Source organism: Lampris incognitus, chromosome 10 (assembly GCF_029633865.1).
Source record: "Lampris incognitus isolate fLamInc1 chromosome 10, fLamInc1.hap2, whole genome shotgun sequence".
Classification (NCBI taxonomy): Eukaryota; Metazoa; Chordata; class Actinopteri; order Lampriformes; family Lampridae; genus Lampris; species Lampris incognitus.
In genome coordinates this window covers 13,209,875-13,327,381 of record NC_079220.1, presented here as the reverse complement: position 1 = coordinate 13,327,381, position 117,507 = coordinate 13,209,875, and the positions used below count along the sequence as shown (strand labels likewise).

The 117,507-nt window shown below is 45.1% G+C and overlaps 5 protein-coding genes and 1 non-coding gene across 7 annotated transcripts; 2 read left to right on the top strand and 4 right to left on the bottom strand.

The window, feature by feature from the left end:
* Positions 1–6,180: 6,180 nt before the first annotated feature.
* On the top strand, positions 6,181–39,562 carry gucy2ca (guanylate cyclase 2Ca). Its single transcript, XM_056287758.1, has 27 exons — positions 6,181–6,415; positions 8,606–8,718; positions 14,571–14,638; positions 14,795–15,010; positions 15,347–15,465; positions 15,748–15,844; positions 16,031–16,142; positions 16,275–16,416; positions 17,640–17,725; positions 17,849–17,966; positions 19,163–19,244; positions 19,566–19,659; positions 25,015–25,077; positions 25,193–25,264; positions 26,379–26,483; positions 27,255–27,341; positions 28,693–28,825; positions 28,926–29,063; positions 29,410–29,498; positions 30,146–30,237; positions 30,449–30,607; positions 33,520–33,712; positions 34,052–34,226; positions 35,003–35,101; positions 35,950–36,044; positions 36,165–36,241; positions 36,593–39,562. The coding sequence occupies exons 1-27, from the start codon at positions 6,181–6,183 to the stop codon at positions 36,798–36,800; spliced, it is 3,267 nt and encodes a 1,088-aa protein (XP_056143733.1). The 3' UTR covers positions 36,801–39,562.
* Positions 39,563–62,517: 22,955 nt separating this feature from the next.
* plbd1a (phospholipase B domain containing 1a) lies at positions 62,518–75,713 on the bottom strand. Its single transcript, XM_056287750.1, has 11 exons — positions 75,527–75,713; positions 74,310–74,532; positions 72,729–72,812; positions 71,913–72,054; positions 71,527–71,667; positions 69,385–69,529; positions 68,674–68,874; positions 64,792–64,932; positions 63,177–63,362; positions 62,943–63,049; positions 62,518–62,819 (listed from the first exon to the last, which is right to left on the bottom strand). Exons 1-11 carry the CDS (start codon positions 75,597–75,599, stop codon positions 62,643–62,645), a joined length of 1,620 nt encoding a protein of 539 aa, XP_056143725.1. The 5' UTR covers positions 75,600–75,713; the 3' UTR covers positions 62,518–62,642.
* Positions 75,714–75,872: 159 nt separating this feature from the next.
* On the bottom strand, positions 75,873–75,945 carry trnar-ccu (transfer RNA arginine (anticodon CCU)). The gene has a single exon. It is a non-coding gene; the product is annotated as a tRNA-Arg (tRNA).
* A 2,293-nt stretch (positions 75,946–78,238) lies between these two features.
* Positions 78,239–87,376, bottom strand: pick1 (protein interacting with prkca 1). The gene is made up of 13 exons (XM_056287751.1): positions 87,265–87,376; positions 86,674–86,747; positions 86,218–86,329; positions 85,837–85,965; positions 84,627–84,693; positions 84,370–84,459; positions 84,136–84,189; positions 83,096–83,158; positions 82,785–82,918; positions 81,999–82,091; positions 81,784–81,834; positions 80,982–81,126; positions 78,239–80,342 (listed from the first exon to the last, which is right to left on the bottom strand). Exons 2-13 carry the CDS (start codon positions 86,712–86,714, stop codon positions 80,074–80,076), a joined length of 1,248 nt encoding a protein of 415 aa, XP_056143726.1. The 5' UTR covers positions 86,715–86,747; positions 87,265–87,376; the 3' UTR covers positions 78,239–80,073.
* Positions 86,926–95,693, top strand: LOC130119300 (galectin-2-like). 2 transcript variants are annotated; one of them, XM_056287757.1, is made up of 5 exons: positions 86,926–87,005; positions 87,953–88,026; positions 88,256–88,335; positions 94,494–94,665; positions 95,509–95,693. In XM_056287757.1, exons 2-5 carry the CDS (start codon positions 88,024–88,026, stop codon positions 95,653–95,655), a joined length of 402 nt encoding a protein of 133 aa, XP_056143732.1. In that variant the 5' UTR covers positions 86,926–87,005; positions 87,953–88,023; the 3' UTR covers positions 95,656–95,693. The 2 variants fall into 2 exon arrangements, with proteins under 2 accessions (XP_056143732.1, XP_056143731.1); XM_056287756.1 differs by having other exon boundaries at positions 86,976–86,995.
* Positions 95,694–98,301: 2,608 nt separating this feature from the next.
* LOC130119402 (cdc42 effector protein 1-like) lies at positions 98,302–116,738 on the bottom strand. Its single transcript, XM_056287882.1, has 3 exons — positions 116,433–116,738; positions 105,354–105,927; positions 98,302–99,965 (listed from the first exon to the last, which is right to left on the bottom strand). Exons 2-3 carry the CDS (start codon positions 105,805–105,807, stop codon positions 99,265–99,267), a joined length of 1,155 nt encoding a protein of 384 aa, XP_056143857.1. The 5' UTR covers positions 105,808–105,927; positions 116,433–116,738; the 3' UTR covers positions 98,302–99,264.
* Between the last annotated feature and the right edge of the window lie 769 nt (positions 116,739–117,507).

Below are 117,507 nucleotides of genomic sequence, written 5' to 3'. Positions count from 1 at the left end.
CTACAACTGGAAAAAACTTGAAAAGACTGTGCCGGTGATGAAAACATAAAATTCTTCTTCAAAGCTACAAGCCCAAAGATAAGCATGCAAACATGCAAACATAATGTCTTATGATAATTTCCATCATGGATTAGGTTTGGGGTTAAAGCAACACCTCATCCACTAATACCTAAATCCCGAATGTTTCCGTATTTGGCTCATTTTAATTGTTGCTGTCAGACCAAATATGACGGACCAAAGTCATAGAAGATCTGTAGTGAGCGTCAATAGCCCAGTCGGTTCAGCCTTTTTGGTGGTTTGTTTGGCTGTGAGTAACATGTTGATTTTCTAATCTTTTTTTTTTTAAAATATATATTTCAAATAAATCTCTGTGATTTGGAGTGATCAGAGCACCAATGTATTAGCTAGTATCAAGTGACACCTAAGCTATGATCTCAAGGATTGCAGCTTTAGAAATTGAACCTCATCTGTCGGTGGTAGTATGCACTGACACAGTGGAAGAAAAAAAAATCAAAATAACAGAAATTTCCCTTTAAAGGAACCGACTTAGTTTCCCGAGTTAAGATAAGATAAAACATGATGAAACAAAGGGCAGATGGGATTGACCAGGGTGTTATTACAGGAGGTGACGTGCTTAATTACTGACAGCATAAATCACCAATACATTTATCTTTTCCCTCTTTCACATTGCTCATAAATCAACACTGCAGTGGCGTGAGGTTCAGATTGGTGACAATATCTTCATATCTTATAAAAAAAAACCCAGTATAACTCCTCTTTTATGTAGCCCAGCACAGTATGTGTGTGTGTTTGAGAACCGCTGCATTGCTCTGTTTATCCACATCATTCATGTCAAATTTCTAGGGCATGAGCTACTAATTGATAGGCTCAGACGCTGTTATGAGGGAGGCAGCAGAGGGCAAATACCAGTTTATCATAAACAGACTAATTATTAGCTGCCTGGACTGAAAACACGTCTCCCCGTCTGACTTGTGTCCCCTCCCATCACAAGGAGTCAATGTCTTTAGCTAACACTCGGCAAGAAATCCCGACGCTTTCTATCCACCAGGCTAGTCCGTCAGCAGAACACCATCCCCAATATGGGCGCATGCACACAGAAAACAGTCTCTCTGTGATTCCCAGAGTACAAACCCATTTTCTTCTAAATGTCCTAAAACAATACAAAGGTCAATTAAAGTAGCCTCAAAATACGTCTGGCTTATCGAGTTGTGAATCCAGTGACGCACACAAAGCCAGTTCCCAATGCCAAATATTTTCTGCATGGTTTAGCCAGTTCAGTCTGAGGGCATAAAGCTTTGAAAGCAAGATCACATCTGAGGAATATGAGCACAGTTCGACGCAGTTATACAGGCTACCTATCTACAAAATTGCCATGCTGCTAGCAGGTGTATGTGTGTGTGTATGTGAGAGAGAGAGAGAGAGAGAGAGAGAGAGAGAGAGAGAGAGAGAGAGAGAGAGAGAAGTGAGCGAGTGAGAGAGAGTGAGTCAGAGAGGAGTGAGTGAGTGAGCGAGAGTGAGAGAGGGAGAGAGGGAGTAAGTGAGAGAGAGATGAGTGAAAGAGAGAGAGCAAGAGAAGTGAGTGAGAGCGAGAGAGTGAGTGAGAGAGAAAGACAGAGAGCGAGAGAGGTGAGCGAGTGAGAGAGTAAGAGAGAGAAAGTCAGAGAGGAGGGAGTGAGAGAGGAGTGAGTGAGTGAGAGAGAGACAGAGACAGAGAGAGAGCAAGAGAAGTGTGTGAGAGAGAGAGGAGAGGAGTGAGTGAGTGAGTGAGACAGAGAGCAAGAGAAGTGAGTGAGTGAGAGCGAGAGGAGAGAGAGGAATGAGTGAGAGAGGAGTGAGTGAGAGAAAGAGAGAGAGAGGAGTGAGAGAGAGGGAGGAGGGAGAGGGAGAGGGAGAGGGAGGCGTTAGACATGAGATGCTATGCTGTGATCTACTGTGGCTACAACATGTAAAAGTCTGATATGAACCAAGAGATCAGTGATTACTGACTGTCGTATTTCTTTATTAATAAGTTACCAGCATCCCCTGAAACATACAAATGGGCACAAAAAAGGGAGGTGTGTGTGTGTGTATGTGTGCATGTGTGTGTGTGCGCACGCCAGGGTTAATGGGTACATGCATAAATACCCATCTCTTTAGATACTGAGCAAAGAGTAGAAGCCGATGGCTTCCATCAAAATAGCGCTCATATCTGTTCCTCTGCTCAGCAGTATGTGCTCAGCTGGGCCCATTTACTCGGCGTAACACAAACAACCACTCTTAACAGCCATATAGTCTCACATCATGTCTCATTCTGCTGTTGTCACGCCGCTTTAAAGAGGCAATAAAATGTAGAGCCTTGCTCCATTTGACGCGGTTTTTATTTCCTCCCCCACGTAGTCATCAGGGTTGTGTTGAAACGGAAGCCCACTTTTATTTTAAAACTACAACCTGTCTCGGATGGCCCGCCATGCCATTATAACGCCAGGGCCGACGAGGCGTGTGTTTGCTAAACCGGAGCCATTTAAAACCAGGGGACCAGGCAGGATCCCGAGGTTCGCTTGTGACGGAAAGTGCCAGAAACACACAACACACGCACACAAAGGGCTTGTAAAAAGGGACTACACAGATGTCCGGGACTCAGCCTCGGGTTTAAGCAGTCTCTCTGTGGGGTGGCGATTCGTGTTTGTGATGATACCATTGTATGTTTTAACATGTGCAGCAGGGACTTTGCGGTGTCGGCCTGTTATTTATTACCTGCATATCCACAGTAACCTCGTGTTAGGGCACACCTGAATATTAAGTTATTATTTTCTTCCCCACACATCAACAGGTATACAAACAAACAAAATAATATGAAAAAGGATGCTATTAGGAGGATAAAAAAGATGCGAGTGAGTTTCACAAATTTTTTCCCCCTTCCCCCCAGCGGCACGGTGGCGCAGTGGTTAGTGCGGTTGACTCACAGCAAGAAGGTTCTGGGTTCGAGCCCCGGGGTAGTCCAACCTCGGGGGTCGTCCCGGGTCGTCCTCTGTGTGGAGTTGGCATGTTCTCCCCCCGTCTGCGTGGGTTTCCTCCAGGGGCTCCGGTTTCCTCCCACAGTCCAAAGACAGGTAGGTCAGGTGAATCGGCCATACTAAATTGTCCCTAGGTATGAGTGTGTGTGTGTGTGTGTGTGTGTGTGTGTGTGTGTGTGTGTGTGTGTGTGTGTGTGTGTGTGTGTGTGTGTGTGTGTGTGTGTGTGTGAGCGCGCGCGCGCGCCCTGTGATGAACTGGTGGCCTGTCCAGGGTGTCTCCCCACCTGCCGCCCAGTGACGGCTGTGATAGGCTCCAGTACCCCTGAGAGCAGGATACACGATTTGGATAATGGATGGATGGATGGATGTTTACACACAGGAAATAAGCACCACATACAGCACCCATAGGCCCATGTTACTTGTCTAGATTAGATGGTGATTTTTTAATAGCCTCTGCAGATCTGGTACTTGGTTGTTAGTCTTTTAGGTCACGTATAATGGGCATTTGGCCTAGTTTTAAACAATAAGTATGGAAAGTATTTGTGCATGTCAAGCACCACCGATGAGGTTTGTAAGTCACGTGTTTGATACATGTAGCCTAATGATGTGAACGTAAAACTGAACGTCATCTGACTGAGTTTGTGAATGAATGCTTCTTATACTTCACAGCAAGAAGGTTCTGGGTTCGAGCCCCGGGGTAGTCCAACCTCGGGGGTCGTCCCGGGTCGTCCTCTGTGTGGAGTTGGCATGTTCTCCCCGTGTCTGCGTGGGTTTCCTCCAGAGGCTCCGGTTTCCTCCCACAGTCCAAAGACATGTAGGTCAGGTGAATCGGCCATACTAAAGTCCCTAGGTATGAGTGTGTGTGTGTGTGTGTGTGTGTGTGTGTGTGTGTGTGTGTGTGTGTGTGTGTGTGTCGACCCTGTGATGGCCTGGTGACCTGTCCAGGGTGTCTCCCCACCTGTCGCCCAATGACTGCTGGAAAAGGCTCCAGCATCCCCGCGACCCTGAGAGCAGGATAAGCGGTTCAGATAATGGATGGATGGATGGATGGATCCCCCCCCCCTTTTTTTTTTCTTACAGATTGTATCCGGCCAGTTACCCCACTCTTTCAAGCTGTCCCAGTTGCTGCTCCACCCCGTCTGCCGACCCGGGGAGGGCTGCAGACTACCACATGCCTCCTCCGATACATGTAGAGTCGCCAGCCGCTTCTTTTCACCCGACAGTGAGGAGTTTCACCAGGGGGATGTAGCGCGTGGGAGGATCACGCTGTTCCCCCCAGTTCCCCCTCCCCCCTGAACAGGTGCCTTGATCGACCAGAGGAGGTGCTAGTGCAGCGACCAGGACACATATCCACATCCGGCTTCCCACCCGCAGACATGGCCAATTGTGTGTCTGCAGGGACGCCCAACCAAGCCGGAGGTAACACGGGGATTCGAACCAGCGATCCCTGTGTTGGTAGGCAACATAATAGACCACCATGCTACCTAGACGCCCAGGTTTCACAATTTAAACATTTGAGATCACAGTCATGGATGGAGGAAACAAGGAGCAAATATTGAATTGCAGTAAATCAGACTGAGGAAATACAATGATGTCCAAAGAGCTGGCCTGTGAGTCATTATACGACTTCTTCCTCCTTCCCCTTGACAAACGTTGTGAAAGGAATGAAACGGTGATCCAAAGTAGGACAGTGTCGCGGTTTTATTACGAGGGCGTTTTGCACCATCATATCCTCGACTTAAAAAAAAAATTTCTCTACACTCAAACGAATAATAAACGAGTCAGGTCACAGGAAAATATGCCATCCGAATATCCTGCGGTCTGCCCAGCACACCAAACAGTATTGACGTGTTTGTGATGTCCGGTGGGAACGCCAAGCTTCCTTTCCTAAAATGAGGTGATTCTGGTTTATGAGCGGTCTGGCTGAGGCTTTTATAGGTTTATTCTGCCTCGCTTTTATAATGGACGATATTTATCAGCGCCACACAGAGGCCTCGTTTTTATGGCCCCGTTGTGACCTTCGCCCATCTCTCAATGTAAACTTTCCCTTCTGCGCTCAACACGGGACACACAGGGAACAAAATGTCGGTGGCAATTTTTCCTATATATCATTTCACGTTTGAGAGATTCCTTTCCTGCCACTCTGTACACAGCAGACCTGCATCTTGCAGACCCCCTTGCCCGTCGGACCGCCGGTCGACATTCCCCACCTCTTCAAAATTTCATCTTGTCAAAATTTCATTTGAAGTACAAGTAGCAGCCTATATTATTGTACCTTTTGGGTAAGTATAAAGGATTCATCAACTTTAAGTACAAGTAAAATTCAAGTACGCAATTCTCAACTCAGACAATTTCAAGTAAAACAACAGAAGAACGAACACACTGCGATAAACAGTGTAGGCCAACACAGCCAAACTTGCCATCGTATGAAATCCTCATCATTTGCAGATCATATAACAGTAACGTGACGCAAACGGAGCCGATTTGATTCCTGCAACCTGAAGGGGAGCGCACGCAGGTCATCAGCAACAAACTCCTTCATCCATAACAACAAGCAAGAACGAGTTAAAAATGTTGTTTACTGCAAACATGTGCACCTGCAAATATGTGATGTGACAATGCACGCAGACCATGACTACTGGTGTACAAACAGGATGAGTTATATGGTGTCGGTGGATTTGTCAGATAGGCGGAGTGTGCGAGGTTAATCCGCCCTCCATCCTCTCCACTGGTGCACCGACCGCCGCCTCACACAGTTGTTCATTAACACACGAAGGACAGGTGGACGAGCTGGTCACAAGGTGGATGTGTGTGCGTGTTTTTGATTTTTTTTTCAATCTCCTGTTTTTTATGTTGGAACTGATACTCTTTTTTTTGTATTTGACTAACTTTTTTCATTGAGTGTCTCTTTAAGATTTGTTCAGGTCTGTTGAAGAGGAGCCGGATGGTGTTTTAAATCACAGTGGCTTCTTCCTTAGCTGTTGTAAAGGACTGTTGAGATCGTTCTATGACAATCCTTGGAAGTTCATCTATTGCCTACTGACGGGGGACGCAAATTTCAAACGCGTAATCCAGCCTCTGGACAGAGCCAGCAGTTTTAACATGTAGATTCGGTATAAGGAGGCGGGTGGGGGGGGGGTTGGGGAGAAAAACAGCTTCCGTGAACATGAAGCTCTCAGCAAGCACAATGCACAACGCACACTGGTTGCTGTATGTTGGAGTCTTGATGGTCCGAGTGGTCGATGCCAACCATATACTGGATGAATGCTTGCATTCTGAACGGGATTACACCATAAACGTAGTTCTGCTGGAGGACACCACGTATGACTGGAGTCTGCTGTATGTCAAGGCGGCCGTACGGCGAGCCATTGAAACTGACAGGAAACTGAACAGCGCTGCAGGTAAGGCTCTGCTAAATGAGGATGGGCACATCTAAACAGGAGTATGGTGCTTTTGCTTTTTTTGCTGCTGGGGATCTTGGTGCAAAGCTGAGGCCAGTTCAAAGGTTAGATGAAGCTGGATTGAATGGTTTGGATGTACTACCCAAATTAATGATGTTTTAGGTGAGGGTTTTAAGCAGGGGAAGGTGCAGGTTATGGCTGGTGCCTTTTTATCAAATCAAAATAAAAATGTTTTATTAAATAAACCATGAGAAATAATACCAATACACCAGTAAATCAACTTAAGATGATCACTTAAATGTTCACTTGCTTTTCTAGACCTCAAAGCATGCACAGATGATATGTAACACATCTGACTTTTCTAGAAATTTCAGAAGATCTCAGTGTGCATGCAGCTGAAAAGTTTGGCAGCAAAATGCTTCATAACAATTCAATGACGACCATACGAAACAAAACAACTGGCCAATGGGATCCACTTATTCACTTCTGGCAAAGGTTAAAAAATAGACTCAGATTTGTTGTTGCTGTTGTTGTTGTTGTTGTTGCTATTGGTGGTGGCGTTGGTTAGTTTCATTTAAGAATGAAAGGCTTGTCCGGGCGTCTGGTTAGCGTGGCGGTCTATTCCGTTGCCTACCAACACGGGGATCGCCGGTTCGAATCCGCGTGTTACCTCCGGCTTGGTTGGGTGTCCCTGCAGATACAATTGGTCGTGTCGGCGGGTGGTGAAGCCGGATGAGGGTATGTGTCCTGGTCGCTGCACTAGCGTCTCCTCTGGTGGGTCAGGGAGCCTGTTCGGGGGGGGGGGACTAGGGGGGAATAGCGTGATCCTCCCATGCGCTATGTCCCCCTGGAGAAACTCCTCACTGTCAGGTGAAAAGAAGCGGCTGGCGACGCCACATGTATCGGAGGAGGCATGTGGTAGTCCGCAGCCCTCCCCGGCTTGGCAGAGGGGGTGAAGCAGTGACCGGGACGGCTCGGAAGAGGGAGGTAATTGGCTGGATACAATTGGGGAGAAAAAGGGGGGGGGGGGGAAATCAAAAAAAAAAAAGAAAGAAAGTCTTTTGGGGGACTGGCCAAACGTTAACCATACCTGTTCACTAAAAATGCCTGTTGAATTCCTCATTGAAGAAGGGGTTTGGTTTTGTGAATCCACAATATGACCATGCCTGTTGTGTGCTTTAGAATTTATTTCAATGACCTGCTGTCACTGAAATAAATTCTGTATTTAACTGTTGTGTCACCACATTCACTGGAAGAGAGGAAGGTTTCCTGTGTAGATGTGTGTTGTAATATCGTTTTGTTGTTACAGATTTAATCCATGAGACGACTATCCATTTCTGTGACGTACACGTGTCATAAACGATGACGCCCACCTTAGTGTGTATACTCCCAAATTAGCTGTGACTCGGAAAACAATGTAACCATTACTAAAGAGCTAAAAATAAAAGACTAAATGATATCAGTTAGTCTTCTCCTGTCATGGCCTATAATAAGCCTTATGTATTTTAGGAGCACTCAGTGAATAATTCATACCAGACTCCTTACAGACAAGCAAATTCCCTGTAAGATAATAGGAAGGATAAGTGGATCAGAGGTTACATCTTTCATTATACATGATTGCACATCTATTTATAAATAAACATCTCATCAGTCAGTGGCTCAAAATATAGACGAGTACATCCTTTGAAATGTGTCTGTGATTCATCTCAGTCATGCTGATAGTTGGACATGACAAGTTAAATGCAGTTCAGTTAGATGTATTTGCCTTGTTTTATGATATCCTTTTAAATGCTACTGTAATGTATAGAAAGGTGTTCAGATTATTTTTAACTTTCAGTACTATCCCATGCTGAAGCTTACTATCATCGCAGTAATCCTCTTCTCAGAGTGAATGCCACATTTCTGAAATGGGGACTATCTTTGTTGGCATAAAACTCTTAATACATTGCTCTTGAAACGTGGCTTATTTACATCTCTTTTCCCTCCCAAATACACTATTGTACGTTGTGTATGTGACTTATGCTCAACAGCTCTCAAGGACATACTTAGTGTGAAAAAAGGTAGATTTCCACCAGAGTGGACAGTGAAATTAGTCTAATGTAATCTAATCTAATCTCAATGACTGAATGGGATTAATGAGTTCATTTTTGGTATGTATTAATAGCACTTATCTTCTTTCCATTACCCAAGGTTTAAACTTCACTTTGTCAGCAAACTACTATGGGTTCAACACGACGCTGTATGCACGGCGGGGGTGCGGGAGCAGCACCTGTGAGGGAGTGGAGATACTTAAGAAGCTGAATGTGAGTGAGCCCCAGCTGTTTGTTTACTACTGCCGAGCCAGAGAGCCTTTACCCTCTCAAAAATGAGCAACACAAGGTCAAAAACTGAAAATTGGTTGGGCAAACATCATCTAGTGGTATGTGTTGGGCTAGAGATGCTGCCGTCCATAACGGTGGCATCTCTGTACTGTGGACTAATCGTGCCTCCTCAACTTTCCCACACTGAATATCACTGACACCCACCAGAAACCTGTCTCCTTCATAGAGCTCCCTCATCTCTGTTCCTCCTTTTAATACTATCCAATCTCCTTCTGTTAGTAATATTAGGGAGAGTACGTTTCCCGGTGTGCTAAATCTAACTCCATAAGTCACAAAATGGTCGAGGTCAAAGGGTCATTAAAGGAATAATTCCGTCCCCCCCCCCTCCCCAAGTGAAGTGTATTCTTACTTTACCCCTCACGCTCATGTCACGCATTTGGTAGGTCTCATTTTCAGTCATTCAGCCTTTTCGTCATACTTTACACACGGCTCATTCGCTATCTTGAGTTCAATGCCATTAATAGGGGAAAAATCCACAATCCTCGTTCAATGCAAAAAACAAAACAAAACAAACCTCCACAGTTCAGCCAAAGCTAATATGATGTTGCAGGTAAACTTTTGTAAATTTGCATGGTAAATTTTGAGTGCTCATTTTGAAAATGTAAATTTGTTTCATTGCTAATTCCCTCTCCGGTTACATGCACTTTTTTCATTCCGATTGAAAATTTCGGGTCAACCGTTTACATGGGATGTGCTAATACGGTCTTGTAGAGCCGAAGGAACGGAGAAGACCGTAGGTTCACACTTTAGCCGCGTAGGCAACTTTCTTTAATCAACGGTAAATCAGAGAGACAACAAAACCACAGCTCGACTGAGCGGAGGCGGCAAGAATAACCAGAAAACTGGCTGAACAACCATAACTTAACCCTGCGTTAACCTGCCAGGGCAACCCTGACTTAGCCCTTAGTTCCTGGGGTGAATTCTATCCCCAATACGTGTCCACCACAGTCTGATGTTTACATGCGCTGTGTCGGATTTTTTTTTTGTGGACTTGTTTGAATAGGTTGTTATTTCTTATTTTCCTACCGTCTAGGTGTCCAAATATGTTCAGTTCTTTAAGTTGGTATCAAAAACAAACTATCCGTAGAGGCCTAGCTCAGCTGGGAAGCCGCCATTTTTCGGAAGTGGGAGAAACTACGTCCCCTCGTATTTACGTCAAAACGGGGAGCATGCGCAGAAAGAAGGCAGCCAGAACGTAACCAGGCTAAATCGGTTACGTTGTACAATTTCTCTTTTGATCGGTTTATAAAAAGGTTTAAACTACCCCTCAATTTCAACCGGGTTGGGTCTGTTCATTCTGATTGTGGTGTTTATATGGAGTATTTCTATTCTGTTTTGGTTTATTATAATCAGAATATTAAGCTCCGTGTGTTTGCTTTGACGTGCTGCGGCGGAGTAACTACAGGTTATCATAGGCTCCGTTGTGAGAAGTTGTAGGGTAGAAAAATGACTGTAACCTACCATAAAATTAACTGTAAATCTTTAAAATGACCACTTGAACTCATTATGATATATAGACTTACGTAACATCATGTTAGCAGTGGGGTGGGTCGGGGAAATGTCTAATCTGTCTTTTTTTCTTTTTGTTGAGGGAGGGTCTCACTTGACAGGAGTACCTCAGCGCTTTAACAGCCAACGTAATGTAACTGGATGAGCTATTAGAGCGCCTGGTATCATTTTACACAAAATTGCTTCATACAGATGCAGGAATTGCACACACTAGTTATTTACCTTCTTGCTGTACAAAATATGGGCTATACAACATTACCCAGTTACTCAGATGCACGGTACAGATTCGATAATGAATATAAGAAGCATTCATTCACAAACTCAGTCAGATGACGTTCAGTTTTACGTTCACATCATTAGGCTACATGTATCAAACACGTGACTTACAAACCTCATTGGTGGTGCTTGACATGCACAAATACTTTCCATACTTACCGTTTAAAACTAGGCCAAATGCCCATTATACGTGACCTAAAAGACTAACAACCAAGTACCAGATCTGCAGAGGCTATTAAAAAATCACCATCTAATCTAGACAAGTAACCTGGGCCTATGGGTGCTGTATGTGGTGCTTATTTCCTGTGTGTAAACATCCATCCATCCATTATCCAAATCGTGTATCCTGCTCTCAGGGGTACTGGAGCCTATCACAGCCGTCACTGGGCGGCAGGTTGGGGAGACACCCTGGACAGGCCACCAGTTCATCACAGGGCGCGCACACACACACACACACACACACACACACACACACACACACACACACACACACACACACACACACACACACACACACACACACACCTAGGGACAATTTAGTACGGCCGATTCACCTGACCTACATGTCTTTGGACTGTGGGAGGAAACCGGAGCAAACGCACGCAGACAGGGGGAGAACATGCAAACTCCACACAGAGGACGACCCGGGTGACCCCCAAGGCTGGACTACCCCGGGGCTCGAACCCAGGACCTTCTTGCTGTGAGGTGAACACGCTAACCGCAGCGCCACCATGACACCTGAGAACGTGAAAATCAAAAATCATTTCTTTGATTTGCATCTTGTTCAACTACCATCCAGAAAAACACTGAGAAGCGATTACATTACACACAATTTAATGATGGAATCGTGTCATACCACATCGAAATGGAATTGGCATCTTCTCATTTTCGAAATGTACATGCTGAAATCGTGCCATCAGAAACGTAATCACTGTCCAATCACCGCTCTCTATGTTATATGTTATACGAAACACAAAAAATTACGATTATGCAGATGAGTCACAACTTTACATACCCCTATCCCCTGATGACCTAGATCCCATACATTCCCTAACTCAGTGTATTGATGATATTAATCTATGGCTGTCAGAGAACTTTTTACAACTGAACAAAGACAAAACAGAAACACTCGTTTTTGGTGCAAAGACTCAGAGACAGAGAATTGCAGCTCATCTCAGTTCTCTGCCTCTGGGATGCAAAAGTGAAGCAGGCAATCTGGGTGTAATCATAGACGGTGACCTACATTTTTAGACCCATATCAATCTCTCACAAGATCAACCTTCTACTACTACTACTTTCGGCTGCTCCCGTTAGGGGTCGCCACAGCGGATCATCCGTTTCCTTTCTTCCTGTCTTCTGCATCTTCCTCTGTCACACCAGTCACCTGCATGTCCACCCTCACCACACCCCTAAACCTCCTCTTTGGCCTTCCTCTTTTCCTCTTCCCTAGCAGTTCCATATTCAGCATCCTTCTCCCAATATACCCAGCATCTCTCCTCCACACGTGTCCGAACCATGTATAGTATAACATAGCTGGTCTCACAACCATCTTGTAAAGCTTCCCTTTAACTCTTGCTGGTACCCTTCTGTCGCAAATCACTCCTGACACTCTTCTCCACTCACTCCACCCTGCCTGCACTCTCTTCTTCACCTCTCTCCTGCACTCCCCGTTACTTTGGACAGTTGACCCCAAGTACTTAAACTCATCCACCTTCGTCATCTCTACTCCTTGCATCCTCACCATTCCACTGTCCTCTCTCTCATTCACGCATAGATATTCCGTCTTGCTCCTACTGACTTTCATCCCTCTTCTCTCCAGTGCATACCTCCACCTCTCCAGGCTCTCCTCAACCTGCACCCTACTCTCACTACAGATCACAATGTCATCTTCAAACGTCATAGTCCATGGAGACTCCTGCCTGATCTTGTCCGTCAACCTGTCCATCACCATTGCAAACAAGAAAGGGCTCAGAGCCGATCCTTGATATAATCCCACCTCCACCTTGAACCCGTCTGTCATTCCAACCGCACACCTCACCACTGTCACACCTCCCTCATACATATCCTGCACCACCCCTACATACACAGAGGAGTATGTAGGAGTGGTGCCATTTACTACCAGCCTTCTACTGTCTTAAAAACGTTTCAAAACTAGGGGGCTTTCTATCAAAATCAGACTGTGAGAAATGAATCCACGCATTTATAACAAGTAGACTAGACTACTGTAATGGGCTATTCACCAGCCTCCAAAAATCAGTTGTGCGCCAACTGCTGTTAATTCCAAATGCGGCAGCACATGTGTGTAAACAACCGCAATGAAACATCTTCTTCAGTGGACTAACACGTGTAGCTAAACCCAGCCAAGCATGGCACAATACATCTAAGCAATATAACCACATCATAAAATTGCACACAGCTACATGGGCAGTTCCGTCAATAGCAAAGCCACAGAGAGAAGGGGGTGTGCATTTAACTCACCCTATGCACGGGTGTTAATGCAATGGGTATGGTTTAAGTGATGTAAAGTGTAAAGACCGAAGACAGAAATGTCATTTAGTATTTCAATTGCAATTTCACTTGCATGAAGGGAAAATGTACACAGTGAAGCCAACATTTCCATATCCTGAACACACACAACTAAATAAACTACATCACTCGGACTTGCAATGCTGCACTTACACACTCTTGCTTTTACACTTGGATTTAATTTACACACGCTGCACTTTTTACTCCTCATTAAATTCTTTCTTGATCTTAAAAATCCCTTAAAAATAGCCCATTGGGCTCATAACTTTAGTAGCAAAGGACAAGACTTAATAATAATAGGCTAATAATAATAATGCATGTATTTCAGCTTCCATTTGACTGTTTCTGTGCAGGCGTTTTTTGGTTTTTTTTACCCACTCGGGACAGGGGAAGGGGGCGGGGCGGGGGGCCAGCAGGGGGGCCTTGCTCTGACGAATGGGGGCCGTGCCCCCCCCTGGCCTTCGTGTGGCCACGCCCCTGGTCTGACGGCTTGTCCAGGGTGTCTCCCGTCTGCCGCCCAATGATTGCTGGGATAGGCTCCAGCATCCCCGCAACCCTGAGTAAGGATAAACGGTTTGGATAATGAAATAATGAATACTTGCAGGTGGCAAACTGGAGCTGCATGAAGAAACAGATGGAAGACTGTGAAAATGAAACCTACCAATGTACAACATGAGTATAAAATATGGATAAACTTCAAAAATTTTGAAATAATCCTTTAACTTTTCTAGACTCGTACATGACTATCACCTGGCTCGGTGTGCTGTTATGACATTACCCTCAGTAGATGTGTTTGTTCAGTATTTTCAGGTTTATTTTCTAACTATCATGGTCTCCACTCAGAGGATTAGTATTAATACCGTGTTTATCCCCCCGTACCAGAACGGGATTTTTCTGAGATACGATAACGAGATTCTCAAGCTGATACATGTTTCTCATACAAATGTCTCTTTAATGAGGGTGTCAGCTAACCTCATGGTGAAAGAAGCCGCTAGTAGAGGGTCATTGCTTCAGATCCAGATGGTGCTGCTATCAGGACCCTCCATACAACAGTGTGGAGTACCGCTGTGCTCTTGGGCAAGGCAAACCACTCCAGTTGCCCCGTGCAGCGCTGATTGTTCTGTTCTTAGTCTGTGCAAAGTATACAGCCAAATTGAAACTTATCTTTGTCCTTAATGGACACTTATAGACCCAAAGTACCAAAGGTGCACAAATTTTAGCATGGTTGACTCCAAGATAGACTGAGCTCCCAGACTTTGGGACAGTGTAATGACCACAAATGACTAGACTCGCTAGCCCTTGGCTAACAGGTCGGACCCTTTAGTTGACTGGTTAGCGTGGTCACCTGTGGTCTGGGCTGCCCCCTGAATTTGCTACAACACACAATAAGAAGTGGCCTACAGTAATCAGCATACTACCTCCAATGACTGAATGGCTGAATAATGAGTTGTATTTGTCCACAGAATCAAGGAGAACTGGGATGTGTCATGCTCGGACCCTCCTGCACATATGCCACTTTCCAGTTGGTGGAGTAAGAATCACTCCTGTTTTGTTGACTGATTTCTCTTACACATACACACACACACACACACACACTAGTTGCAAGCACTTCTAATACTCACCATTCTCAGTTGATGGTTTTTGTTTTTGTACCTTTGACCTCTGATCCCTGTATTATCTGCCTCAGTGAGGAAATCGGCCTAACCCTGAGCATTCCCATCATCTCTGCCGGAAGCTTTGGTCTGTCCTGTGACTTCAAGACCAAACTGACTCGCCTCTTGCCTCCAGCCCGTAAGGTCTCTAACTTCTTCATCCACTTCCTGGAGGAAGACTGCCAGTTTAAGAAACCCTGGAGGGAGGTCTACGTCTACAAGAAGACGAATAACACAGAGGACTGCTTCTGGTGAGAGAACGCAGGACGGTCACTGAAAAGTTCCCCCATGTTTCATCTTTCCCTCATCTTTTTTTCCTGTTTTAGATTTTTTTAAACTAAACTTAAACTTTAACCACTGCTCATACAAATCCACTGACAATATCTCCGACACGCACTCTGGATATGAAATCTGAATATGAACAGCTTGAACCTCAGTCTAATAAAGACCAATTCAATGGGGTCATAATTGGGCCCTAAAGCTCATCAGACCAAAACAGTTGATCCCCACTGATGAAGTTTCCCATTTGGTTTTATATGGCTTATTCATTCAGTCATTTCACTTTTATTGCTTTGCTTTCACTTCAGGTATATCAATGCCTTGGAGGCGGCCTCTGCCAACTTTGCCTCGTCAGTGACCAGAGAAATGCTCCGCGGAGAGGAAGAGCTAAAGAACGGCCTCACCCATCCAAAAAGACACAGCAACAGTGGGTATCTCAAGCAGATTTCTGTGGGGGGAAAAAAACAAAAAACTGTTTTGAAACTTCACCAGTGCAAAAGTCATTGAAATTTGATCATTTTAAAACTGCTTAATTTCATCAAACTATCATGCTTTGACCTTTTCCTGTATGAGGCAAAGTGACTTGGACACCTGCCGACACACATACAAACATTATGAATTTTTTTTTTTTGAGTATTAAGAGTATTTGCTTCCACAGTGCACCTCACACCCTGCACAACCCTGAACCGATTTGATTTAAATTTCTCAGTTTTCATCCTGTGTGGGACCCCTGATGACATTGTTTCATTAAAGAAGAAGACAGTCATTCACCCGGACATCCTATTTATACTAATAGACATCTACAAGTAAGTCTTTTCCTGAGTCCACTTTTCAATCCAGACGTGTCCGATAAGAAGTCACATCACATTGCAGACACAAAAGTCAACTCAGTCAGGAAATGAGTTATGCTGGCCAGTCACGGTTTCTGGGTAGTGTTGTCGATGCCGTGCAGTTTTTAACATGCTGAAAACAATGCCTTTTGCCCCCTCAAGCCCTGCGTATTACGTCAACAAGACCTCTAGCCCTGGTATGGAAGATGTCCTGGTGGTCACGCTTCCGCAGAGAAACTATGACTATGGATCAGACTTGCCTTACAATGACACGGTGAGCTGCATGATAACTTGCTATCAGCTTGGAGACAGTTCTCATGCAAAAACAACCAGTTCCTCGTCTTACCCCCGACTAATGCACTCCACCTCTCAGTCTATCTGTCTGTCTCTATGTCTCAACTTGCAGATAAATGACTATGTGGCAGGGTATCACGACGGGGCCTTGTTGTTTGGCAAGGTGCTTCGAGAGAGGATGCTGAGTGAGCAGCGTGGTCGGACAACCTCGACCGTGACAAATGACAACCCATTTGGAAATGTCTCCTTCACCGGTACGACGCACCGAGTGTTTTATTCTATGGCTTTTTGTTTTTTTCCCCCTTTTTCTCCCCAATTGTGCTTGGCCAGTTACCCTATTTTCCGGGCCGTCCCAGTCGCTGCTCCGCCACCTCTGCCGATCCGGGCAGGGCTGCAGACTACCACATGCCTCCTCCGATACACGTGGAGTCGCCAGTCGCTGCTTTTCACCTGACAGTGAGGAGTTTAACCAGGGGGACGTAGTGCGTCCCCCCGACCGACCAGAGGAGGCACTCGTGCAGCGACCAGGACACATACCCACATCCGGCTTCCAACTCGCAGACACGGCCAATTTTGTCTGTAGGGACGCCCGACCAAGCTGGAGGTAGCACGGGGATTCGAACCGGCGATCCCCGTGTTGATAGGCAACAGAATAGACCGCTATGCTGCCCGGACGCCCGTTTTATTCTTCTAAAAACAGCGCAGCCGATGGTTGTTTTGTGATGATGAGTGACACGGGTAAAAAATGAAAAGTTCATTCAGTGTGTAAAAAGCGTTGCCGGACTGCGCTGGTGAAGACTACCTGGTGAAGACTAGCGTGATTATGTGTGCTTGGTAATCACATTTGCTTCTTAGCTAACAGATGGATGGATTTTAATACTGTAACGTGCACGGAGAATTAGACACGTTAGCCCCCGGCTAACGGGTCGGACCCTTTAGTCGACTGGTTAACGTTGTCGCCCGTGGTGCGGGAGTTACGGGTTCGCGTCCCGGCCGAGGCGGTCCCCGCAGCTGTCCCCCGAAATCACCACAGTGTGGTGACCCACATCTATATAACTAGGGACATTCACCTAAGAGGACAGTGTACTTTTAAGGGAAGAGGTGAGGGGTCAGATAATGCACTTCCGCTTCCGGTACACAGTTCAGTGTCGTTGTCGAACGTATGACATGCAAAGTTGGAGCTAGTAAACTACCTCGACTACGTCTACTCTCACGTCTCCTGTCTCGTTGTTTTCTAACTCCACAACAGCACTTTTGTTCATCAGTAATGCTAACTCGGTAAAAACAAACAAGCAAACAAAAAACAAACAAACACTCGTTTCTATAATAATAGGCTGCAATTTGTTGCAACTGAAGATTTCCAATTGAAATGCAGTTAAATTGTAAGTGACACAAGGGTTCGAGGAACTGAAAACTGTGTGTGTGTGTGTGTGTGTGTGTGTGTGTGTGTGTGTGTGTGTGTGTGTGTGTGCCAAAGGTATGGGAGGTCATTATGAGCTTGATGAGTTCGGGGACAGGGACGTTAACTTCTCTGTGATCTACACATCCAAAGCTACCGGTGAGGTGAGACCACTATCCACCCCACCCACCACAGAAATGTTCTTTTTCAGCTGTAGCCTCAACGTCTGTTGACGAGTGAGCCACAACGTGACCTGCTGTCATTGTGCCCTGTTTCGTACACCGCAGTACAAAACCCTGTTCGTGTTCGACACGTCCAAGAATGTAACCATGGTGATGGACGCCAGCCCTGCCCTGCACTGGGAAGGGGGCCACCTGCCGGGAGACCGGCCAGCTCATCTCACCGGTAATGCATAAAAACACAGGGATGGATGTGGACGTAGTGAAGATGTTGAGCTGTAGCTTAAAGAAGGTGACACGTATTGTACAGCACATTTCACACGCACAGGCAAGTCAAAGTGCTTTACATAGGCACAAAAAGACATTAAATAAGAACTACAGGATAGGAGAAAGAAATTTTAAAAAAGAAATATAAAGATGAAAATGTAGATGAGCAGAACAGCCAGAAGTGGTTGAATGATAAAACACTGATACAGACACAGCTTCCCTAAAAACACATACTGACATTCATTCAACAGTTGCAACTATTTTAACCAGGCACCAGGCAGGGGAAACTCACTGCACGCAGAACTTAAAATGGTCACGCATACTTTAAACGAAGTCATGCGTACTTGAAATGAAGTCATGCTTACTTGAAATGAAATCATCTTACTTGGAATGAAGTCATGTATACTTGACATGAAGTCATATATACTTGTAATACAGTCATGTATACCTGGAATGACGTCATGAATACTTACACTTCAGTATGCATTAAAAAAAATTGCAGACTGTGAGTCTGTATGACACAAAGTAGCAACTCAAACAATCAAACTCAGCAAAAGACAGTTTCTCCTCGACCACTGTGTTATGTTAACAACAAAGCAACTTTTTTAATAGCTACTGAAAGTTTAAAAGTGGTCCATGAGTACTCGACTAGTTGTTACTGACACTATCGACAACTGCCATGGCTATTCAAATCTCTCTCTGTGAACTGTACCCCCAACGGTCTGATATCTATGATGATGGAATTTACATGCAAGTTGTGATGAGGCAGGGTGTCTGGTGAGGTTTTGTGGAGCGCAGTTTGTCTCTGCTCTGCCATCTCGGGTGGCTGAGCGTGGCATTCGCACTTTAAATCCAATGCCCCTCCCGATGTTCCCACCACCCTCGGGTGCTTTGTGACATTTGTGTTTTGCAAAAACTGGTCAACTACCGCATCTTGGCGTCACCTGGTGGTAGATTAGACAGACAGCTAGTCAACTAATTCATGAAACCCCCAATCATGTAGTCAACACTGTCTGGAATCAAACGGTATCTGCAAATGTCATGGTCTACAGGTATTTACTGGACAACACTTAACAACGCTGGGTTAACACCTCTGTGTGTGTGTGTGTGTGTGCGCGCGTGTGTGTGTGCGTGTGTGTGTGTGTGTGTTTGTAGGACTGAGTACACAGGACATAGTTGTGATAGTTCTGAGCGTCAGTGTGGTAGTGGTGACAGCCATCGCCTTAATCTTCTACAGGTAAAGATACTTATTTTGTTATTATACAGGAAAATAGTAAAGGTAACATTACAGATGTTGAAACGCGTTACATTTAAACTGGTCTGACTCATTTAAAACAGGTTTACAGCAGCTTCCTATTCTGCAGCACATACATCTATTATCACGTTGAAAGTTAAACAGAATTTATTCAGCAGAATATGATAGCAACAAAAAAACCCAACAATAATAATGACTATGATAATGGTAATCATCCTCATTCCTGTTGTTGATCTGGTCTATAGGTAGTAATAAACTACATTCATGAAAGAAACGTGCGTGTGTGTGTGTGACTACCACCAGACAGAACAGAAAAGAGCGTCTGAACCAAAAGAGGTGGTCTCATATCAACCCAGACGAGATAGGACCTCTGGATGAGAAGGAGATCTCCCTAAAGGTAAGCAGTATGGGACAAAAAGGAGCTGATGGGAGATGATATGTGACGAGACTGGGCGAGATCGTAGCGAGGAGAAGAGATGATGAAGAGATGAGATGAGATAAAGACACACGTTAAAGCTACATTCCTGAAGATTTACCCGCCAGCCATTGCTAGCGTTGACGTTTGACATATTCAAGGCAAACAGCGTATCACGGATATCCAAATCATGAATGCTTTCGCTTGCAACAGTACTGGTCTCTGTATCATCTCTCTGAGATTTGGAGCAGTCCAACACTACCGCAAACTTTCACGTATCGCCACAGGTGTCAAAAGGTTGTTCAAAAACACGACCATCTCCAGCATCCCAGCTTGTAACGGTTTTGTAATGAATGAAAGATGTTATTATTTTGAAGGTTCTGTCACGTGTTTAACTTGACCTACTCACGGGTGTACGTGCAGTGCGTGTGACGTATACAGGACGTTAGACGCTCATGTTATAAAGGTTGTATGTTGGATGAACGCTAGTAAAAGCTACACAGTTAAGAACCTACGAAGTCGGCTCATTCTTGAATTATTCTTATGTCAGTAAGACAAGGCGTCTACGGACATTACATGGTGTCAGAATAGTCTGTGTATCTGAACACGAGCGGTCATGCCGAAGTTTAATCCGCCGAGTGTATTCAAGTTTGACTGCCCCGTTGAATGGCCGGAGTGGAAACAACGGTTTTCGCGCTTCAGGCTCGCGACAAAGCTGGATAAAGACGACGGGGAGATTCAAGTGAGTTCGCTGATTTATGCAATGGGCAGCGAGGCTGAAAAGATATTCAGCTCGTTTGACTTCGCGGCGGAGGGTGATAAAGTGGACTATGATATCGTACTGAAAAAGTTCGACGACTACTTCATTCCCCGCCGTAACATCATACATGAGAGGGCGTGCTTCTATCAACGTAGCCAGCAGCCAGGATAGACAGCGGAGATGTACATCCGGACATTGTACGAGCTGTCTGAACACTGTGAGTTTGGGGACAAGAGGGATGAACATATCAGAGATCGTCTGGTAGTGGGCATAAAAGACAAAGTGCTCTCCCGTCAGTTCCAGCTCACAGCGGACCTTACTCTGGTGAAAGTCATTGAACAAGTGCGCCAGGCGGAGGCAATAACAAAGCAGCTCAGCCTCCAAGCTAACCAACCAGAGGCCCAGCTGGCTAACGTCAATGTTGTCCGACGGCGGGACGGACGCCAAAAGAAAAAGGGCGGACAGCGTCATGGTGGCAGCAGACCTGCAACCAACAAAGTAGATGAATGCGGGAGGTGCGGCAAGACGCAGCACACCGATGAGCGGAAGTGTCCTGCAACGAACAGTAAGTGCAACAAGTGTCATAAAAAGGGACATTGGGAGCGTGTATGTCACTCTAAAGCGGTGAGAGAAGTCACCAAAGAGGTTAAACAGCTGTACTTTCTGGGAGAAGTTGGCAAAGAGAGCAGTCAGGAAGATTGGACCGTTAGTTTAACAATAAGTGATGTACCAATAACCTTTAAAATTGATACGGGGGCTGACGCTACCGTTATCAACCAAGGGACATTTAAAAAGCTGAAGCCAAACATAAAACTGGGACCTCCTGACACATGCTTCATAAGCCCAGGTGGAAACATCAGCTGCATAGGACAGTTTCAAGCCACAACCAACTACAAGGAGAAACAATACTCCTTTCCAGTGTATGTGATCAAGGGGAGTGGCAGCTGTCTGGTGAGTCGTCCAGAGGCAGTGGAGATGGGTCTAGTGAAGCGGATGGATGAGGTCAGTGGAGTTTTCGGCTCAAGTGGACTGCTGAAAACAGACCCAGTGAAAATAGCTCTGGTGGAGGGTGCCCAGCCATACGCGGTGCATACAGCCAGACGGATACCGCTGCCACTTGTACCACTGGTTAAGAAAGAACTGCAGCGCATGGAAAATGAGGGCATTATTGAAAAAGTGACTCAGCCCACAGAATGGTGTGCCGCTATGGTGCCGGTGCTGAAACCGAACAAGAAAGAGGTTCGCTGCTGCGCTGACCTCAGGAGGCTGAATCGAGCGGTGAAACGTGAGAAATACGTGCTGCCCACTATGGAGGAAATAATGCCAAGGCTTGCAGGGTCAAAGTTCTTCACAACGTTGGATGCAGCAAATGGGTTTTACCAGATCCCCTTGCATGAAGACAGCAGGGGGCTCACCACTTTCATCACCCCATTTGGAAGGTATGCTTTCAGCCGCCTTCCATTTGGTATAACGAGTGCTCCAGAGATTTTCCAGAGAAAGATGGCGGAAACTCTGACCGGGCTAGAGGGCACAGAGGTGTACATGGATGACATCCTTATACATGGAGAGACTGAGGAAATCCACGACTGGCGCCTAGCAGAGGCGCTGGGGGTCACTGAAACAGCAGGTCTCAAACTGAACCAAGCGAAATGCAAGTTCAAACAGAAACAAGTCCGCTTCCTTGGTCATATCATCAACGAGGCAGGCATCAGACCTGACCCGGACAAAGTGGCCGGAATAGAGAACTTTCCTCAGCCCCAGAACGTGACGGAACTCAAGAGGTTCCTCGGGATGGTGAACTATTTGGCAAAATACGTCCCAGAGCTGTCCACTGTAGGTCAGCCACTTTATGGACTGCTTAAAGCAACAACAGAGTGGCTGTGGGGACCTGCACAGAACACAGCATTCCAAGACCTTAAAGCAGCACTCGCCACCGCCCCGGTACTCACCTTTTATGACGTCACTAAGGCTACGGTGGTGTCAGCAGATGCCAGCAGCTACGGGCTGGGGGGCGTTCTGCTCCAGCAGCACGGGGAACACTGGAAGCCCGTGGCCTACTGCTCCCGACGGCTCAGTGACGCAGAGACAAGGTACGCACAGATCGAGAAAGAGTGCTTAGCCAGCGTCTGGGCATGTGAAAGGTTCGAGAAGTACTTGTTTGGGCTTGACAATTTCAGACTTGTCACCGATCATAAACCACTAGTGCCTCTCATGAACAGCAAAGACTTGGATAATGTGCCCATTAGGTGCCAGAGACTGTTAATGAGGCTGATGCGTTTCAATGCAGTGGCTGAATACGCACCAGGCAAAACTTTAGCTGTGGCTGATGCACTCTCCAGAGGCCCAGAGCAGCGCTACGGAGATGGTGCTTCTCATGATGATGTTGCAGCACACATTGATGCCATCGTGTGCCAGGTGCCTGCCACACCTCAAAGGATGCAGGAGATAAAACAGAGCACGGATGGGGATCTGCAGCTCCAGACAGTGTTGGGCTTCATCAGACACGGCTGGCCTGAGTATGTTGATAAAGTGCCGGAGACAGTCAGAGACTTTTATCAGGTGAGAGGGGAGTTACCTGCGGTAGATGGTTTAGTCATCAGAGGCAGTCGTATCGTCATTCCCACAGAGATGAGGGAGGTGATCTTAGAGAGAATACACGACGGGCACCAGGGGATAGTTAAGTGCAGAGAGAGAGCTAGCCAGTCAGTGTGGTGGCCCAAAATGACAGAGCACATTACAACAAAGATACAGCAATGTCAATTCTGCAGAGAACACAAGAACACACAGAGAAAAGAGCCTTTAATGTCAAGTGAGCTCCCATCCAGACCATGGCAGAAAGTTGGCATAGACCTGTGTGAGTACAAAAAGCAAAACTACTTGATAGTGTCTGACTATTATTCCAGGTTTTTGGAGATCCTAAATCTACCAACAACTACTAGCAGTCAGGTTGTAGCTAGGCTGAAGGCTACATTTGCACGTTTTGGTATCCCTGAAATTGTAGTTAGCGATAATGGGCCACAGCTAGTTTCAGAAGAGATGAGGAGGTTCAGTGAGGATTATGATTTCATCCATGTGACTTCAAGCCCACACTACCCCCAGAGTAATGGACAGGCAGAGAGGGCTGTTCAGATAGCCAAAAGCATATTAAGGCAGGAAGACCCTCTCCTCGCCCTATTGACATACAGAGCTACACCCTCTTCTTCCACTGGAGCCAGTCCAGCGGAATTGCTCATGGGTAGGAGAATCAGAACCACCTTACCCACATTGCAGCATAACCTGAAACCGGCCTGGCCTAAAGAGGAACTGATCAAAACCGCTGACGCCGCAGCCAAATCGAGGCAGGCTTTCTACTACAACCGCAGGAACGGCGTGCGGACACTGCGCCCACTGAACTTGGGTGACGCAGTACTCACCAAACTTGATGGACAGAAAACATGGACAATGCCAGCAGTTGTTCACAGTCAGAGCTCCACTCCCAGATCCTACATAGTGGAGACAGCTCAAGGTGAACATTACAGAAGGAACAGGCGCCACCTGTTGGCCACACCCAAAACACTCACCTTTGTCAGCACGGATCCTGACCATGTCACTCCAGGGGAGAATGGAAACACGGATGAGTCCCGAGCAGCAGAAATGCCAACTTCCACACCATATGTTACTCGCTCTAGCAGGGTGAGCAAGCCAGCAATCCGGCTGGATTTGTGAGGCGTATGGACTTGTGTACTGTGGGGGATTTTGTATTTTTTTTGTGAAAAGGGGGGTGATATACAGGTTAGAAAATCATCTTAGAGGGAGATGTAATGAATGAAAGATGTTATTATTTTGAAGGTTCTGTCACGTGTTTAACTTGACCTACTCACGGGTGTACGTGCAGTGCGTGTGACGTATACAGGACGTTAGACGCTCATGTTATAAAGGTTGTATGTTGGATGAACGCTAGTAAAAGCTACACAGTTAAGAACCTACGAAGTCGGCTCATTCTTGAATTATTCTTATGTCAGTAAGACAAGGCGTCTACGGACATTACAGGTTTAGTCCGCGTTTCCTGGTTTAAGAGGAAGACGAGTCAAAAACCCACAACCACGCGGAAACTGGGATTTTCACAGTGCTTGTCGTTTATGGCTATTAGTACGGCTACTGTGAGTTTAATTTATTATTATTATTATATATTATTACTATTGCAACATACATGGACAATAGAGGCCACACGTAACCAAAACGTTACTCTTGAGTTGAGAGGCAAAATAAACAGGAGCTCGCTCGGTGATACCCGTCCGTTCATCAGCATGTGCGTTGCTCAACTCAAAGAATACAAGGCGCTGTCTGATGACGTTGCTAAGTACGTTTTAAAGGTACATTTCCCAATTTCGACTGTTTACAAGCTGTGAGGAGATATGGTGTAAGGTGAGGGTAGATGAGATAAATCAAGATAAGATTCGGTCATGCTATCCATCCACCCAAGAGATAAAATGGAAAGAGATGAGAAAATGACATTTACCCTACACATTAATGGGATTAGTTTATGATAAGTCGTGTTTTATTGTGAGTGCGCACATGTTTCTGTGTGTGTCCAACAGATTGATGAGGATAAGAGGAAGGACAGTACGTTCCATATCCAGCGGGGGCGCTATGACAAAAAGGTACATTGGTCAGTGTGTGTGTGTGTGTGTGTGTGTGTGTGTGTGTGTGTGTTTTGCCAGAGACTGCGTGTATGATGCATGTGTCTAATGCAGACTTTCTCTCCTCATCCCTCAGCCTGTTATCCTGAAAGCGTTGAAACATTCAGATGGGAACTTCAGCGAAGACCAGAGGATTGAACTCAACACTGTAAGGCCCGTCTGTCCGTTTGATGCCATGAGAGCTCGTATTTATTTCAGTAATGCAGGAATGAAGCATGAAACAATGCAACAAATAGTTAGAATAGTTTCTTGGCTTGTCAGCGGTAACGTGAACGGCTAACTTCACTGACGTCTCGCTGTAACTTCACGTCAGGCTTTGGACAACACTGAACGTGGACTCCAGTCACCTGGAAGACGCATATCGTCACCTTCTTAAAATAATGGCCTAAATCATATTTTCAAGTTTTTCAAAAAACAGAATAAACTGACAAATTTTGTTTCAGTTTCAGTTTATTCTATGTTTAGTTGGTTGGTACCGCTCCACCTCTCGCACCAGCTCAGGCTCCTTCCCTGCCAGAATAAACTGACAAATTTTGTTTCAGTTTCAGTTTATTCTGTTTTTTTTAAAAACTTGAAAATATGACTTAGGCCATTATCCAAAGGAATTGAATCAAGTGCAACTGGACTTGGTTATATATCCGTGAAGACGTTTCGCCTCTCATCCAAGAGGCTTCATCAGTTCGTGCCTTTCTGACTAGCTATGTCTTCACGGATATATAACCAAGTCCAGTTGCACTTGATTCAGTTCCTTTGGATAACTATGACCTGGATGAATGAGAACATTCACAGACACGACTTAGGCCATCATTTTAAGAAGGTGACGACATGTTAGAAAAGCTATTGGCGAATATGTGCTTTTGCTATTGTGGAGGATGACATAAAGGAGATGAGACCACTTGTCCTTTTGACCACCCAGCCGTGGGAGTCGTTTATTTCCTCCACCAAACTTAAAAAAAAAGACTCAACCCGCGTCTACCCACAATCCCCTTCTGCTAACCCCTGAACCCACCGTCTGAAAGGGACAGTCTCTGGTCAAAATGGTGAATGTCTAACCTGTCTAAAGTAGGTCACGACACACAATCATATGTACTTATTACTGTGCACTTATTGCACAACAATAAGTAATTAATTTACCGGGGTAAAAGGAAGCTATCTGAATTGGGACCCGAATCACAATCCAATAAATGAAGCTTATGGTAGGGCTGAAGTGTTCTGTTAATATTTTTTTTACACTGTTTATCTCCCCCTCTTGAAATTTACAGCTCCTGCGTGTTGACTACTACAACCTGACCAAGTTTTATGGTACAGTGAGGTACGAATACGCAGTGTTTGGGGTGTTTGAGTTCTGCGAGAGAGGCTCCCTCCGGGTAAGAGAACCTGATCAGCCACACACTCTGTTGTCCATCAATGCATGTCTGCCCCCGTGCACTTTGACACGATTTTGACCTCTATGAGAGGCCCAGCTTTCCGGTTGTTGCACAGTCACCCTCAAAGTTGTTGATGTATATTTGCACAGCATTCCTCACAAGATAATAGCTCATATTTATCAATCAAAGTGATTCTGATTCTGAAAAAAAAACCAAACAAAAACAAACTACAAACACAAAATATACCTCATGACTTACTGCCTGCTAATACAAATCCCACTTAAAAATCTCACCTTTGTTTGCCTGGGATGAGGTTGGGCTCAATGCAGTCATGTTTTTTATGACTGTTAACTAAGACCAGCGGTCCAGATTTTCACCTATTTACAGCGATTATATTGTTCGTATGATAAGCCTTTGACATTAACACACACACACACGCACACACACACAGACACACACACACACACACACACACACACACACACACACACACACACACACACACACACAGGGAGACCTGGTTATGCAAAACTGTGACAAGGAAAATGATGGGGCGATTACTGGATGCATACACACACCCAAACACACACACACACACATGCTGTTACATGCACACATACACAAGCGCAGTAATACGTCGTGCCTACGTCGCACAGCACATGCGCAGATGGTGTAGTTGTGTGTTTTACAACCCTAACCACTAAAACCAGAACAGAAGAACAAGGGTTGAAGTGACCAAAAGTTAACCTTTTTATCTTGCTTCATTTGCAGCATGTCCTTAATGATAAGATCTCCTACCCTGACGAAACTTTCATGGACATGGAATTCAAGATATCAGTCATGTATGACATAGCAAAGGTACCAACATCTTATATCAAGAATAGAATCTGCTGTTCATACTGTCAATCAAGTTTGTTTGTGTTTGTTTTAATTTATCCCCCCTCCCTCCCCCAAGGTTTTTCCCCCCCTTTTTCTCCCCAACATGGCCGGATTAACCCACCAGGGGGCCTCGGGGCACGCACCTCCATTGCCCCCCGTCAGATAGGCTACGCAAACAATACTAAACATTGTTAGATATAAAACTAATGCAAATACCCAGCATGGTAGTCGACGCTATGCCAATGTGCATGGGATTCGGCTAGCGACTACAAAGCACAGCACAATTTTGAATCACTGATCCAGGGCCCCAAGCTACAAAGTCTCAATTGATACGGGGGCCCCAAGCTACAGTCTCTACTGATGCAGGGCCCAAGCTACAAAGTCTCTATTGATGCGGGGTCCCAAGCTACAGTCTCTACTGATGCAGGGCCCCAAGCTACAAATTCTCTATTGATGCGGGGCCCCAAGTTACAGTCTCTAATGATGCAGGGCCCCTTGAGAGACTAGCTTGGGCCCTGGAACAAATGTCCCTTGTAGGGTATGATTGGGGATCCCTACTATACGCGAACACGATACCCCTGACCTTTTGAGGTCCCTCGTGGTCCGGGGACCTGGGGCACTCGCCCGGCATGCCCGGTCTGTAATCCAGCCTTGCTCCCCAATTGCACTTGGCCAGTTACCTCACTCTTCCGAGCCGTCCCAGTCGCTGCTCCACCGCCTCTGCCAATCCGGGGAGGGCTGCAGACTACCACATGCCTCCTCTGATACATGTGGTCACCAGCTGCTTCTTTTCACCTGACAGTGAGGAGTTTCGCCAGGGGGACGGAACGCGTGCGAGGATCACGCTATTCCCCCCAAGTTCCCCCTCCCCCCCAAACAGGCACCCTGGTCAACCAGAAGAGGCGCTGGTGCAGCGACCAGCACACATACCCACATCCAGATTCCCACCCGCAGACACGGCCAATTGTGTCTGTAGGGACGCCTGACCAAGCTGGAGGTAACACGGGGATTCGAACTGGCGATCCTCATGTTGGTAGGCAATGGAATAGACTGCAACACTACGCAGATGCCCCCCCCCCCTAAGATTTTAAAACACTTCCCAGCAATCAAAACTAAGTTTTGCAGGTTATTCAGTTTTTCAGTCTACCTGCTTTACGTTGTACAGACTTGGGGGAGTTTTTAACTTTCAAAACAACATCCAAAAGCCTTTAGATTAATTTAGAGTGAGGACATTTGCATCCAAATTTTGCAAATTAGATGACTCTGTAGGCAGTAGATACCTTGTCATCATGTTAGTTGATATTCTTGCTATCTATGTTTCCCGCTACAGGGCATGTCATATCTCCACTCGAGTAACATTGAGACCCACGGGCGCCTCAAGTCCACCAACTGTGTGGTTGACAATCGCATGGTGGTCAAAATCACAGACTTTGGCTGCCACGCCATCCTCGACCCAAGCCGAGGTGAAACTCTCGTCTATTGAAGCGATCATGCAATCAGACTTTACAAAAGAAATTGCACTTACGTATCTTGTCTTCGCTTCTCTTCTTCTTCTGGGGTCAGACGTGTGGACAGCCCCAGAGCACCTCCGTAATCAAGGCACATCTCAAAAAGGTGACGTCTACAGCTACGCCATCATTGCCCATGAGATCATTCTGAGGCGTAGCCCTTTCTACACAGAGGCCTGCTCTGACCGCAAAGGTAGGCCCGGCTTGTCTGGTACACCGTGAAAGATTAAAATCAACTCCAGTCAATGACCATCACATCTGAACATCCACCTACAATGCTAAGATGTTTTCACTTGCCTGAGAGGTGATTCATAATATGATCTATATACTATAAATTGTGACCTATGACTCTTCGAATAGGCGGTGGACACAGGAGTTTGTGAAGAAATAGCAAAAATGTTGGAAATGTAAATATGGAATTAGCAATAGTGACACAAAAGAAGCTCTGTAGCGGTGATATACAGATATTGGACAGATTGACAGGCCTGAGCTTTCCGTGGATGCTTTGTTTGATTGCTTTTCTATATCCCCTATCTCAGAGATGATACACAGAGTTCAGTATCCCAGTGGGCAGGGTGTCTTCAGACCGGACCTCAACTTTGAGGGCGCATCAGAAAGAGAGGTGGAGGTAAGAGGCATCCATCCTGCACACTGTGGACATTTGTTTTTTTGTGTTTTTTTTGGATATATCCCCCTTTTTCTCCCCAATTGTACTTGGCCAATTACCCCACTCTTCCGAGCCATCCTGGTCGCTGCTCCAACCCCTCTGCCGATCCGGGGAGGGCTGTAGACTACCACATGCCTCCTCCGATACATGTAGAATCGCCAGCCACTTGGGGGACGTAGTGCGTGGAAGGATAATATATTCTCTCCAGTTCCCTCTCCCCCCTGAACAGGTGCCCCGACCAACCAGAGGAGGCGCTAGTGCAGCGACATTCCCACATCTGGCTTCCCACCTGCAGACATGGCCACTTGTGTCTGTAGGGACGCCCGAGCAAGCTGGACGTAACACAGGGGTTCGAACTGGCGATCCCTGTGTTGGTAGGCAACGGAATAGACTGCTATGCTAGCCGGACGCCCATGGACATTTATTTTGGTGCCATGCTCAGTTTCATGGTGGTATATGACACGGTTTCATCAAGGTCAGATACATTAGGAAAAAGCATTAATACCTCTCTCTCTCTCTCTTTCTCTCTCTGTCTTTCATTCTCACACCCTCTCTACCTGACTCTACCTCTATGATTGTCTTCTCTGGATTTGTGCGTATGCATACAGCTGTACATGCTGATAAGGAACTGCTGGGATGAGGATCCAGAACGGCGGCCAGATTTTAAAAAGACAGAAGGAACTCTGGGTAAGATTTTCAGGTACGTGAACAACACACATCCACCTGCCATAAGACATTTTCTCTAATTTAGTTGACAATATCTATGTATGTAACCTCCCTGACACACACACACACACACACACACACACACACACAAATAATCTAAATTATTAGTCAGCATGATAATTCAAACATCTTGGTCCGAATGAGTCCGAAGGTGTGTCATATTCTCTGTGTTTCCTTTAACTCAGTAATCTGCACAACCAGGCCAGTGAGACGTACATGGACAATCTGATTCGCCGTCTGCAGATGTACTCCAGAAACCTGGAACATCTGGTGGAGGAGAGGACATCCCTATATAAAGCTGAGAGAGATAGGGCTGATCACCTCAACTTCATGTTGTTACCTAGGTGGGTCTTCAATGAAATACGTTTCTGTTGATGAGGTACAGTCAGATGTTAAAATGATCAGAACAAAGAGTTAAGATTCAAGATTTAAAAAAAGATCAGGGAAAGCCGTTTAAATATTCTCTGTTTAATACATTCAGTTACAAAGGTACTATTTCCTGAATGCAGTGAAGGTTTGGCTTGTGTCCGAGAGATAGGCTTGTCAAGAGAGGTCGTCGCTTCGTGGCAGACTTCCCCGACTTCCTGCTGTTGCAATGGCAGGGTGGTGTTATTTATATATATATATATATATATATATATATATATATATATATATATATATATATATATATATATATATAAATCTCCCTCTCAAACTTTTTCAGGTGGTGTGTGTCTTCCTCAAGCTCGGGTCCTCTACCAGAGGCCTGGGAGTTTGAGGGTTCTGTGCAGTATCTCAGCTGTTCCTAGGGCTGCACTCTTATGGACAGAGACCTCAGATGTTGTTCCTGGAATCTGCTGGAGCCATTCTCCCAGTTTTGGGGGTCACAGTTCTTCCCATAGTTCTTCCCTCAGCCCTTGGTATTTCTCTAGCTTCTCATGCTCTTTCTTCCTGATGTTGCCATTGCTCAGGATTGCTGCATCGATCCCTACTGCTTCCTTCTGTTCCTTGTTGACCACTACAGTGTCTGGTTGGTTAGCCAGCACCTGCTTGTCAGTCTGGAACTTGAAAGTCCCACAGGATCTTAGCTCTGCCATTCTCAACTATCTTTGGCGGTGTCTCCCATTTGGACTTGGAGACTTCCAATCTGTATTCAGTATTGATATTCCTGTACACTATCCCAGCCACTTGGTTATACCTTTCAGTGTACGCTTTCCCAGCTAGCATTTTACACCCTGCTACTAAGTGCTGGACTGTCTCAGAGGCGTCTTTACATAGCCTGCGTCTTGGGTCTTGTCTGGTGTGGTAGACCCCTGCCTCAACCGATCTGGTCCTGAGGGCCTGTTCTTATGCTGCTATGATCAGAGCCTCTGCGCTGTCCTTGCAGCTGGATAGCTCAGTAGGTAAGAACGTCAGCTTTCCTGCCAGAAATCGGGGGTGCAAAACCCGGTTGGGACGAGCCTCCATTAAGAGTCAATGGCTTAGACTCCTACAAACCACCTACCTCAGACATAAGTGAAAGTAACATAAATAGAGTCATACTGGCTCAAACGTCGCCCGGGTTAACAAGGTCCACATCAGGTGTTGGGGAAACCAGGACAACCTGATAAGAAATGGGCTACTGGAACAAGACATTCATGGACAAATTAATAATGCCTGGAAATGGGGCTACTTGAGGATCCCTCACCTCAACACAAATCATAAAATAATTTCCTCCTTGTTTATTCATTCATTGTATGAATTACTTATAGAGATTGGCTCTCCCATTCATTTCAGAAAAATTATGCCAAGCAATGAGCTTTTTAGCCAAACTAGGAAACAAATCTGGGTAACTTCCTTGTTTCAGTTTTTAAAAAATCCCTTACATGTTGAACTGGTTGTATCAGTGGCATCAGTTAGTCACGCTGGGCCCCAATGCACGCTAGTTATGAAGCACACCAACAATTTTACCAACAGTGTGTTGGATTTTACAGTCGAATGAGCTACTTAGGCTATTGTATCGGGAAAGTAGAGCGTTTAACCAGTCAGTCTAACCAGCTGCTTGCTGCTGTCGGCTTCACAGAACAAGAGACGGGTTCGTCGGCTGATTGCCATGATTGAAATGTTGGGAGAAATGCGATGTAAGCTTTCTAAGCAGTAACAATCAAAACATGTACTGATGCATCATTACTGCAATTCAAAATTCTCTACTGCACACGTGTCGGGTCGTGGTGTGAATCATTTGTACACTGTTTTGAGTACAGTAATGAAATAATTTGTTCAAGGTTGCTTTCATAATCATGTAATAATTGGACCATAAAGTGGACCGTCAATCAGACTGTGTGTGTGTGTGAGATGGGTTTGCCCTATTGAGGGCATTTATAGCAAATGACAATCTGAATCGCTCGCAAGGGCCTGTTCTCCGCCCAACACATTGTTTGGAGGGCCTGCTCTCTCTATGCCCCCCCCTCACCCCACAGGCCCCGGTGCAACCACACTGCCTGCACTGTCTATATTTACACCACTGGGTTGTATCAACAAAACAGCTCAGCCCACTACGTTTGCTAACTTAAACCTGTTGTTATGCAAAATACAGGCTTGTTTAGCTGTCGTTGTAATATCCTGCACGCGTCTCCTCCAAAAGCAAAGGCAACTTCATGTTTGTATTTAAATAACGGCATTTAAAAAAAACCCAATTTAATATACAAAATGCCCATCATTACACCTCAACAGACACAAAGTCTCCATGATTAAAACATGCCAGCCTCCAATATTCAATTACTGAGTTCAGATAAATCAATAAACAAACAAATAAACAAATGAAAAGATCACATGACAAATCACGTTTTAGATGGTGTGCCGGCTCTGTGCATTACAGTAGTGTTGCAAAGTGCAAAATTTATCGCATTTGGCTGATCTAAAAAAGCATTTGGTTAATAATTCATGAATACATTTTATTGTGGCGTTTCAAGCGGATCTCAACTGCGTGCAAAGCAGTGGTGTGATGTCTTTTACAGCCATCTCAGTGGAACATGTAATTTAGATGCGAGACAGGATGTTTTGGAGTAAACTGACTCCTGCTAAATGTTGAATTTGTCCAGCGTAGTTTTGACCGTGTTCATAATTTTGGAGGAAAAAAAAACCTATCTACATTATGTATTGCTGAGCATCTGCTATGAAATCTGGGTGGAAAATAAAATATTTCTTGTCAGAAGTAAAACCTGCTTTCGTCAAACCACTTGTCCTTGTGTGGCTTTGTTCTTCTCTCCTCATCCCTCTCCTCCCGTCTCCCCAGGCCGGTGGTGCGTTCACTGAAGGAGACGGGCAGAGTGGAGCCGGAGCTGTTCGAGGAGGTGACGGTGTATTTCAGCGACATCGTGGGTTTCACCACCCTCTGCCACTACAGCACACCCATGGAGGTGGTCGACATGCTGAACGACATCTACAAAAACTTCGACAGCATCCTCGACCATCATGATGTCTACAAGGTACCCAGTAAGACACGCTGGATCTGGGCTACCGCTATCAATTGGATGCAGCTTGGAACAGATAGAAACATGAGCTGGATAGAAACTAGATAGAAACATGAGCTGGATAGATGTTGACCAGATAGAAACATAACACTTTGTGATTTGTTGAATGATGTCTGTTTTTACAAAACACTGGTCATCATCTTGATGTTGATTCTCTCTCTCTCTCTCTCCCTCTCTCTCTCTCCCTCTCTCTCTCTCTCTCTTTCTCTCTCTCTCTCTCTCTCTCTCTCTCTCTCTCTCTCTCTCTCTCTCTCTCTCTCTCTCTCTCTCCCCCCCCCCCCCCGGCCTCTGCAGGTTGAGACAATAGGTGATGCGTACATGGTTGCATCAGGTTTGCCCAAACGTAACGGGAACCGGCATGCGGTGGACATTGCCCACATGGCCTTGGATATCCTGGCGTTTGTGGGGAACTTTCAGCTGCAGCATCTGCCGGGAATCCCTCTGTGGATCCGTATCGGGGTCCACTCAGGTAATAAAGAAAATGTGTTGCTTCCTCTTTTTTGGGCTTTTCCCCATCTTTTTCTCCCAAGTTGTACTTGGCCAATTACCCTATTTTCCGAACTGTCCTGGTCGCTGCTCCTCCCGCTCTGCCGATCCGATACATGTAGTTGCCCGCCACTTCTTTTCACCAAACAGTGAGGAGTTTCACCAGGGGGAGGCATAGTTCCCCCTCCCCCCTGAACAGGCACCCCAACCGAGCAGAGGAGGCGCTAGTGCAGCGACTAGGACACATACCCACATCCGGCTTCCCACCCGCAGACACGGCCAAATGTGTCTGTAGGGATGCCCGACCAAGCCGGAGGTAACACGGGGATTCGAACCGGCGATCCTCGTGTTGGTAGGCAGTGGAATAGACCGCTACGCTACCCAGATGCCCAGGACAACTAGTTTTAATATTTTCACAAGAAATGGAAATGGATGATCCGCTGTGGCAACCCCTAACGGGAGCAGCTGGAAGTAGTTATAGTAGGAGGAGTAGTAGTAGTAGTAGTAGTTTTAATATTTTCACCAGAACTATTGATTTTTCATCTTTCCTTTTCATTTATTTTTGCCTGTACTGTTATCCACCAACATTGCCTTAAAGACACACCAGAGTATCGTCATCTGAAAGAGAAAGGAAGGCGATGACTGTATTTTGTCGCTATTCTGCACCTGTCCTGTCATGTTTGCCAAACCCGGCACAGGGAAATAAACATTTACGATTGTGTCAGTATAAGTAATAAATGCTTGGTTGGTTGTTTGTAGGACCGTGTGCAGCAGGAGTTGTAGGGAACAAGATGCCTCGATACTGTCTTTTCGGAGATACAGTCAACACGGCCTCACGAATGGAGTCCACCGGCCTGCGTAAGAGTTAACACAGACACAAACACATGAGGCCAAGAAGAAGCACTGCTTTTCATTGCCACATGCTAACACACAGCAACTGGTCAGTTTGATCAAATGCAAGAGAACTTGGGAAGCCACTTAAATGCAAATATATAATGTTTAATTGCACATAGTATGTATAAAGTGCATATAAGCAATGAATACAAAAAAATTGCTCAGATGCAGGATACATAGTATATCCTTATCCATGTATTGTGTATCCTGCATCTGAGCAATTGTTTGTGTTGATTGCCTACATTTACTTATATGCATGTTCTATTTGAGCAAATTAACATAATTTTTCTGCCAAATCAAAGAAAGTTGAATCCGTTCTTTGATTTTCTTGCCTGGATTATTGACCATGCATAAAGACACAATTTTCTGCATTTAAGGGGCTTCCCAAATTCTCCTTTACTTGATATATTTTTGGCCTTTTGGAAGCCCTTTTTCCTCTTATCTGTTTATTAGTGGATAATTTGTCAGTTTTTCTATTTGACCAAGTGAGACACACAAAACTCGTCAGCACACACACAAAGTCATGCAAATGCACGTTTTAAGGAGGCCACAGTGCATTCTGACAACCCTGGAGAAGTCTTTATGGTCCAATACCTTGCTCAAGGGCAATTTGACAGTGAATCCACAGATGTAGATGTCATCCTACCATAGCATGCACATTAGTGGTAGATGTCATCTATGTTTTTTTTGCCCATTTTGGCATTCTGTATGCGAGAATGGGCAGTCAGCTCACTTTGAGAGGAGGGGGAAAGTGCTCTTGTCTCTAAGCACCAGAGTCCATTGAAAACCCTTTGTCAATGTCTCATCTCCAGCTTTGAGAATCCATGTCAGCCAGTCCACCATCAACATCCTGCAGAGGACAGACTGCCAGTTCGAGTATGAAGAGAGAGGCGAAACTTACTTGAAGGTAAGTAGGGTTTGATGTTACATTAAAGTGGTTTTTGCTGTTCATGCACTTAAGTTCATGCTAACTGTGTTCTACGTATATAGGGAGTGAATAACCATATTGTAATATACATGTCAACAGGGTAAAGGCAAAGAGATGACATACTGGTTAACTGGGGTGACAGGAGCAAAATATAACTTGCCAATGCCACCAACAGCGTAAGTACAATAATGCCCTTACATTAGGGACAACAATACTTTTTATGATTTACTGATGAGTGATGCCTCCAGCATGATAGTTCAGTAAATCACTGCGGGAGCATGACAGACAGTGTTAATTTATAAGGGCTGAATGGTACAGAAACTGTGTTGAGCCCCTCTCCTGAGATTATCTCCATTCACTGTTGGGGCCTCAGCATACATTTTTATCTTGTGTGTTTACTTCTACTTCACTTTTGTCAAAAATAAACGTAGGGATCTCCAAGGACTAGGACACATGCCTTATGTTTTCAGCATTACCATAAAAGAAGAATTCTTGACAGAAATATCTAATGTACATCTCTTTTGCAGTGAGAATTTCCAGCGGCTGCAGCAGGACCTGGCAGAGATGATTGTGGTGAGTCTGGAGAAACGCGGGACCAGGAGGGAAAGCTTTGAGAAGAGGAAGACCTTGTCCACCAGAGTCCGTCGGAGAGAGACCAACAGCAGTCTGCAGGGGGACGGCCAGCCGGAGTACTTCCATCTTGCAGTAACTGATGACCCAAGTACCTTCTTATGATCACTCTCATCTAGCACAGAGGTTGGAGAAGTGCCTGGTGTGTACAATATTGCTACAGATGTCGCCGCGAGAGAAGTTTTACCCTGCCTGGCGGTTTAATCCACATCTGTATATGAGGTTTTATCCACATATTTCATCTAAAGGGGTGGAGGAACAGTGTGGAAGAAATATGGCAGTCATGTAAAATGCACCACCTCTGTGATGACTACCTCTCATTATCTGCATCTGCTTGCATCCTAGTTGTCCACATTTCCCCATAAATCAATAGTTACACACCTTGTGGTCTAAATGACATAGTTTGCACTTGAAAGCATTCCCCTTCAGGAGGAAACACCTTCCTCCTGAAGAAACACCTTCCTCCTGAAGGTGGAACACCTTCACTGACTACCTAGAACAGACTTTTGCTTTACAGATAAATGTTGCAGTATTCACTAAAACCCCGTCGACATGAAGATTTAATCTTTTTGTTTTCTTACCACAGCAAATGAATAAAACACAATGACGCCACATCCTTGCATGTAATGGGAAGAGTTTTCAACAGGAAACTACCGTGGAGCTAGCTGTTGTTTTAAATCGTTATGCTTAATGCACACAAAATGCTGATTTTAGCAGTTTTGAGGTGCACTTACTCAGAAGACTTTTACTGCATTAGCCCTGTCTGCTGCATTCCTATCTATTCTTATCTTTTCCTCCCTAAGCCAAATGGTTGATTTTTATCAGTTTTTTACAATTTTATGTTTTTTTATTGTCTTCAAACATGATAATTATGGTGGGTGATTTCAACTTCAATGTTAATGACTCCTCTAAAGTTTTGGAATTTTTCCAAAATAATATAATAATTTAGTTCGATGCAACATGATTAAGGCCGTACCCATATCTGTTCCCACATGTGTTTGTGCCATGTATTAAACCTCCTTGATTAGAGGCTGGAGTAACTAAGATAGGAAGTGTATGTAATTAACTACCTGGTAGAATAGAAAACCCAGGAGTATTGGTGGTACCCGAGGATAGGGTTGAGAGCCATTGCCATGGATCACTTCATCATGACTGATAGGCTTAGACCGCGGACAGGTATCACTGTATCTGCATTTGATTGGTTCTCTTCCTATTGGCTTATTGGGAATTTTACGGTTTCTTTTGGCAGCCATGTCTCCCCGTGTGCTCCCTTAGCCTGTGGGGTGCCCCAGGGGTCCATTCTTGGGACCATATTATTTTTCTTTTATATGCATCCACTGGGGTCCATTCTTGGGACCATACTATTTTTCTTTTATATGCATCCATATGCTATCAGTAGCTTTGGCTGTATATTTTTTTTCATTGTTCTGCTGATGTTACACAACTTTACATGTCTGTTTAAACTAATGACTTGTAAATTCACCTTTTGAGTGTCTGGCTGCCATAAAAAAAACTGAATGGCTCACAACTTGCTTGAGTGAAACTCAGAACTGAGGTTTTAGTTAAAGGCAGAGGTGGGGGAATGAGTTCAAACAAATCTCAAAAGTGTATTTGCTCTACCCATTTACTAAGCCAGCTGATTTTGTTAACTGTTTCCTATGCCAAACTGAAGAGTGATGTTGATTAGAATCAGTGGGTTTATGCGGTTCGGACCTTTGACCTGTTTGACCTGGTTCTCCCACCTCTGGTTTAATGTGCTGATCATAAAGCAGAGTTGATCAGTCAAGGTCTCACCCCTTGGGCCACCCTTATATTAATATAAGAGCAATGAAAATTGTGTGATATTCTGGACCCTCATTTTAATTTGGACTGTCTTGTCAAATTATTAGTCTAGTCCTGATTTGTCAAAGTAATGTTTTCAAAATATGCTCCTTTGTGTCCCTTTGAGATCTAGAATAATGTATCCACACTTTTGTTGCTTTCAGCCTGGTTTATTTTAATCATCTTGTTTCACCTGTCTCACCAAAGCCACTATCAATTGGCTTCAACTAGTCCAAAATGCAGCTGCAAGGTTCTTGACGTGGACATGATGTAGGTCCTCCATCAGTCCTGTACTGTCTTTTCTGCATTAGCATAATGAGGCTAAACACGATCATATACCTATTTACATCTGTGACTTTTTTGCCCCTCTAAATTCTACAAGGTCACTTAGGTCCTCTAAAATCAAGGGCCATACTGTAGATACATTTTGGCCATACTGTACCTCATTCTAAGCTTAAATCTAGATGGGTCCGCACATTTACTGTTGTGGCTCCCAAACTCTGGAAGACTTCCCCCTGACATAAAGAACGTTGCAGATTTTTTGTGTGTCTTAAAACCCATCTTTGTACCTTGTCATTTCATTGAAGTTTTTCTGTTCATGCTTTTATTAGGTAGAAGTTGTATTTTATTATATTGTTATTATGTTTATTGTCTTTGTGAAGCACCTTGTAACTTTAGTTTTGAAGGTGCCATATAAATACAGATTTACTTAAATTACTTAATCACATAGATACCTTCTTTATGCTTCCTACAAACATCTTACAAAAGGGAACATACAGTATATTTTGGTACGAGAGTGTCCCCTGGTGTTATGTGGATGACCCACATGATGAATTTACCTCTAAGTGCAACCTACTAACTATTGGTGGCGTAATGTTGAAAATGACATGTAGAATATTCTATATTCTGACTTAAACATTGTTATGTTTATTTTTTCATAGATGTTCATTTCAAAATGCTTATTGTTTGAGAAAATGTGTCAAAATTATTTAGTGTGAATAGCTGTGTCTACTGTAATAGGCAGATCTAAATGCTTTTCAATTAAATATGTACACTACCGTTCAAAAGTTTGGGATCACATTGAAATGTCCATATTTTTGAAGGAAAAGCACTGTACTGTTCAATGAAGATAACTTTAAACTAGTCTTAACTTTAAAGAAATACACTCTATACATTGCTAATGTGGTAAATGACTATTCTAGCTGCAAATGTCTGGTTTTTGGTGCAATATCTACATAGGTGTATAGAGGCCCATTTCAAGCAACTATCACTCCAGTGTTCTAATGGTACAATGTGTTTGCTCATTGGCTCAGAAGGCTAATTGATGATTAGAAAACCCTTGTGCAATCATGTTCACACATCCGAAAACAGTTTAGCTCGTTACAGAAGCTACAAAACTGACCTTCCTTTGAGCAGATTGAGTTTCTGGAGCATCACATTTGTGGGGTCAATTAAACGCTCAAAATGGCCAGAAAAAGAGAACTTTCATCTGAAACTCGACAGTCTATTCTTGTTCTTAGAAATGAAGGCTATTCCATGCGAGAAATTGCTAAGAAATTGAAGATTTCCTACACCGGTGTGTACTACTCCCTTCAGAGGACAGCACAAACAGGCTCTAACCAGAGTAGAAAAAGAAGTGGGAGGCCGCGTTGCACAACTGAGCAAGAAGATAAGTACATTAGAGTCTCTAGTTTGAGAAACAGACGTCTCACAGGTCCCCAACTGGCATCTTCATTAAATAGTACCCGCAAAACACCAGTGTCAACATCTACAGTGAAGAGGCGGCTGCGGGATTCTGGGCTTCAGGGCAGAGTGGCAAAGAAAAAGCCATATCTGAGACTGACCAATAAAAGAAAAAGATTAAGATGGGCAAAAGAACACAGACATTGGACAGAGGAAGACTGGAAAAAAGTGTTGTGGACGGATGAATCCAAGTTTGAGGTGTTTGGATCACAAAGAAGAACGTTTGTGAGACGCAGAACAAATGAAAAGATGCTGGAAGAATGCCTGACGCCATCTGTTAAGCATGGTGGAGGTAATGTGATGGTCTGGGGTTGCTTTGGTGCTGGTAAGGTGGGAGATTTGTACAGGGTAAAAGGGATTCTGAATAAGGAAGGCTATCACTCCATTTTGCAACGCCATGCCATACCCAGTGGACAGCGCTTGATTGGAGCCAATTTCATCCTACAACAGGACAATGACGCTAAACACACCTCCAAATTGTGCAAGAACTATTTGGAGCAGAAGCAGGCAGCTGGTATTCTATCGGTAATGGAGTGGCCAGCGCAGTCACCAGATCTGAACCCCATTGAGCTGTTGTGGGAGCAGCTTGACCATATGGTACGCAAGAGGTGCCCATCCAACCAATCCAACTTGTGGGAGCTGCTTCTGGAAGCGTGGGGTGCAATTTCTCCAGATTACCTCAACAAATTAACAGCTAGAATGCCAAAGGTCTGCAATGCTGTAATTGCTGCAAATGGAGGATTCTTTGACGAAAGCAAAGTTTGATGTAAAAAAAATCTTATTTCAAATACAAATCATTATTTCTAACCTTGTCAATGTCTTGACTCTATTTTCTATTCATTTCACAACATATGGTGGTGAATAAGTGTGACTTTTCATGGAAAACACAAAATTGTTTGGGTGATCCCAAACTTTTGAACGGTAGTGTAAGATCAGAGAACATTACTCCTTCTTACCAAAACTAAGCTATTTGTCTTTCTTTATCCTACCAATCTTCATAAACATACTGATATTTCCATGTATGATAGGTAACGAGAGATCAGAATGTTTGTAAACAAAGAGCGCCAAGCTACTTCCGGGTGGATTCTAGTAGCTGGGTAGTACCTAGTAGCTAACGTACATAACGGTTAGATAGCACTAGTTGAACAGACGAATTATTTTTCAAAATGCCGAAATCGTGCTGGTGTGGGGCTGCAATGCCAAATGTACCCCGGCAAACAAGTTTTTAGGCTTTTCCCGTTTTCCATCAGATAAATCTAAATCTACCCAGGGAAGTCTGTGGGTACAGAGGGTAAAACGGACGAAGAGCACTGCTAACGTTACAAAGTTAGTGAAATTGCCAGGAGGACTTGTTTGTGCCGGACTGGGAGGAGGATGGAAACCATCCATTCATGACCGGCTTTGTGGGAGACATTTTATTACAGGTAAAAATGAACATTGTTGCCGTTGTGTAGTGGGAGATTGTGTATCCGTTTCACCCGCTAGCTAACGTTAACTACATTTTACATCAGTCAAAGTAACGTAAATCCCCGATCGCGACATTACTAATGAAAACAACATATATTATCGTTCACGAAACACCCAGCTTTCTATAGCCAGGCCTACTACTTTATTTTTGTTTCAACAGAATTATTAATTAATTAGTTGCGAACACTTCCTTACCTTCTCATTCAGCTAGGCGATCCAAAAATGTCCAAAATGTCCGTTAGGAGCAAAACGTCCAGAGGTGGACAAATGTCTCGAGACGGGACATAGGTGTTGTGACTTCTCTTATGTACACTATTGTAGTGTTACTATTCGTGGGTCACTAACTTAATCACTATTATATATAAGTACACGGAGACGAGGATGCGGCACAAGTCTGATCTTTACTGACGGAGACATCACACACCACTAGGCTCGACCAGTGTATTACAGAACTCAGTAGTGGTGACAGTCCAACACAATCGAGCACCGAGTGCTCGATCCAATACACCACATCCCTCTTTTCCAACTGAGATGTGGCCTACTCATCAGTTGCTTCAACAGTAGACCCTTTACCGAACCATTAACACTATGGCATTAACACTTAACAAGTCTTTTCTACTTGCATACTTCAATGATTAATACAGCATTTTTTTTAAATGACAGATGACTCTGATTAAACAACATAAACCATTTCCTTTTCACATTCTGGTGGTTAGCATGTAAACATTTTGAACATTCAGCAATCTTGCAACATTTCAGGTTAAACACACCTTGTACTCTTTGTTTCACCTTCTTTTTTCTTTTTTTTTTAAATAAACACTTGAATGATCACACAAAAGAACCCTGAGGTTAGTCATTGTATCTGGCAGGGCGCCTAACTGCTCTGCTGCACTTTGTGTAGCATGTGGGTGTACTGCCTGTAGTCACCGGAGGAGGGTCGTGTGGTGGCAGGTCATGTGGTGGTGAGTCGACTGGCACAGGCGCTTGTGAGGGTGAGGGTTGTACCTCTGGGTCAAAATGTTCCTCACTGTCCGTGTCTCTGAATAGGCTCGGATGTATCTTCCTCAGATGTCGCCTGTTCCTTCTTTGCATCCTCCCAGCCGGTGTCTGCACAGTGTAGGACCGTGGTTCATCTTGCTGTCGGATGACAACGGCAGGCTCCCAGCCGCGCCGCGTTTGCAGGTGTACGGTGTCTCCTGGGGTCCACACTGGCAGGGGCTTTGCACACTGGTCGTAACGTTGTTTTTGGCGGAACTGCAGGTTCCGGATCTTGCTGTGAATGTGCTGTGGGACTGATTGTGTCAGCACAGCACTGGAGCACGGAAGTGTGCTTCGTAGAACTCTCTCCATCAACATTTGTGCAGGTGATATGTCCAGTCCTGTCACCGGTGTGTTCCTCAGTGACAGCAGCACCAGATGTGGGTCAGTGCCGGTCTGCATTACCTTCTTCAGTGCATGTTTCACTGTCTTTATGGCTCTCTCAGCCATGCCATTTGAAGAGGGAAAACCTGGGCTGGAGTGTGTGAGCTTGAACTCCCATGAAGCTGCAAATGACTTCATCTCATAGCTGGCAAATGGGACATGGTCACTCACTATCTCCCTAGGAATCCCGTGTCTGGCAAACACAGACTTCATCTTCTGGATTACTGTGTATGCTGTTTTGTCAGATATGTTGAGCACTTCAGGATATTTGGTTAGATAATCAACTAACAACAGGTATGACTGACCGTGTAGCTCAAAGATGTCAGCTCCGACTTTCATCCATGGCAGTTCTGGGACCTGATGCGGCATAAGTGGCTCAGCCTGCTGTTTGGGCTGTAGCTGCTGGCATTGCACGCACTTTTCCACCATTGCCTCTATATCTCGTGCCATGCCAGGCCAGTAGAGAGACTTTCTTGCTCTGGCTTTTGTGCGCTGCACTCCTTGGTGTGCAAGATGCAGCTTCTCCAAAATCGTGCTCCTGAAGCTCTGGGGTATCATGATTTTGTCTCCGACCAAGACAATGTCATCTTCCATGCTTATAATGTCCTTTACTGCCCAGTAGGCGTGTAGTTTTCTGTCCAAACTTTTCTTTTTCATGGGCCAGCCTTTCTTGTGTTTCTCACACACAGCTTGCAGCACGCTATCTGCTGCCGTTGCTTTCTTTAATTGGCTGAGTGTTTCCTCGCTCAAGGCATCTGTGGCATCCAAGGCATACACAACTCTCTCATCACAAGGGTTTTCATCAATATGGTCACCTTCTCTGCTAGCTGTAGCGCGTGAAAGTTTGTCGGCAATGTACATGTGCTTGCCTGGTGTGTATGTTACACTCAGATCATACCGCCGCAGTTGTAAAAGCATACCTTGCAGCCGCGCAGGTGCTTTGCTCAGCGGCTTGCGCATGATGACCTCCAGAGGCTTATGATCGGACTGGACAGTTACTGGTCTGCCGTAGACATACTGGTGGAATCTCTTAGCAGCAAACACTATAGCGAGCAACTCTTTCTCTATCTGTGCGTACCTCTTTTCTGTGTCGGTGAGCGCTCGTGAGGCATAGCACACTGGGCGGTCGTCCTGCATCAGACAGGCTCCCAGTCCATCCTTTGAGGAGTCTGCTTGTAGAGTGAGAGGCTGCTTGTGATCGTAGTATCTCAGCACAGGGGCTTGTGTGAGGATGGTCTTTAGTGCCTTTAGCGCTGAGCTGTGGTGCGGGCACCATTGCCACGCTACATCCTTCTTGAGCAGCTGTCTGAGGGGTGCCGTGAGTGAGGCTTCGTTTGGTATGTATTGCGCTAGGAATTTTGTCATTCCCAGCAGACGTTGGAGACTTTTTTTGTCTTCCGGGGTTGGCATGTCGACAATCGCTTTGATCTTTGTGTCGTCAGCTCTCTGTCCTGCTGCCGTGATGACGTGTCCCATGTACTTTACAGTATCAACTTTAAACTGGATCTTGTCCCTGTTAAATTTCACATGTGCGGTCTTGGCTCTCTCCATTACTTTCTGTAGGATTTCATCGTGTTCCCGCTCTGATGACGCTGCGATGATCATGTCGTCTGCTATAATGTACACACCTGGGATATCGCCGAAGGTCTCACAGTTTTTTTGTTGAAACACTTCGCTGGCCGATTTGATCCCGAATGGGAGTCTGAGGAAGCGGAACCGGCCCCACGGCGTGTTGAAGGTGCATAGCTTAGACGACGGCTCATCTAGCTTGATCTGCCAGTATCCATCCTTTTCATCTAGGATGGAGAAGATGGATTTTCCTGTTAGCCTGCTGCGCACGTCTTCCGGTGTAGGAATGGAGTAGTGTTGACGCTTGACTGCCTCATTCAGGTTGCAAGGATCCAAACATACCCTTAGCGCACCATTTTTTTTCTTTGTGGCAACAAGACTGTTCACCCATTCTGTAGGTTCATTGACAGGAGTTATGACTTTCCTGTTCTGCAAGTCTGTGAGTGTCTCTCTTAGTGAGTCCATGATGGAGAGTGGTACGTTCCTGCACGCGTGAATCACAGGCATGACGCTGGGGTCAATGTGTATGTGATGAACTCCAGGAAATTCGCCTAATCCTGTGAAGACCTCCGCATACCTCTGCAGCAGCTCCTCTTTGGCGGCCGGAGGTTTTGCTGTTGTGGGGACTCCACTGCAAGCGCCTCGACTCTTCTCACCAGCTGCAGCTCTTCACACGCATCTCCACCCAGGATTGGCTTGTCAGCTCGGCTAGACACATGGAAGTCCAATATAGCCGTATGCTTAGATGTGCGGCAATCTAGAGATGCAACACCATCTGAGGGTAGTCGTGCACCACCAAAAGCAATCAGCACAGTCTTTGTGGGCCGTAACTGAACGGGACCTGGTAGCTGCCGGAATATGCGCATAGGAAGCACATTTGCATCGGCGCCTGTGTCCAACTTGAAGTTAATTGCTACGCCTCTGACCGTGGCTGTTTCACGCCATACAGTGCCTTTAGCTTGGTGGGCTGCTTTGTTTTTGTATTTTCCAATCATGCCTATATATAAGGAATCAATTTCACTTTCTAGATTATGCACTGTCTTTGTCTTGTAATTGCCGCTTTTTTCAGTGCTTGATTTACACACCTTGGAAAAATGATTGTTCTTACCACATTTGTGGCACACTGCACCATAAGCTGGGCATTGACGGGGCTCATGTTTATTTCCACACTTGTGGCAGAGAGTTGTTGCTACATGCCTCTAGCTGCTCGTTTTGTTCTTGTTCCTGCTGCCCGTGCGCGTTTGCCCTGTTGCTTTCTTCAATGCCTCCACTGAGGCGTCTTGGACAACATGTGACGTCTGCATCGCTTGTATTTGTGACTTAGCGAGCTCGGCTGATCTACATATCTCTACGGCCCCGCGCAAAGTAAGCTCATTATCACGTAACAGTCTTTCTTTCAAACGGGCATCATTTATGCTGAACACTAATTTATCCCTTATCATGTCATCTTCATGTCTGCCAACTCACAGTCTTTGCTCTTCTGGCGCAGCTCTGTGATGAATCTGTCCACCGATATTCCTGCTGACATCGTGTGCGACCAGAATTGATGGCGTTCGAACACGACGTTCTTCCGAGGGCTGCAGCAGTCCTTGAAGGCTTTCAGAACGTCCTCCATCGATTCGTCATCTCCTTCTGGGATGACGGTGAGTGTGTTATACACTTCCAGCGCCTCCTCGCCGATGGTGTGAAGCAGAATGGCTATTTTAACCGTCTCTTCCTTATCCAACGCACCTGAAGCGGTCATGTACAGCTGGAAACGCTGTTCCCATCTTCTCCAGTTTTCTGCGACATTCCCGGTAAGTATCAGCGGTGGTGGCGGCTTGAACTGTTCCATATTTGTGCTCAGGCTAGCACGTGTTAGCTAGCTGCCTCAACTACCAGCGAACTCGTTGAAGTACCGCCCTCGAATTATACCGTAACTCCGTCTTCTGACACCATGTTGTGACTTCTCTTATGTACACTATTGTAGTGTTACTATTCGTGGGTTACTAACTTAATCACTATTATATATAAGTACACGGAGACGAGGATGCGGCACAAGTCTGATCTTTACTGACGGAGACATCACACACTACTAGGCTCGACCAGTGTATTACAGAACTCAGTAGTGGTGACAGTCCAACACAATCGAGCACCGAGTGCTCGATCCAATACACCACAATAGGCATATTATGCCTCGAGACCGGTTTAAGCTGAATGTCCCTATTGTATTTAGAAATCACGTCAGGACACAGCGCTGTCGCTCGACACAACCGCTACGTTGCATTCTTTATTTAGACTGACACAGCATCACAGGCAGACCCGATCAAACAACCCAGAGCCCGCAGGCATCACCAATCGAACCCAGCACAATAGAACAGCACCAAATCAAATGCAGCACTGTCGATGTGTGCAGACATAACATCCCCCCCCCCCGGCAGGATTTCAAACATGAAAGGTTGACACAAAGTCCTCTAGGTGGCCAGGGCGTAAACGTGTGCGAACAGGTCGCGGGGCGGCCTGAGGCTGGGCAGGCCGAGGTGGGGAGGGAGAAGGCAGGGGAAGCTGAGGCTCAGGAATGTCTGGGGCCCGTGTAGGAGCTGCATGAAGCCCCGGGGCGTCTCGCCATGCTGAGGGAATGGCTAAGGTTGTGTCACCAGCTGTGTGTGGTGGAGCTGACACCTTCCGTAGACGACTGGAGTGCCACCAAGTGCCATCGCTGAGGAGGTAAGTGGCTGGGCCCAGCTGACGGATGACTTGGAGAGGAGAGGACCAGTATGAAGCCATTTTATTGTCCCTGTGGGTCCTGCGGACCCTGACCCAGTCTGACACATTGATGTCTGGCACCCTGGTTCGTTTTGACTGGTCAAACCGTTGCTTCATCCGTGTCTGTGACGAGTGACTGAGGCTCTGACCCCAGAGGGAGGTGCCTGGGGTGTGGAGGGGCGAAGCCTGTCAAGGGGCATGCACAGTTCCCGGCCTAGCATGAGAGAGGCTGGGGAGGCGCCTGTGGTCGAGTGCTGTGTGGCCCGATAGTGCAGCAGAGTGTGACGGATGGCCTGCGTGAAAGAGCACCCTTGGGCCATGTGTGCTCTGAGGCCGTTCTTCAGTGACTGGTGAAAATGTTCAACGCCGCCATTGGCCTGGGGGTGGTAGTACGCAGTGCGTATATGACGGATGCCCTTGCTTTCGAGATAAGCAGTGAACTCAGCAGAGACCAGCTGAGGGCCGTTGTCAGTGGTGATGGTCTTTGGGAGGCCCCAGCGAGAGAAAAGAGAGTCCAGGAAGTCGATGATGATCTGTGAGGTCACAGTGCCGGAAGTGGTGAGTTCAGGCCATTTTGAGTGTAGATCGTAGGCGACCACCATGAAGCGTTGGTGGTGGGGAATTCCATGGATCTCACCACAAATGTCCAACTGCAGGTGGTCCCAGGGCTGAGAGGGCCAGGCGAGAGGTTGCAGGGGTGGGGGAGCCTGGTGGCCAGTCTTGCCACTCACAAGGCAGGCAGAATAGTCCTTCACCAGAGCCTCAATATCTCTGTCTATCCCCGGCCACCACACCAGGTCTCTGCAGCGCTGTTTCAGTTTCACAATGCCCAGGTGGCCTTCATGCGCCGTATTCAAAACACGTGCACGGAGAGCAGCTGGGACCACTGTGCAAAACCCACGTGCCACGCAGGTGTCGTTCCAGCAAGAGAGCTCCTGTCTGACTCGGGCGAACGCAGCCAGCTCCCCTGGGACCTTGTGAGGCCAGCCATTCTGGATGTAGGTGCGGAGCTGGGAGAGGACAGGGTCCTGTTCGGAGGCTGCCCTCAGCTCCTGCAGAGAGACAGTGGCCTGAAGGGGTGTGTGTAGCATTTGGACAATGTCCTTTTCCACACAGTCAGTGTCCGTCTGTGGAGCTGGGGTGGAGACAGAGCGAGAGAGCAGGTCGGCGACAACATTGTCTCTGCCTGGGGTGAACTGCAGGCTGAAGTTGTACTGGCGGAGGCGGTCAGACCAGCGGTGCAGCCTCAGGGGTTTGTGGCCTGTCCCAGATGTGGACAGCAGCGCTGTCAGGGCCTGGTGATCTGTCCTGAGGGTGAAGGAGCGGCCATAGAGGTAGAGGTACCACCTTTCACAAGCCCAGATACAGGCTAACGCCTCACGCTCACCCACGGAGTACCGCTGCTCGGTCAGGTTGAGGGCACGGGAGGCGAAGGCGATGGGCTTCTCCACACCGTTCTGGGTTTGAGACAGCATAGCCCCTATCGCTGTGGCTGATGCGTCACAGGTCACAAAGGTGGAGCTGGAGATGTTGAAGTGAGCCAACACTGGTGGTGAAGTCAGTTGAGTCTTGAGATCATGCACAGCGTCACTGCATGCCTTTGACCACAACCATGGCTCGTCCTTACGCAGCAGCTGGCGCAGGGGGGCTGTGGTCGCAGAGTACTGGGGAAGAAACCTCAGGTAGTAACTTGTCATACCCAGGAAGGAGGCGACCTGGGCGGCCGAGCTGGGCTCAGGGATGGCCTGAATGGCGTCCACGTTGGATTGTAGTGGAGTTACACCGCTCGCTGACAGCCGGAACCCCACGAACTCGATGGCTGGCACAGAGAGGACACATTTCTCAGCATTGAGAGTTAGCTTGTGCTTGGACAGGGCTGCGAAGACCATGTTGAGGCACTTGTCGTGGATTTCACTGGTGGGCCCGTGTACCACTATATCGTCCAGATAAATGGCCACGCCCAGTATGCCAGCCAGCACGGAGACCATGATTTTCTGGAAGCAGCTAGGGGCGGAGCTGAGACCGAAAGGCATCCTGGTGTAACGAAACACTCCTGCATGTGTCACAAAGGCTGTGAGGTTTCGGCTGCTGGGGTGGAGGGGCACCTGTAAGTACCCCTGTCTGAGGTCGAGCTTGGAGAACACCTCAGAGCCATAGAACTCAGCAGTGAGTTCTTCTGAGGTGGGCAGTGGATACTTATCAGGGACCACTGCCTTATTTACTGCACGTAGATCGACGCAGACACGCAGGCCCCCCGACTTCTTCTTAGCCACCACGAGGTTTGAGACCCAAGGTGACGCGTCCACCGGTTCAATGATGCCAGCTTCCAGCAGTTGTTGCAGCTCGGCGGAGACCCCATCACGGAGAGCCAACGGGATGCAGCACAGTGGTTGGATGACAGATTTCACTGCAGGGTTGAGGAGAGGTTGATGGGCGAAGGCGGAGAGGCAGCCCAGCCCCATAAACAGCGATGGCCACTTCTGCTGCCAAGGTGTGGCAACAGTCAGGATTGCTGCCCCCATTGTGTCTAAGAGGGAGAACCCCAGAGCGGAGAACAGGTCCAGGCCCATCAGGTTGGCCCCACGGCGTGCCACATGAAAAACTGCATTGGGCACCAGCTTGGTTCCATAGTGGACAGTCACTTGGAGAGAGCCAACCAGATCGATTTTGGAGTCACCATACCCACAGAGGACAGCTGAGGGTGCGGACAGTGGCAGTGAACCGAAAAATTGACTGTAGGTATCAACATTCAGGAGAGACACACCTGCACCGGTGTCCAACAGCAGGGGGATGCACACATCATTAATGTTGACTGTGCATGATTTGAATGACACTGGCCCAGAGCTCACCTTGTGAATGACGGCGGTTGAAGACTGGGGGGTGTGGCCCTCTGACCCAGCCGGGGAAGACCGACAGACGTTGGCAAAGTGATTTTGCTTACCGCAGCTACGGCATGTCTGGCCAAGGGCAGGGCAGTTCTGAGCCCTTGAAACATGAGACCGAGATCCACAGTTACCACAGGACTGTTGAGGGCGGGGCCGAGAACGCCGTCGTTGCAGTTGCAAGACGTCCCCAGTGGAGTCGGCGCCCGCCTCGCTCCGGCTGGGTTGCGTCCCGAGGGGCAGCCGTGAGTAGAGGGAGGAGTCGTTGGCAGCTTGACTGGAGGTGGCCACTTGCTGTGTATTTAGCACAGCAGCACACTCAGCTGCTCCCTCAACCTGTAGTGCGATGGTAATTGCTCTGGACAGCAGCAGATCGTCTTTTTCCAGCAGGAGAGTCTCACGCACCTTTGCGTTGTTGGTGTGTTCGATTAGCTGGTCGCGAACCATCTCGTCCTGAAGCGCGCCAAACTTGCATGAACTAGCTAGCCCTCGCAAATTAGCTACATACTGCTGCACAGACTCACCAGGCAATTGGTGTCGCTGACGGAATATAAATCGCCGAAGGAGGGCACTCTGTGGAGCAGCGAAATGGGTGCTTATAAGTCCCACAGCTTCGTCAAAGTTTGTGACGTTCCCCAGAGTCCCGAGCACACGATGACCCTCTGCTCCCAAGCAGTGTAGCAACAGAGCCGTCTTCCTAGCCTGGCTCACGCCGTCGAGCCCTGAGGCGATGATGTAATTTTCAAAACTATGCAGCCAGCGAGTCCATGGTACGGGAGGCTCGCCAGGTAAAGCCAGGAAGGGGGCAGGTGGTGGGAGAGAGATATCAGCCATCCTCGTCGCCAATATTGTATTTAGAAATCACGTCAGGACACAGCGCTGTCGCTCGACACAACCGCTACGTTGCATTCTTTATTTAGACTGACACAGCATCACAGGCAGACCCGATCAAACAACCCAGAGCCCGCAGGCATCACCAATCGATCCCAGCACAATAGAACAGCACCAAATCAAATGCAGCACTGTCGATGTGTGCAGACATAACAGTCCCACTGTTGGACTAGGCTCCAACATAAATAACGTTAGCTAGGCTAGAGAGCATAATCCAACAAACTTTTGTATTGATGTTTACACACGTTATTCACAGCAAGTTGGAGATAAAATGAACACAAAAACAATAGTCTAATTTAATCTGCACTCAAAATTACTTTATTATGCTCTTTATTTCATTTCATACACACATGGGACAAACCTTACAGACCCCTTTGCTACAGACGCGTTTCGACTCTGCCTTCTGTGTTGTGTAAACATTGCACTCCGCGAAGCTAGCCACCCGGAAGAAGGTTGTTTGTTGTTGTGACGTCACGCTGGTTGGTAGTGTAGCGAATTCGAGGGGGTTACGCAACCACAGAACCTGCCGCGGCCGGGAAACGAACCCGTATCATCCGCACCGCAGGGGACATCGCTAACCGCTCGACTAAAGGATCAGCCTGGCTAGTCAGCGTGTCTACGCTCGTTACATTAACCCCCTCCTTCGGGAAGCACGTCCTCGCGCCTAAGCATATCAGCTGCCTCACGCCGCTGGGCGCATATGCTTCCCGATGGCCTTTACGGTCTCACCATTCCACCGCTGTCACCAATGTAGCGAATTCGAGGGAGTTACGCAACCGCAGAACCTGCCGCGGCCGGGAAGCGAACCCGTATCGCCCGCACCGTAGGAGCCATCGCTAACCGCTCGACTAAAGGGTTAGACTCGCCAGCCAGCACCCAGCGTGTCTACTTATCTATGCTCGTTACGGTATCATGTATTTTTCTGTTCAGCATTTCAGCATAACAGAACAACATCTTCAGAATAATAGCTTGAGTTTACACACACTTTCGTTAAAACAAGAATTAACCACCAGTCCCATAAAACAGCTGCTGTACAAAACTCATTCAAAAACAACACACACACATATAACTCAACACTAACAGAAGATTAACGATATACTTCAATACCCATGCCATCACTGCAGTCCAATCTACTACAATGTCTTAACTGACGATATTTAAAGTATTGCAACAAAATGATATACAGATGGGTGACAAATTAAAGGAAAAACCTTAATGCTTTACCCCAACAGTGAGGGGGTCCGGGGGCTCTGTTATGCTGTGTGGGGGGGGCATTTAATACAAAGTTATTCTGAGTGATCACCTTTATCCCATGAGGAAACATTTCTATCCTGATGGGAGTGGTCTCTTCCAGGACGACAATGCCCCCATCCACATGACACAAGGGGGTCACCGAGTGGTTTGCTGAAGATGAAAATTATGTAAATCATATGCTATTTTCTTCGCAGTACCCAGATTTCAACCCAGTTGAAAACTATTGGAGATTTTGGACCGTTGTGTTAGACAGCGCTCTCCACCACCATCATCAAAACACCAAATGAGGGAATATCTTTTGGAAAAATTATGTTCCATCCCAGTAGAGGTCAGAGACTTATAAAATCTATGACAAGTGGCATTCGAGCTGTTCTGGAGGTTCATGATGGTCCAACACCTTACTAAGACACTTGTTGGTTTTGCCTTTAATTTGTCACCTGTCTGTATATGCACATAAATGCTGATAAAATAAAAAGCCATTCAAATACGGCAGATAGAACAATATCCAACATTTGTATACAAAAAACAGAGATGAATGGGTTCACCATGAACAAGCACATTGTGCTAGAACTATATAACATTAATAAGAAAGAATTAAAGAGAAAGTAATCTTGCACAATCGTTTAAAGAGCACACAGAGGCGAACGTTAGAGGGGCACTGCGGCCCCCCCTAACGTTGGATGAAAAAAATTAACATCTATATCATTTAAATTTTATTTTATTTTACATAAAACAAAGTCAGGAAGCAACCCTTTATTGCGTTGGCCACCTTAAAATTGTTTTAAAATGAATACATTTGAAAAAGATGGTAGCCTGTGTTATCCAATCACAGCCGCCCATTTTGAACTTTAACCTTTTGTAGACGTTACGTGAAACAATGGCCGCGAAAAGGCGACTTTTTTTTCCTGTGCGAAAAGGCAATTCTGCAGCAGCGATTAAAAATGATCAAGTGGAAATACCTCAGTGGAGCGCAAAAACGACAAAATGAGAAACGAAACAAAAATCAAGTAAAACTACCTAAAGTATCTTCGATGTCTGTGGTTGCGAAAGTGATTACAGACGCGGGGGATGCCAGTGCACACGTTGGCGCATCTGTTGTCAGCAACATGGCGGCTGCAGCTGCTGAATGCGCCCCTCCTGAGCGAAAGGTAGACATGGAGGCTGAGCCTGAGGATGGCAACCAAAAGAGGTAACAAAATCACATGCAGAAAATGATGAACGGAGTCCATCAGACTGAGAGCTAATTTCCCAGTGGATTTAACCGATGACACGGTGAAGAGAACCGTACTTGAATTGGATTTCGTGCAAACCCGAGGGACCCTTTACCAGGGATAAAAACGGCAGGTGCTTCTCAAATGACTATTATTGCAAACGATCTAAGTCTGGTTGTGAGGTCCCTCGTAAATAGCGATCCTTATGCTTTCGTGAGGAAGTGGGTGAGCTCCAAAACGGGAACCTCTTGTCAATAATAGAATTGCTGGCTCGATATGATCCCCTTTTTGCAACGTGAATTATATAAGCACTCCAATTCAAAACGAATTGATTGCATTATTATCACAGAAAGTACGCGACCAGGTTATTTCTGAAATAAATGAAGCCAGGTTTTATTCAGTCATAATGACACTACTCAGGACAGACTCTCCGGACTAGCGAGTCTCAGCACTGAAGGCTAGTGCGCTCGCCAGATGGGTTTAACAAACATTGTCAAGGAATTCGTAGAGAGGAACGCAAGGAGGAAACGACGTCTCCTCCCCCACCCAAATTGTGTCCGGCCAATTACTCCTCTCTTCCGAGCGGTCCCGGCCGCTGCTCCATCCACTCTGCCGTTCCGGGGAGGGCTGCAGACTACCACATGTCTCCTCCGACACATGTGGAGTCGTCAGCCGCTTCTTTTCACCTGACAGTGAGGAGTTTCAGTACGGGGACGTGGGAGGATCACGCTATTCCCCCTCCCGCTGAACAGACGCCCCGACCGACCAGAGGAGGCGCTAGTATGGCGACCAGGACACATACCCACCCACATCCGGCTTCCCTCCCGCAGACACGGCCAATTGTGTCTAGAGACGCCCGGCCAAGCCGGAGGTAACACGGGGATTCGAACCGGAGATCCATGTGTTGGTAGGCAACGGAATAGACCGCTACGCTACTCGGTTTTGGCCATTGTTAAAGGTAAGAAAGAATACATTTGATTCTATTAGGCATATTCATCAATCATGCAATCAAATTAACACATGGTAAGCTGTTGCCCTAGCCTTAGGCATATTTGTGTGTCTGTTTTCTGTGGTCGTTTATGAATGGACGGGCCATTAGTGTTGTGTGTTCGTCCTGTGCTGGCTACCGAAGTATCTGCCTCGGCCTGGGTTGAGCGGCTACAGTTTGTTTTTACCCATTGCCATGGTATCGATTGTTTTTGGCTCGCTATTACAGAGCTGTATGTTGGTTAGCGCCACATGTTTTGTGTGATGGGTTTTATTCGAAGTTGAGTAGTAATTAACCTAGCTATCTTACCGAGCTTGCAATATACTGTAGCGAATTAGGGGGGCAGCCTGGGAACCGTCGCCACAGCCGGGACGCGCACTCGTCTCTCCCACTCCGCAAGCGACAACGTTAACCAGTCGACTAAAGGGTTCGACCCGTTAGTCAAGGACCAACGTGTCTACTTATCCATGCACGTTACAATACATTGCATCTATTGATGATTTTACTGTAAGTCACCTAATTGTAGCGTGCGTGCGTGTATGAGCTCGCGGTTTTAATATTTGTTATGTTTGAGTTAATTTTGCTGGCGTCACTATAACAGCAACTCCATTGCGAAAGGGCCCACGCCCCCTCCCTGCGGGGGGGGGGGCACCGGATTTTACGGTGTCACACACACACACACACACACACACACACACACACACACACACACACACACACACACACATCCATAGCCTTAGACAGTTTTGGTTGTTACAAGGGCGGTGTCTCCTAACTCTGTGGCAGGAAGTGGAATCCTATGTTCCCTCACTGTGCTGTGCAAAACCACACATTTGTCCCCCTCTGTTCCTCTTGGCTTTTGGGTTTCTGCGCAGGTGGTGAGGCCCTCCTCTGACCTTGAGTCAATATGGGCGACACAGTTAAGGTGAGGACAAGATGGAGGAACCTCTACCAATTTCTGCAACACCTGTGCCTGACAGTTTCTCTCTATGGGTGGTGGTTGAATCTTGATGGGCACGTCTTTCTCGGCAAGAGGGTCGGGTCCCAGCTCCGAGTTTGCTGCATTTAGAACAAGACAATAAATTAGACATTGACTATTGTGAATGTGATTGTGTTGTGCATTACAGTAAATATCAACATTTGGACCCCTTGTAGATCTTCAGACCACACTTGGGGCGACATTGCCCCTAAGAAAATATAATATACAGATATATCTATAAAAGATGCCCAAAGTTATTTATGTGTATATCAAAATACTTATAAATAAATCTATTTGCTTGGTAAATATTTTCAAAGAATATACAGTATATCAACACAAAGACATGCTGTTTTCAGCAACAACCAATTTTACAATATTTCAACCTCTTTCACAGACTTTAATGCCTGGAAGCTTTCCAGCACAAGTGTGATCCTCTATGTTTGGCCAGTGAGCTCTACCTGAGGGTTAAAGCTGGGGTAGGCAGTTTTTTTTATGGCGTCATTGGGCAAAAATTACATCATAAGCTTTCAACATATTGTAATTCAAGTGGTCTGAAAACTAGACTTCTGCACCTCTTCTCGTCTCTGTATTCAGGCTTTAAAAAAATCTAGCCTGGGATAGAAGGTTTTAGCTAGTCACGGGTCATTTCAGAGAGAGGGCGTTCCTATTGGCTGTTCTACAAATGCAGATGCGCGTGTACGCCCTGCCCCGCCGGTCGCTTGTGGTTGTAACCTTAACCCTAAAAATCAACAAGACTAACTCGAAATGGTTGCATCACATGAACAATATTAGTGTAACTAACAGATTTGCTGAAAATTTTTTTTTTTATTTACTTGATAGATCAACTACGATACAAGTTTTACGAGTCTCGCGTTGACATTGCTTGGTTGTACACAAGTGTAAGGGGCTGAAGACCGATGTGGAGGCCATTTGGTGGGAGGAACTTAGCGGCGTGATACGAGGCAGCAGAGAGAGAGGCGAAAGGATTTGCACTGGAATGTTCAATGTTACCTACTCTAGCTTTAAAGTTCCAAATCATATTGCATGGATTGAGATATGTACAGAAGAGATGCTTGTTTTTCAACTGCTCATGCGCTTCTTGAGGGTTTTGGGCATGCTATTTATTACTTGTGTGTGTTTATTGCAAACCTCCATTTCGTTTCACTTCTTTCCACTTTTACAGTGGTAAGTCATGCAGTGGGCTCAATACTTTTTAATACTGTTCTGATGGCACATTGCTCTCATTTAATGATGCAATGCATTTGGAGACATTAATCACTAAAATGACCTGGGACAGGGTCCTAACATAGGACACCCTCATCCAGGTGAGCAGGCTGGGGTTGAGCAAGACCACAACTTTGCAAGCAGCATTCTCTGAAAACTGCCATTTGGTCCCAATGGCTCGTCACTTCGGATCTCCACAAAGAACAAGACGACAAACAGTCTAGAGTGATTTTCAGGTAAAGTGAAAACTTTAGCAGCCCCGGGCTCACACACAGTTCTCTCTATCTTGAAATATATCATCAACAGCACTTTTGAATGATTTCTTGATATTTAAAGCACCAATTTAGCTCCATCTGTTTTGATTATCCCTTAACGATGCACATTCTGGGTGTAGTTGAACTGCACACTGATAGGACAGATCTTGATAGTTAAACTGAGGAGGGTCTTTAAATTGATGTAAATGTTATATTGATTGTTTGGAGACTAGTCATCAGAGCTGTATAAAAAACAACCCAGTTCCTTCAGGTTTTTGTGAGCTAGAAAGAAACTCATGTCCCATCTCATGTCTTTGGTGTATTTGGTGTACAAAGTACTTGTACTACCTCATGAAATCGTTTGAGATATTGCAGTGTTCTGCTTAGTAGTTAGGAAATGGGTATGCAAATTACGGTTGAATCAGCATACCATAAAGTGATCACAGACACTTCTTGATTTACATATGAGTCACCTATCTGCAGCTTGCAGGAAACTGTTTATCTATATAAAACACAAGGTTATGAGTCAACAGGGTAATGATATACACATAGAAGCCCCAGGTGTCCTCTTTAAAGATCAACAGGATGTAATAGAGTGACATATAGAGTATGAGAGATATGAGAAACAACGTAATGTGCACAAATCTGGACAGAAATGAATTGGTGGGTCTCAGGTTAAGCAGTATTACAAATTGGTTTAGTGAAAATATGAGTCAGGCCCTAAATGCCTTTTGCTCAACAGCACCTAGACACCAGGGAGTGGAGAGCGTTGCTTTCTTTTTCTCTTTTCTTTATCTCCATCCAGATTTTCCTTGCCGTTCTGGGTAGGGAATCAAACCCATGACATGACTGAAGTATGTCAGAGATTTTGGTTTTATATATATGTGACTACAAATTAAGTAACAGTTAACAGTGGCTGTGAATCTGATAAGTCAACAGGCGGGTTACTAGGTAAGCTAGACCTTGAGGAGGTTTCCCCTTTCGCAGCACCATGTATTGATTTATATTTAAAACATACGTTGTTGAAGCTGCAGCGTGAGACCTTGAGTCAGCTAGTGAGAACAGATAAGACAGACAGAAAGACAGACTGACTGATTTACAGACAGACGGATACGCAGACAGACAGACGGATACACAGTCAGACAGATAGATAAACAGACAGACAGACAGACATACAGATAGACGGACAGAGAGACAGATAATGGACAGACGGACAGACAGACGGATAGAAGGACAGACAGACAGACCAAGCTTTCATGGTACAGGATCAAGCTTCTGCACAGAATGCTTCAAAACAAATGGCTGTGTATCCCAATTGCTGAATAGACATAGATAAATAAATCTGATTTTAATTTTTTACATTCCTGAGTGTCCTATGGATAAAGTCCTATTGACAGATAGAAAATGCAATCTTATCTATGCAATAGCTTCAGCGTCTCCCCTGTTCAGATAACCTCTTTCAGTTTAGCAATTTGCAGCTATTACACATAACACACAAACACACACTGCTTGTTACGTTCCGATGACCTTTTGTTTACATATGGTCAGATGGTCTCTCAAACCTCCAGCGCCCTTCCCTGCTGACACCTAACTCCAACACAAACCTGCAAATGTTGAGCTAATGTTATTCTGCATGTAAAGTATCTCTCTAAGCGCCTTTCTCTCATTGAATGTGTTTTCAGAGCCGTTCCCTGCGGCCTCATTTGTCCTCCCCAAAAACAACAGATGCATGAGTTCGCACAAGAATAGACGGCAAGGGAGTGGGACGTCCCCGTGGGACCCCCCAAGAAGAGGAGGACAGAAACAGCAGAGTTTCTCAGGTCATGAACGTTGCGCTTCATCAACTGCCTGCCTTTCGAGCCCACTTCCTCCACAGTCCTCTCGAATGGCGGCCTTGTGTACTGCTCTCTTCTCACAGAGACAAACAAAACCCACAGTATGGGGGGCTGCAAATGTCTTCACTGACATCACGAGATTGTCATACACACATAAAAAAGACAAGACACACATATCGCATATGTGTGTGTCTGACATTCTTGTGTAAGAAGTCGGGTTGTTGTGAAGTGTCTAGTGTGTTGGTGTAGTGTTCTGTGCCTGTCACGTCTCACTCTCGACCTTCACCGCTAGCTAGCAGAAATGCGAACAGGAAAACTGAGCACGCAAGCCTCTCCCTTCCAGTGCATAGCCTCTCCAACAGTCCTATGTAGTGCCTCCTCGTGGTGACACATGGTAACTGGGTACATCTTGGACCCTGGCTGAACTACAAGGGACTCGGAGGAGGACTGGCCCCTAGACGTGTGGTACACAGGCCTACCGGTGTGTGGATATTCCCTGATGCCCACAAACCAGCCCCCAGCAATGGGTTAAATAGTGCCCCTGCTGAGTGGATACCTCGGGAGAGGAATAGGCTACGGGAGTAAACCCCTACAGAAAATCAATGTCTACAGTGCTGTTGTGGGATTATGATTATGGGAGTGACCATCCAGTATCTTTTTAAAGATTATTTTTTTGACATTTTCTGCCTTTATTGGATAGTGACAGGACAGGCAGGGGAAAGAGAGGGGGTGACATGCAGCAAAGGACGAGATAACTTTGATATACAGTGTGTATCTTATTATCCGTCTACTCCCTCCTTACCAGCATTGTTTGTGTGCCTGGTCTGTCGCCTGCATATGATGGACCATAACAACAGGGCCAGGATGGACGCTATCACCATCACCACCACAGAGAGCCACAGAAACGGAGTCAGTGTTGCTAAAACATCGGCCTGGGCAGCGGGTACAGTGATTTTCAAATTAACTGCAACTGCAGAGGTTGGCTCTGGATGACATCAGATAGAGAATTTACTTTCTCACAAAAAAGCAACAATATATCATTCAGTGTAACAAATATATATTTTGTACTATTTCTAAACAGTGATCATATTACGGTAGTACTTTTGAGGGGATGAAAGCGTTTCACTCTGAAGTGGCACCCCATATCTTGAATTTGGCATAAAATGACGTAATTACATTTTACTGACCAGCACAAAACATTGACTGGTAAACAAAACAGATAAATGAATAAAAACAAGGGGGTTTAAATGAGAAACAAAGCAAGAACGTGAAACAGTTCTTCAAGTGACCTCACCTGTTGGTGGTTTTGGCCGAGGCCTCGTTTTTGTCACTGGTGTGTAGACTATGCAGGTGATGAGAAGAGGGTCGATCTTGGTGCCGGGCGGGCATGGCTTCCTGGCCATGGTGAACCGAGTTCAGCTGGGGAAAGTGTCAAGCCGCACGCTGCAGGAGAGCCGTCACTGTATCGCACTCTTACGCGCTTGTGTTTGAGACAGAAAATAGCTTGTAGTGAAACCAGAGAGCACTATGGGAGAGAGAGAGGGAGAGCAAAAGAGAGATGGAGATGACTTATGAAATGAAGGGAGGGCCCAAGCAGGTGTTTCAGTTCCTCTATTTCATAGGAAAGGTGAGTAACTAAATGTGTCTCCCGGGCCCCGGGTGACAGATGAGGGGCAGGGGTTAACAGAGTGGAAGAACATAGGAAATCACACACAAGATAAATCTCGATTCAACTCCAAAAAACGTAAACATGAATACAGTGCGGACAAAAAAAACCCCAAAAAACGCTCACATGGCTGCACATAAAAAAGTTCACAGACACGAGGTACTTCTCTATGAAGTATAGGTTCTTCTGAAAACCAAAGAGATCTGCTTCCTTACCAGATTCGTTTCCTTTTTTCACAGGTTGAAATTGAAAAGAACCCAAAAGTGTTTTACGTGAGTCAAACTGAAGTTCTCACTCGAGTGAGTTGGTACACCGAATCAATCAAGCGTCACTTAGACACACTTTCTGACACCATCCCAGTCCGGGGTCTTGCCCAGTTTTCACATGACCCGTTTGCCCCAAAGCTGTTGTTGATTACTCAATCAAGTTTCTGTGTTGGGGGGGGGGGGGCTTGTCGGGGTAGCGTAGCATCTATTCCATTGCCTACCAACACGGGAATCACCAGTTTGAATCCCTGTGTTACCTCCGGCTTGGTCGGGCGTCCCTACAGACACAATTGACCATGTCTGCGGGTGGGAAGCCAGATGTGAATGTGTCCTGGTCGCTGCACTAGCGCCTCCTCTGGTCGGTCAGGGCGCCTGTTTGGGGGAAGGGGGAACTTGGGGGGAATAGCGTGATCCTCCCACGCGCTACGTCCCCCTGGTGAAACTCCTGTCAGGTGAAAAGAAGCAGCTGGTGACTCCACATGTATCGGAGGAGACACGTGGTAGTCTGCAGTCCTCTCAGATCGGCAGAGGGGGTGGAGCAGTGACCGGTACAGCTCAGGAAGAGTAGGGTAATTGGCCGGGTACAACTGGGGAGAAAAAGGGGGAACCCCCCCAAAAAGTTTCTGTGATTGGCTGTGTTTGTTGTCAGTGTTCCACGGCTGTACCATGTCACCTCCGTGTTATCGTGTGTGTACCATGTCTCGACCATGTTCTTGTTACGTGTGTCCCTGATATCCCCATGTTTCCTACCAGTTAACCAGTTCTTTCACCTGTCACCACGTCTGCGTTTGGGTCCTTGATTCCTGCCCCCGCCGTGACAGTTTGTGAGTATGAAATTTAAGATAAGAGAGACATGAGAGTTCAGGGTTAGAAATCAATGTTTTATTTGACAATAAGAAATAAATGATATAAATTTGGAGCAAAAAAAAAATTTTTTTTTTAAATTGAAGCATTGCATTAAAAGATGAAATACAGGCCTCAAGGGTTAATCATTTAACCCTTAACGATTTGCACAAATCACTGGCATTAGAAGAGACAACCATCCACACTGACAGCCCTGAGCATAACATTGCATTGATAATTTCATGTAGCACTACAATAAGGTTTACAAGTATGAGACTATCATACTATTAACCTTTCAAGTCTGGACAGGAAGTGAAAGAATCAGAGCACACAAACTTCACAAATGGGAACACAAGGATGTGCTGCAGCACTTTGGCACGAGCCACAAGGTGTTTTTTTGTGATTTAGTGCATTAAATCTGCTTCTGATTGCTTTTCAATCAAATCATAGCATTACCATCAATCTGGACCAAGGCAAAAATGTCTTAAGGTATAAAAAAAACCCTCTGAATATCATATTTTTACTTATTACTAAAGCAGATCATTTACTTTACCCTGAGGCTGATTTCCTTTGCATTACTGATGAAAATATGATTGGAGGTCTGACAAACCAAGAGCCACAACAGCTATTTCATTGAGTTAAAAGATGTAAATTGCAGATTTATTTTTAAAAAAGTGCAGTCTTAAAAACTGAAGCAATATTTAAAAGAAAGGAGATCATTTATTTTGCTTCAACTTTTGTGATTATCGCAACGTAATTGGCTTATGTTACATGCACGACTCATAACGCCTTCTTGAGCCTTCTGTGTACAGGAAGCACAGAACACACACACACACACACACACACACACACACACACACACACACACACACACACACACACACACTTCAGGGCATGAAGAGAAGCGGTTGCATGCTGATGAAGGTGAAGTTGTAAAACTGCGGCAGGCCCTCATGGCTGGTGGTGTTGAACTTGTCCCATGAAAACGGGGGGAGGCCACCCTGTGTCGTCGGTCCGTTCAACGCCTCCGCACTGAACTTGTCAGCCATGTTGAAATCTGTCACCTGGGTCAGAATAAAGACCGGAACAAAAGGCGCCGAGACAGGAGCCAAAGTGAAGAGCTGTTGATATATTTTCATAAACGGGCAACCTCATCATAAAAAGTTATAGATTGGCAGAGATGATACCTTAGTGTCATAGCAGCCACCAGGTGAAGGTTTTTCTTTCTGCAAGTCATTGCGACAGCAGATGGATTTGCAAGGGTCGCCCTCGGAGTATGGATCATTCTTGTAGTCTTAAAAAAAGAAACAGTAAATAGTCGACTTGTAGAGATGAACAACTAGAAGACCTAAAGTGATATTGAAATACAAAAACAACAGCAAGCTGCAACGGGAGAAATGTTTCAAGGACAAGCCACTCACCATTGTATCTCATGATGTGCTTCAGGGACTCCAGGTCTTTGACCGCAGCCTGGTCACGGCGGAAGATCTTGGCTCGAGGGCAGAGGTCATAAGAGAAGTCATTGCCATACTCCTCCCACATCACCCCATAGCCGCTCAGTATGTAGATATTCTTGTGGAAGGGGATGTTGTAGGAGGGCCAGTATCCTGAGTTACAGAAAATGAATGCGTGACCAAGTGTATGTTATTTAAGACTGCAGGCTAATAATTGGGTCTTTTAGATAGTGGCTGGAATAATGCATGTTTAAAAAGCATGATGGGACTGACCCTGCTACAGCCGAGCTAGTAATGACCAAAATATTGTGGGGAAATTATCCTGCAGACTTTGATATGACATGTCAAGGGGACAGATGGAAGACTTGAACTGAGCTCCTCTTAGGAGAGGTGGAATGAAACCACTGGACACAGGATGATTAGTTAGAGAGAATGATGATGACTTATCAAGAGATGAAAAATGAACCTTAAATTTATTACATTGTTAATGAAGCTTTTTTTGAACTTTTCATTTAAATAGGGAATATCCCCTATTACAGCTGGGGGGAGAACTGATGACTCAGTGGATAGTGTTGACTATGGTGTGAGACATATGGCAACTAATAATGATAATGTCTTTGAGCATGTTCAATAATCCAGGTAAGGAAATCAAAGAAAGTTGAATCAGTTCATCTGGACACAACGTTGATTGAGAGAAACGTTTCATCGCTCATCTAAGTGACCTCTTGTAGGGTGGTACGGTGGCCCAGTGGTTAGCACTGTTGCCTCACAGCAAGAAGGTCCTGGGTTCAACCCCCAGGCCATCCCAGGTCCTTTCTGTGTTGCATTTGCATGTTCTCCCCGTTTCTGTGTGGGTTTCCTGCAGGTGCTGTGGTTTCCTCCCCCCATCAAAAAGACATGCATGTGGGCATCGGAATGGCGTAGCAGTCTATTCCGTTGCCTACCAACACGGGGATTGCCGGTTTGAATCCCTGTGTTACAGACACAAATGGCTGTGTCTATGGGTGGGAAGCCGGATGTGGGTATGTGTCCTGGTCGCTGCACTAGCGCCTCCTCTGCTCAGTTGGGGCACCTATTAAGGGGGGGAGGGGGAACTGGGGGGAATAGCATGATCCTCCCACGTGCTACGTCCCCCTGGCGAAACTCCTCACTGTCTGATGAAAAGCGGCTGGTGACTCCACATGTACCGGAGGAGGCATGTGGTAGTCAGCAGCACCTCCCCGAATCGGCAGAGGGGGTGGAGCAGCGACCCGGACAGCACGGAAGAGTGGGGTAATTGGCCGGATACAATTTGGGAGAAAAATGCAGAGAACAAATTTCATTGTAACCAAATGTGGGGCAATTCATATTTGATGTTTGCTTACTTTTAATTTTTCACCATGACCTAGACATGAAAAGTAAAATCTGATTACTGATTTCGGTCCAACTTTAACTGTTGTCTGGTGTTTATCTAGGAAGTTTTTTAAAAGGTCTTATTGAGCCTGGGCTTTCTTTTATTTCTCACTCTCTGCTCTCCCACAGTCTCTTCTTATGGCCAAAGTAAAATTATTTAGCCATGTAGCGAGGCGGTGGCCGCTCTTACCTCTGCGCAGGGCCTGAGTCTGGTCAGAATACTCCACCAGCCCAGGGATCTGCTCCACCACAGTCAGCGCTCCATCATCGATGCTGTGGCCCAGTTTTATTTTGCTCCTGTCCACCACCATGTACTGGTTGTTATAGGTACCTTGAGAGGGTGGAGATGGAGAGAGTGGAAAAAAAATGTATGGCTAAAGCAAAACGAAGCCCTCAAACAAATTGACTTATTCATTCAAACATGCTTATGATGAAGCCATATGTTAGTACTTCATATTCTGTTTGTTAGCTTAAACTCTGATAAAAAGTCTGACGTTCGCCGTGCTGATCAAATCTGCAGACCTGCCAGAATGGCTGAGACGGGCTTAATAAGTCTCATCTTTTGAATAGTAAGAATGATAGTTTGATTGTAAGGGTAAATGTATATATATAAAGATAGATGTCGGAAAAAACTTAGATATAGCCAACTTGGCCGCTGAGATATATATATATATATATATATATATATCTAACCAGAGTAGAAAAAGAAGTGGGAGGCCGCGTTGCACAACTGAGCAAGAAGATAAGTACATTAGAGTCTCTAGTTTGAGAAACAGACGCCTCACAGGTCCCCAACTGGCATCTTCATTAAATAGTACCTGTTAGAGCCTGTTTGTGCTGTCCTCTGAAGGGAGTAGTACACACCGGTGTAGGAAATCTTCAATTTCTTAGCAATTTCTCGCATGGAATAGCCTTCATTTCTAAGAACAAGAATAGACTGTCGAGTTTCAGATGAAAGTTCTCTTTTTCTGGCCATTTTGAGTGTTTAATTGACCCCACAAATGTGATGCTCCAGAAACTCAATCTGCTCAAAGAAGTGCCCATCCAACCAATCCAACTTGTGGGAGCTGCTTCTGGAAGCGTGGGGTGCAATTTCTCCAGATTACCTCAACAAATTAACAGCTAGAATGCCAAAGGTCTGCAATGCTGTAATTGCTGCAAATGGAGGATTCTTTGACGAAAGCAAAGTTTGATGTAAAAAAAATCTTATTTCAAATACAAATCATTATTTCTAACCTTGTCAATGTCTTGACTCTATTTTCTATTCATTTCACAACATATGGTGGTGAATAAGTGTGACTTTTCATGGAAAACACAAAATTGTTTGGGTGATCCCAAACTTTTGAACGGTAGTGTATATATATATATTTCTAGCCAACTTGGCCGCTGATGAGTGTGTGTGACACATGAAACAGGCTTGTACTGCTATGAATTAAAAGTTTTTTTCCGACATCTATCTTAACATCCCATCATTTGTTGAGCACTTTCATCAACACCATTGATGGGCTCTGGAGAAAAAAACGCTATATATATATATATATATATATATGACAGCTGATGATTGCTGATAGCATGAAACAGGCTTGTACTGTCTCATAGAGAATTTACTTAACTGGATTATATACACTATGTAAATATATATATATATATATATATATATATATATATATACTACATCTTTGTGAAAAGAAACACTCAACGGTAGGGAAAGTGCTCAACAAATAAGGAGCAAAATAATCCAGTGAGTCTAGTAAATTCTTTATGAAACAGTACAAGCCTGTTTCATGCCGTAAGCAATCATCAGCTGTCATTTACTTGACTCACCGGATTATATATATACTAGAAGAACCCCGCTACAATGTAGTGGTTTGGTTTCCACCCGTCTAAATCTCCCTCCTCTTCATCCTGCCAGCTAACCGCCTTCCCCCTGCCCCTAAACCCCCCCCCACTCCAACTCCCTCCCCCCAAATGCTCAGAATCATCTGAAATGCCGAGAAAAGTGTTTTTTTAGCCATTTTTAGAAAATGCATATTTTGCATAATTATGCATAATTATTATGATTATATTTGAATTTTCTGCTATTTTTCTGGTCCTCTCTGGAACAATACCTACCACCTCCAAAAAAAATGAGGATCATAAGTGCATTTTTGCAAAAATGCATTTTTTTTGCATAATGCCAAAACATTTCCAAGTCCCAGAAAAAACATTTGATATAGGTGAAAAAAAATCAAAGATGATCAGAATCATCTGAAATGCCGAGAAAAGTGGTTTTTAGCCATTTTTAGAAAAATTCATATTTTGCATATTTATGCATAATTATGCATAAATACCTACCGCCTCCAAAAAGAATTAGGATCATAAGTGCTTTAGTTTTCGGTCCCGCTATCTACACTAACAAACACACACACACATTCCGAAAATATAGGAGTAGATATATATATATATATATATTGTGAAAACCACGGGGGAACTTAGCACCCGACCCAACAACGAAACAGAGACCGTCGGCAAGTTGAGCCCGCTGTGGGCATTCATTCAAAACACACAAGCTAAAGCGCTCCACAGGAGTACTGCCCCTCATCCGAGCCGGCTGGCTCCCGTCTTTCTTGGCTCCTACCCTGGGCAGCCAACACAACTATCGCTCCCTCTCTCGCCCCCTGGCGGCTGTCTCTGGCTCCCTTTTATCCTTGGGCTCATCAGCCTCTGACTGGGGCCAGGTGTGTCGCTCAGTCTCCCTCTCGTTGAGGGGGCCAGGTGCGTTTCTGGGCTGTGCTGGGTCGCTGGCCATGGTGTTAAAGCTGGCCTGACCCCGGGGTTGTCACTAATATATATATATAGTATATATATATAAAAAAAATTTAAACAGCTAAGTGCTTACTTTACAGCACACTCAAAAGTAAGTAAATAAGGAAATGTCAAGATTAAAGGGATAAGAATAAAGGCTTAAGTTAGTATAGTAGTATCGTAAAAACGTCTTGTCAATCCCCCCCCCGGCTCCCAAACAGATATGTTTTAAGGAATGACTTGAGAGAAGACTGCATGAAACCCCTTTTAAAACTCAATTAGCGAGCACGTATTTCCTCATGTCTTTCATGTCACTCTTCTATCTTTGAAGGAGACGGCCTGGAGCACACAATTAATAGTAATACTGTTTTAATCGCTGCAAACAATTACCATATTGTTAATTACTATTACGGCTGGGTGAGATGGACAAAATGAAATATCACGATATTTTTGGACCAAATACCTCGGTATTGATATTGTAAAGATGTGAGGATGACCATTGGTGCTTTCACAAAACATTTACACAATCAGATTTTTTACAATCACCAGTATTGCCTATATAATAACTAGGTGGGTAAAGGTTAATAATAGAGCGGCTAGAACAGTCTGCTAAGTTTAGAAAATTAGATCACTTTACTATAATACAGCCTTTACAACCAGGGAAAGACAACACTTATTATTACGATATCCAGAATCCCTGATGATATCTAGTCTCATATCATGATATTAATGAAATATTGATATATTGCCCTGTCCTAATTACTGTTAATTGAAATACTATTAAAATATCATTATTAACCATGTGCTCTCCACCTATTCTACCTACCACCCCACCCATCTACCTCAGGCATGTCTGTAAGTAACCTGCTAACATCAATTTCAGCATCTCTGATATATTCTCTGCACCAGTGCAATTTATCACATTTTATTTTGCCTGTGTAAGTTAATCCTTGTGTTTATATCTGAAGATTGTGTTGTTGTGTTGTTATTCTATGTTAAGTACACTCAAGAGAGCCACGAAACCAGAGTCAGATCCCATGTATGTGCAAACCTACATGGCCGATAAACATGATTCTGATTCTCCTTCCTGTTTCTCTGTCCAGTCTGAGTTGGCTGATGTACAGTTTCCCCCTTACTCCTTGTATGTTTCTTGCTTTGTTTAAATGTTCTGTTGGTCTATCACGGATGACTTATTGGTTTTTGTACTTTTGTTCGTTACTGTTTAAACGAGTTCGTAAATGTGTTTTGAAAACTTGTGTCAGAGGTTATAACAGTATTCTCTGCTCACCAGAGTTGTACATGGAGAAGGTTTTGGCCCACTCCTCTCCATTGTGCGCCAGGCTGTTGGCCAGTCTGACTCTCTGCCATGCCAGCAAGCTGTGGGGTATGATGAGTTTAAAGAGGATGGAGTCAAACACATTGTTGGTTGTCTGGGTCATCATCAGTCCGCTGCCCAACAGGTAAAAGTCGTCCAGCGACACCAGGAACCCTGGAAAGGAGAGGTGGAAAGTGTGTGTTTAAAGGGAGAGGGGGGAACGGAAAGCAATGACAGAAAAGTGAAACGTTTAACTACTTATGATGTTTTTAAATCGAGACATGATCAGAATTTGAATTTATTGACGGTGTTTCGTATATCAAAAGGAACAGAGGAAGATGCAGAGGACAGGAAGAAATGGAAACGGATGATCCGCTGTGGCGACCCCTAACGAGAGCAGCTGAAAGTAGTAGTAGTAGTTTCAGATATCAACTATGGGGGCACTGCACGACACTATGTAAAGACAAAAATACACTTTCATAACTATCCACAACAGCAGCGTCCAAACACACACACTCTTGTGTGTCTCACCAATATTTGACTTGTGGTTCCCAGTAAGATCAGAATCACCTCCCGGTTAACACAGCAACAAGTGAAATTGGATAGAGAGGAGCAAAAGCTACAGAAGATGGCGTCTGCCAGCCTAGAGGTCCATGGTGATTGAGTAGATGTCTTGGCACCTACCGGGATAGCTGCTGAAAGATAGCTTCCCAGTGGCTGTGTGGTGCTCGATGATATTGAAATCCCAGTGTTTGTAGATACGCATGGTGGCGGCGTAGGTGTACCAGCTGGAATGGGCAAACAGTAGATTCTCATAGCCGGGCAACATCTGAGGTGGAAAATGGGTATTAGTAAAGGGGAGTTCACTTTGAGACAAGGACGTGGTATACATGGCTCAATACGGCTTATCCGTGTCAACACAGCTGATTTACATTTGTGTCGATTCGACACAAATGACACAGCACATTTGAGTGCACATACAATCAGCCATTTTGAGGTCAAAGTTCCAGATTCAATGAGTCGAGAAAATGACAGTTTTGTAACAGATTCCTAAATGAAGTTCAATAGTTGCTTAACAATTGCATTGCATTACATTACAGTTGTTCAAAAGTGCATTTAAAAAAAAAAAAATTCTCCCCAGTTGTACCCGTCCAATTACCCCACTCTCCCGAGCCGTCCCAGTTGCTGCTGCACCCCCTCTGCCGATCCAGGGAGGGCTGCAGACTACCACATGCCTCCTCCAATACACGTGGAGTCACCAGCCACTTCTTTTCACCTGACAGTGAGGAGTTTTACCAGGGGGATATAGCGCGTGGGAGGATCATGCTATGCCTCCCCAGTTCCCCCTCCGCCCCGACTGACCAGAGGAGGCACTAGTGCGGCGACCAGGACACACACCCACATCCGGCTTCCCACCTGCAGACACGGCCAATTGTGTCTGTAGGGACGCCTGACCAAGCTGGCGGTAACACAGGGATTCGAACTGGCGATCCCGGTGTTGGAAGGCAACAGAATAGACCCCCTCACCACCCGGATGCTCCAAAAGTGCCTTTTTACATGTTTTACAGGTGAGGGAATAATTTTTAGACTAATCAAGAACAGTAAAGGAAGGAAGTAAAAAGGTAGAAGGGGAAATAACCATAAGTCTCACAGCAGGCAAAAAACAAAACAAAAAAACCTCAAACCAGAACAAAGCAAACATAATGCAGAACAAAGCTACACTCCTTGTCTTTGTTGTTAACTAGTTTAGCACTCCACAGGTGAAATGTAAGAAGTTGCTGTGTTTAAAAAAAAAAAAAAACAGTCACGCATATCACATCAAGCTTACACTAATGAAGAGCCATGGATCACTGTGAGAGATGTTCTTCACTGTTATAGTATATGGAATGTCTTGATTTAAATTACATACGTAGATCCTGACTGCTTTCTTTTTTAACCTTCAGCTTAACCTATCTAAGACTGAGCTCCTTGTCATCCCAGCCAGTCCATCCTTACAACAACAGATCAATATCCAGCTCAGATCAACCCAACTCGTGCCCACAAAGTCTGCCCGAAACTTGGGTGTCATGATTGATGACCAACTAACCTTTAAGGTTCACGTGGCCTCAATTGCTCGGTTGTGCCGATTTGCCTTGTACAAGATCAGGAAAATTAGACCCTACCTCTCTGAGCATACAACGCAACTCCTGGTACAGACTCTTATTATATCACACATTGACTACTGCAACTCCTTACTGGCAGGTCTCCCTGCATGCACTTTCAAACCTCTGCAAATGATCCAGAATGCGGCACCACATCTGGTCTTCAACCAACCTAAAACAGCACATGTTACTCCGCTGTTCATATCCCTCCATTGGCTCCCAGTTGATGCCTGCATCAAATTCAAAACTTTAATGCTCACTTACAAAACAGCAACTAAAACAGCTCCCGCCTACCTGAACTCCTTCATTCAGGTCTACACTCAGTCTTGCTCACTACTCTCTGCCAGTGAAAGGCACCTGGCACTTCAACCACAACAGGCTGTACGTCACTAGCTAGACTCTTCCCCGGTGGTGGAACAAGTTACCAAACTTCATTCGATCCATTGAGTCCCTCTCCATCTTTAAGAAGCTAAAGACCCAGCTCTTTCTCACCCTATGCATTGCCTTTGTGCACTGCCTGTTGACACCTATGTCCTATCGGATTTGAACCTAGTTTTTTTTTACACTTACTTGCGTTGTCACCTCCTGACTAGATCCTTGCTTGTGTTGTATTAACTCTCAGATGTACATCACTTTGGATAAAAGTGTCTGCTAAATGAAATTGTAAATTGTTTTGACGTCTGACCTTGATGAGTGCTGAGCAGTGTCCCATCCCTGGCAGTTTAAAGTCTCTGAAATGAGGTTTGGATTTGGGCACCAGGGCCGGGATCAGGTCCAGCAGGTCCCCAACTGCATTCAGAAACTGGATGGCAAACAGTGACAGGGGCTATAGGAAGGACATAAGATAGACAGCTGTTAGTTGGCAAGTGAATTAAGAGTTTTATTTGAAAATGAGATATCCATAACATTAAAACAGTGTCTTGCACCCCTTACACAGGATGTAATGACATGGGAGCAAAACTCTTTGCAAAAGTCTCACTAAGTTATTAGACATCTGAAGGAGGCCTTTGCTTCTAAGACGGAGAATTTCATAATTTGTGGATTCTCAGTACTGAGCACTAAACATCAAACCTTTTTTCCTTGTTTTTTGGCCCAGTGTGCGACTCCGGCTTGGAGTCCATCCATCTGAGCCACTATGAATCCTGTGTGTTTCCACAGAGGGTCAAAGCTCTTGTTCAGCTTAACCTGTTCTCTGGTCCATGAATCCTGCTGCCTAAAAGAAAAAAATTCGAGAGCTTATTGCTCTTAATTGTATTTTCTATGAGGAGTATTTCGACATCTACATAATGAAGTAATAGAAGGTAAACAAACATGATCAAAAGCTTTAATTTGTGCACCTTAACATAGTGAAGAAATGAAACAACTGTTGATTAGCATATTTATAATAATGCGGTTATAAGGCCATACTTAATACTGATCCATGGTTTTGATAGAGGAATAATATGACCCGTTTTAGTTAAAAAAAATGTTATGGTCGTAGAGCATGTGAAACAGGTTGTGAGTTAAAGCTTGGGTAATCAAACTGACGGTATAGTTTCACAAATGCATTGTCGCTGATCTAAAATTAAGGCTGTTTATCTTAATTCCCACGAATATGACAACCTCAAGGAATAGAATAATGTTTAGATTCTGGTCAGCCATTTTGACAGCTGTCAACAAAGTTACGATCCATTTTTGTTTTCTTTTGCAAAATGGTCATTGTCAGGTGTAGATTGAACTGAGCTGCGGTGGAGAAGCTTACTTCCAGTATAAAAGCAGCTTCATAAAAACTTGAGCTGGCTGTAGCACAGGCTCTGCCCACACCCGAGTGATTTTGATATGAGGATGTGAAACATGGTGAAACTGACACAGAACCCAACCCCTGTGGTTTGAAAGGAGAACACTCACTTCATGAATTTTTGAACTGGGCTTAGGACCTCTGGTTTGTGGATCAGCTGGGGATACATGTTGGTGTAGTGTTCGATCATCTGCCTGTTAAAGGTAACGACATGGAATTGGCATAAACTTTAGGTAGCAGGAAGGGATGCATACCGAGTACTGGTACCAACGGGGTTGAGGTTTCCGAAGGCTTAGTTAGGCTAAAATCTTTTTAAACGTATATAGTCATCATCATCGGTGGTCACTTGGGGTCATGTATGACCGTCCTTCCTCTGGGTCCTCAGGTGGGCATAGAGGCCGATCCTGGAGGTGCATAATAGGAGGATGCCTGCACGTGACAGATTTTTACGTGGAGTGGCTGATGCCCCTGCAGCCACCACACATTCCTTGGCAGGGGGTGGCCAGAGTCCAATGGCATGGAGAACCAAGACGACTGGGGACCACCCTCTGTTGCATGGTTCATCCACCTTCACTGCCATTGTGACCCGGAGAAATCTTCTGCCAGTTCTACCGTTGAGGTCGTCTTTGTTGGATCGCGCTTCATCTGGAACCTCCCCCTTGACCTATCCGCCTTGGGTGACCCCACCAGGAGCCAAGCTACAGACGGCACAGCTCTTGGGATCATTGGTACATGCAAGCTTCTCCACCATGGCATGGTGGCGATCCAGGAGAAGTATATAGTGTTTTAATCCCAGCACATTAATGTCTTGTGTTGCCCCTTATGTTGTACAATCCACAACATAAAAATACAACTATGTTGAATTACCAATAGATTACGTGTGCGTAATAGACAATGTTTATGCTCCTTTTTCTGCAGAAAAATTGCTAGCAATCTTTCTCAACCAATAACTGCAATGCTTCAAAACCGTTAGTTACCATTTGTATTCCAGTAGATTATTCAGTATGCTAATATCAAATTAAAATTGCTTTATTGGCATGACCATAACAAAATACAGTATTGCCAAAATTAAAATATCAACATTATTTTATGTCTAGTCCTTACCAACATCCATCCATCCATCCGTTATCCGAACCGCTTATCCTGCTCTCAGGGATGCTGGAGCCTATCCCAGCAGTCATTGGGCGGCAGGCGGGTAGACACCCTGGACAGGCCGCCAGGCCATCACACAGGGCCGACATACACACACATTCATACCTTGGGGCAATTTAGTACGGCCGATTCACCTGACCTACATGTCTTTGGACTGTGGGAGGAAACCAGAGCACCCAGAGGAAACCCACACAGACACGGGGAGAATATGCAAACTCCACACAGAGGATAACCCAGGATGACCCCACAAGGTTGGATTATCCAGGGGCTCAAACCCAGGACCTTCTTGCTGTGAGGCGACTGCGATAACCACTGCGCCACCGTGCCGCCTCGTTACCACAAAGAAAGCATCATTTTTATCAAACATGATAGCATTGTTGCTATTTGGCAATATCATTTCCAAAAAATATTATGGGTATCGTCGAGGATACCCAACAACATTAGGGCATGACCATAATATTTTAACTGTAGTTTCTATTAATGACATGATAAGTAAGCAACTTTATTATCATATGATCATTGGTGACGATGACAGTTACTTGGCAGTGAGGAAGCCCTCAAGGTATCCAGCTAGGAAGAAGGTGAGCTCATCAGTCTTGGGGGTCTCCCCATATCCAGCCCGGATCTCCAGGACACTCCAGCCTGTACTGGAGAGACTGTTGTTGAAGAACCCGTAGGCATCCCCCTCCGTCTCAAGTACGTCTTCTTTGAGTAGGACAGTCTTGTGTGAGCGATCCCAGTACACCGTGGCAGCTGTGAAATCTGAGGAGAAAAGACACATAATAAAAGGAACAAACATAGTAAAAAGAAATACACCTTAGTGATAACCAGATCTTTAAACGATACTGGTATTTTTGCATGTTTTAGTCCAATTAACTACAAATCACATATACTTTACAATACTTGGCATGCTTTGGAAAATAGTCGGGAGTAATGTTAAGTATACGCTATTTGTATCAAATAGGTTACAACATGCAAAAACACTGATATGGTCCTTTAAGGCAGTAATGGCAGACAAAGTGAGGAATATACTTGAATTAATTTTTTGTTTGTTAATTGTAAGGCATGGGTTGCTGAATTACAAAGCACTTTTTGCACTTTTTGTGTCGTGCAGCTTTGCGTATGTATGCATGGTTGTATGTATGTATGTATGTATGTATGTATGTATGTATGTATGTATGGTGCCTTGACACTATAACATCAGGCGGTGGGGGTGGGTATGCATAGTAAAGGTGGTACCGATCTGCCATAACATGAACAGCTGAGTAACTGTTCAGCAAATGGTTTGGACAAGGTTTATTTCCACTTGGCCCCTAATGTTTTACACATGTTTATTGACACTTGGCCTCAAACATATTTTATTTAAGCTTATATAAGCATGGCTGGTGATGAATAGCATTGTGAAAAGTTCGTCCTTCATTATAGAGGCAGGGAGAACGGTTGTTGAGTTGTCATGTTTCCCTTTTTCCGTGTTCAATTTATTTGCCCGCCCCACCTCATATCCAAAATGCCCACCCCAGTAAATTATCTTAGTAGCGTCCCTGCTGTAACCTTCACACACGCAAAACCCTGCAAGTAAAACCCTGTAAAACACATTGTAAGTCAGCGAAAGCGGTAAAAATTAAATCTCAGCAACGTGTGATTGATTACACAAGCCTAGACAGAGTTGGTTAGGACAGGAAAACATGTTGGTTACACTCCGCTATCTTACATCTTGACTACGATCAATCTGATTTTAAGTATAACTACTACTTACCGTAAGCAGTAGTGCGGGTTATAATGATCACACTGAATAGTACAACAAGATGAACCCTCTTCGTTAAGAACATGGTGACAGGGGTAACAACGTGAGCTGTACAGTAAGTACGTGGGTTGGAAGAGGAAAAGAAAGTATAAACTCCAGACGGTTGAAAGTCCCAAGAATCGTTAGGTTTCCTTCCTTATTGGTTCCTGATTGGTTGCACAGTTCCAGCCGGGGATTCCATCGCAGAGGGGAAAAAAAGTAAAACGAAATATCGATAACGCGCTTGCGTCATTATAAATCTATTGTGTCAAATGGCAGTTTTATTTATTTTAATGTGTAAAGTAGAGAAAAATGTCGCCACCCCAGATGGGACTCGAACCCACAATCCCTGGCTTAGGAGGCCAGTGCCTTATCCATTAGGCCACTGGGGCGCGCTTGTGGGTGGGTATATTAGAAATATATATACGTGAGATTGTATCGCCATGCTCATGATCTCAGGAACAACCTATTTGTCATTTCATCTAATGTACTACGTACAAAAGACAAAACACCACCACCAAAACATACAAAAACAGAGAACAAAGAAAAAAAAAAAACAGCCAGCAAAAATACATGAACACCTTTTATCCTTGGCGGAAATTCAAGTCGACGGACTGATTGATAAAGATTAGCTCGGCAATGTAACACAAACTTATTGTAACAGAAAAACGACAGCAATCTAAGTGTAGGATTACTCCCATGACGATGGAGACCAGATCGGCTCACTTTCGGGTTTCATTCAAAACCATCATGGGGAGAAAACTTAACAGACTACGATGTACCGACAGATTTCAGGCGATAGAGCTATTGGTGACGTCATCGGGAAGGACAGTGACCGCAAAGGGCGCAGTAAATGTTGATGGTGTTGAGTAAAAATCGGAAGCCAGAGGGCTGACCATCATGTGTCTCTCATTAGTAACTCTGCCCCTGAAATCACGTCAGATCATTGAAATATTTGGAAAAAAACGAATAGAAAAGCAAAGGAAAAAAAGTGGGCTTCTATATCTAGGTCCTTGCTTTTTTAATGTATCTTAACCTGCTCCTTTGTGCCCTCCATCTGTTTACCTAATTTTATTTTTTGTGTTTGAATTTGATGTGACATTGTTGCCACCATTCCACCATTGTCTGAGCTTTATGTTTCTTTTTGTACATTTATTCCCCATCTTGTTTTGTATATTTCCTTGTATTTAAAAAAAAAACTCTGCCCAATGGCTGTATTATAGTAGAACTGGGTACTGCGCCGCCACCTCTCAGCCCTGCAGCCAATTTTTTTCCAGTGGTCACTCACGGTATTGCAGCGAAAAATCCCCTGCGGCCCAAAGCATTTTCCCCATACAGGCGTCCATTGTAACAGAGACGCCTGTAAAACTGTTGACAGGGCACCTGCAGCTATAATTATGGTCAATTATTACTCTTTGTATTGTACATTTTTAAGCCATGGGGTTTTAATCTTTTTTTAAAATTTCCAAAGCCTAGAAAAATAATTTTTTCTGCATGACGGCACGGCTGTGTACGGGCCGTTCTCATAGCCTAGAAGCTTGATGGGAGTAACACTACTGCGCGTATTCAGTGGGCCCCAAGTACCCGGAAGCCAGACACTTTTTCGCTGACGCTAGATCCAACGGGGTGTAGGCACAGAAGTAGACGTGATTGGTTGTTGCGTCGGCCAATAGACAGCACGGAACCTCGAAGCGCGCTGGGGCGAACTAAGTTATCGTTAGTTAGCTAGCGATAGCAATAGCGGTAGGGTTACGGTTACAGTCCGATCTGGCAATCTTAAGGTCAGTTGTAAGCTAGCTAGCTAAATGTTTCAGTGCGCTTCGAGGTTCCGCGGCGTCTATTGGCCGACGCAACAGCCAATCACGTCTACCTCCGTGCCCACACCCCGTTGGATCTAGCATCAACCAAACTTTTTCGGCGTATGTGCCAGGCGAGCAATTCTCATAGGAATGAACAGGCGCCATTTTTAGACCCGGTATCAAGTTCTACTGTAATACATCCATGCTCTGCCCTTATATTTCCTAAAATTGTCAGTGTGACACGTGGTTTCCGATATGCTACCGCCAACCCAGTCAAATGTTGACAAAATCTTGGCAAACGTTTTAATGAGCCCATTTATATTTTTGTCTTTCTTTAGTCCAACATGAAAATAAATACTTTATATTGTTTTAAATAAATAAATACAATTTAAATAAACCACAATAGTTGGTTTATACCTTGTCTGTTTTATACATGGCTTCTGGGCCTGTGCGTTCACTGACTGTGGTGGGGGAATGTGGCGTGCAATGCATCTTGGAATGCTTCATTTGTTTATTTGTTGTTCTATTCGTTTGACTTATGTGGATTTTTGCCCTTCGCCTGGTCCTCGTGTGAGTCTGCATGCAGGGCCACATAGGGGTAGCAGTGTGCATCTCTTGCCCATTTGCTGATCTGTCTGTTGTCTCTGACATGATGATGATTGCTGCTTGTCTCTGAGTTTGTGTGTCTGGGTGGACTGTGAGAACTTTATTGTCCTTCTGGGATAAACAAAGTTGTCTGAATCTGGAACATGTATGCTGAATTATGGAACGATGAAATTAAATTTCTGGGCAAACATTTAGGGAAAAATTGGTAAATTGTGTGAATCTGTTTGGTTATTGGTGACTGATCAAGAAATGGACAACAAAAACAATTAAGATTAGGGTGCCTTTTATTGAATGTGTCTGTCTTGCTTTTTTAGAGGAAAAGAAATCCATTTCTTTAACATAATTGAAAGTGCACATAAGTAACAGTGCTCCCAATGGTTGGATGAGTTTTCAAACACCTACTTTAAATATTTATCATAAACATGAAAATATATTAAATGACAAACGGACACATATTGACTCCTCCACCAAGGAATGTTGTGTGCAACTAACATTTTCAACGAGAGTTGACGGTCCAAAAACAACGGCATAGACCAAAGGCCTAGTGGGTGTATATGCAGACTCATACTTCAATTTTTTTACTGATAGTTATAACTTTCAAATATAAGATACCATAAAAACAGTAACAATACAGTAGCATTCTTATAACACATCATTTAGGACTTTGAGTCAAATTTGGTCGAAACTACATTGTTTGCCTTTGTAAATATTTAGCTACATTTGTAGTGTTTGTTTATTATGCCATCACCACCAAGTACCATGACTCCGTCACGGCATGTGTCCACTGAAGCCTTTTTCCCAGTCAGAACACACTGATGGGATGCTGGAGAAACCTGAGATTAAGTGCCTCCATTATAAATCTATACCAACATCCCAATCGATCATTCTAATGGGAAACCACAGCACTGTTCTGAAAACAAAAAACAAAAACAGAAGAAAAAAATGATTTCAAGTGGAGAATGGGCAGTCCATTAACTCATGATAATGTCATGAGAAATTAAGGTGGGAGGCTGAGTAGAGTAATACAGGAATGAAAGCCCTGGTAAGATATACTTCTTGACCAATGGGGAATTAAATGGACTTCCCAATGCGGGTAACAGAGGCCAGTCAACTCTCTTTAGGTACAGACGAGAAATATTTTGAAATAGTCTAAATTTAAATTAAGAAGAGGGGAAAATGGTGCACTCTGAAAAAGAGATGCCAATGGCCATGGTTTGGAGGTGTCAAACTAAATTAAAACTTTTTTTCTCAAACTAGCTTTATAAAAACTAAATACTCAGTGGACACACACCTTTTAAGACAGGATGGGCATGCTTGGGTCAGACAAAAAGCTGCAGTGTGTCAGCAGTGTGTGTAACAAAACCTCCAGTCTAAGAACAAACCTGCACCTGCAGTCATGAGTTGTGTATCTTAAAATGAATTATTTTGTTGATTTACCAGTCGCCTCCCACAACAAGGACAAAAATATGCTTCTCTTGGCCCTTTCACCCAAAAAAAAAGACTTTTAAAAGTAGCCAAAGGACAAAAATAAATGTTAACCCTATAATGTGCAAAGTGCCTTAGAGAGCACTTAATACACATCTTCAAAACTAAATAGATCCCACAACCCATTGGTTATAAATTCAAAGATACCGAAGAAGGCACGCCCCATATGCATACTGTCAGAGCCCCTTTAAGCCTTCAGGGGAAAGTAAGTCACATGTCACACTCATTTAGCAATGAATGAATTTCTGAGGGATGACTGGCCTTAAAAATGCCCAGCTTTTACATCATAGTAAATTAGAAACTTTTTTTCTGGGGTCACTGAGAACCCCAAATCTACTACAGTGAAAGATAATGCCATAGTAATGTTAAAGGAATATATAACCTTTCTATAAATCATTAAGGTGTACTGAAAGATACACCAACAAGGCCCATGTACAGTGGTAAAGCAGCATTTGTCAGTAGTATAATCCAGCGTTGAGCACGTTTTGACATTCTTAAAACTTTTTCAGTTGTCATACTCCACACCAAAGATCATTGCTAGGTGAGTGCGTTGAGATGAACTGCTAGTGAAAATGAACCGAGGCATAGACTGACACTCTGCGTGACCGCAATCACACCACACACACGCTCTCAGTAATCATCGATCAGCTTCTCAGCACCATTCTCAGCTTGTCTGCCTGCCCCGCTGCCTCCTTCCTCTCCTTCACCTCCTCCACCACACTCCCCCTCCTCCTCCTCCTCTGTGTACGAGTGGGACTGGCTGCCATAGTTGATCATGGTGCGGGAGAGATCCACTTCGATGGGAAAGACATCGGCCTCCTTCAGAACGGCGTAGCACTCATCGTAGTAGCGCGACATGCCCGACACAAAGCGCTGCAGCTGGAACACAATGTCCTGGACTTGAATGGGTAGAGAATGGGAGATGAGGATTGGGTGGAGGAAAAGAAGGTGGAGATTATGTTTAGAAATTCAAAATGTTGAAAGGCTCAGGTTCTGACAGAAACTCAAGAGAAAATGGTTGGCTGTTTGGAAGAAAGACATCCTAGGTCAAGGTAAAAGGAAAATTGTAAAAGAAAGACCATGGCTATATCTGTCATTCAGTGTTTGAGATCTGGTGGTTGGGGCTGTATTTTACAAGACCACATCACTCTGTGCCTACAGCTGGCCTAAACATGTCTGTTATGCATCTCCTTTGGCTGGCTTTCTGTCTGTCCCCCACCCCCCATTTCTGCATTTTTTTTAACTCTTCTTATATGTACACTGTGGCTAGACTGCATCCAGACCATGTAGACAAACGATCACAATGTGAGCCAGACAACTTCAATGTCTGGTTTTGCAGATCTGATTGCAATGTGAGCTAAGTCTGATTACACAGCATCCAGTTCTAGCATTTCATCGATGCCCATGTGGTTCCATTTGTAATGGAAAAATATCCAATGACTGTAGAGAGATGATATGTCCATTCACTCAACTGCAAAGCAATTATTGATGAGTTTAGTTACTTGGGTTTAAAAAAGAGAGAAAAGACAAGAACAGACCGTGTTTCTGATCCAGTAACTCTATCTTCTCAAGCACGTCCTTTCTCATCTTGGCGAAGCGGGCACGAGCCTCCTGTCGACAGCGCAAGATCAGACGGTACTCATAGTTACCAGTGCTGACACGATACATGGGCTCTCCCATAGCCTGCAGGGACAAGAGAACTACATTCAGCACCTGTGTACTGAACATGGCACAAACATCAAGAGGAAGGGTGCAATTTGTGTTTGCAGATGCACATCAGTTAGTGTATTGAGATATGGTTTTACAGCGCTGTCACTGCAGCAGCACATGGTCTCAAACACACATCAATTTCAGTTAGAACAATTAATGTATACTGTAAGAAGTATATTGCTTTGCATTGATGATTTTTAGCTCTGGCTATGACTGGGTTGGCTTGTTTGTCTGACCAGTTTTTCCTGAATATTTTTGTCTACCTGTGGTGGTAGAGACATGGAGACATGTCATATTGAGGGGTTCCAGGGGCATCCTCCCCGGAAGAAGGAATCAATTTTTGCAATGTTTTCAAACAAATTTGATGTTTAAAAAAAGGGGGTCCCTAAGGAATGAATCAAGACCCAATAAAGAAATACTGTCATAGAGGGCTGGGCATATCCTTTTTTTTTTTAAGTCATGTATACATTTCTTTCCCTCCTACATTTTTCATATTAGGGGAAAAGACTCCTCAGAGAAAGCATCATCGTAAAAAGAGACGCATAAAGCAACACATTTTCTCTGTTTGTGTGTCATTCTTTAACACATTTCTGTTATTTCATGTTTTGTAGAGTTGAGTGTGTTACTTACAATGCTGCTGTACTCTTCATCATCCATTTCCTTCACCTTCAGGCAGTATGACTGCAACACAAAGGTTTGACAGTTATGCTGCTGATCAACATACAACTTGTCTTAACAGCTGTGTAGTACCAGTTCCAGTCATGATGCGTTTCACTGAATGTACATTTAAGATACCAAACCAAACCAGGAAAGGGGAAACCTTGTATGCAGTAATGTGATCTCACCAGATATTCAAACTTTACATCCAGGTACTTGCGGATAGTGAGCTTTGTGTCCGGTATAGCCTTATGAAGATATGTGTTCAGATCATGGAGCATCTGTATAACAGTAAACAATAACATGGACGTGATTAGTCAGGGTCTGAACATCAAATGTAAATATAAAAAATACCATTTTGTAGTGAAAAATGTCATTGCAGAACAGGGCTGGGATTACAAAAAAAAATTGCATTAAGACCACCTATTTTTAATTTTATTTCTATTTTTTTGCAGCTATATGTTAAGTTATGAAATAAAGTAGATAGTCCTGTCTTTTTCCCCATTGGGCTTGATTTTGAAAACATGAATTTAAAATCACTCCCCAACATTGTTTTTAGAAGACGATGCCATTTACTGTCGTCAAGTCTCCCCAGATAAAGTCTCAGCTTTACTCCATTCTGAAATTTACCTGCACAAACACACTATGACCTGAACTCCCTTTACTCTGGTGTGTTTGACAGAGGGAGGTGTTTACATTCAAAGACACACTGAGCTTGGCTGACAACGTATATAACCACATCTACAGTTAATGCTGTTGAAGATTTCTTCCTACAGCCTAAGTATTTAGTTCAAAGAATATACAATTAAAAAAATATTAACTCCAGCACTGGTGATGCCTTGTTGAAACAAGCAGAGCAAGTTCATTCATCATTCTCACAAAAATCTATAATTTCTTCTTTTCCTCCTTTGGAGTTGTATGTGCTTTTAAGGGCAATCTCAGGTGACGTCCTCAACACTACATTGTGTACTCACGGGCTTGATGGTCTTCAGTAGCTGAATGCCAAATTTCTCAATGTTGCGATGAGCTTCTGCAAACTTCACAAAGGCCTCACTGGCTGCAGCCTGTGGTTCTCGAACTCCGATGACAGAGAACACATCCCCAAAAGCTGGAGGAGTGACAAAGAAATCCAAAACACAAAAATCACTTTAGAATTATCCTCCTGGCTGCTAAAGAGATGTCAGTAAATGCAGCTATTGAGTTTTAATGCTGAAAGGAAACCAGAGGCTGCCTAAATATAAATAGCGAACAAATCACTTTAATAATTTTGAGCATGTTAACTCACCTCTATGAGTTTGAGAAAGCTCAAAGAAGGCTCTGAGTAGTCTCTTCGTGTGCTCCATCATCCCTACAGAGAAATACAGAGGTATAACAAGACATGCATTACAGGAAATGACTCCATTTGAATCGCATATACATTTGACTCAAATCAGCACATCCTATTTACAACATTTACAATTTCTGACAGGTATGTAAAAGAACACCTGATTAAAAGGTAAGATTTCTATCATTTATGAAATTATTGCTTTTCTGATGGCAACAAAACACAACATACAGTAAATTGCTTGATGCTATACTCCTGCCGAAATCAATTTTCTTGCTAATACCTCCTCCAGCTTGTACAGAATGCAGGTTGTTAGAATTTTAACTGGTGCTCACAGAAGAGGTCACATCATCTCAAATTTGGCATCACGTCATTGGTTTTCTGATTTGAAGTTTACTTTATTCAGAATTTTATTCTTAATTTTTAAAACAGGGGCAGGTTGGCTTTCCAGAATGAATCCGAGTGATCCCTGGGCAGAAGCTTTAAGGTCAATTCTGACTAAAGACTGAAGTTGGCTGAGCCATCTGTGAGCCTACCTTCTGAAATGCCTTGCACAGTGAGCTTAGGCTGGCATCTTATCCTAAAGATGTGCTTTTGGTGTAATGTTGTTTTCTTCAAGATATCGTAGTTATTTGTTCATATTTTTTCTTCCAGTCCCTTACCCCAACCTTATGACTGTCTATTTGGTTTGGCTGCCATCCTCCCTTCTCCTGTGTAAACCTTTTTTTCTATCTTTTGTGCAAAGTGTTATATAAAAAATGTTAGTATTATTATGTAGTTCTTTAAATGAAACTGGGTACTTGCTGGTTGCAGCAGCTGACTTGTTTCACCAATTAAGCAAAAAAAAACAAAAAACAAAAAAAAACCAACAACAATAACAACAACAAAAACAAGTCTAATTAGAAAGACTGCAACGGAGCAAACTGACTCAAACTTTTTTGTTCTATTTTGTCTATTTAGGCAATTATGGGACAATTGATAACAGATTTTAATCAGTTTACCTTTGTAAAGCTCTGCTGTTTTCTCCAACTCTTCCAGTCTCTTGACCAGCCCATCTGTAAAGAAATATTAATTCAAATAAGCAGTGTGTGTCAGATGCTCTCGATAAAAGATTTATTTTCAACAGCACACATTGTTATATTAATCCACCTAGCTGTAAACTGTTGATAAAAATAAACTTGTAAAATAGTTTAAGTCTTCCTTTAAAAGTGATTAAATGACCATGACAATCTCACCATTGCACAGAATAGCTCTGCTGAGTCCAAGAGCATCTGCTGTGCCTGAGCTCATATTTTCCACTAGGCGGTGCTTTACTTTCTTTAGTACTGAAACAGAAAATCCACAAAATGGATAAAACCTGCACCAATTTACCAAATATGTTCAATAATAATAATCTCAAATGAGCACAAATAACAATAATATGTACATTTAATCCAGTCTTTAGTCAAACAGTCTGTTTAGTCAAACAAGTTGTCTTTGTTGAAATAGTTACCTATATCCAGAGTCTTCCCCTGTTTGGGGTCTGCCTGCAGTTTGTTGTACTGGATTGTTGCTTCTCCCTACAAACACACATGCAAGAGATACAACCCTTCAAAAAATGAGGACAGGCATAGATTCAATGAAAGACAACCATAATAATATTGTGATTATATATCCATCTGACACTTATACTGATAGTATTTTAGAAATCAAAAGCTAAAACTAAAAGTACAAAAGAATGTGTCACAAAGCAAGTTTTGAATCTTTCACAAAATTTACGTTCTAATGTCAAAAATGACTTCTATGTGCAGTCTTTACAAAAGTGATCCAATCTAAGCCTTTAATTCCCACGCTGGACCACCTCTCTAATCCACTGTGAGGAGAAGCATTCAACTTCCTGTGTGTACACAATGAAGCCCAAAAACAACACAGCCCCCCTGCTTAGCTATGTTATGCCACGTGATGAAATGTATTGTCCTGCTCTGTAAAGCATGGCTGACTAGCCATTGCCTCCATTCTTTTCACTGTCTGATGGGAAGATTGCATCCAAAACCACACCATCACGCGACTCATTGATAGTAGAGCCAAACTTCGGGAAAGGCAATCTGTTAGAAATACTGCAGCTAACTGTGAGTACTCTTTTGATTCCTCTGATTTTTTTGTGTAGCAATGTAAAAATATGTTGATTGATGTCGTAGTGAATTCAGTACAACTAACATAGTGAAATGTTTCATGTAAAAGCCAGCGGTCATCCAAAGGGAAGAAATTCAGTTTTCCCATCAAAAGCGACTATTGTGTGGTGTTTTTTTTTATTTTCCCCCTTTTTCTCCCCAATTGTACTTGGCCAATTACCCCACTCTTCATATCCAGCTTCCCACCCTCAGACATGGCCAATTGTGTCTGTAGAGACGCCCGACCAAGCCGGAGGTAACACGGGGTAGGGCAATGGAATAGACCCCTACGCTACCCAGGCGCCCTGTGTGTGATGATTTCTAAAACTTATAATTACTTTTCCCTATTGGATCAACTAATTTTTTTTTTAAGAAAAGAACTTTGAGACAATGGGTGTTAACTTTCCATTAGGACTCCAAGGGAATAATCATAATGTGTACTGTGTAACAGTCAAATGCTTGACAGTCAAATGTTATGTTATGATAGCTGACATTATTCTGTTTTTTTTTTTCAATGGCTATTGCCTCTTACTCCATCCCATCACTGCTTACCTGGACAGCTTGAATCATTTTGGCCACCTCCACCTTGGTTTTTCCTTTTACAGGTTTGCCGTTCACCCCTGTGATTTCATCACCAGCTGCCAGTGTCCCATCCAGAGCTGCTGGGGTGTTATCAAACACCTGGGAGACAACAAAGACCAGATTAGAGAGGTAACAATGTAATTTACTAATGTTTACAATAACAACAGGACAAATGTCACCCCTGACTCAATCAAATATTGTTTTATCAATATTTGTATCATGCGTTTAACAAAAAAGGCACTTTACTTTTTCATGAAGCTTATAAGAAGTGATAGGAATACCTTGATGGAGGTCAGTAAATTTACTGACTGTTAAAAATTAAATATATCATTATGGTGATATTTTGCCCACCTGTACAATATAGAGACAGGGGCAGTACTGTGCGCCACCCCCAATGCTGATCCCTATTAGATTCTGAGCATCTTTCTTCAAGGATACGCTGCCAGGTACAGTTGGTATCCCCCTGTTGAGGAAGCAACATGAAAACACTGCAAACACACATAAACGCAGCGTCCTTTTTTTAAAATCTCAAAACCTTCAAATCTGAGATTAGATTGTTTTTTCCCCCCAAAAGTGACAAATTTTCATGCACTTTTTCCAGGCATATTAGCACGTTGTTATTTCATATTACCATTTTCGGGTGTTGGCGCTCATATATTGTAACAACTATAAAATAATAGTCAGACACAGACAAAAATACGAAGTTTGAAAATTACTGAATATTTCCCATTGCAGTCACATTAAAGCAATTGCACCTCATGTTGGATGCCCCATATAATAAAAACAAACAAGATGTTTGTGACTTACAATTTATCCTCCTCCAAGTCATAGTCCATGTCTGTAAACATCACAGGACGGTTTGACTCCTGTCTTCTTGTAACCTGTTAGGTAATTAAAACCATATAAAGTTACAAGTCTACCTATTTTTATCTCAGACCTGAAATTCGTTTTCAGCAGGGAATTCAAATCGAGTAGCAGCTATCAAGCCAGCTAACAATACTAGTGACTTTTAGCTGCATTCGCCTTTAGTGCCATCTTTCTCAGTTTGATGTGGGGTGGTTCATGACTGCTGCAGGAGCAGGGAAAACCAGCCGGCCATTTACAATATTCAATCGATAACTGCAATCAGGTAAATTAGAGTAAGTCAGGCGTAATACCGGCATCGTATGCAAGCAATTGTGTTTATTATGAATACCCTGGTGAAATTTTGATAGCCATCAGGGAAAAAAAATGATCCTAATGCTGACGTAGGCTACTAGCTAACTAAAACAACTGATAGATGCAAGTAGCAGGTGAATTTGCGAATAACCACGACATTTCGATAACTACTCAACGATTCATCCGACTGTGCTAGACTGCGCGACATTCTCATAAATGTCCGTTTACGTGCACACATACCGTATTCTCGTTCAAATCGTCCCTTTTACACGCAAACGTTTCATTTTAGATCATTTGACAGGTCCTCTGTTTACTTTTCTTCGTCACTTCCGCCATATTAGAGGAAGCCGTCTCAGAGGGGGCGGGGCAATAGACAGTCCTCAGTCAGCTACGTCATCAATGAAAGGACGTTTGTGTATTAGTTCTATTTGTCTAGATTCTGTTTACTTTATTCTTTTTACTCAGAAAACAATATAGCTTTCACAATAATATAATTCTTATTGTTTTAGGCGGTTGGCATCAAACGTATTGCTGCATTACCGCCACAATAATACAATTTTACTTTGCAATAATATTAAATATTGTCAACGCGTTTTTGTTGATATAGACTCAAATTCACGTGGAGCGAGATGCATTTTTCTTATTGACAGTAAATCTAAATTAATTTCATGTATTGGAGTCTAATGAATTCCAACAAATTTGGCTTGCATTTTACTCGGTAATCAAGTGGGCAATTAATCACCGTCTATGCAGCTTTTTATTGTGAGTTTCAACAGCCCAGTGATTAGTGGTTAACAGTGCTCCTGCGTTAAACAAGCTGCTTGATGATGATGAAGATATTACGGCCTATCTTAAGAGCCTAATCGTTTCCCCCCCCCTGCTATATAAAGAGCATTAAGACGTATCTTTAAAGCACCCTGTCTCACAGGAGAAAAGACTGGACTTCTTGTGGGTCCTGCTAGATCAAGGATTATTCCTCCACATCAGGGCGGTATAAACATGGTATGTTTGACCGTTTTCTACGCTCTCTATCTGATTTTACTTTGGGTCTGCTGCAATAAATTTGCTTCATGCTGAATGCAGAGCTCGCCTCACAGGAGATGGTTAATTTTTGATATTATCGGAGATATACTGTCATAGTACTGGAATTTGACGCCATAAATGAACATATTGCATCTTGTAATTCAGCTTATCTAAAACTGTGAACTGCAACAATGTGTGTGTCTCTCAGGAGCTTGAACTGAAGAACGTGTTTCTGAGAGCCGGTGATCAGCTGAAAGTGAAAGGGATGATAGAACATGACGCTGAAAGGTGAGCGATAACTGTTGACCTCAGCTATTAAACTCCCTGATTCAAAAGCACGGGCTGGGTTTTTGACCGCGTCTCACAAATATTATAATCATCTACTTGAGTGTAGAATTAGAAATCTGAAAAAAATGATCCCTTTACCCTAGAACGACCAAGGCTGCCATTTTGACGGTTTTGGATTTTCAAAGTTTAATAACTTTGTGGGGGGGGGGGGAGACCTGTCGCTCCCGCAATGCTCCTAAAATTGCATACATTTGCAATAAAATTATTTTTAGATCAATTGCACACAAAAAGTTAATATCTACCTAAAACGACCATGAGAGGTCAAAAAGGCGTCTTTGTGCGCGTCATGGTACTATTCGTGACGTGTTGGTCACGTCATTTCCTTCGCGACGGTCGTTGCTCTGTCCTAGAAACACATTAGCGTTCTCCAGTACAGAGTAATAATCTAAACTTAATTTGTGATTATGGCCAACATGTCTGGGTTCAGACGCACCATGACTACCACCGAGGCGTTGGAGTATTTACAGGCGTTGGTAGCTGCGATTTTAAATTGTTTGAAAAAAAGTATTAAAATTGTTAAAATGTTAATTTTGGTGTAGGCCGTTTCTTAACAGACATACTAACATATGCAACGCATTAATCTCAATTAAGTATTTATCTTGACAGAATATAGTGTAGCATGGATAATAAGACACGGGACAATATCTTACTGCGCTGACCATTTAGTCGAGCGGTTAGCGATGCTTCCTACGGTGCGGGCGATACGGGTTCGCTTCCCCGCCGCGGCAGTTCCTGTGGTTGCGTTGTCCACCGAATTCGCTACAATAGTTTCAAAACCGTGGTGGACATTGTGACCGCCCACGGTCGTTCTAGTAGCTTTTAAATTCTGATTGTTGTTTGGGACTGTTTCAATAGTTATTTTTCAGGTTTTTTTTTTTTTACATTTCACGTTTTATAGGCCTTTCTGCGCTTGTTAGATTAGCAATATGTGTTTTCCGTTTTGTTTTTTCAGGTAAAATTTTCAGTTTTGCTATTCAAGTTGGACCATGTCTCTCAGAAGTTTAAACTGTTTAAAAATAGTCTTGTGGTGGACACGTATTGGGGACAGAATTCAACCCAGGAACTAAGGGTTAAGTCATGGTTGCCCTGGCAGGTTAACGCAGGGTTAAGTTATGGTTGTCCAGCCAGTTTTCTGGTTATTCTTGCCACCTCCGCTCAGTCGAGCTGTGGGTTTTGTTTGTCTCGCTGATTTACCGTGGATTAAAGAAAGTTGCCTACACGGCTAAAGTGTGAACCTACGGTCTTCTCCGTTACTTCGGCTCTACACTGGTGACCCCGACGTCGGTTTTCGGATAAGTTTTCTGAAACAACACACATTATGGCTACGAACGCCGTTGCAATTAAACTGCCGGAGTTTTGGGAGTCTTCCGCGGCTACATGGTTCGCGCAGGCTGAGGCACAGTTCGCGCTCAGAGACATAACAGCAGACGAGACCAGGTACTACTACGTAGTGGCAGCGCTGGGGTGCGCTACGGCTTCCAGGATAAGCGGTTTCATAACCAACCCACCGGCCGATGGTAAATACGCCGCACTTAAACATCTCCTCCTTGAAACTTTTGAACTGTCAGCAACGGAGAGAGCACGTCGCCTCTTCGCAATTCAGGGCTTGGGAGATGGCAAACCATCGGAGCTAATGAGCAGGATGTTAAACCTACTGGGTCAAGAAAAGCCATGTTTCCTGTTTATGGAGCTGTTTCTGCGCAACATGCCGCCCCACGTCCAGACTGCGCTCGCTAACTCCACCATCACTGATCCCCGTGAGCTGGCAAAGGAGGCTGACCGATTCTTCGTCGCTACACAACGTTCCTCCCATGCCGGGGTGCTGGCTCCTACCTTCACTGGCCCCCCGCCGACATCGCGGGCGTGGCCCGACGGTGGCGCCACAGCATCAGACCGCTACAAGCCCTCTGGACTCTGTATGTACCACGCTCGATTTGGTGCGAAAGCTAAACGGTGCCGTTCCCCCTGCAACTACAGGCCGACGGGAAACGAGAGGGCCAACACTCAGTAGTGGCCATGAGTGTTGGCGATACGAGCAGGCTACTCTTCATCCTCGACACCATCTCCGGTCGGCGATTTCTTTGTGACACGGGCGCACAGAGAAGCGTGCTCCCTGCTACTGACGTCGACATCATGGGCGGGGAGCGGGGCCCCCAGTTGGCGACGGATGACGGCAGCCCTATCCACACCTACGGCGTGCGGTCTGTAGAACTGTGTTTTGGTGGACAACGTTTCACGTGGGAGTTCGTCATGGTCAATGTAACGCTTCCCCTCCTCGGAGCTGATTTTTTTGTGCGCTTACGGTTTGCTAGTGGACATTCAGAACAGCCGTCTGGTCGATGCCTTAACCTTCTCCTCCTTCGCATGTACGCGGAGGGAAGCGGCCTATGCAGGTCTAGCCAACTCTCTCTCAGAGGCAGACAAGTTCACCCGCCTCCTCGCTGAGTTCCCTGACCTCACCCAGCCTACCTTCTCTGCACCCACCGCTAAGCATGGGGTGGAGCATCACATTGCTACGAAGGGGCCCCCGGTCTACGCCAGAGCCAGGCGTCTCGACCCCGCCAAACTCGCCATTGCCAAGTCTGAGTTCGAGCACCTGGAACGCATGGGGATCATCCGCCGCTCTGACAGCCCGTGGGCGTCCCCACTCCACATCGTCGCTAAGCCTGATGGAGGTTGGCGCCCATGCGGGGACTACCGCCGACTAAATGACGCCACCACGCCTGACCGCTATCCTGTCCCGCATATCCAGGACTTTTCTGCAAACCTGTCTGGCAAATGCGTCTTCTCAAAAGTCGACCTGGTCCGTGGTTATCATCAAGTTCCCGTGCACCCCTCAGACATCCCCAAGACAGCGGTGACAACCCCATTCGGCCTATTTGAATTCCTACGAATGCCATTTGGACTCAAAAACGCGGCCCAGTCCTTTCAGCGGCTGATGGATTCAGTGCTCCGTGGCCTTCCTTTCATCTTCGTCTATTTGGACGACATACTCATCGCCAGCGCCTCTGAGGAAGAACACCTGTCCCATCTTCATGCCCTCTTCACACGCCTCAGCCAGCATGGGCTGATCGTCAACCCGGCGAAGTGCCGGTTCGGGCTGACAGCCATTGATTTCCTCGGGCACCGCATCACTGGGGACGAGGGCAGTCCCCCTGCCCTCAAAGGTGGAAGCGGTGGCGGCCTTTCCGCGCCCCCAAACAGCTCGTGCGCTCAGGGGGTTCATCGGGATGGTGACATTCTACCACCGCTTCATTCCTCGAGCCGCCTTTATCATCCGGCCACTGTACGAGGCGCTGAAAGGCATATCCCCCAACCAGGCGGTCGACTGGACAGCAGAGCGGGACCGTGCGTTCACCGAGACTAAAGCTGCGCTCTCCCAGGCTACCCTGCTAGCGCATCCTTCACCTACAGCGCCTATTTCCATAACCACGGATGCATCGGACTATGCTGTTGGTGCGGTTCACGAACAGTGGGTGGGGGGGGGCTTGGCAGCCTTTGGCCTTTTTCAGTCGCCAGCTTACACCCCGAGAGCGCAAGTATAGTACTTTTGACAGGGAACTCCTCGGTCTCTGGCTCGCCGTCCGGCATTTCCGTTTCCTGCTAGAGGGCCGCGAGTTTACTGCGTACGTGGACCACAAGCCCCTCACGTTTGCCATGTCCAAGACGGCCGAGCCATGGTCCGCTCGCCAGCAGCGACAACTCTCCTACATTTCGGAATTCACTACCGACATCCAGCACGTCGCTGGTAAGTCTAACCAGGTAGCTGACTGCCTGTCTAGGGCAGTGATTGGAGCGGTCCACCTAGGCCTGGACTATGCACAGATGGCTGCTGACCAGGCCACGGACCCGAGCATCCTCCGTCTCCGGGCCTCCGACACGGGGCTCCGCCTGCAGGACGTTCCTTTCAGCGACACAGGTGTCACCCTCCTGTGTGACGTCTCCACAGGACAGCCCAGGCCCATCGTCCCGCACAGCTGGAGACGCCCCGTATTTGAAGCTGTGCACGGCCTCTCTCATCCAGGCGGTAAGCCATCCGTGCGCCTGACCTCTGCTAAGTTTGTGTGGGAGGGACTTAAGAGAGACGTGAAAGCGTGGGCCGACTCGTGTGTTGCCTGTCAGCGGGCTAAGATACACCGCCACATTAAGGCGCCCCTGGAACGCTTCGCAGTGCCGGAGAGACGATTTGACCATGTCCACGTCGACCTGGTTGGTCCCCTACCCCCCTCCCATGGGTTCACCTACCTCTTCACTGTGGTGGACAGGACTACGCGCTGGCCTGAAGCTGTTCCCCTGGCATCCACGACGTCTGCTGATGTGGCCCGGGCTTTTATTGGGTCGTGGGTCTCACGTTTCGGTACGCCTTCCGACCTTTCATCTGACCGTGGGCCACAGTTTACCTCAGAGCTATGGAGTGCTGTGGGTGAGGCTCTGGGCGTCAAGCTTCATCGCACTACTGCCTACCACCCTCAGGCGAACGGCCTATGTGAGCGCTTCCACCGGTCCATGAAGGCTGCGCTTCGGGCTACTCTCAAGGACTGCAACTGGGTTGACAAGCTCCCATGGGTCATGCTGGGCCTGCGGACCGCCCCGAAGGAAGACCTACAAGCCTCCTCTGCGGAGCTGGTGTACGGCACGCCGCTGCGAGTCCCAGGCGATTTCATGCCCAATGCAACGCGTCCCTGGTCAGCTGTGGACCAACGAGCCTCCTTGCTGGACGGGGTCAGAGCTTTCACACCCGTCCCTACCGCCCAACACGGCGCTCCGGTGTCCCAGGTGCCCCCAGGTCTGCAGTCAGCGGACTACGTGTTCATCCGTCACGACGCACACCGCCCCCCTCTGCAACCCCCTTATGACGGCCCCTTCCGCGTCCTGGAACGGGGAACTAAGCACCTGGTGGTGGATTTTGGGGGCACGGCCGAGCATGTTTCAGTGGACCGAGTTAAACCCGCACACCTGGACTTGACGCAGCCGTTGGAGTTAGCCCAACCTCCTCGTCGCGGTCGTCCCCCGGCTCCGCCTCCTCCCCCCGTGGAGGCCCGAGCTGCCTGTTCTGCTCCTCATGCCGACCTCCACAGGCCCGCGTCAATGCCTCCCACAGACACTCCGGCCCCTGTTATCCGGAGCCGCCGCGGACGGCCTGTCGTCCACCCGCGCCTGCCTGACTTCGATTACTAGGGCGAATTCTGGGGGGGCTCATGTGGTGGACACGTATTGGGGACAGAATTCAACCCAGGAACTAAGGGTTAAGTCATGGTTGCCCTGGCAGGTTAACGCAGGGTTAAGTTATGGTTTTCTGGTTATTCTTGCCACCTCCGCTCAGTCGAGCTGTGGGTTTTGTTTGTCTCGCTGATTTACCGTGGATTAAAGAAAGTTGCCTACACGGCGAAAGTGTGAACCTACGGTCTTCTCCGTTACTTCGGCTCTACAGTCTAACGATCACGGATGAATAGGCTCGGTAGCCCTTGGCTAACGGGTCCGACCTTTTAGTCGACTGGTTAACGTTGTCGCCCGTGGTGTGGGAGCCCGAAGGCTCGCGTCCTGGCTGTGGCGATTCGCGGGGACGCGAAACCTGAAGGAAGGGGGCAATGTAACGATCACGGATGAAAAGGCTCGGTAGCCCTTGGCGAACGGGTCGGACCCTTTAGTCGACGGTTTAACGTTGTCGCCCGCGGTGCGGAATACACGAGTTCACGTCCCGGCTGTGACAGTCCGGCCGGGCTGCCCCCCGAATTCACCACATTGGTGTCAGAGGTAACGATCACGAATAAGTAGGCTCGGTATGGTAGTGTGACGTGCATGTATGAGTTGGGTCGGACCCTTTAGTCGAGCGATTAGCGATGTCTCCCGGGATGCGGGAGACATGGGTTCGCGTCCCGGCTGCGGCGGTTGCCCCCCGAATTCGCTACAATGGTATTATGACTGCCCATGGTCGTAGGATTCGTGAAATCCCGGTTAATCTAGTGTGGGGAGTTGGGCCGGCTGGTTAAACACCGCGGCTCAATTAAACTTTTCATCTCGTCTTTTTCCATTAAACTATTTCCTATCTGCAACACGATGGTGACGTTTACTACTTGGTATCCCCTCCGTCCAATCAGATTCCAGATTGACCTTGGCTGTGGCGCAGATGACCTGGCGCTACACTTTAACCCCCGTTTCCATGACGGCACAGATGGAGCCGTACTGGTGTTGAACTCCAAGAATGCCGGTTGCTGGGGTAACGAGAAAAGGGAAATCCAAAACCCGTTGGAGAGGGGCTCTGATGTTAAGGTGAGGACATACGGACGGGGGAAAAGGTTCGCTTAGGAAAGAGTCCACTTCAGAGCACTTGGAGTATACTTTTTTTAAACTTAAAAATATGCGAGGGAACCTTCATTTTACTTTTATTGTGCTTGCAAAAGTTAAACATGAGATTAGTATACTTGAACTACTACTTTTAGACTTAAACGGAAGTCCACTTCAGTGCACTTTAAGTACACTTTTTTTTAAACCAAAATATGTAAGTGAACATTCATTTTACATTTATTTTGCTTGCATAAGCTAAACATGAGATTAGTATACTTAAAGTACTACTTTTAGTTGGACTTATTGATTTTTATTTTTTTGCACTTTATGTAATTGTCGTCAGCTTCCGTCCTGGTCGTGTACAGGTATGAATTTAGTTAACTTTAAATAAGAATTCAAGATTACTTTGTTTGTTCTGTGGGGAATTTTTCTTGGACATAAGTACTCTTACAAGTGTACTCCGATAGACTAAAAGTAGGACAGTTTCGTCCCAAAGAGTCCAGAGTTGGTATATTTTAGTATACTTGGAAAGAAAAACCTCACTTGTGTAGAGGTTTGTTTTGGCAGCTGTGTAGTGGAAAGTGGTTCTGGCTGGTGTAGGCTAGCACCGTGTGGAGGGTTCAAAATGGTGACGTCATCTTTAGACTCGATATTCAGTTTTATATTTTTGGTATTGATTTCAAATCGGCATCCATTTGTTGTCTTTCATTTGATGTCAAGTAAGAGTTGTACTGGATGTGGGGACTGACAGCTAGACATTTTATTTTGCACAATGTGATCATCTTCAAAATATGACTGTAAACGATCATTTCTGCATTTTATTTTTAGATTGTCTTGAAGCTGGCTGGAAACTCGTTTGACGTGGAGCTTCCTGATGGACAGGAAGTGACTTTCCCCAACCGTGAAGACATGGATGTTATCAGCTACGTCAGAGTCAGAGGAGACTTCAAACTTACCTGCTTGAAGATCTGTTAGGAGGGGGAACTCTTTCACCCGTGCATGCTGTTATAATATATTTGATTAACTGGTCATCATATAACGACTTTGTTAACTAGTATGTTGCATAATTGCAAGTTAAAATTTTATTCGGTGAGATCCAGTCTTTCAGTTGGTCCTGGGGTATGACTACAAAATGTACCATTGTGCAAATTGATATCATAAAACATTTAAACTATGACGTTGTGTTTTTCTCATCAGGGAATCGGTTTTACAAATGAGAAAATTCTGATTCTGCCAAATTTAAATTTTGATTCTTTACCAAATAAGTTTGCACATGCAAGGGATATGATAGACTCGGACTTGGGAGCATAATTAAAATAAGGAAAAATGATCGTTTTTTTTTTAATACTAATGTAGAAATGGCCCCAAAACCTCCTGCTGGGAAAGTCATCAGCGGCAGCTAAATCCATTAAACTAGACTCAAATATGACCTTAACAGATCACAGTTTCACCTGTTCTCTTGGACATCCTGATAAATATGCATGCCAACGAACATCTCTACACTTGCAACGCAGGACCAAAGAAAATAAGAGAAAAACACCACTTTCAAGTAAGCACATTTAGTGTCAATCGCAAGCACATGTGCATGTAACTCGATTCACTCAAAAATCTTAAAACCTTCACGTTAACAATGACGATAGTGATAGTGCCATTAACCGAAAACTCAAATCCAGCATGGCAAATTTCCCACTACACCAGAACTGTCAAAACAAAAGCTTGGTTTGTAACGTAGGCGAGTTGCATCACCGTCAGCCTCATCAGGCTAGATATGCATATTAATATTGATGGATAAATTCATATATTGCCCTGTGTGATGGCCTGTCCAGGGTGTCTCCCCGCCTGCCGCCCAGTGACTGCTGGGATAGGCTCCAGCATCCCCCTGCGACCCTGAGAGCAGGATAAGCGGTTCTGATGGATGGATATTGATGTTTTCCCCCCTTTCTTTTATCCAGTTTTTTTAATTGCTTTCCCCATCTCTTTTTCTCCCCTTTTGTACTTGGCCAATTACCCCACTCTTTCGAGTCGCCCCGGTCGCTGCTCCACCCCCTCTCCCGAGCCGGGGGGGAGGGCTGCAGACTACCACATGCCTCCTCCGATACATGTGGAGTCGCCAGCCACTTCTTTTCACCTGACAAGTGAGGAGTTTCGCCAGGGGGACGTGGCGCGTGGGAGGATCACACTATTATCCCCGGTTCCCCCTCCCCCCTGAACCGACCGACCGACCGACCGACCAACCGACCAGAGGAGGCACTGGTGCAGCGACCAGGACACATACCCCCAAACTGGGAGTAACATGGGGATTCGAACCGGCGATCCCCGTGTTAGAATGCAATGGAATAGACCGCTATGCTACCCGGACGCCCCTCTTCTATCCACTTTTGATACAATAAATCTGTCCAGTCACGTTCAGGATGTGCAGAAAGACACCAGGGGCTGTTTTTCTCACTATGATTGTACTGGTCTTCTCTGTCATGTAGGTTGCAGGGCGACGTGGTGGTTGGCCCCGTTGCTTCACAGCGGAAAGGGCGCTTGGTTCAGTCTGGATTGCAGCAGCTCACTGTCCTGTATGGAGTTTGGATGTTCAAACTGTCCTCTGTGTTGGTGCAGCACCTTTCCTAAGGCGGTGCAAAGGCGTGCCTGGCGCGTCGTTTCGAAATCCGGGGTCATTTGGTGACCCGGTGTGGTTTTGCCCGGCCCAACAACTGGCTTAAGCAAGTCTATAAAGTAAATTCATTCCGAGTGTTTCATGCGTCTTATTCAAGGCTGAAACCTCAGATTGCTTTTCGCTGAGTTTGAAGAGGAGTACTGTGGACGAGGTCTTCATCCTGAAAGATTGCAAACCAATTCCAGAAACAGGTTGTCTAAAGAGGGTATCCCCCCCCCCAATAAAACACTGCATGACATTTCAATAGGAAATATCATATTGCTTGTTTCCCTCAGTGTAGGTGCATGTTGTTTTTGACATAACTTTTCAGAGATATGGCTGTTTTTCTTTTGCTGCACCACTGCAACCATTAGCTTTAGCACTGGGGGAATACACACACACACACACACGCACACACACAGACTGACTTTAATTGATACATTTAATAGACGTGTAAATGTCAGAGTTGATAAATTAGGGCTTATCTATGATGACTATAACCACCCTTGTCATTATATCAGCACTATTATTGACTTTACTCCAAAGTCAATTGGCTTGCTCTATCAACACGGCGACTTAGTCACTGGTATGTTTTTATCTTCAAGGCCATTCTGGGTACCCTCCCCTGTTATTTATCTATCTTTCTGTCCATAAAACATGGCACTTATGGTTACGGTGTCAGGACACCTTGCAAATGACTATTCCTAAAGTTCGAACTGATCTGGGTAAGGAGGCCTGTATGTTTTCTGCACCATCTGCCTGGATTAGCCTGCAGAATAGACTTAAACTCCAGGACTTGGTTACTCTATCCGAATTTAAAGTTATGGTTAAGTCTATGGAATCGGCGTCTAGTGGAAATTGTAAATGTTTCAGTTAATAACAGGTTTGTATCTTTTCCCTTCATTTTTATGCTATTTTTGCACTTTGAGCTATTCTGTTTTCTTCATGCGAGTGTGCGCTGAAACTGGTGTACTTCTGCCATTCTCGGCCAGGTCTCTTGTAAAAGAGATTTTAATCTCAATGGGACTAACCTGGTTAAATACAGGTAAATGAGAAATTACTGAGAATATGAAGGCTGACATTGGTTTGTATTTCATCAAATATACAAATTTCCCAAACACAGTGCTGATGCTGCCGTTGTATACCAGCCACAGGAAACAACACTAAAGAAGCACAGAAATCAGCCATTGAGCTTTCATGGTTTTTATAACACCCTTAACATCCCTGCAACAAATACTTATTCTTTTTTTTATCACAATGATTAATACAAATACAGAGGAAAATATGCATACTTCAAGTCCTGTATTCAATGTCAGTGTAATGCAATGAAACGTTGATATGTTGAACACTTTTATGGGTATAAAGAATAGAATATGGATGCTAAACATGATGAATACAAGATGTTAGGCGTGGAAATACTAAAAAAAAAATAATCAGAAAAATAACATAAAATTACATCATTTTGTTATTTGTCAAACTTCTCTGCATTAATCCAGAAGTCCCTTGTTACTGACGTAGTGTAGAATAAACATGTCGATATTTATCGCTTGTCTCGAACACACATTCAGTTTCCGTTTCGGTTTCCCACCAATCCTTGTGTAAGTCGGCTCGATCTTTCATTTTAAATTAAGTTAGCATCTTTCACACACAGGTTTCAACGAACTTGACGGTGGTAGCAGGGTGAAGGCCCAGGTACAAACTCCTGTGTCTGGTTATGTCTGCATCTGCTCTGCTGAAGTGCCCTTGAACAAGACAGTGAAAGCCTACCAGCTCTCAGATTCTTCTCTTTTTCGTCGACTTTGTGCTTTGACATCCTTGGGGGGGGGGGGGGGATATTTCTCCATCAGGAATTTAAAGTGTGTCGCACCCACGTTCAGCCTCTTCTGAGTTCAGGTTCTTATAGTTTTCAACTTGTTTCAAAAATAGCAGATCTCCAGTATCTAAACTTTGATCTCTTCCTCCTCTTCGGAGTAGGCACACGGCGCCTTGTGGCTGCAGGGCAGGGACATCGAGGTGATGCTCCCGCTTCGACCCCCTGCCCATGTTAAGGACCCCCCGCCATAATGACGGGACAGCATGTCCGCCGCCCTCTGAAACCTCTCCGCCTCGATCACCGGCTCGGGGCTCTGGGGAGAGCCCAGGGAGGCGTCCGGAGGCGTTCTCAGGGGCGTCCCGTCCTCCTCTGTACCCTCCGAACTACGACGGTAACCCCCGTTGTTCGTGTGCTCTCTGAACGATGTGCTGCCCACCGAAGGGTTGAGTGGACTCACCCCGGGGCTCTCCACAGCCATCTCAATGACCGAGCTCCTCTCTTCTTCATCATCATCCTCCTCCTCCTCTTCCTCCTCCACCACCTCACCCCCACCATCCTCCACTCCTTTCTCTTCTTCTTCTTCCCTCCCCCTTCCCTCGGCCTGACTGTGATTGGACATCTGAAGGCAGCTGGTGTTGTCGATGAGGCTCAGCACCTCGCTCATGAGAGAGGGGCCGAGGTCTACGATGAAGGAGGTGAGCGAGTCGGAGCGCGTCAGCTTAATGCTGCCGTTGTCCAGGAAAGAGCCGCGGTGAATGTCTCCATCTGGGAGAGGCCTGTCGTGGTGGCGGGAGACGCGGGGCAATGTGACGAATCCGGACTCCACGCCTGTGAATGGTAATACAGAGAGAGAGAGAGGTCAGAGGTCACAGAAAGGACATGGACTTAGTGAAGGGAAACCAAGCTCACTGGTGTTTCCTCCATGTCTTCCTCCACAACACATGAAAACATGCAAACAATAATGCAATATTCACAACCAGGCACCTTTTTTTTACGCCATGAGGGGCCCACATCGTGTGGATTCAGATTTTCTTGCCAATAAGAGTTGAAATTTAATTTTTACTTTGTTGTAATTTAACACAACATTTTTTAAAGTCCATCCATTTTTTCACAGGCAGTTCCCCATTAGCTTCTCGTCAACGCATTACAACTACTGGACTCTGTATTTAAACCTCTGAAATGCCCCCATTTAGCCGTTTAGTGTCATACTAATTATTATTGAAGGGACTAAAATATTGTCGGCCGAAACGAAGCTACCACGACTGGTCTGCATGGGATCATTCCTCCTTCACATGAAGAAAATAGTCCTTTATGTTAACTCCATCAATGTAATTCTGCATTCATTTAACCCTTTTTTATTCTATTTATGTTTTCATCTTTTCATTTCTTTTTTTAATCTTGATTATATTCTTTTTAATTTCTGCCTGTATTTAATTTCTTTTTATCTTGCTCTGTAATTCTTATTTACTGTCTTTTTATGCCTTCACGTAAAGCACTTTGAATTACCGTTGTGTATGAAATATGCTATACAAATATACTTGCCTTGCCTTAAAAATCATCGAGGAGTTATTATTATTATTATTTCTTTCACGTTTCCTGTTTTACATCCTGTAGAGCCGGGTCCAAACTATGGACCTGAGGCACTATAGGGCAGATGTCACTTGATTGACAGTACTCGTCGTAATATGTGGGCTGTTCCGAGTAGGGGGCGATCTTCTGGACTGCACGGATGTTGATGTTTCCTGGGATACAGTTGGTGAACTTTTCCATTCCCTTCACCATGAGTCCCGGAGCTCCGATGACCACTGGTGTTGTTTCGGTCTTCATTCCCCACATCCTGTTGATTTCAATCTCCAGGTCTTTGTACTTGGTCAGCTTCTCTGTGACTTTCACTGAGGTGCTTTTTTCGGATGGTATTGCCATGTCGATGAGCATGCACCTCTTTTGCTTCCTGTCCTTGATAACGATGTCGGGCTTGTTGGCTTTTATCTCTCTCTGTCAGTGTGGATGGGCATGTCCCAGAGGATGGTGACATCATTGTTTTCAGTGACCGTTTTTGGCTGATGTTCGTACCACTTCTCAGTCATCTTGATCTTGTAATTCCTGCAGATCTTCCAGTGCAGGTATGCTGCTGCCTTGTTGTGCCTGTAGATGTACTCGGTCTTTGCCAGTTCCGGACAGCCTGAGACAATTTGGTCAATGGTTTCTTCGTACATTCCACAGATTCTGCATTTTGGGTCGTTTCCATCTTTGATGATGCGACGGTGATAGGATCTGGTTGCCAGGCTCTGGTCTTGTGCAGTGACTATCAGGCCCTCCGTCTCCGCTTTCAGTCCGGTGCTCCTCAGCCACTGGTGTGTCTTTTGTTGGTCCACGTCTGCATCTTTCATTCTTTTTGGGTACTTCCCATGCATTCCTTTGCCCTCCCAGGTTTTTTGCAATTGCCGCTGGCCATGGTGTTTTGCCTTCTGCTTCACTCGTTTGGCAAAGACGGCAGTTGCCTCATTTTCTGTTGGTGGGGTTTCTGGGACATCAAGCTCCTTCTTGAATTGCGCAGCTTCTTTATTGATGGAGTAGATCTGATGTTTTACTATTTGGAGGAGTGGGTCATCTGTTTTTGTCAGGTATGCATCCAGCCCGATAGTGGTAGTCTTGAAGGTCAGTTCGAGTTGGACTAGGCCTTGTCCTCCTGAAGCTCTTGATAGGTACAGCCTGTTGACATCTGCTTTCGGGTGGTGCATCTTCTCCATGGTCAGCATCTTTCTTGTCTTGGTGTCTAGTCTCTTGATGTTGTTCAGTTTCCAACTGATGATGTTGAAGCTGTACGTCACTACAGGTATCGCTAGGGTGTTGATAGCTTCAATTCTGTTAGCCACATTGAGTTCACTCCATATGCACTCTCCTGTGGTACTCTTTCCGGATCTTCTCCTTCATGGTTGAGTGTTGTATGCCGTCTCCTTCGTTCACTCCTAGGTACTTGTATGTGCTATCTTGGTCTAGCTCTTTGATTACAGTGTCAGTATCAAGGTCTATGTCTGCAGTCTTGGTAAGTCCTCCTTTCTTGAAAGTGGCTTTGGCACAATTGTCAATTCCAAATTCCATCTTGCTGCCGCCGCTGCAGGTCTTGACGATGGTGAGTAAACCCTTCTGCTGATTTTCATCCTTGTTAAACGTCTTGAGGTCGTCAATGTAGAACAGGTGGGTCAGTTTACCATTATTATTATTATTATTATTATTATTATTATGTAGTAACTGAAAAAAAATTGGAAATATTTTACATAAAAAATAAACTCAGCACCATGTTAAAATAAAAATGAGCTCCTCTAATAAATTCTTGCAAATATGCTGTTGACTGTAGCAAGGCGGGCTCCTGCAGTATGGCTTCTTTACCAGAAGGTGGAAGCATATCACAGCCTGGTAGTACTGAAGGCGTTTTCTGCCGTCCAATCACATTTCATTATACTATGATTTTAACAGGCGCTGAATCAACCCTGTTGGGACAGATCTAGTGTTATGTCTCAGACTGGTTCCTCTCTAGCATGGAAAACAGCAGGTAGACAACACGAGGACATACAGAGAGATAAAAAAAAAGGAAACGGAGAAAGAGGGAGCGATATAAGGGAAAGGGAAAGAACAGAGGAGAGTTTCATAGCAATACAAGTGAGACTGAAATAGAAGGAGTGGAAGGAGAAATTGAATATCCCTGTATGGGACAATCTGGTTTACAACCAAGAGTCAATCCAAAAGAAGATATATAATGTGTTATTTGCAATTCAAAAAAGCACAAGTGACACACACACAAACACACCCACATGTGCGGGCACACACACACACACACACACACACACACACACACACACACACACACACACACACACACACACACACACACACACACACACACACACACACACACACACACACCATGCCACCCTATACTTGTGGGGACCCCTCATTGACTACATACCCTCATCCTTAAACCTAACCTTAACCATCATAACTACATGCCTAACCCTTACCCTAACCTTAACCTAATCCTGATTACCCTAACTTTAACCTTAACCCTAAACCCGGGTCCCAACGCCAAAATAGACCATTTTACTCATGGGGCTCCATAGAATGTCCCCACAAGTAGGTGGTTTCAGGTTTTTCTATCCTAATGGAGACATTGGGTCCCCATTAGGACAGAAAAACCTGGTATAGAAACACACACACACACACACACACACACACACACACACACACACACACACACACACACACTGATCAGAGAGGTCCAAATGGACACTAGTCCAGACTCAATGCACCAACTGGTAGTCTTCTCCAGGGGGTAATATTAATTAAGGATGGAGCACCGTATATATGAATTTTAGAAAACACACAGGATTTCCTGAGTCCTTTGGGGTCCATGTGTGAGGAAGCTGGAGGAATGTAACTAGAAAATGCCACGGCAAGACTGAAAGGAGTTACATCAAACTGACCAGACTCATATCCGTTAAGAGGCCTTTGACTTCCACAACATCACCCAAGAGCTGATTTCCAAAAGCCTGAGGCTGCATTTAATACATCGCTTTAGAAATACCCAGTATGTTTCCAAAACGCAGAGACTACCATTCTGTTAAGGTGGAACAATTTCATAGATCACAGAGCGAAGGTTATTTCCCCTGTTGCTGAAAAAGGGGCCATTTGTTTGTTTCACTGCAGCGTCGGGCTTTCTCGGGGCTTGGCCCGGTGCCAACACCGGCGTGGCGCGTGAATCGATCTCTGCTGGCTCGGTTTCGCCCGTTTGTTTGTTTTACAGGCGAAGTTGCTGAATCGGCGCGTCGGGGCAAAAGTGGCGATGCAGTCACGGGGGGTGGGGGGCTGATAACTCACTGGCACGAGCATTTCACGGAGAGTACCTTCTAGGAAAAAAAAGGGAAAGGTGAATATGAAGGCTATAAAATGGCGTGCAACGGAAAATGGAACATACCCTCATGTGCATGGCTAACCGATGAACTCATTAATAACATACAAGCTAATTGTTCTGCTGCCACCCCCCCCCCCAACACTCTCAGACTGGGCAAATGCCTTTTGAGTTGGGTAACAAATCTGCAGACTTCAGGGGAATTCCACACAACCCACGCATGCTGGACTCTCTCTCTCTCTCTCTCTCTCTCTCTCTCTCTCTCTCTCTCTCTCTCTCTCTCTCTCTCTCTCTCTCTCTCTCTCTCTCTCTCTCTCTCTCTCTCTCTCTCTCTCTCTCTCTCTCTCTCTCTCTCTCTCTCTCTGTCTCTCACACACACACACACACACACGCACGCACGCAAAGACACGTATGCTTTGCTGCCCCATAAGCCCAGATCGGTTCGACGATAAAGCGACAGTAATGAATGATGTGTTTATGTGGTACATTCAGGGCAGGCACACATGAAAACAAAGATGACAGGAAATGCCCCTCAAAGTATCATTTCTCCCCCGCAACCAGCTGTGTGTGTTTGTTTTATTGCCCTAATTGTGTACAGGTGTTGCCTAGGGGATTCTAGATGACTCAAAAAAAGCCAGTCTGTTTGGTTGGTTGTCTTAGGGGAACGTGAGAAAGATCCGATGAATGTGTGTGTGTGTGTGTGTGTGTGTGTGTGTGTGTGTGTGTGTGTGTGTGTGTGTGTGTGTGTGTGTGTGTGTGTGTGTGTGTGTGTGTGTGTGAGATGACCCAGCTTTAACCGCTCAATGTCCAAGTAAACCTTAGGATGTCTTTTCGAAGCTGCGAGGCATGTCAGCTATGTCAGGGCGCAAAGCTGCCAATAAAACGGCACCCTTAAAGTGTGTGTTGCTCAAGGACACTTCGGACAGCTGGTTCAGAAATACGCGGTCGTCACAGTCAAAGATGACTCACTAAGCCAAAGGTCTCAGAGGCCCAATAGAAAGTATGTTTGTTTTTTTTTGTTGGTGCCATCTATAGGCTACTACACGCTTATTATCGCTTGACGCTCCGAGATGGTGGGCTTTGGCTGGTTTTTCTGCCAATGGGGTGGCTGTGGCGCTCATTAGATTTGAACAACGCCATTTTGTGTTGTAATTTCTCCCCTCAAAAGCAGTTTTACTTCCCCCCCCCCCGAGACACATTTGTTTTACTGATTTTTTTTAATGCAACACGGGTAATCTTGTTAATAAAATGATTAAGTAAATCCTGCCCTGGCACTGTAACTGTAAGAGATTATCTCTATATTAACTCACCATATGTGTAGAGAGAGTCCTCCGGGGAGCTCATAGAACTGGGGAACAGCACCCTCTGCAGGCAGCCGTTGGGAGAGTCCACGTTCAGCTGGGGCAGGGAGATGGCGTTCTTGATGATGGGCGAGACGGATGGCGGCGGGGGCGACAAGTCACGGGAGCCCCCCCGCAGCCGTGGGCCCGGCGTCTTCCTCACGTGTCGAAACGTGCGCGTGAAGAAGCCGGTCGTCTTGGAGCTGTTGGCCGAGTCCGGGCTCCCCGGTTCCCCGTTGCCTCCGTGGTTGCTGAGGAAAGAGGTGTCGCCGAACACATCCCCGCCACGACCGACATGCATGGTGTGACGGAAGTCGCCCAGCGGCGGGCTGATCATGTCCACAGACAGGTCGCTCTTGAAGCGACGCTTCCCCTGAGAGCCAGACACTAGACCCTTGATGCCTGGCAGCTTCCCAAGACTCATGGCGGTGGCGGGAAAACAAACAAACAAGAAAAAAAAAGTTGTAATATCCCTTTAACTCAAATCAGGAGGTCTAAAATCCAATGGCCGTCAGTCCAGGTTTTAATTCCAACGCGGGGTCCACTGTAAAACCAGAGAGAGAAGCAAATAAATTTGCGAAGGCCTGGATAGTGAAGACAGAGAGTAGAAATATCTGGTTGCTTCGTGTGCAGAGAATGTGTGTACATAATTCATTCTCCACATGACAAGTGCCAGCTATTCATTCACCGTCATCCCGCCATTTCCCTTTTGGACATGCTACAGATGGTTTTATGGTGAAATGTGCCAACATGCATGTGGATCCAGACAAGCTTTCTCCCCCTCTTTCTCTCCCTTTCCCTCCCTCATAAACATGAGCTTCTGCACAGAACGACCGAAACTTGAACGAGACAAGGCAGCTTTCAACTGAGAGAAATAAAAAAGATAAATTACAAGGTCACATCCCAGTGCTTTCCTCTGGTTTCCACAGCTCGGTGGTTGGAGAGTTTTTGGGACTGAGCGGGCGTTCTTTCACATTTGGGGTTTTTGTAAATGTCTGTTCGAGACACGGCTCCAAATCCAGACACGACTCGGCCAGCGTTAGTATGACGAATGCACTAAAAAAGGGCAGTGACGTTCACCCTTTTTGTCAAAAATATAAAGTGATTTGATTTGTTAGTCAGTTAAACAATACGTGGTGATCTTTCTGTTGGTGAGACCTGTTTTCAATTTGAATTGTGCAACAGAACTGACAACCGCTTGTCACTTAAACGCACCTTATGTCAATGCACAAACAATGGATTACAACGCACATGCAACTGCTGACTATAAATAACAACAGTTTGTGGTGCTGTATGTCCGCCAATAGTTAAAACTCTAACAAAGCATCGTTTTAAACCTTTCGCTTGGGTTGTCGGAGGACAACTCAGCTGCATCGCTCGGCTTCCACAAAAGTCCCAAAATGAAAGTCATCAGCTCCCAAATCGTTAACAAGCATCCCGCCCATCCAGACAACAATCCCTTCACCAGTTGTTTACGACAGCCTTGGAATAACAAAATGAAGCTGTCAACCTGTCAAAATCCCTGTCTGTCTTGGCACAGATGACGGCTCGAGTTTCAATCGAGGCTATCCCAGCCAGCATGCGACCGGCCTTCAACATTGAAATGTGGTTGCAATGAAGTTAGTTGTTCTTTCAACGTTGAGAAAACGTTGAAACAACAACAACAACAACAACAACAACAACAACAACGCTGATTCGGTTTCAACAGTCTCGTAACCTGAGATCCATCACTGTTGTTGGGGGGGGGTTTAGAAATAACTCTGTGACGGGAAGGAAGTGTAATCGGACGGAAGGTGTTTTCACACTAGGAGCCCGGGTTCTGATCCGAGTACACTTGACCCCCAGTGTCCAGTTCGTTTGAGTAGTGTGCACACCGCACGGGCACGGATCGGTCCACGTGAAAAGGTGGTCTCGAGTGCGGTTCATGTGTAGTATACACACAGGCCCGCCCACAGAAATCGCGGGGCCCACAGAAATTGCAGGGTCCCTGAAAAGGTCCAGTGAATGCCCCCCTCCCCCAATCTGCTTTATTCATATCAATGCATGGTATGCTCTCTCTCTCTCTCTCTCTCTCTCTCTCTCTCTCTCTCTCTCTCTCTCTCTCTCTCTCTCTCTCTCTCTCTCTCTCTCTCTCTCTCTCTCTCTCTCTCTCTCTCTCTCTCCCCTACAAAACACATGTCAACTGAGAGAGACTTAGTAACGGGGGCTACATAGGCACACACACACACACACACACACATACACACACACCATAATATAACTTTTTGACACACTTAAACACACCTAGGGCAACAAAGATCTGCTACACTTACACCACACATTTCTTAGTAGAAAATGCAATTTCTTACATTATGGCTTCATCTTTGCCTCTTATACAGCCACCTTCTTTGTCTTACTGGATGCAAAGTCCTTTATAATAATAATAATAATAATATAAAGCCCATCTGTTTAGCTAGTTCATACTCAATGGCAAGTATTGCCATTATCATTGCTTATATTTAGGATGAACATGATTATTGCTGGCCTCCATGCCCGCCCCCCCCAAGCAGCTGGGCCCCAGAAAACTACCCTCCCCCCCGTTTATGGGTGGCCCTGGATACGCAAGTGTACTCGCGTACGGAACAACAAAGCTAATGTGAAAGCTGACCGGCGGGGTGGGGATAATTGTACTCGGGCACGGTACCTAATGTGAAAACACCGTCATCTCCCACATGTTTTCACCACCGTTTAGATGTCAAGTCAGACCGCAGTACTGCACTTTGCAACAAACACAACTGGTTCAAAGCTCGAGGGTTAAAATCCCTTCAGTGTTTATGAGATTTCTCTTTGCCTCGGTTTGTCATCCTGCACATCAAGCTGTATACACTGGACTCAAACATGGAAACACATCAGTGACAGATCAGTTATAACTGCTTTAAATGTTTATCTACCATCCCATTCTACGGCCTGTTTCTCCCGCCTTGTTCTCCTTCTAGTGGGAGGAGGATTTTGTTTTAGCTTTTTTTGTCAGGAAAATCTCCCACTCTCTCCATCACTCTGCAGTTACTCACTTTTAAAGCAACTCCCTCTCACTTGACACGGTATTTTGGACTACTCCTAAAAACAAGAAGAAAAAATCCAGACTCAACGTGTTTCTTACTGGTAACGAGCCTTTGCTGCACGTGTTCGTAAATGTCCGGGCCGAGAGGGCAGGGGGTACGTCCTGGTACGCCCCAAACTAAAGAGGTTTATCCATTTGTAGCATCGCGATGCTGTCCATTTGGCATCCTGCAGCTTCTTTATCTCCTCTCCTCCTCGCTCACCAAGCCCATCGCCTCCCCCTTATTCCTTCCTTTCAGAGCTCGGCTGCCATGGGGAAAAAATTGACTACTACTTGTTTTTTTTTAAGGAATCAATAAAGTAAAGTGGCGTAATCTCGGCAACTGTTTTGTTTGAATCATCCTGGAAGGGAAAAAATAGGGCTCTTCCAGGATTGGCCGTGCATTGGATTAGCTCCTAATCCCCCCTCCCCCCAACCACCTTGTCTTCTGTCCCTCTCTCACTCCCTCACTTCATCCCTTGCTCTCTCTCTGCCCTCTTCAATCCACTTAGTTCACTGGTGGTACCAGGTAGGGGGGCTTCTCTGTTTTAACACAGTTCATGTGAGGCCAGCTGAGAGAGCGGCAGAGAGGGAGGAGAGAGAGAGAGACTGAGAAGAAAGTGAGGCGGATGGATGTGAGTTACATCCTCATACCTGAAAGCGAGAAAGCAGGCAGCCAGGCTAACACAAACACGTCACACTACTACAAAGTTAGGTCTGACTTATGTTACAAACACTCCTTTTTCCTCTCTTTCTCCTTCTGTTTCAGCAGATGATATCACCAGCGCCAGCCAGCAGATTTGTAAAAGATGTTTCACTGGCTCAATTTCTCTCATAATAACCACAACACAATCTAAAGTGTTCTTCTTCTGCTGTTTTCAAAATCTGTCTTGCCCTATTAATAGTTTTGTTTGTCAATCGCATGACTGACTGGATTTTAACACCATTATCTAACAAAGTCCACATCACTCTTCTCGCGGAGTTACTATGTCCATAACATAATGATAGACATTAGGTGGGCGCTATCGTCCCTAGTGCCATACAGAGCCACGAGCATATTCATCTTTATCATGGGTGGCCCAAGCTTAAGCTAAAGTCAGACCAAAACTGAAAACTCACACTTTCCTAACATCAATTACCACTTGCACAGTCATGCATTTTGTACTGTCTTTCCACTGAAAAAAGTATAAAAGGTAGAATTCAGTTTTTCCATCATCCTCTTATTAAAAGCACCCCCCCCCCCTTCAGCCTCTCTCAGTTGACACACCCATGAAACATACAACCAATCAGATCAAAACATCAAAATATGAAACCCCGTCCACCCTTACCACCTGCGCTTGTCACTCAAAGGTCAGCTGATGAATATTCATGAGGACCAGACCACTCCCCCACAGTTATTGAGAACCCCAACAACAGTTATGGATAAAGTTGAACAAAACACAATAGCAATCATTTACAAATGAAAAAAATATTGCTGAATTTTTTATCATTCAAGATTCTTAGACATTAAATATGAATCTGAGTGCCAATTCTGGTCCGACTTCAAAACCTAAGCTTGTCTGTGTAAAGCTAGGATCCTCCGGATGACCTGTGCAGTCAGACATCTGTACTGAAACCATGCACAGACAACATTAAGTACACTTGTTTATAGTTCTTACTATTTCCTAAGATCTTGTTTGTCTGTTTTTCCTGGATATTCTCTGAGAATATACTTCCTGTCAGCTGGGGGAAGGACCACAGGGCTAAAGAGCACCTGTAAGCCCTAAAACACGTGACCTCGGCTGAGAGCCTCTACCCGTCCAGGCCTCCTAGCGTGGTAGGATTAATGTCAAAGTGCACTGAGGTGCCCTGCCAGGCAGCCTCCATCTGGACTTGTGAAGTTTCAGCTGATATAAGGTGACGGTACCAAGGTGCCAGTTTCATTTGTCTGTTGGACATAGATCTTGGCTCAGACGACCTTCCCCATAACTTCAGTTTGTCACATTTTTAAAACAGCCGCGAGACAAATGTCCGGCAAGGCTGACAAAGTCATGGTTCATTGATGCGAAGCAGAATTGCTGCAGATCAGGGACTGTTTAAGCCTGTTTGATTTGGTTGAAAAGCAGCAGTAAGACAGGGATGAGGAGGAGAGTGAAGTTTGGATAGGTAGGTTAGGCTGAGGTGGAAGTGGGGGAGGTAGAGTTCAGTCGTCTGACCGTTGCTTATCCCTCAGCTCATTAACTTTTAGCCTAAGCAGGGGATTAGGGCCTGTGGGGCATGAGATGGGGAGAGGGACAACCTAGTGAGAAACGGGTGCAGACAGAGTGTCTATTGGCCTCCAGTGTCAACTCCAATCTCGGGTAAGAAAGGGTTGTATTATGTCACCCGTTGCTTTCCTATGAGTCTACTATGAGCTTACCATGGGTCTACTATGAGCTTACTATGGGTCTACTATGAGTTTACTATGGGTCTACTATGGGTCTACTATGAGCATACTATGGGTCTACTATGGGTGTACTATGAGCTTAGTATGGGTCTGCTCTGAGCTTACTATTGGTCTGCTATGAACTTACTATGGGTCTACTATGGGTGTGTGAGCTTACAATATGGGTGTACTATGCGCTTACTATGGGTCTGCTTTGAGCTTACTATGGGTGTACTATGAGCTTACAATGGGTCTACTATGGGTCTGCTATGGGTTTACAATGAGCTTACTATGGATCTACTATGGGTTTACTATGAGGTTACTATGGGTCAACTATGGATCTACTATGGGTCTACCATGAACTTACAATGGATCTACTATGGGTCTGCTATGGATTTACTATGAGCGTACTATGGCTCTACTGTGGGTCTACAATGAGCTTATTATGGGTCTACTATGGGTTTACAATGAGCTTACTGTCAATCAATCAATAAATCAAGTTGCATTTTATATAGTGCTTTTCTAGCTGCAACAGCCACTGGGTCTACTATGGATCTACTATGGGTCTACTATGGGTTTACTATGAACTTAGTATGGGTCTACTATGGATCGACTATGGGTCTACTATGAGCTTACAATGGGTCTACTATGGATCGACTATGGGTCTACTATGAGCTTACTATGGACCTACTATGGCTCTGTGTGTTTTAATGTTAAATATCTGTGTCTCCTTTGCTTACTCTCTTCACACAGTCTCTTTCACATGATTATATATGATAAAGAGATTCACCCAGCCATTGCATATCCATCTGGTTGTTGAAAAATGTAAAACTGACAAAATGACTGCCAACATAAAAGATAAAGTGGTCATCCAATATCTTTGGGTTTAAGGTGAAATCGGGCAGTTTTAAAATGTTGAACAGTAAACCTTTTGGAGGGGATCGTATATCTATGGTGGATGTATAGCATTCTGGGGGGGGCACCATTTATAAACATTTTCCTCTTTGCAAAACACTGAAATTCTCCGTCTCTAGCTAACAAATGGGTTCCTTTCTCTCTCACGTATCCTGCTAGTTGACGCTGTAGTTCAGCCTTCAGACAACAAATTCACTTTAACGACTGTTTTAGATGTGCAATTTGTGACTAAATAGCACATGTTTTCTTCAGATTTTAAATGTCATACTTTTTATTGCACCATGTCAGCCTCTTATATGAATTCTTTCTCTCTCTCTCTGCCTCGCTGAGTCCTCTACTCTGCTGAGCTGAGATACCTCCATTAACAATAAAGCTTAATACCAGTGCAGGAATCACCTCCAGGCTCCTTATTCAGCATATGGCCTCATTAGGGACATACACTGAGGCACGCGGCGTTGCCAAACATGCTATTTATTCCTAAATTGTACCTGCACACATCCGTAAACAAGCCGGGTTTAGCCGCCAGGCTGGCATGAGCTGCCTGCTGGATTGCAGAGACAGAAACAAATGGGAAGGGTGTAAAGCATAATGGGAACAGCGTGCGATGTGGAGAGCGAGCCGGACGCCGTCTATTATGGCCATCAAATAAAGATCTGAAGATGCTGATGAGAAACACATTTTTTTTACAGTCTGTCTCTGTTAGTTGCTTCTAAAATTTCTGAGTGTTCAATCTGCTCTTTTCAATTGTGTTGCTGGTAATTTTGTGTACCGTTTCCCCCCCTTTTTCTACAACTTTCTGTCTCTCTCTGCCCCCCGCCCCCCACACACACACACACGCTTGCTCTCCCTTTATCTCTCCCTGGGTCTACCACTCTGCATGCTTTCCAATAAGCAGGTTTAGTGATTTAGTCAAGCATCTGGTACCACACAACCACAAATTGCAGAATTGGGCTCTTGGACGGTTGTGAGACTATTCTATCACACTGGCTTTTCACACACACACACACACACACACACACACACACACACACACACACACACACACACACACACACACAAACACACACACACGCAGATATGCACACACATAAACACACATGCGCGCACACATGCATGCGCCCACACACACACAAACACACGGGAACACTCAATGCTTTGTGACAGTGTCGCAGATAAATACACATGCACACATGCACATGCACCCACAATCACACACAGACACACGTGCACACAGAAACACACAAGAACACTCAATGCTTTGTGAGTGCCTCAAATAAATACATGCACACACATACACGCACGCACGCACTCACGCACGCACGCACACAGACAGACACACACACACACACACACACGCGCGCACACACACACACACAGTATTTGGTCATAAGTATCCCCGGGGCTGCTGTTCCTACTGCCTCGGATGGCAAAGCAATTGTCCCTTTACAGATCGGCACCAGCAACCTGTGGTTTGGGTCAAACCTCCCTGACCATTACGCATGACTCCAAAATACAACATTCACTAAGTTGACAAGAATCTACTAAGGCAACGTGGCAATAGAGTTGATGGCCTGCTAGGTCATTATGGTGTGTTTGTTTGTATTTGTGTGTGTGCGCGCGCACACTGCACTGACCATGTGTGTAGCGTCCTACTGCAGTGTGCTGCAATGCAAAGTGTACTCCTGGAAGTCAACAATGCACCCAAACGAGGACCAACAGCGGAGACGAGAGTTGATTTTTCACTGGGTTCGGGCCACTGGTTCAGTGACACAACAAAAGGGAAACGAGGCCAAGGAACAGCGAAGTGCAAACAAACCACATTCCATCTCAATAACCCCATTGAACAAAAAAAGCCCAAGGAAGTGCCGGCTCTCCAAACTTCCACCTAGCAAACAGAAATAGAGGCTTGGTTAATGATTGCAGTAGTCGAAACAGGCCGTGTTCTGGACTTGAACTCATGTTTCATAAAAGCCCTTTGTGATAGGAGTGCACGAGACGGGCCATGACTTTGAGAAGCCTTTGGCCCTTCAGTCTTCACATCTCAAGACAAAACTACCTATTATGTATCGCTAATTACAGGGCTATCCTCTTAGAAGTACGAAAACGGAGTCAGAATTCATGGTTGGGTGCGTGCATGTGCACACTACACGCATTTATACTATAAAATTCAACACAAAGTCATCTGTACTTATAGCATAATAAACTGACAATGACTTTGGTAAAGTCTGTCCGTATGACATTGAAACGTGAGGTCTCTGTGTTTACTGACCTGTTAGCACAGAGTGACTCTACATAAGCTGTCCTTTGGTATTATAACACTGGCTCTAACTGACTTAAACATCCCATGAGGTCTCAGTGGCCTCTGTTGGAGCCCATCTGATTCAAAGAAGGTGATGATATACATGAACAATATGATATGGTATGATAATATCATACCATATCAAAGCCATTTAGGGGGTTAATTTTGTTTTTAGGTTATGTAAATACTCAAGCCACACGTGTGGAGGAAATTCGGCGAGGTCGATCCTTCATCTGGTCAGTTGACAGTATCCCGGTTTGGCCCAAAAGGTGTTAAACACAGCTGGAACAAGAGCTGAGCGTTTACATGGATTTACATCTGCTGTGTAAAGATGCCAAGACAATGTTTGGACGGAAACATATACTCTCAGCTCTACATAGGTTATATCCAGAGATGTAAGCTGTGTTTCTTTAGGGTCAGTGACCCCGAGGTGAATTGACATTTACTACTGCGGTGATGTAACGGTAAACTAGAAGAGTGCAGAGAGCAGATCCCCACCAGGTATCTCCCCTTCTCCGATGCTCAGACTTGGGCGAAAAACCAGCTGAGGAGTTAGTGCTCGACTGTATAAACGAGAATTTCCAAAGGTTTTGAATCACCGCAACCACGAGAGGTCCTTGATCATACAGACATAACTGTGCACAAAGATTATTAGGCTGACAGGTCCAGAAGTATTCAAGATTGGCGGACAGATACATGCGTACACATGGACAGAAAAACCAGTGGTTTTCCTGCCCGTATAACACTTTTGCGCAGCACCAAAATCGATTGGATGGGAAATATGAAAAAAAAAAGTTTGTAAAATGCGCTCAAGCTAAAAAATCTACCCAATAATTTTTGCCTGTCAGTCTGTGGATGCACAGCCTCCTAGGTGAACCCTCGCACTTTGCACTTTCCAAAATCCATAACCCTGTCTTTATTTTCATAATATAACAAAGCTGGGTAAACCGTTTACACTCCCGCATGCGCAACTCATACGGTCGACTCAGATCGGGCAGGGACAAAAATATGCAACACTTCCTGTTTTGACTGCAACCTAGAGGAAGTTGTTCCTTTATAACTTTTGCATTTTTTTTTTGGATTATCAAAATTATTTTAATAACTTGATCGTGTCGCTGCCCGATCCGAGTCCACCGTAGATGTGATTCGTGCATGCGCACGGTTGGCTCAGATCGGGCAGCGACAGAGAGCAGCGTTAGTCGAGGGTTGACGCTAGATCCAACGGGGTGTAGGCACGGAAGTCGACGTGATTGGTTGTTGCGTCGGCCAATAGACAGCGCGGAACATCGAAGCGCGCTGACTGCCAAACCGACAGACAGCGCAATAGATGGGGCGAATTAAGAGAACGTTAGTTTGTTTAGTTTAGGAACAGCGGGAAACAGTAGATTGACGTTAGACGCAGCTCGGGCCTTCGGCCGTCGCACCTTTACTAACCAACGCTATGTCAACGTGGATTGTAAAAAACACAGCTAAATAACTATAAAGCTAGCCAGCAACATAATCCGTGACTTCATATGCAGTCGAAGGACCCCGAGTCGATGTTTCAGCGCGCATCGTTTGTTTCAAGTCAGTGCGTTTCGGGGTTCTGCGCTGTCTATTGGCCGACGCAACAGCCAATCACGGCTACTTCCGTGCCTACACCCCGTTGGCTCTAGCGTCAGCCTTGGTCGAGCGAGTTAGAGAGTGAATGGAGAGAGGAAGCGGTGGGGAGGGGCGTTTTTCGAAGGTTTTGAATAACCGCAACCACGAGAGGTTCTTCATCATACATTCAGAACTGTGCACAACAATTTAAGGGTCAACTGGTTTGCGAGGTTAGCCGCGGACAGGCGAACACACGTGGGCGCGACCAGACGCGTAATCCCGATTATAAAAAGCGGGTAAACTATGACACCATCATCTTTAAGCAACCAATTACTAATATGGGCAATATTTTTTTAGATAACAGATTTATGTGGCTTCTCCTTAGAATAGTGCATCTCCCTGATGGCAATACCATGAATTTATGTAATCAAGATTTATGTCAGCCCTAAAAGTGAATAATAAACTGTAGTCTTCAAAGGAGAAACTGCTTCTAAGTGCGTCTACCCTCCACCTCCCTTTTCCTTTACGCAGCGCTATGCCGCGGTCTGCACCCTCCGGCTCAAGGTGATGTCAAAACCAGGGCAAAAAAAAAAAGAAAAAGAAAAGTTTCTTTGATGAATGAACTATAGAAAACCTACACGAAGACAAAAGAAATGGTTTATTTGCTTAAAGAGTTACGTAGTCACGTCGCGAATGCGAAATACGAGCAGCGCAGCGTTACATCCGATAAACTTGATTCAAGATCAAACTGCGTTTTCTAAATAGACTTACCCCGAGCGCACTAACGAGTAATCCCTGTGTGAAAGCGCAGGGAGAGTATTCCTCTACCTCTTCTCCTTCTCATCTTTCTCAGGTTCGCTCCCGGCGGGGACATCACGGCTCTCCGGCGCGGCGCGGCGCAGCGCAGCGGCTCTCTGCGACTGACGGAGGGGATAATAGGAAGGAGATGAGATGGCTGCTGGGCGAATGGGTGGAGTGACCGAAATGCGATGGGACGGCTGAGGCTGGAAAGCATCGATTTTGCAATATCTGAATTTACAAGATTATGGCAGAGGCATGGCAACTTGTTGTATCGGAATGGAAGACCCCATTTTACATCTTCAGACGGCTTACAAAGTTTATACACGTGTGTCATATGAAGCCTGTGCGTTTTTATGTGTGTGTATATTTGTGTGTGTGTGTGTGTGTGTGGGGGGGTCTTTGTATGTGAGAGTATGGCAGTATAGAGAGAGACTGAAACAGGGTGAAATAAGGGGCATGATGGTTGATTGATTGATTGATTGATTGATTGATTGATTGATTGATTCGCTCAGTCATTCATTCATTAAACCTTTACTTAACTAGGAAATTCCCTTGACATTAAAAGTCCCTTTTTCGAGGGAGACCTGGCCAGACATACAGCTTACGAAATACAATTTTGCACTTCCACTATTCAGGCTTAATTTTTGTCTCTCTCCTAACAAGTCTTGTCACCGATCCAAAGTACAGATCTATCAAATTCTTACATTTCTGAAAGGCTCTAGATGTTTCTCAACCAGCGAAGAAGGAAAAAAATACTGCCATTATTCTCCGCGGAGCCCTGCTGGGTGGATCTGTGCTGTGATTTAAGAGTGAAATAGCGTGTAATGTACAGATGCCTTAAGAGGATCTGCCCTTAAGCAGGAATGACCCCAGAACCCCCCCCCCCCATGCCAGCCTTGATGCACCAGCGAAAAATAGTTTTCCCAATTCCTCCTGGTCTAATTTTGTAAGAAAAAAAAACCCTTGACCTCCGATGACCCTAACTGTTGCCTGTATTTCAAACCAACAAGGTGGAGTGTCAGCTAGAGGCTGAAAGGGTCATGTT

What these genes read in the sequence shown, in the direction of transcription:
- plbd1a (XM_056287750.1), bottom strand. Translation starts at nt 75,599, where the DNA reads ATGTTCTTAACGAAGAGGGTTCATCTTGTTGTACTATTCAGTGTGATC. An exon ending in GAGGGCTTCCTCACTGCCAA is followed by an intron (nt 72,813 to 74,309) that starts GTAACTGTCATC and finishes TACCTTTAACAG; the next exon opens with GCAGATGATCGAACACTACA. An exon ending in ACTGCTCAGCACTCATCAAG is followed by an intron (nt 69,530 to 71,526) that starts GTCAGACGTCAA and finishes TTTCCACCTCAG; the next exon opens with ATGTTGCCCGGCTATGAGAA.
- pick1 (XM_056287751.1), bottom strand. Translation starts at nt 86,714, where the DNA reads ATGTTTACAGACATGGACTATGACTTGGAGGAGGATAAATT. An exon ending in TACTGAAGACCATCAAGCCC is followed by an intron (nt 82,092 to 82,784) that starts GTGAGTACACAA and finishes ACTGTTATACAG; the next exon opens with ATGCTCCATGATCTGAACAC. An exon ending in ATGTAAAGTTTGAATATCTG is followed by an intron (nt 81,835 to 81,998) that starts GTGAGATCACAT and finishes TTTGTGTTGCAG; the next exon opens with TCATACTGCCTGAAGGTGAA.
- LOC130119300 (XM_056287757.1), top strand. An exon ending in ATAGAACATGACGCTGAAAG is followed by an intron (nt 88,336 to 94,493) that starts GTGAGCGATAAC and finishes CCGTCCAATCAG; the next exon opens with ATTCCAGATTGACCTTGGCT. An exon ending in AGAGGGGCTCTGATGTTAAG is followed by an intron (nt 94,666 to 95,508) that starts GTGAGGACATAC and finishes TTTTATTTTTAG; the next exon opens with ATTGTCTTGAAGCTGGCTGG.
- LOC130119402 (XM_056287882.1), bottom strand. Translation starts at nt 105,807, where the DNA reads ATGAGTCTTGGGAAGCTGCCAGGCATCAAGGGTCTAGTGTCTGGCTCT. An exon ending in GGACTCTCTCTACACATATG is followed by an intron (nt 99,966 to 105,353) that starts GTGAGTTAATAT and finishes TACCATTCACAG; the next exon opens with GCGTGGAGTCCGGATTCGTC.
- gucy2ca (XM_056287758.1), top strand. Translation starts at nt 6,181, where the DNA reads ATGAAGCTCTCAGCAAGCACAATGCACAACGCACACTGGTTGCTGTAT. An exon ending in CATCCAAAGCTACCGGTGAG is followed by an intron (nt 17,726 to 17,848) that starts GTGAGACCACTA and finishes CGTACACCGCAG; the next exon opens with TACAAAACCCTGTTCGTGTT. An exon ending in GGCCTGCTCTGACCGCAAAG is followed by an intron (nt 29,064 to 29,409) that starts GTAGGCCCGGCT and finishes CCCCTATCTCAG; the next exon opens with AGATGATACACAGAGTTCAG.